This window comes from Xenopus tropicalis, chromosome 1, assembly GCF_000004195.4.
Source record: "Xenopus tropicalis strain Nigerian chromosome 1, UCB_Xtro_10.0, whole genome shotgun sequence".
In the NCBI taxonomy this organism is placed as follows: domain Eukaryota; kingdom Metazoa; phylum Chordata; class Amphibia; order Anura; family Pipidae; genus Xenopus; species Xenopus tropicalis.
Window position 1 is genome coordinate 35,956,474 of NC_030677.2, and position 116,744 is coordinate 36,073,217.

At 40.1% G+C, this 116,744-nt stretch overlaps 4 protein-coding genes and 1 long non-coding RNA gene across 6 annotated transcripts; 1 reads left to right on the plus strand and 4 right to left on the minus strand.

Annotated features, from left to right (window-relative positions):
- Positions 1 to 612: 612 nt before the first annotated feature.
- On the minus strand, positions 613 to 3,466 carry LOC116408446 (protein kinase C delta type-like). The gene is made up of 4 exons (XM_031895375.1): positions 3,148 to 3,466; positions 2,428 to 2,556; positions 2,042 to 2,175; positions 613 to 899 (listed from the first exon to the last, which is right to left on the minus strand). The coding sequence occupies exons 1-3, from the start codon at positions 3,244 to 3,246 to the stop codon at positions 2,065 to 2,067; spliced, it is 339 nt and encodes a 112-aa protein (XP_031751235.1). The 5' UTR covers positions 3,247 to 3,466; the 3' UTR covers positions 613 to 899; positions 2,042 to 2,064.
- Positions 3,467 to 3,516: 50 nt separating this feature from the next.
- On the minus strand, positions 3,517 to 4,746 carry LOC116408447 (calcium-dependent protein kinase C-like). Its single transcript, XM_031895376.1, has 3 exons — positions 4,675 to 4,746; positions 4,315 to 4,377; positions 3,517 to 3,731 (listed from the first exon to the last, which is right to left on the minus strand). The coding sequence occupies exons 1-3, from the start codon at positions 4,722 to 4,724 to the stop codon at positions 3,533 to 3,535; spliced, it is 312 nt and encodes a 103-aa protein (XP_031751236.1). The 5' UTR covers positions 4,725 to 4,746; the 3' UTR covers positions 3,517 to 3,532.
- A 13,801-nt stretch (positions 4,747 to 18,547) lies between these two features.
- On the plus strand, positions 18,548 to 70,241 carry wdr19 (WD repeat domain 19). Of its 2 annotated transcripts, XM_031893895.1 has the most exons (37): positions 18,548 to 18,694; positions 19,506 to 19,597; positions 20,760 to 20,825; positions 21,006 to 21,131; positions 24,118 to 24,233; positions 24,938 to 25,053; positions 25,677 to 25,757; positions 43,770 to 43,882; positions 44,064 to 44,237; positions 44,381 to 44,451; positions 44,851 to 45,023; positions 45,569 to 45,683; positions 48,041 to 48,147; positions 48,440 to 48,562; positions 49,248 to 49,397; positions 50,647 to 50,794; positions 51,261 to 51,465; positions 53,022 to 53,181; positions 53,689 to 53,799; positions 54,013 to 54,122; positions 54,229 to 54,286; positions 55,006 to 55,152; positions 55,701 to 55,783; positions 56,363 to 56,446; positions 59,119 to 59,265; positions 60,438 to 60,562; positions 61,048 to 61,160; positions 61,665 to 61,733; positions 62,013 to 62,090; positions 62,527 to 62,623; positions 64,706 to 64,830; positions 65,797 to 65,878; positions 67,573 to 67,723; positions 67,812 to 67,935; positions 68,566 to 68,642; positions 69,508 to 69,637; positions 69,956 to 70,241. In XM_031893895.1, the coding sequence occupies exons 1-36, from the start codon at positions 18,689 to 18,691 to the stop codon at positions 69,617 to 69,619; spliced, it is 4,035 nt and encodes a 1,344-aa protein (XP_031749755.1). In that variant the 5' UTR covers positions 18,548 to 18,688; the 3' UTR covers positions 69,620 to 69,637; positions 69,956 to 70,241.
- LOC116408451 lies at positions 30,933 to 33,095 on the minus strand. Its single transcript, XR_004220940.1, has 3 exons — positions 32,667 to 33,095; positions 32,281 to 32,414; positions 30,933 to 31,162 (listed from the first exon to the last, which is right to left on the minus strand). It is a non-coding gene; the product is annotated as an uncharacterized LOC116408451 (long non-coding RNA).
- A 355-nt stretch (positions 70,242 to 70,596) lies between the features above and the next one.
- On the minus strand, positions 70,597 to 103,110 carry rfc1 (replication factor C subunit 1). The gene is given in 25 exon segments (NM_001199567.1): positions 70,597 to 71,064; positions 71,749 to 71,943; positions 72,681 to 72,894; positions 73,297 to 73,442; positions 76,729 to 76,846; positions 77,127 to 77,281; positions 77,658 to 77,756; positions 79,754 to 79,849; positions 80,436 to 80,573; positions 80,715 to 80,803; positions 80,902 to 81,016; positions 82,448 to 82,557; positions 84,491 to 84,884; positions 85,392 to 85,496; positions 85,911 to 86,090; positions 86,786 to 86,890; positions 87,077 to 87,357; positions 88,150 to 88,246; positions 88,712 to 88,783; positions 90,695 to 90,772; positions 92,008 to 92,228; positions 95,370 to 95,489; positions 97,540 to 97,615; positions 98,354 to 98,464; positions 102,924 to 103,110. Coding segments are annotated over 25 exon segments (3,429 nt in total). The 5' UTR covers positions 102,927 to 103,110; the 3' UTR covers positions 70,597 to 70,953.
- Positions 103,111 to 116,744: the final 13,634 nt, after the last annotated feature.

Here is a 116,744-nt window from a genome sequence, read left to right on the forward strand (position 1 = left end):
CACATCAGAGATGAAGATTAAGGTCTGAAGGAAGCATGTGTCTGCAGTTGTTAGATGTAGGATGTAGTTTGATGTCACTAGAGGGGTACCGCTAGTGGCTTGGATTGGCCTAAAGATGGAAAATTAGCCAATCGCAGGCCACAAGCTATGCCCGCCCCTATCCCCCCCTCTGGTGACATCACAGACGATGATAAGGTCTGGAGAGTGTAAGTTGTGCTGTGTGGAAAATGGGTAAAGGCAAGGGAGATCAACAAGGGAAAATAAGAAAAGGAAAGAGAGTTTAACAAGGGGAAATGGGGGAACTTTTTTTTTTTTTTTTAAACAATAAAACAAAATAGCCACTTGGGGAAGTACCTGGATGTTAAAGAGGTGATGAATTAGAGGACAATACCCGCTTTCAGATTTTTGCTAAGGTGTAACCTATGGTATATTTTGCGGGTGAATTTAGCACAGACAATATGTACTGCAATATGTCCTGCCTCTGTGCCACTCTGTTGGAATTTTGATTGTGGCAAAAGATTTAAAATTTTGATGTTTTTTAGTGGCTTAACAAATAGAAACAGTAAAAAACATTAATAGGCAGATGGTATAAACATGGCCTTTCTGCAGTGATGTTGGCTGCAGTACTACAAACCTGTATCTCACACATCAGATGGTATATGTGCGAGATCTTCCTTCGGGCGGCAGCTTAACCTATAAGAATGAAACCAGCAGTGGGATCAGTTTCACAGAGTAAAATGGCAATAAATCGTACCTGCTCACCTCGGTAGAAGGAGTATGTTATACTTTACCCGATGATACAGGATGAAACAGGGAGGCAGGCGAATGAGGCAGATGTTAGCTCTTCTGCTGGTGGAATGTCTGCAGAACTGTTTGAGGGGCATTTGGATGGGATGAACCTGAAAAAAAGACATGTTCAAGTAAACTATAGCTATTTTTGGTGTGCAATAAATATTCTATATTAAGGCTATAAGTAAAGAGATTGCACGGCATGAAGCAGAAAGGTATGTCAGAAAAGCAATTGTTCTATTATAGTATCTGAATCCCTGTAAGTTACACCAACAGTTCTACACAAATGGAATACAATTATCTGTAGGCTATGTTGGTAGATGCAGAACCTATCACAGAACTGAAACTTCTATAAGCACAGTTGTCAAATTAGCTTTTAGCAGCCGGTGTCATTCTGATCTGCAAGTGGTTTTCATTGTTTTTTAAGGTTTGTTAATGTCTTTTTTTGTGCAGCTGTGAGTCTTGGAATTTTAACTGTTTCATACTTGCTAGTGCTTTATTATTCCAGTAACTGGGCAGATTTGAAAGTAAAAATGAAAAAAGAAACATGGAGGGGAGAAAGTTAACCTATAAAAAAAACAAAATTGTTAGATCAAATTCAATTTAAAAAAAAGCTATGGCATTGACACTCAATTGTAGCAGCAGCTTAGATTAGTGGTCCCACTCACAGTTGTCATTGCCAACAAACTAATAGTGTGACGATTATACATACTGAGAGCTTAAAAATATGTTTTCAAAAACGCATAACCTAGGTGTAGTTTTTCACGAATGGCACCAATAGAAGCAGCATTTAAAGGAATAGGTTTTTAATAATATTTGCAAAAGGGCATATACAGTATCCAGTTCAGCATGGTAGGACATATTGTCCTCTTGAAGTTTACATCTTTGTGATAGAAAAGTTAGGATCCAGTCTAAGACCTTTTTGACAGCTTTTGGAGTCATAGTAAATGTTGCGGAATTGGGTTGTGTGGTAGAAACTGCCTTATTTATCTGTAAGCAGCATTTCCATCCCTTTACCATCCCATACCATTACTATTTCCGAACTAGATTTACATATTGGCTAACTGTGCCAGAGCACATTTGTATCTTTTTTAACTTGAATTTACTGAGTTTCTCTTGTTTCCTCCCGACATTCTGAGACTGAAAATAAATAACAGGTGCTGCACCTTGTGGTTAAAAACAAACCAAAGTCATTGTCTAATCTGACCTATTGGTTCTATTAATATTATTTTATCCTGCCTCACTTTCTTACCTCTGTGCTGGTACAAAGATGTATTATTCCTGCCAGCTTGGATCCACATAGTCAAAGTTCTTCAGTATGCGGATCACACCAGCGTTGTCTTCGGTGAACGGGTTGTCATTCTTACTGAGCCCCTTAACTGATCTCTGTAATAAATAATAGAAATGCAATAGTTATTCCCTTTAGTCAAGGTGATATCAAATGTTCTCTAATGACCACTGGCATAAACCTAAAGAGAGAAGAATATAAACATGCCATGTAGCACTTCAGCACTATTAAACAACACTTTGTATGTTGTTATTATTGCAAGGGCAGGTGAAATGACAAATGTTAAAAAACGCAACTGAAAAATTAATATATTTAATTTACTCAAATAGTAACCAGAATTGTGCACTTACAATTAGTGGTTTTACAGGGGGCACCAGTGCTCTTTTTTCCACTTCCACCCAATTAGTTGATGAATAAAATGGGTGGTCCCGGACTTTGGCGTACACCCCAAGCCGTTCGTTGGCATTCTTCCTCAAGAGCTAAAGCAAATAATAAATAGTTATTTTTAACTACATTTTATTCAGTAAAATATTTACATGGAAAATCATATGACTGCTGGTAGGTAAAGGCTTGTTGGAACCCTTGTTGGCATCCAGAATATCAGTTCACAACTGCAGATAAAGATCTAATACACATGATAAAGGGTCTAATTCCTGCAAAATCTATGTACTGTTTGTATGTATAAATACAGTCTCAATATGCCAGTCTGCCACTGTGTGACATTGCGTATATACTAAATAGCCTGATTGTGGCATTGTAAGCATAATGCATTGTTGGGCAATATATAATACAGCAGTTTTAAGATTAGAGAGTTAGAAAAATACTGCTGTGAGCAGTATATTTAAATATAATTGGGTAAGTATACAGACTCACACAAATACTCACCATAACTAACTGTACCTTATATATGCTGTCTATATGTAGTTTCTAGGTTAACACTGGCACTCAGTGTAACGGCACAGTGTAATGTTGTGCTGGTTTTGAAAATATAGAGGATACTTCCCTCTAAAGAATATTGTAGCAGTAAATTCAATACCTTAGAAAGAAAGTGTTTACATAACATTACTAACCTGTTGTATGAGGTCACACAATTCAGCCCCAAGACATTTGGGATACTCCGGCTGCCCATTGATTGTATCCTGATTAAATGGTAAATAACCAGTAGCCATTTCATACAGGATGACACCAAAGGACCACCAGTCAGCCCCTGAGTTATGTTGTTGGTCTAACAAAACCTTAAAAAGAAAGAAAAGATTATTTATCAACCTGTAAGAAGAAACTTCTAAGACACATACTTTTATATATTATTCCTAACTCATTTTTATCTGCAACTCTTCAAGTATTAGACTTTGATTTGGCAATCATAGAGTGAGAACTCCGAGTGAATGGTTATGTTCTTGCTCAAGGTTTAAGGAAACCAGGCAGGCATGTTCTACAGCTACATGGCACTTGCTGTTAAATAAAACATATTCTAAGTATTATAATAAGCAAATGTATGGGAACTGATAATCTCACCTCTGGGGCAATATACCCTGGTGTGCCATAGTACCCACGGCATGTCTCAGGGCTGAATATGTTGGTACGTGCAAGGCCAAAATCTCCGATCTTCACATGGCCTTCTTCATCCATCAAAATATTTTCTGGCTTGAGGTCACTATAAGACATATAAAGGACAGTTTATAGCATGTTACCAGGAGGAGCAATAAAAGGAAAAATCAATGAGTAGGCTTTAATAGTGGACGAATAAAACACCCCAAGAGAGGCAGCAGGGATACAATATAATGAATTAACATTATAAAAGGAGACACATAGACAAAAGGTGTAAATAAGGACCAATGATGATACAGTAACAAATGGATACATTTTATACACCTGTCCATGCCATGGCATAATCACAATTTAATGATATAACACCAGCATGTTAAACAACAATAAAGTGTATAAAGTGCATGTGATTCTGTGTACCCAAATGGTGACCTCCTCCATCTACACCTGTAGTAAGGGTTGTGCTCCCCCATCCTTGTGGGCTTTTGCTATAGCAGATCTAACTCTTTTTTATACCTAAGCATCAGAGATGGGGAAATTAAGTATTATCTTGGGCCATACTCAGTAGTCAAGGTTTAAGCATCATTTCACATGTTTTTTTGACATGTAGGATTAGACATTGAAAGTTTTTATGCCCAGCAATAGATCTAAGTATAAAAGGGAATTTTACGGAGTGTCAAAATTTTTCTTACCGATGAACAATCCCGTTGGTGTGCAGGAACTCCAACCCCACAATCAGTTCTGCAGAATAAAACCTTTTTAAAAAAGTAGATGGAAATCATGTTAGAAGATCAATATCATATACAGAGTACCTGCAGATTATCTCAGGACATATGTATCAAAAATTAAAGTAAATTCTATACAAACCGCTAAATAAAAAACCTTCCTGTAAGGTCAGGTCACATGTTACTTACAATACAGGTATGCCGGATATTCTGGATAAGAGGTCCCATACTTGTACTGTGGAACTGCTCCGCAATTCAAATCTATTTATGTTCTTGAGCAGCATACCCCCACTGGCTTATTCCTGTTTCAATTAGGATAATACTTACAGTATTTGATTAGTGTCCAGTTGTCCTTGGCGCTTTATAAGCTTGTCCATTGTGCCGCCATTGATGTACTCCAGGACAAATAATATCAGGGACTGGATACAAAAAAAAGAAATGATAGGGTGAGACATAAAATTGAATACAGTGGATGATTTAGAAAATGAATAAGTTGAGGTGAGCGCAGCCGTTCCCCTTGGTAGAAGTGTTCTTGTACCCCTTACTGCTCTTACACTTTTGCCAGGGAATCTAAAATCTAATCTGTCTAATTTATGTGGTGATGCAGTTCCATGTAAAAATAAATATGTTGTATAAAATACTTTTATTAGTACAATTAGATCTGGAAGAAGACCATAGCTCATTTCTTTTACCTCCGTTTGAAATGTTGCAAATGCCCTGCACAGAAATGGGCATCCTCCAGCTATCTGCAGTATCTTGGCCTCTCTTCTGATATATCTGAAGTCCTTCTCCTGTTTCTTCTGGATGACCTTCACTGCCACAAGTTCGTCATTGATGTCATAGGAAGCTAAAATCACCTAGAAAATAGATTGAGAAGGAAGAAATATTAGTCTCTTCTACGTCAAGACAGATGATCCCTGAAATATATTGCATCTAATTTATCCCTGCCCTTCTCTCCAGACTTTGGTTTCAGACCAGATCAGTACAAAAGATTTTCCATTTAGAATTTCGTTACTCACTCTGCCGAAGCTGCCTTTTCCCAGCTCTGCCAACGCGCTGTAGTTGGTAATATCAAAGGACGGCGTTCTTTTGGCGTCCTGCCTCGTTTTTTTAGATTTTCTTCCTTCTGTGGGATTAAAAAAGATTTGATGTAAACTTAATTGCATAGACATACACTAAGGAACGTATTTATTAATATTGGAGACAAATATCACCAGCGATATTGACCATAGCAACCAAACAGGTCCTTACTTTTGTCTTCCATCTTGTAGGTTCAAATCTAATTGCAGATTGGTTGCTATGGGCAACATCACCGGTTATGTTTGTCTCCAGTGTTAATAAATATAGTACTAACCCTATGTTTTGATTGGTTGCTATGGGTTAGTGTTCATAGGCAAACTTAGTGCCTTTCATTACATAACCCCCTTAATGTCTAAAAAGTTTTAGTTATACAGTACTAACAACTGAAATGATGGACTGTGCTTTTGTGCAATTAGAGGGACAATACATCCAATATAAGCAATTTAATTCACTGTGTATATATAAGTAACTGGCATCCTCCAGTAAATTGTAGCAGATGATGCGCCCCCTATACTGATGGGCACCCATGTCTAATCTCCTTTAGTGCAGGCCACAAAATGTCCTAAAATACCTTGGCAATGGGGTTAGTTTGAATAGAAAAATCTCAATCAATGAGGCACTAGAAAATACAGGGGGAGGCAATTTATTGCGCTTACGTGATTTAAATATTTTACCACCAGTGATTCACACTGACACCAATGCTAAGGTATTGTCTCACGTTTTGTTGCCCATGTTGAAGTGCAGATGAGAAACTGTACCATATTTGCCTATTAAAGGTACTGTAGCAATCAAAAAAACAACTATAAGTAATTGAAATCAATGTATTATCTGTAATTAACTTGCATTAGCCTAGATCCATTATATGGAACTCCCATGTACCCCCCCCCCACTGCCAAAATAAAGGGGAAGTCTAAAATATCACATGAAATTTACCAGTGCGAATTATATGTCCATTGGGCCCTGAGCCGTTCCCCAAGCCCCCACCTGCCCAGTTCTGACTACTGTTAAATAAATGTTGATATTGTAATGTGCGTGCTATAGACTGTGCTGGGTAATTGTCTTTCATTTTTTTGTGGTTTTCTTTTTCATGAGATACGTTTAGTGACATTTTTATTACTATTGGAGACAAACCAAGGCGGTAATGTTGCAGCTAGCAACCAAATGATGTTTGTCTCCAATGTTAATAAATACACTAGCAGGGAAATCTATTCTCTTTTGCTTGCACATGGACCAAGAAAACTTTTTTCTGTAATGTGCATATGAGCACAATGGATAAAATAGATAGCAATAAAGAGATAAAATGGATGGCAATGGATATAAACCCCAGTGTATATTAAAGTAAGGCAGGGGTCATACCCACCTTCAATACATTCTATACCGAGTGAATAAGTTGATACTGCCACCCTATATACATTATATATGTGAGAGGCAGTGGATCCTGGTACTCTAAGGACATTTTAGAAGTACTGGCACCCCCCAATCTTTATACAAAGTGAAAATATGTGCTAGTACCCCACACAGTATAAGTGCATACTGGCCCCTACTGCCACAAAAGCAAACTACATATATTCCCAGGCAGTGGGAACAGACATCTCAAGTGCATTATAGGCACACAGTGATAGGTACAAGTTCGCTATTATATTATATATATATATATATATATATATATATATATATATATATGTCTTTATAGTGTCTGCACTCCAAGGCTCATAACTTGACGGGGTGCACAGCCAAATTTACACACCCTTTTAAAATAGTCATAAATTTATTTAAAACATTGTTCAAAAAGAATCCGATGTTTCGGTCCCCAATATGACCTTTTTTCAATAGGCAAAATCCCTTACTATATTATATACAGTAAAAGGTCAGAGATTAAATCATTAAGGCCTATAGCAATATTTTTCATGTTTTCTCTCCATACCAGCTGGGTTCTTCTCTGGACTTCTAGATCTTTTCTTCTGTGTCCTCGTATTTTGTTGATCTCCTTCACAAAATTTCTTCCTCCCTGCAGACAAAATTAGCTCTCTGTAATCTCCAGTTTGTCATTAAATCTCTAAGTGTGGGCTCCTGGAAATGTTGCTCCTAACTGGTGAAAAGTCAGCTAGAAATCTGAGACAATTTGATCCAAAGCGGCATGTGATAGCTTTATCTAGACTGGTTATTGCTACCCAAGCACATTATTCACTGAAAAGCAGCCTGGCTCATCTCCTAACAGAGGTGCTAAATTGCACAAATGCAGTTCCCCACTGCAAACAACTACTAATTCATTTTGATCTATTACAGGTTAGAAAAAAAGCAAATATCTTTGGTTGTTATTGGCAACTGCATTGGAGTAATTTAGAAAATAAGCCCCAGTGATTCCCATCACCCCATTGCATGCATTAGCTTTAGATGAAGTTGTCTAGACTAACCAATGAGTAATTTATTTTCATTTAATACCAAATAGAAGATGAAAGCAAAGATCTGCTACAGGAAACTGGTATCTATATCTATTGGCACCCCAAGCATGTACATATACATTGAGAGGCCAAGGACACAACAAGCACAACTAGTATCTTTTATATAATGATAGATAATGGGCATCAACAAGTAAATCAGATACAAAAAGAAGCTCATACAGTAGAACCCATATCATATTCAGGGGACCAGAAACAAACAGTGTAAAATTAGGGAAATATATTATGCATTTTAATATTGTTGGGACCTCAAGAAAAAAAGTGTAAAATGAGGGATAACCAGGGTATGTAAAATTGAGGTTTCCCTGTATTTATATGTTTAATGAATGAGTTATTATTATAAGATAATGTTAAATAATGTAGAAAGTAATATTTTTAGTTTTCTCCTTACCAGCTGGGTCCTCTTCTGGACTTCTTGTTCTTTTCTTCCTTCTCTTCATCTTCAGTTGTCTTCCTTTCGCTAGTTCTTCTTCTAGTACTTCTTCTCTTCTTCAATCCGACTTTCCTGCAAACAAAATGAATCTTCTCGCACTCTCTAATCTCCAATCTTTCCGCAAAATCTCCAAGTTTTTCGCTCGCTCAAGTCACGCTGCTCACTGGCACGAAGTCAGTTGGACAGTGACAGTTGCACCCTGATGGCTTCACTGTGGGCGGCATGGCAACCTGGGTGCTGAATCACAATGTGCCAGCTCCAGCCTCAGTGACATGTGACCATGTGTAGCCCACAGACTTATGTAGGACTTAGGGTATTCATTCATCTAAACTGGGCAGCACAAACACAATAAAGGATGTTATTACAGGTATGGGACCTTTTATCCAGAAATTTTGAGAGCTGGGGTTTTCTGGATAAGGAAGCTTTCCCTAATTTGGATCTCCATACCTTAAGTTTACAAAGAAATTACAGTTAAAAAAAACAACAGGATTGTTTTGCCTCCAATAAGGATTAGTTATATCTCAGTTGGGATCAAGTACAAAGTTCTGTTTCATTATTATAGAGGAAAAGGAAATGTTTTTTATTAAAATGGAGTCTATGGGAGATGGCCCATAATTCAGGGCTTTCTGGGTAACTGATTTCTGGATAATGGAACCTATACCTGTATACCAATATGAAGAGTTCTGTGAATTTAGTGTTAACACACGGGGCAGCTTGCTTTGGGTGGTCTTATAGGCATCGCAGCCCATGTTGTTTCTATTAGTCCCATCTTCTTTCTTTACCATTCTTCTTCTTTAGGGGAGTCTCTATAAATGGAGAATACGTGGATGATAGATCTCTCCCAATGACCCAAGTAAAAGTATTTACATTAAACAGGCTCATTCATATCTGCAACAAGCTCTTTACCTGCCAATTATACATGTGCCTAAAAGATTGCTACTACATGGTGCTTGTGGCAGACAAAGGCAATGTCAGTGGGACTTGGCTTTCATTGTGCATGGTCTAGCTCTGTGATGAGGGCTATGGAGACTAGATGACAAGATGTAACGCACTACCACCCTGCTGGGCAGCTCTGCATTTTATGTATTTATTTCCTCAAACATTTACGCTGCGCTTTACAGAGATTATAAATCATTTACATCAGCTTTAAGCGGGACAGTCCCGCTTTCTATAGCGCATCCCGCTGTCCTGGATAGTTCCCTGAATGTCCCGCATTTTCATAATAGATTACGGAAATGCGGGACATTCATAGAAGGATCCGCAACAGCGGGATGAGAAAGTTTAAGATGAGCGCTCCTACTCCTTGCGCGGCTCCTTCTCCGGCGGTCCCTGGCCCTTTTATAAGGTTGCGCCCGTGCGTAATGACGTCACTCGTACACACGTGGCGCAACCTTATAATAGGACCTGGGACCGCCGGAGAAGGAGCATAAGGAGAAAAGCAGCGCAAGGAGTCGGAGCGCGTATGGGGGACTCTGTGTATGGGGGACTCTGTGTATGGGGGACTCTGTGTTTGGGGGGCTCTGTGTATGGGGGCACTGTGTATGAGGGGTACTGTCTATGGGGGCCTGGGGCGCACTGTGTACTGTCTCCCCTGTGTGGGGGGGCAAAACTGGTAGATAGTTATAACTCACTTATATTTATTATAACATTTGTCCTCCCTGTGTGTAATTCTGTATATTGTAAGATTGTACAGCACTGCGTACCCTTGTGGCGCTTTATAAATAAAGTTATACATACATACATACATACATAACTGACTGCCTTCTCTCTATATTTGTATTTTATATGTAGGAGTTGCTAATTTGTTTTCCTTAGGTAGTACAGTATGAGGGTATAGCACATTTGCATCTGATCCCACCATTTCAACTATATAAAAGGAGTATTTTTAGAAAAAAATGGGGTGTGTTAATTGGGGCGTGGTCACAAAAGTGGGCGTGGTCAAAAAATGCCGCATTGCACGCCAAATCTTTATTTCCCTCTTTTTGTTTTTCAAATGTTGGGAGGTATGATACTGTTTGCCCCACACATACTTGTGTACAAAGATCAGACACACTAATATGAACGCCAGCGGCTACTGAATGATTTGATGCCCAATATGTATTGTTTTCCAAAACTATGTAGCATGTAGTGGAACCTGAACCTAAAGTATTTAGGTGAATGTGCCGTGGGGGCACAGAAAGGTTCAAGACAGATATATTCACATGATGTCTAGCCGATTCATTGCTGGATGTATAGATATACTGTTCATCTACATTGGCATGAAAAGCCAGTTACAGAGGTTTATGGCCTCGGCAGATGCACTCAGATTTAATTATGAAAGTAAAAAACACCCAAATGTTCTTCCATAAAAATGTTATCTCTCATTCACCCTCCAACAAGGTATATAAAGGATGTCCTACCTGCTATTTAGTTAGTGTTGCTGTTGAAATAAAATTCCTAGCAATTCCTGAGAGCATGTAAATAGTTAAAGTACAGCCCAGCAATAATGAAATCATTTTGTATTTTTACTAGTAGTAGTTTCTGGTCAGAAAATCTTTCTGTAAACCCGAAAAAAACTTCTGTGTGGACTCTAGAACAAGGCTGGGTATGGAAGAGATGTGGCAATTGAAAGGTTGCAGTCCCAGCCTAGAGCAGAATGTACCTTTCCTTCCAGCTCATCACTTTATCACTTTTACTGTATGTTAACACAACTTTTCTTCTATTTACAGGTTGCTCCATTGTGCCTTGGAAGAGCTGGTGCGTGGTCACAATAAAGATTTAAACTGCACATTTACTTTCACATTCCCAAAGAGCTTTGAATTCAGTCTTCATGCTAATCTTCCATAGCCACCTGGTTTGATAGATAAGCATGAAAAAGTATTTCACGCATTTAAACATTCACACTTTTCTTAAAAGTTTACTTCAGTTTATGCATAAGTTATATTGCAAAGTATCATTGATTCTTAGATTTTTGTCATTCACTGTGTAGACTGCTCACATCTAAGGATTCAGTGTACAACACCATTAATATATGATTTATATTGCACTGAAACATTTTCATGTTTAGAATAACAACCATAAGCATGCACAGGGAACCTTAATATACAATGAAAGTATCTTCATGTTACCAGTAATTATAATGTATTGTTAGAGCAAGTGACAGGTTTGTTGGTTTGTCTCAGACTGCCCGAATAATCAGAATATAGTGGAAAATATGCATGTTGAGTAACATGAAGATCCGCTCCGATATCCCCAACTACAGGTGGGCGATATCGGGGGAACATGTAGGCTAATTCGATCGTTTGGCCGTGGGGCCAAACAATTGAATTATAACGGCGGCAATGGGGCAGTCGGGTTCGGGAACCGCATCAACGAGCCGATTCGGTCCCCGATCCGACTAAATCTTTTAACCCGCCCGATCGATATCTGGCCAATTTCAAGGCAGATATCAGTCGGGCATGCCCCTCGTTCCTGGCCCTACACGGGCCGATAAGCTGCCGAATCGGTCCGAGGGACCGATATCAGCAGCTACAATCGCCTCGTTTATGGCCACCTTAATGGAAGAAATTAAGCCAGCAGCTATCTGTTCAGAAATTAAGCCAGCAGCTATCTGTTCAGAAAGTCAAAAGTGTTGAAATGTCAAGGAAAGATGAAAGTGAATAAACATTGGAAAAAGAAAGTTTGAGCCATGATCATAAGGACAAGCGGGTAACATCAGAGGTAAAACATTGTATGTGACAGAAGCTGGGCTCATATCGATAGGCAGCTTTGCATGTGGTGGATCTTATTACTGTATTTTTGCCCAGTCTGGCCTATCCCAAGTGCTGTAATTGGGATTTCAACATTCCTTAAGAGGGGAAAATAAAAATCACCATTTAGCAAATGGTTTTGTAGGAGCCCTCATATATATTTTACAACATTTTGATATATTTTTCTAAAATACATATTTAGTCTGCAGTCTTACAGAACAGCACCTAATTCCCATACCTTGTATACAGACAGTATTATTAATACTTATACAATTATCCTTACCTTTAGTAGTTTTTTTTATTCTTTTAGCAAAATTATACAGTAAATATTTATTTCCATTAGCCAGATGGAGTGGGCAAGAAGTTTATTTAGGCCAACAGAATTGCAAGCAAACCTCATAAGTGGGCTGGCAACACAGTTTGAGGAATACTGCTCTGTACTATATACTGTACTAACACAGTATTTCTGCTCTATAATAAACTTTAATTGCATTTTTTCACATACTGTATGTACCCTCATCAGGTATTTCAGTAAGTGAAACTAGCACACTAGTGATTAGTATTCTTATGTCAACCCTTTCTCCTTGTAGATTGTAAGCTCTTTTGGGCAGGGCTCTCTTCACCTCTTGTATTGGTTATTGATTGCTTTATATGTTACTCTGTATGTCCAATGTATGTTACCCACCTATTGTACAGCGCTGCGGAATATGTTGGCGCTTTATAAATAAATGTTAATAATAATAATAATTATGTGTTTTGTTTGCTGACATGACAAGGAAAAGCAAGAGGGGTTATTAAAACAGAACACAGTAGGGTTGTCACCTTTGCCGGGCTTAAAACCCAAGCAAAGGGGTGCACATGATGACGTCAGCGCCATACGCCGCTGATGTCATCATGCAAGCCGCCGACATCATCGTGCAGAATCATCGCGTGATGATGTCAGGGGCAGGGTATTACGTTGGTCGGACGCAATTCTGAAAGTTTCTGCACGGTTTTCAGAGTTTTGAAAACCGGCAGAAGGTTTTGACCCGGACTGCCCCTTAAAAAAAACAGGCTGTCCGGGTCAAAACCATGTCATTCAGATACACAAGTTAAGGTGCAGACGTAAGGCAAGTGATAAGGACAGGGCTGGCGTGCAACCCTAATGTTTCTCTGCACCATGCACAATATTTTGTATGTGGCGCTTGATGCAGTGTGCAACATTCCCCAGGGAGAAAGTGCTTGTTAAATGGGCACTAAGGGGCACGCTCTTGTACCCCAGCAATCAGTAAATGACCCCTAGAGTCTTTGCATCAAGTCGAGAAGCTACAATAGACCAGGGGTTCTTTAAGGCCTATGTAACAATTAGTACCTAATCCATAGGATATTTTAAAAGTACTGTATAAGTAATTCCATTTACCAAACAGTTATAAGAGGTATCTGTTTCATTTGTGCAATATTATATTGGTTTGTGTGAGTGCAAAAACACATTCCTGTAAATATTTTCACAAAGGTGTTTTTTTGTAACTGGCATATTTTGTGAAAATAGTTTGATGTTGTTTTCCAAAGCTATTTTTACAGTTGAAAAGGGTCAACTTTTACATTGAGGCCTACGTGTACAGGTATCGGACCCCTTATCCGGAAACCCGTTATCCTGAAAGCTCCGAATTACGGAAAGCCCGTCTCCCATAGACTCCATTATAAGCAACTAATTCAGAATTTTAAAACTGATTTCCTTTTTTTTATGTAGAAATAAAACAGAACCTTGTAATTGATCCCAACTAAGATATAAATAATCCTTATTGGATGCAAAACAATCCTATTCGGTTTAATTAATGTTTTATTAATTTTTTAGTAGACTTAAGGTATGGAAATCCAAATTATGGAAAGACCCCTTATCCGGAATACCCTTGGTCCCGAGCATTCCGGATAATGGGTCCTATACCTGTAGTATGTAGAGTAGGTTTTACTTTGTGCCTTGTCTATATCATTGCCCAACACTGAGGTATAATAGGGTTTTCTGTAACACCAATAGCCCAGGCATTTTCTGTTTGTACTGTACTGACCCAAAAATCAATTATCACTATGAATCTGAACAAACTGTCAGTACATTTCCAGCTTTAATTTATTCATGTGCTCATAAGTTCAGGACAATATCGCCTCTTATCTATTACACTGTTGCTGTGTTGCATTTTTTTATCTTTCTATATACACCATAAAGGTATGTTTTACAGAATATTATTTATAATAAAAATCATATCAACATATTTTTTTTTCTGTGTTTCGTGTACAAATTGTAGCCAAATATTAGTACTATGTATCCTTTAAAATATGGAACTACTTTCAGGTATATGTTAATAAACTGGGGCTTAAAAGCTCCCCTGCTTTTTCACTAGAGCTTCTGAGCTAAGAGAAAGTGCAACGTGGTCTTACTACTCAGTCACATTGCTGGGGGCCTGATTTTAATTGCACCACAGACTTATAATGTTAGTAAGCAGTGTAGGACTCACATACAATGAGGGGCCTTGACGTGGCACGTGAGCTGACATATTTTGGCCAAAGTGTGGTACTAACACCTCATTTTTGTAAAAATTATTTTTAAAGGCAAACTGAGCTCTGGCAATCTTTCTCTTTCTTTCTGTGTACAAATAATGGCTTTTTATCATTTATAGCTGCTGTTCAACTCCAGAATGTGGGTTAGACCGAGCACTGGCACAAGGGTGTTTCTAGCAGCTGGTTAACGTGACAGCGTGGGTTAGACCGAGCGCTGGTGATTTTGTTTCTGGGTTTAATGATATTATAACCCTACCTTTAGGGCAGTTACACACGGGGAGTTTAGTAGCCAGCGACAAATCTTCGTTCTCGCGGGCAACTAATATCCCCGCAATGCCATCCCACCAGCTAGAATGTAAATCGCAGGTGGGATGGCATAAGCGGTGGAAGAGGAGGGCATGTGAAGGTATCTGGGGTGGGTCAGCTGTGGATTACTTGTTGAGCAACTGCTTTTATTTCTAAGGTATGCCATCATGTTCTAATGCCACCCAGTGTTCATCCTGGTACAGCCTATATAAATGTATTAGCTTTTCCATATTTGTTTGAAAGTTTTTATTTAAATTTTCTTAATAAACAGGAAGACTGAGAGAGAAAACTCAAACAATCTCAAGAGCCTCAGTCTAATAGACTGACATAATGCATTTCCAATAAATTCAATTATACATTAATTACAGGGATTTTATTGTGTCGACATCCATGGACAAACTTGCACGTCAAACTATTTGGGACATCCTCTGGTTATATAGGTTATTTTTGTCTGGGTAGAGAATCATTTACCACCTTTTCACAAAAATCAATAGAGGATACAGCATTCGATTTCCAATGTAGCAGTTTGGCTTTCCTAGCATAATATAATGACAGTTCTCTGTGTGGGGCAAGTTTGAGATTCCATACAATCCTGAGCAGGCATAGGATAGTGGAACAACGGACACTAGGGGAGGGTTACACGTTGGGCCATATATTTCAACACTTCCCCCAGAATGTTTGAATTTCTGGACAGGTTCAGAATACATTGAAGTAGGATCCTATATCAGATTCACATTTGGGGCAAGCATCATATCAGTTTTGCCAATTAATATGGGGTAAGATATACTCTATTGAGACATTTGATCTGTATGAACTGGTCTCTCATCCTTCCACATGTCATCCTCAAGTCCGGCGAAATCCCTTTTCCACTTTTTAAGTGGGTTGGGGCCTGTTAGTGTCAGAAAGTGTAACACATGGATAGTGACATTCACAGAGCTGCTTGAAGTACAGCTTTGCCATCTTTGATGCTGTTAGCTATTTCAATAAATGGTAATTCAGGTGTAATATGCACATCTAAGAATCCACCCCTATTGTTTTGTGGCTAATGTATGCTTCCCATAAAAATCCAGATGCAAGTAGGGGCAAAATATAATACAGTGAGACTGCAGTGGAGGTGAGGAAAGAATAACCTGGCCTAAACAACTTTGGGGGCCTAAATGCTTACTGATACCTGCTGCCAAGAGATTAATTGACACAAAGGGCCCCACAAATTAAAACACACATGCCAATTTAACTGGTAGATGTTGTTTATTGTTTCTGAAAGTAAAAGCATTCTTTATAATTAAGAGTTATTTGTCCCACATACAATGGCACTAATATGTCTTGGCCACCTACATGTAGTATTATTTCTACATTATCATGCATTTAGACATAGAATGCAAAATTACTTTTCAGGAATCATCCAATCGGCTACATTTTGTTCATAAAGCATTGGTTCCTGCCTAAAATGGCCTCCTAATCTATATGACTGATTAGATTTTGTCATTGCATAGGGTACAACCAAATGTTGCTAAATCTATACCGAGGGGTTTCAAAGGTGCTGTGCGTCTGGCATCTATATACCACAAGATCACAGGCCTGATCATATGACTAATAATCCCGCCATTTCACATTAATGGATACTCAATGGCGCAGTGGTAAAAGACAAAATGTGTATCTAAAGGTTTTTAAAGGTGCTGAGCTTTTCACCTCTATTTACCTCAAAGTCACATGCCTGCCCATCTGACCAGTCATGAGATTGGCCATTCCATAACTACTCGTAGTATACCTAGTGGTTTTCAAGGCTGGGAAACTTTTTCTTGTAAACTCGATTAGTTCCCTGGGCAATCAATGCTACTCCTGCCGTAAGGCATGTTGATAACCTTGCCTTAAGATGACAAAAAGTCACCACCACTGGGAGTAATGAAACCCCTCTCTCCCTGGTCAAACAAAAGGCAAGGGTGGGGGAATGATAGGGGCCTCAGGAAGCATAGGATTCACCCCCCCCCCCTCCTATCTACCTGTAGCATTCCATAGTACTGCAGAACTGCGTGTGCAATGCAGAGTGCTTTCATAAAAAACTATTCCATTACTTTAAAGATGTAACATCAAATTTCTCAGGCAAACAATATCTTAGTTTTTAGCTTATAAAAACGTTAAATAGCAGTAACACCAAAAAGTAAATATCATTTGCATTTAATTATAACTGTTATTCCAGGATTCAGGGTCGCATGTAATTAATGGCCCCATTACACCTCTGTCATAGAAACCTCATACAAAATTGAGATCTTGTTGTCAATAAATGTTATTTCAAGATTTATGTCTAATATTTAACTGAATATAAAGCATAAGTAGTACATTGGCTCAATTTAAATGGACCTTATTTTTCTAATGGATCAGTATCCCTAGTTAGTTAGATACATACATACTGTACGTATGGAGAGATAGGTGCGGACAACACCAGTTGCTGAAGCTATTTGGTTATCTGGATATTCTGGTAAATAACAGAATGGCTGCTTTAAGATACCATAGACCACCTGTGCTTTGCCATCCCTGGTAGAGTGACCAGATCACTTGAAAATATAGGGACACCTCTAATAAATACATGTTGCAGGGCACCAATGATTGCATTTTGTAAGACATTCCTACATTTTCATGTGATCTGGTCACCGTAATCCCTGGCAAAGTTTTCACCTTCCCTCCTGCCAGAGACTGCACTGACAATCTAGTATGTACTCCCATTAAGGCTAGTTTTATCAATAAAACAGCATATAAATTGCAGTATGGTTTCCACCTGTCCGTTTTGACCTGGACAGCCCATTTTATCAAGGGGCTATCCGGGTCAAAACCTCCTGCTGGTTTTCAACATGCTGAAAACTGGGCAGAAATCCTCAGAATTGTGTCCGGCAAAAGCAATAACCCCTGATGTCATCATGTGGCCAAAAATGTCATCACTTGATGATGTCAGCAGTTTGCGTGATGATGTCAGCTACGCATAACCCTTGGTCCGGGTGGCAACCCTATTTTGGAGAATGAAAAGCAAACACAGTACCCAAATGATATTCACCCAGACGCAGGGAGGTGATTTAGATGGTATACAGATATACCAACCTGGCAAACCCTGACAAATAAGGGGGAGTTTGCCAATATGATGGTACCAGGGTTTGGATGCAATTAGCACTGCAAGGCAAAGCTCTGTGCCTAGGGTTGCTGCCTAGCTGGTATTACACTGGTCTAGCGATAAACAGCAGCCAAATGGAGCAACCTATTACACGTATGGGCAATGTTACATACACAAAACTCTGCCACCCACGCTGCCCAGTGCATTCCTCAGCCTAGCAGCAGTTCATTGTATGTTAGTGGAAGGTAAAAAAAAATAATATATATATATATCTGTGGGGATGACAGATTTCAGCAGAAACTAGTTTTCAGCAGCGCCCAGAAAGGATGAAGGATGATTATTAACCAGTCTCCTCACTGCATACCAAAGAAAAGTAATGATTTACACCACCTAAATAAAAAAAACCATATAACATATTGCCAGGCTTTCAGCTAAACTAGTTTTTTTTTAAGATAAGGCCAATGGAAATATCAGTGTCTTTTGAATTAGACATATAGCATTACATGGCGAATGACCAAAAGAAAGATGGATTTCCAGAACCCCATGCATGCCTACGTCAACAGGGAGCGCCGGGAATTACCAGATCCGCCCTTACTGATTGGCTGTCCCGTTGCCATGGAATTATGTGACGCTACGCACCATTAGCGCAAGGGGTTGCTTTGGAGACGCGCATGCGCACGAAGAGTTGACGAGAGGCGAGAGGATGAAGGTAAAAGAGGCCAGAGATTCGGGGCACACGGTGTTGGTTGTGGGGATTGTTAGAATCGTGTAACATCAGTGTAGCTGTAACTTAGCCTGTGCGTGTGGTTGCTTATGACATTTTTGAATCGCACGACTGCAGTAACCATGATAGATAGAGATGCAATATCAGGCTGGGTTGCTGAAAACTAAATGATCTTTTGTGCCGTGGGCACCAGTTTTATTTCTGTGTGTGCGTGTTTCTCTATGAGAATGGAGCTTAGCTCTTCAGGTGACTGACAATAACTTCTAGCAGTGCCAACATTCCGGATATGGGGTCCTGCTCCCTGCAATACGGCTGTGTCCCCTTATAACTGTAATTATCTTTCATCTTTAATATTGTAGGTTAGTGTAGGTTAATTATCTGATGCAGACTACACAGAATATAATGTGTGCTCTGTCACTGTCATTTCAACTGCCATGGCTCTTTCAGTAGTAACAGCTATGGTCAAAGTGTTTTTCCACATCTGCTGATGTCAGACAAGGAAAGGTTTGTTTAACGTTAATTAAAAATTACCGCATGACAACACTTGGGCCCACCTATAGTAGTGGGTTTCTCATTCATGTGACTGGGGAGCTGCAGGCAGGGAAAGAGATTAAACATTCATATTTCATCCAAAATACTTGATGTGCTGTCAGTTTTAGAGCTTGTAGCTGAACTAATGTGATTAGAAAGGTAAGCAAAGTTAGGTACAACCAAACTAGGGATATCTGTTAAAAAGTGCACCTAAATAATTTATTATACATTAACATTTTTTCCTTCATCTGTTTCTGTTCTGCAGCGTGTATTTTCTTTGACAGAAAAGAGCTTGCTGGGATATCCAATCCATTATGCCTGGCAGAGGAATTTAGGAAATTACATTGCAGTTACAGGGTAGGTTAATATGGAGACTATTGTCACTGAATGGGCAAACAAGCAGTACTAACTTTCACTGGGAACTGTCATCCTCAATTCTCGATGGTGGTTTATTTCGAACATTACAGAACAATACAGAAATTACTTAATCATAACAAATATAGTTAATTTTTTAGCACAATTAACTGTATCATTTTGTATCAAAAAGGTAAATAATGCTTTCTGCATATTTACTAGAAAAAAGGCTATAAGGACCATTGATATACAGTAGCTAAACTGCTTTTCCTTATCACTGACTATAATGCCAAAGGCACAATTATCCTGGTAAACTGGTAAATATACTGTAATAAATGTGCCTTTGGCATGAGTTTGCATCTTGGGGAACAGGCCCCTCTTTCATGTGAGTTACAGCTGAATGTGTGTGTAAAGATCACCTGAAGCTTGACAGCTACTAACCTAACAGCTACTGAATATTCACATTACAGTAATATTTACATTTCAGTATTCTAATTAGTTTTTAATTTCAATGAAAAAGGACTGTACTCACACATTTCCCCTTCCTTTTACATCTTTCATTTTTACAAATATAAACAAACCCATCATTGTCAGCTCATGTTTATATTTGTGATCATACATTCTTTTTATTATCAGATTAATAAGACACCATTTTGATCTCATGAGTTTATATCCTTTTTATGGTGAAAGGGACTCCAATTGTTTGCTTTAAGTTTAAAGTTTATGAAAATTGTGCTAGATCTTTAAAAAGATGGATCTGCAAGAATGTAAGACCAAAAACTATTACAATATCCCTTTGGCTCTCTATATTTGTTAAACTTACATATATGGGCTCAGCGATTGACTATATACTAAACAGAAGAATGGAAGTCATAGTACTGTAGAGTATTCTTATCTGATATTAACTCTGTTAACATTCCAATAGACAATGAAGTTTTCTTGTGAGCTTGATCTGAACATTTGCCATATTTTAAAAATATTAAATAAAAATTATTAATTTAAAATTTTTTAAAATAAACAGAATCTATCTGTTTTACTTTGTATTTTGTAAAACTGGAACAAACGTTTTGGTTGTGTGTCCTACTGTATATCCATGCAACACCGTGTATTTTTTTGGGGTTAAAGTAAACAACATCTTGGTCACTTTTTTCTTTTTTTTTTCCAGTGTTGACCATACCGTTAAAATCTATGATCGCCATGGACAGAAGAAAGATGAAATTAATTTACCTGGGTGAGTTTAATTAATATTGTCATTGTGTGTAGATATTTTTTACACTCTGTTTTTTGTATGTAATGAAATATATTTTGTAAAAAATGTCAGTTGTGCAGACTTGATTTTTCTTTTATGCATATGTATCTCAGTACTGCATAACTGTAATACATAATATTCAATATTTACTTCTTTATGCAGAGTGTGCTTTGCCTTGGACTGGGATAAAGATGGAAATGCACTGGCTATGGTTGCTGATAAATCTAGCTCCATCTACATGTGGGATCCCAATACCTGCAAAACCAGCCAATTAGACAGCGGTATGAGGTAAGGTGATATTTGGAGGTCTTCATTTTATTTAGAGATGGTGCTGAAAATGCAGGCTAAAAATTGGATCATTTGCTAGTTACAGTGTCTACAAAACATGTAGATAAAAAAGATAGTTAGCCATTACCATAAAAAGACTGAAGTAAATTGTCAAGTAAGTAAGTATCTAGATAACACAAAATAATCATGTGAATCTTGTTTACAAGGATTGTTGAAATTATTTAAGATCATGGAGTAAAAGTTCAGTTTCCTCTTGGAAATTCTGGCAAGGCACCTGCATCCATAAAAATGCACTTATATACAAACATCTTATTAGCAAACTTTAGTTAGGTCCCATTCTATCTATAAGACATCATTATGAATACCAATATAAGGTTTGAAAGAATTAAGTTATGGGAGAGAAGTTGGCAGTTTAAATTTAGCTTAGAAATGTATATGGCACTATGAATTTACATACATGGAGGGACAGTGCAAGGAACTATTTGTTCAGGAAGTGTCTGTAAGCAAAAGAACAACATCATGGCAACATCTTCATGGAAAACAGTACTTGAGATCAGGCATTGGTAGGATATTTACCACAAAGGATTATAGTGATGTGAAATACACTATCGCTATTTGAAAGAAGCATTAAGAGAGAGCATTTCAGCTCCAGCATTTTTATCTGAAGCCACTTACATTCTTTCCCTGACCAAACCCAACCCCTAACCCTAAACATATAGGAAAAATCCAACAATGAATTTTGAAATGATCCATAGATATGACCTGTGAAATATGTGGCTTTATTTTGATATCCGAGGTCAAGTAATTGTGTATGTACAGTGGAGGAAATAATTATTTGACCCCTCACTGATTTTGTAAGTTTTTCCAATGACAAAGAAATGAAAAGTCTCAGAACAGTATCATTTCAATGGTAGGTTTATTTTAACAGTGGCAGATAGCACATCAAAAGGAAAATCGAAAAAATAACTTTAAATAAAAGATAGCAACTGATTTGCATTTCATTGAGTGAAATAAGTTTTTGAACCCTCTAACAAAAAAAGACTTAATACTTAGTGGAAAAACCCTTGTTTGCAAGCACAGAGGTCAAACGTTTCTTGTAATTGATGACCAAGTTTGCGCACATTTTAGGAGGAATGTTGGTCCACTCCTCTTTGCAGATCATCTCTAAATCCTTATGGTTTCGAGGCTGTCTTTGTGCAACTCTGAGCTTGAGCTCCCTCCATATGTTTTCTATTGGATTAAGGTCCGGAGACTGACTAGGCCACTCCATGACCTTAATGTGCTTCTTCTTGAGCCACTCCTTTGTTGCCTTCGCTGTATGTTTTGGGTCATTGTCGTGCTGGAACACCCATCCACGACCCATTTTCAGTTTCCTGGCAGAGGGAAGGAGGTTGTCATTCAGGATTTCACGATACATGGCTCCGTCCATTTTCCCGTTAATGCGAATAAGTTGTCCTGTGCCCTTAGCAGAAAAACACCCCCAAAGCAAAATGTTTCCACCCCCATGCTTGACGGTGGGGACGGTGTTTTGGGGGTCATAGGCAGCATTTTTCTTCCTCCAAACACAGCGAGTTGAGTTAATGCCAAAGAGCTCTATTTTGGTCTCATCAGACCACAGCACCTTCTCCCAGTCACTCACAGAATCATTCAGGTGTTCATTGGCAAACTTCAGACGGGCCTGCACATGTGCCTTCTTGAGCAGGGGGACCTTGCGAGCCCTGCAGGATTTTAATCCATTGCGGTGTAATGTGTTTCCAATGGTTTTCTTGGTGACTGTGGTCCCTGCTAATTTGAGGTCATTAACTAACTCCTCCCGTGTAGTTCTAGGATGCTTTTTCACCTTTCTCAGAATCATTGACACCCCACGAGGTGAGATCTTGCGTGGAGCCCCAGAGCGAGGTCGATTGATGGTCATTTTGTGCTCCTTCCATTTTCTAACAATCGCACCAACAGTTGTCACCTTCTCTCCCAGCTTCTTGCTAATGGTTTTGTAGCCCATTCCAGCCTTGTGCAGGTCTACAATTTTGTCTCTGACATCCTTGGACAGCTCTTTGGTCTTTCCCATGTTGGAGTCTGCTTGATTGATTCTGTGGACAGGTGTCTTTTATACAGGTGACTAGTTAAGACAGGTGTCCTTAATGAGGTTGAAGTAGAAGTGTCTAACCACTCTGTGGGAGCCAGAACTCTTAATGGTTGGTAGGGGTTCAAAAACTTATTTCACTCAATGAAATGCAAATCAGTTGCTATCTTTTATTTAAAGTTATTTTTTCAATTTTCCTTTTGATGTGCTATCTGCCACTGTTAAAATAAACCTACCATTGAAATGATACTGTTCTGAGACTTTTCATTTCTTTGTCATTGGACAAACTTACAAAATCAGTGAGGGGTCAAATAATTATTTCCTCCACTGTATGTATAAATTTGTACATGCAGTGCCTTGCAAAAGTATTGAGATCCTTTTCAACCACTTCTCTAATTTTACTGGATCAGTTAAATAGTGCCACAGGTTGTGAATTAGATCAAGATAAGGGCTTCACTGGGACATCAGCTCAAGCAACCCAAAGAATATTAGTAGTTTTGTTAGGTGCTACATACAGCAGCAATCAAATTCCCCTGTGGGCCACTGATATAGAACAAGTAGGACATTTTGGTAGTAATTCTGGGGTAGCATGAGTCAAGAGAAAAGAAGCTGCACTGAAGACTAGTGAAACTGAACCCCTTTAGGTCAGGGCAAACAATAATTTAGGGAAGGAACAGTATGTTAGTTGGACTTAAGTTGGACTGGTGACAAAAGATACCAAATAATAAAAGTTGCTGTATGTACATTTTTCTTTTTCTTTACTTTGCAAAGGTAATATATTATATTTTTGTTCATGAAATATTTTGTTTTAAAAACTCCTTATTTTGATAACAGAATGACAATAATTGCTTTAATCTCTGTGCTGAAATAAATACCCAAACAATAATGGTAATTTTCACACTGCAGGGATCAGATGTCTTTCTTGCTGTGGTCAAAGGCTGGGTCATTGTTAGCTGTTGGGACATCCAAAGGAAGTTTGTTGATGTATAACCTTCAGACCTCTCGCAAGGTGCCTGTGCTTGGTAAGCAACTTTTTTTATTTGTGAAATTAAACATTTTAGGGCTATTGAAGATGCAATTGCAGCAGTCATATGTAAAAAAATCTTTATTTATTTATTTATAAAAGATGTTCCTTGCACTTCCCATATGGTTGCCTTTGGTGCATCCTGCCCCCTCTTGTGAATTTTGCGCTGCTCTCCTATTGACACAGGGGAACTCTGGAGCTACTGCCACCTCTGGAGGTAACAGTAGCTCCAGGATTCCTAAGAGGCCTGTGTCTAAATAATCGGGTCAGATGTAATTTTGATGGCAAGTGCCAGAAGTTATGAAATATGAACATCGAAGATTTTCAGTAGAACTGTGTTAGAGTCCCATCAAGTGCAAGCACAGCTGTGCAAATTTAGTTTTTTTTTTTTTTATAATAATATAGTGGGGGAGAGAGAAGGATTGAGCTTGGGGGGGTATATCGAAGTTGGGAACATTACATAGAAGCTATGTCACCATTAAGTATTCCATTCCAGAGTCTAGTACTCAGATTTACCAGGGCATCCACAGGCTAGGTGTGTAAGTTTCATTTTAACTTCTTTAATAACAAAAATCTTAAATAAAAATGTATTGTTAAAAAGAATGCTGATTGTGTCTGAAATGTGCACTTTTTATATTGTGCTTGTTCTGTGGAAGGAGCTGTACCCCTAAACCCTTATATTATTTGTTTGTTTTCCTACAGGTAAGCACACCAAACGGGTCACATGTGGGTGCTGGAGCTCTCAAAATCTGCTAGCACTTGGTAGCGAGGACAAAATGATAACTGTTAGCAATCAAGAAGGAGACACAATTCGACAGGTGCGTCTGATTATGATCCATTGTACAGGCTTGATCCTACTGAGTTAGTTCAGTATACCTGAATGCAACATGAATTACTTATTTTCATCAGTAATTCTTTTCTACCCTACATGCTACCACCCTGTGTGACATTCTGCAGAATTAAATATATATTTTTTATATTTATATATATCTATATATTTTTTTAACTGAGCTGTTTTATAGTAGGTATGCCCTGCTATGAAATATACTCTGAGCTGAAATAAGAAGTTTAAAGATCATTACTTAGACACAGTTTGAGGAGGAGGAATTTTTGCTCAGGAAATAATCCTCTTAATCCTTAAGCAGCACTTTACATAGATTTTACAGCTGTGGAGCTGTATAAGGTCCCTGTCACATTAACACAACTTACATGTCAATAGATGATCAGAATATATGGCTTCTACTGTGATATTTGATGTGAAATCTCAGAGTTGAGTGCTGCAGTGTTCAGATCCAAAAATATAAATGTTAAAAAAACAAATAACTACTAACCCACTCAGTGAATACATACAGTATATGTATGTTACTCCAGAAACACCATTTTCATATATAATGATGTCAAGTTCTAGGATATCTTGAATTTAATCCCTTTTACTTTGCAGACCTCTGTGAGGATGGATCCCAGTGATATCCAGTTCTCAGTTATGAAGACTGATGAGCGTGCATCAGCAGGCGAAAGCACAGTAAGTTGTTTATATGTAGAATGAGCTTTATTGTCTTAAACCATGGGATTGCCTGCATTTCACTGATGCCTTTGTGTTCTGTATTGTGTTTTTATTATACACTGGTTGATTGAGCTTTTTTTTGCCTGTCTTTTGGGAACAAATTTTAGTTCTAGAATGTTACAAGATGAGGGAATGCAAAAATTTCATTTTTTTTTTATTTTATCTACCCTCAGTGACCCTAATCACTTATGTCCTACCAGCACTCCTCCTTCTTTAATAAGTGCATTGGCCTCCTGCCATCTTGTCCCAGCCAGTGAAATGTAAGACCAGACAATAAAGCAGGGACTGCTAATTTTGAGCCCTGAAGTCTTAATGGAATAAAGCTTATATTGTGCTGTAACCAGGGCCATATTTACACACACACATCTATATCTATATAGACAGTCGTGTATCCATGCCTATGGTGGTAGCTTTTGGGGCTTTGGCCATGGGTGCCAATAATATATAAATAGAAAAAATTCACCCAAACCCCTGCTGGTGGAAACTAAATGGTAATATACTGTAGAGCTGTAGTCCAGCAACATATTCCACATGAATATACTGGAATTACATGTTGTCAGAGGGCTACTAGACCATGTAACAGAGAAGTAGTTTTAATTCCGGTTGTGGCATTGGGCTGACTAGCATGCCTGTGTCATATTAAACACAACTCCACCAATCTTTCCCCAGCTATATTAAGTGCTTCTACCACATGGTACTCCTGCAGCTGTTTTTCTGGGAATGCTGTACAGTCATAGTGCATCCATAGTTTTCCATTCATTCAGTTTGTGTCACACCACATGAATGTACGCATCAATTACCGTAAGTCTGGTGACAGTGTACAACCCTTACACGAATTCAGGATGAGGAAGGATGCACTGTAGGCTCCCTGAAAGGTAAATGGGAGCAAATCATATATAGCTGCTGTTTGTAATAACCAGAAAAGTACAAAGGCCCTATGTTATACCAGAAATTCTAGAAAGCTCACTGTTGCATGGTTATGTCTTAACTTCATTTTCCTAAGACTCAAGTAGAACACGAGCTCTAATGGTTATAATGATATTTTGATTGTGTATAAGAAAGTAATACACTATTTTAGATGTCACACATAATTACAGTATAAATGCACTAAAACTTACCCTTTGATTATGATATCGATTAGACTTTATGCTTAGTTTGTTCAATGGTATCCATTAGACTTTATGCTTAGTTTGTTCAATGCTCAACTTATGAGAGTGGTATCTTATTTCATTATTCATTTTCACAGTATACTTTTTATTTTCCAATATTTGTCAGTAATTCCATGAATATTCCATTCTGCTGTAGTTAATATAGACCATGATGGAATTGTGTCACCTGGCACTTCAGCTTGCATTCCATAGTGCAGGAAGGTCAAACTCAATCACATAAAAGGGCCGAAATCTACAATACAGACTTTGCATTCTCTCGCGTTTTTTTGTGTATATCGGCTACATGTGTTTTTCCGCTTGCCTAAAATATCAGCCCTACGCCACGTCTGCCATCAGCCTTAGAGTGAGAAGAAATAGGATAGAAATATTAGAATCAGCTTTTATGACAGGTGGACATCATTTTCTGTTTAATGAGTTCCAGAGACCCTCAAGCTTCTCAACAGCTGCTCAGGGCACACTGGGCCTGTGAGTGTCACTGACAGTCCAATAGAATCCACAATTAGGAACTCCTGCGACAACTTTCATGGCCTGAATCCTTATGTTATAGAGATCCTTTAGGCTGGTGCAGTAAGTCCAGTATTAAATAAAATATGACATTTCTAGCTATATGCATCTTTATGGCTAAGTTTGTGTGTAAGTACAGGGCTCCCTTGTACCCAAAAGCACTGCTTTCCGTGCCGTGAGCCTCATTCTTATTCAGAGCAGGATGCAGTAGCAGTGATGGCATTAATTGGCACAACCAGTGTCCAAGGGGCTCCACTTAGTGGCCTTTAGTGTTTCTGCAATAGCACCTAGCTATTCATAAATGCCTCCCCTGTCACCATTCATAATTATATGTTAGTAAGTGAAAGAACATGGCAAGTAGTTAAATAAAATAATCATACGTTTAAGGGTTGTAAACCCAACTATAACACTGTCCCACTACGGACTTGTTAAGGGCTGGGAAACTGTGCTTATTGTTTCCAACTCCAATTGCAGGAACAGAGAACATGGAGCCAGATTTACACTATAACTAGCTCATATAAATAGTGCAATTAACATGCTAATAATGGTGATCATTGGTGATCAGTGGTATTTACCTTAAATGTTTTAATTGGTGGGCAATTGAGATTGCCCTAAGTTTAAACCCTACAAACCTACCTGCCCTATCACGCTGCTCTGCAGGTGTCATTACTTGATGTGCGCTGAGTACTGAGTTTAAGATCATATCAGTGTTTTGATTCTACCTCACCCCATACAGAAAGCAGTTAATATCAAGGAGAAAATGTCCTAATGACAGCATTGTGTTTCAATTATAAAAGAGCTCTTGGCACCTATTTCCTATTTTCCTATGGGCGCAGTGATCTGAGTATGATACATTGGGAAAGCAGTGGATACACAGGCTGGTATAATTGAGCCGAATGGCACAACAGGTGCTGGGCAGGGGAGTTACTCTCTCCCTTCACGGTCCAGCTCAGCTAATCAAAAACACTGGGTGCAAAATGGACATCTCTAACAAACAAATACACTGAGAAGTCTTTAAATTAAAATATTTTATTTTCAGATTAGAATTCATTTTTATGGCTGAATTAGTTAAGAGTACCAAGTGCTACCAATATGAGGGTAAACCCCGGCGACATCTGAAAGGTCTTTTTCAGGAACGATACCTTCTCTGACACTCCTGTCTCTCTGTTCAGTCTACTTTTTTATCTTTATTATTCTTTTCTCTACCATTTTTTACTCTTTTCCATTTCTGACTGAACCCGCTGCTAATGATTACCACTTTTCTATAGGGGTCATTTACAAAAACCCTGAGCTTGAGAAAGGGTCCGGAGGGTCCCGAAACGTTGCTCTTTGCTTGTTTATATGTACTTGGGCAAATAAAACACAATTCTTTCACGGCTTGCATCTTCAGTGTGCTACTGGATTTTTTTGCTTTTTACAAAAACCCTGGACATGAATGCTAAAGCACTAAGGGGCCCAATTCCAGAAGCCTTCCCCAGCTCACCCCTTATGACTACACAGCTGCCAGACAAAAGTTTTTTTTGTAAAAGAACATGTGAAAAATTGGGGGGGGGGCAATGGTGGCTTGCATGAGTGTTTTATACTTTGCACTCTGCTTGGCTAATGACGCCTTATTTCCCCCTTTCCCACATATCTTTGTCTCTCTCTTACCCGGCCCCTATCATGTTATTGCTCCTTTTATCTTATCTGCACCTTCCACCCCCCTTATGGATATCTGCAATAGGATTAAAAATTGGCCAATTAGGGCTCTGGCACACGGGAAGATTAGTCGCCCGCGGCAAAACTCCCTGTTCGCGAGCGACTAATCTCCCTGAGTTGCCTACCACTGCCATCTCACCAACGAACATGTAAGTCGCCGGCGGGATGGCAGACGCGGCGGCGCGATGTCTCCCCGTGTGCCAGAGCCCTTACAGGCCACTAGCTATGACCACCCCTTCCCCCTGTGTGGAAAATGGTGAAAATAAAGGGAAAATGCTGAAAGAATCTGAGTCTACAGTCCTACAGATGTAGGATGCAGTTTGCAATGTCACTAGAGGGATACCGCTAGTGGCTTGGATTGGCCAAAGATGGAAAATTGGCTGATCACAGACCGCTAGCTATCCCCCCCTCTGGTGACATCACATATGATAAGGTCTGGAAGAAGAAGGATGTGTTGTGTGGAAAATGGTGAAAATAAAGGGAAAATGCGGAAAGAATCTGATTCTACAGTTGTTAGATGTAGGATGTAGTTTGATGTCACTAGAGGGGTACCGCTAGTGGCTTGGATTGGCCTAAAGATGGAAAATTAGCCAATCGCAGGCCACTAGCTATGCCCACCCCTATCCCCCCCTCTGGTGACGTCACAGATGATGATAAGGTCTGGAAGAAGAAGGATGTGTTGTGTGGAAAATGGTGAAAATAAAGGGAAAATGCTGAAAGAATCTGAGTCTACAGTTGTTAGATGTAGGATGTAGTTCGTGATGTCACTAGAGGGGTACCGCTAGTGGCTTGGATTGGCCAAAGATGGAAAATTGGCTGATCATAGGCCACTAGCTATGTCCACCCCTATCCCCCCCTCTGGTGACATCACAGATGATGATAAGGTCTGGAAGAAGAAGGTTGTGTTGTGTGGAAAATGGGGAAAATAAAGGCAAAATGTATTTCACTGGAAGGGTACTGCTAGTTACTTGGATTGGCCTAAAGATGGAAAATTAGCCAATCACTGGCCACATCAGAGACGAAGATAAGGTCTGAAGGAAGCATGTGTCTGCAGTTGTTAGATGTAGGATGTAGTTTGATGTCACTAGAGGGGTACCGCTAGTGGCTTGGATTGGCCAAAGATGGAAAATTAGCCAATCGCAGGCCACTAGCTATGCCCGCCCCTATCCCCCCCTCTGGTGACATCACAGACGATGATATGGTCTGGAGAGTGTAAGTTGTGCTGTGTGAAAAATGGGTAAAGGCAAGGGAGATCAACAAGGGAAAATAAGAAAAGGAAAGAGAGTTTAACAAGGGGAAATGGGGGAACTTTTTTTTTTTTTTTTTTTTTTTTTTAAACAATAAAACAAAATAGCCACTGGGGAAGTACCTGGATGTTAAAGAGGTGATGGAATTAGAGGACAATACCCACTTTCAGATTTTTGCTAAGGTGTTACCTATGGTATATTTTGCGGGTGAATTTAGCACAGACAATATGTACTGCAATATGTCCTGCCTCTGTGCCACTCTGTTGGAATTTTGATTGCGGCAAAAGGTTTAAAAATTGATGTTTTTCAGTGGCTTAACAAATAGGAGAAACAGTAAAAAACATTAATAGGCAGATGGTATAAACATGGCCTTTCTGCAGTGATGTTGGCTGCAGTACTACAAACCTGTATCACACACATCAGATGGTATATGTGCGAGATCTTCCTTCGGGCGGCAGCTTAACCTATAAGGCAGAGCAGAACAGCTATATATATATATACATATTAGTATAACAGATATCTAGTTATTGCCTGCGATGAGGTGACAGTGAAACCAGCAGTGGGATCAGTTTCACAGAGTAAAATGGCAATAAATCGTACCTGCTCACCTCGGTAGAAGGAGTATGTTATACTTTACCCGATGATACAGGATGAAACAGGGAGGCAGGCGAATGAGGCAGATGTTAGCTCTTCTGCTGGTGGAATGTCTGCAGAACTGTTTGAGGGGCATTTGGATGGGATGAACCTGAAAAAAAGACATGTTCAAGTAAACTATAGCTAGTTTTGGTGTGCAATATATAGTCTATATTAAGGCTATAAGTAAAAAGATTGCATGGCATGAAGCAGAAAGGTATGTCAGAAAAGCGTCTGCTCTATTATAGTATCTGAATCCCTGTAAGTTACACCAACAGTTCTACACAAATGGAATACAATTATCTGTAGGCTATGTTGGTAGATGCAGAACCTATCACAGAACTGAAACTTTTATAAGCACAGTTGTCAAATTAGCTTTTAGCAGCTGGTGTCATTCTGAGACAACTGATCTGCAAGTGGTTTTCATTGTTTTTTAAGGTTTGTTAATGTCTTTTTGTTGTGCAGCTGTGAGTCTTGGAATTTTAAATGCTGCATACTTGCTAGTGCTTTATTATTCCAGTAACTGGGCAGATTTGTACGTAAAAATGAAAAAAGAATCATGGAGGGGGGAAAGTTAACCAATAAAAAAAAACAAAATTGTTAGATCAAATTAAATTTAAAAAAAAGCTATGGCATTGACACTCAATTGTAGCAGCACCTTAGATTAGTGGTCCCACTCACAGTTGTCATTGCCAACAAACTAATAGTGTGACGATTATACATACTGAGAGCTTAAAAATATGTTTTCAAAAACGCATAACCTAGGTGTAGTTTTTCACGAATGGCACCAATAGAAGCAGCATTTAAAGGAATAGGTTTTTAATAATATTTGCAAAATATTGTCCTCTTGAAGTTTACATCTTTGTGATAGAAAAGTTAGGATCCAGTCTAAGACCTTTTTGACAGCTTTAGGAGTCATAGTAAATGTTGCGGAATTGGGTTGTGTGGTAGAAACTGCCCTATTTATCTGTAAGCAGCATTTCCATCCCTTTACCATCCCATACCATTACTATTTCCGAACTAGATTTACATATTGGCTAACAGTGTGCCAGAGCACATTTGTATCTTTTTTAACTTGAATTTACTGAGTTCTCTTGTTGCCTCCCAACATTCTGAGACTGAAAATAAATAACAGGTGCTGCACCTTGTGGTTAAAAACAAACCAAAGTCATTGTCTAATCTGACCTATTGGTTCTATTAATATTATTTTATCCTGCCTCACTTTCTTACCTCTGTGCTGGTACAAAGATGTATTATTCCTGCCAGCTTGGATCCACATAGTCAAAGTTCTTCAGTATGCGGATCACACCAGCGTTGTCTTCGGTGAACGGGTTGTCATTCTTACTGAGCCCCTTAACTGATCTCTGTAATAAATAATAGAAATGCAATAGTTATTCCCTTTAATCAAGGTGATATCAAATGTTCTCTAATGACCACTGGCATAAACCTAAAGAGAGAAGAATATAAACATGCCATGTAGCACTTCAGCACTATTAAACAACACTTTGTATATTGTTATTATTGCAAGGGCAGGTGAAATGACAAATGTTAAAAAACGCAAGTGAAAAATTAATATATTTAATTTGCTCAAACAGTAACCAGAATTGTGCACTTACAATTAGTGGTTTTACAGGGGGCACCAGTGCTCTTTTTTCCACTTCCACCCAATTAGTTGATGAATAAAATGGGTGGTCCCGGACTTTGGCGTACACCCCAAGCCGTTCGTTGGCATTCTTCCTCAAGAGCTAAAGCAAATAATAAATAGTTATTTTTAACTACATTTTGTTCAGTAAAATATTTACATGGAAAATCATATGACTGCTGGTAGGTAAAGGCTTGTTGTGACCCTTGTTGGCATCCAGAATATCAGTTCACAACTGCAGATAATGATCTTTTACACATGATAAAGGGTCTAATTCCTACAAAATCTATGTACTGTTTGTTTGTATAAATACAGTCTCAATATGCCAGTCTGCCACTGTGAGACATTGCGTATTTACTAAATAGCCTGATTGTGGCATTGCAAGCATAATGCATTGTTGGGCAATATATAATACAGCAGTTTTAAGTTTAGAGAGTTAGAAAAATACTGCTGTGAGCAGTATATTTAAATATAATTGGGTAAGTATACAGACTCACACAAAAACTCACCATAACTAACTGTACCTTCTATATGCTGTCTATATGTAGTTTCTAGGTTAACACTGGCACTCAGTGTGATGGCACAGTGTAATGTTGTGCTGGTTTTGAAAATATAGAGGATACTTCCCTCTAAAGAATATCTTGAACTAATTATTGGGTGCTCGCTGCCTCTGTAGAACCTTTATAGTCACAACTGTAGCAGTAAATTAAATACCTTAGAAACAAAGTGTTTGCATAACATTACTAACCTTATGTATGAGGTCACACAATTCAGCCCCAAGACATTTGGGATACTCCGGCTGCCCATTGATTGTATCCTGATTAAATGGTAAATAACCAGTAGCCATTTCATACAGGATGACACCAAAGGACCACCAGTCAGCCCCTGAGTTATGTTGTTGGTCTAACAAAACCTTAAAAAGAAAGAAAAGATTATTTATCAACCTGTAAGAAGAAACTTCTAAGACACATACTTTTATATATTATTCCTAACTCATTTTTATCTGCAACTCTTCAAGTATTAGACTTTGATTTGGCAATCATAGAGTGAGAACTCTGAGTGAATGGTTATGTTCTTGCTCAAGGTTTAAGGAAACCAGGCAGGCGTGTTCTACAGCTACATGGCACTTGCTGTTAAATAAAACATATTCTAAGTATTATAATAAGCAAATGTATGGGAACTGATAATCTCACCTCTGGGGCAATATACCCTGGTGTGCCATAGTACCCACGGCATGTCTCAGGGCTGAATATGTTGGTACGTGCAAGGCCAAAATCTCCGATCTTCACATGGCCTTCTTCATCCATCAAAATATTTTCTGGCTTGAGGTCACTATAAGACATATAAAGGACAGTTTATAGCATGTTACCAGGAGGAGCAATAAAAGGACTTCAGGAAAAATCGATGAGTAGGCTTTAATAGTGGACAAATAAAACACCCCGAGAGGCAGCAGGGATACAATATAATGAATTAACATTATAAGGGCCCGATTCACTAAAGTCTTAAATAAGGAGTGCTATTTATAGCATGCGTTAAAAATCTTATCACTTCTTATTTTTCGCTCGATTCACTAAAAGGACACTTGTCATAATTAAGAAGCGATGTTCTTGGCGTTATTTATCTTACGATGACATATTTTAATGAAAAAAACTATGCGATAAGCGTTTTTGACCTTTAGTGAATCGGCCCCTATAACGCTTATCGCATAGTTTTTTTCATTAAAATATGTCATCGTAAGATAAATAACGCCAAGAACATCGCTTCTTAATTATGACAAGTGTCCTTTTAGTGAATCGAGGGAAAAATAAGAAGTGATAAGATTTTTAACGCATGCTATAAATAGCACTCCTTATTTCGGACTTTAGTGAATCGGGCCCATAGACTAAAGGTTTAAATAAGGACCAATGAAGATACAGTAGAAAACGGATATATTTTATACACCTGTCCATGCCATGGCATAATCACCATTTAATGATATAACACCAGCATGTTAAACAACAATAAAGTGTATAAAGTGCATGGGATTCTGCGTACCCAAATGGTGACCATCTACACCTGTAGTAAGGGTTGTGCTCCCCCATCCTTGTGGGCTTTTGCTATAGCAGATCTAACTCTTTTTATACCGAAGCATCAGAGATGGGGAAATTAAGTATTATCTTGGGCCATACTCCGTAGTCAAGGTTTAAGCATCATTTTGCATGTGTTTTTGACATGTAGGATTAGACATTGAATTTTTTTTGCCCAGAAATAGATCTAAGTATAAAAGGGAATTTTACAGAGGGTCGAAATTTTTCTTACCGATGAACAATCCCGTTGGTGTGCAGGAACTCCAACCCCACAATCAGTTCTGCAGAATAAAACCTTTTTAAAAAAAAGTAGATGGAAATCATGTTAGAAAATCAATATCATATACAGAGTACCTGCAGATTATCTCAGGACATATGTATCAAAAATTAAAGTAAATTCTATACAAACCGCTAAATTAAAAACCTTCCTATAAGGTCAGGTCACATGTTACTTACAATACAGGTATGGGATTGGTTATGCAGAAAACTGGATATTCTGGATAAGAGGTCCCATACCTGTACTGTGGAACTGCTCCGCAATTCAAATCTATTTATGTTCTTGAGCAGCGTACCACCACTGGCTTATTCCTGTTTCAATTAGGATAATACTTACAGTATCTGATTAGTGTCCAGTTGTCCTTGGCGCTTTATAAGCTTGTCCATTGTGCCGCCATTGATGTACTCCAGGACAAATAATATGAGGGACTGGATACAAAAAAAAAGAAATGATAGGGTGAGACATAAAATTGAATACAGTGGATGATATAGAAAATGAATAAGGTGAGGTGCAGAGCGCAGCCGTTCCCCTTTGTAGAAGTGTTCTTGTACCCCTTACACTTTTGCCAGGGGATCTAAAATCTAATCTGTCTAATTTATGTGGTGATGCAGTTCCATGTAAAAATAAATATGTTGTATAAAATACTTTTATTAGTACCATTAGATCTGGAAGATCTAAGAGCTCATTTCTTTTACCTCAGTTTGAAATGTTGCAAATGCCCTGCACAGAAATGGACATCCTCCAGCTATCTGCAGTATCTTGGCCTCTCTTCTGATATATCTGAAGTCCTTCTCCTGTTTCTTCTGGATGACCTTCACTGCCACAAGTTGGTCATTGATGTCATAGGAAGCTAAAATCACCTAGAAAATAGATTGAGAAGGAAGAAATATTAGTCGTCAAGACAGAGATGATCCCTGAAATATATTGTATCTAAAGGCATTGAAATTTTGTTTCCAGACTAATCGGAAACTATGTATAAGTGGGAAATACACCAAAAAACAGGGCAATCATTAAAGGGTATTAACCTTGGTAAAGAAAGTTGCCTATACAAATACGTATAATCCTAAATCAGTGAGTGTAGGGCTTACCATACCAGGGATAATTGATGTAGTCTGCCAGTTGAATATAATGTAATATCTAGACAACAATCCATATTTTGTTTAAAGGTGAAGTCAATTTCTTACAACATTTTTACACAAAATATCTATGTACGGTTAAGTGTTGAGCACCTTTCCTTTTGCCATAAGGGGAAATCATACAGACACTATTAGCATAGGAAAGATACCGGGAATGTGTATGCTGGAGCCACTACCATTGTGCCGCCTCTGTGTATAGCCATATCTTGGTACCTAACAAGTTCCAATAATGGGTCACAGTTCCTCTAACTTGGTAGGTGAAGTACAGTATGAACTTGATGCCCACCTTACTTAGGTGTAGATGCTTGCTGAAGGTCACCTGATCACACAGGCAAATCCTAATGTTTCCTACATAAAGGCAAGATGCTATCTGTGGTTACTGGGTATATGCCACCGTCTGTGTCCCAGCATATGCAAACCAATGGCCAACTCATGCAGAGAATGTCCCAGCTGATGTACCACCTTAGAAGTACTAGAGTTCTTATTAGGTGAGTGTAAGTGCTGCTATGAATAGACATGGCTGTATGAAGTGGGGCTGGATTTTGCATCTCAACTCTAAGTAGGCAGAAGTGAAAAGTCACAAGGGTGCCCTGCCTATAACACACCATGTTTCTTACAATAGGACTGTAGGCCCCATTGGAAATACTTTCACTTGCTCAACAGTGTTTCTTAAGAGAAGGAAGATTTTTATTTTACAATCCTAGAATCTTCCAGAACAATTTGAAGCAGACTAAAAGAACATTTACATCTACATTTCAGAGGAGAATCCCTGCCCTTCTCTCCAGACTTTGGTTTCAGACCAGATCAGTACAAAAGATTTTCCATTTAGAATTTCATTACTCACTCTGCCGAAGCTGCCTTTTCCCAGCTCTGCCATCGCGCTGTAGTTGGTAATATCAAAGGACGGCGTTCTTTTGGCGTCCTCTCTTGTTTTCTTAGATTTTCTTCCTTCTATGGGATAAAAAAAGATTTGATGTAAACTTAGACATATCCATAGACATACACTAAGGGTGTATTTATTAACATTGGAGGCAAATATCACCAGCAATATTGCCCATAGCAACCAAACAGGTCCTTGCTAATTGGTTGCTGTGGGCAACATCACCGGTAATGTTTGTCTCTAGTGTTAATAAATACACTACTAACCCCCATATGTAATAAAAAGTAATTGGTGATGCATGCTGCTACATGCTAACCTTGTGCACTGGTACCTACCCCTATTCAAATGAATATGAAATTTGTGGGTCAGCATTGACTGCACTTTTAGGTCAGGTATTTACCTGAAATTGCCTGGGTCCCTTGAAATGACCTGACCTGACCTAACGTGATCTAAAAGTGACCGTCCTTTGATATTCATATGGCTCATGAAGTCTTTGCGTGCTATTCACATAAATAAATATATCCTGGGTCCCTTTAAATTCCTGACAAGGACATACCATTTAAGAGACCATGAAGCAATGCAGGGGAGAAGTGCTCAAAATGCTACAGCTCTAATCTGACCTTGCCTATTGGTGCTTCTTGCTTTAGTGAAATAAGGGGGCACCCCAGCTCAACCAGTTCCTAGTCTGTGCCATGTGGTGCCTGTGTACTTGCAATGATGGACTGTGCTGTTGTGCAATTAGAGGGACAATACATCCAAGATAAGCAATTTAATTCACTGTGTGTACATAAGTAACTGGCATCCTCCAGTAAATTGCCCATGCCTAATCTCCTTTACAGGCCACAAAATGTCCTAAAATACCTTGGCAATGGTACCAAGGGGAAGTCAAAAATATCACATGAAATCTACCAGTGCGAATTATATGTACATTGGGCCCTGAGATGTAAGTCACTGCATACTGGCACATACTGGCCCCTACTGCCACAAAAGCAAACTACATATATTCCCAGGCAGTGGGAACAGACATCTCAAGAGCATTATAGGCACACAGTGATAGGTACAAGTTCCCTATTATATTTTATATATATATATATATATATATATATATAATGTATAGCAAGGCAATTTGCAAAATCCCATATATAAAATATATATACAGTAAGAGGTCAGAGATTAAATCATTAAGGCCTATAGCAATATTTTTCATGTTTTCTCTGCATACCAGCTGGGTTCTTCTCAGGACTTCTAGATCTTTTATTCTGTGTCCTCATATTTTGTTGATCTCCTTCACAAAATTTCTTCCTCCCTGCAGACAAAATTAGCATTCTGTAATCTCCAGTTTGTCATTAAAATGACAAAAAAGAATGACAAGATGACTAGAAATGTTGCTCCTAACTGGTCAGCTAGAAATCTGAGACAATTTGATCTAAAGCGGCATGTGATAGCTTTATCTAGACTGGTTATTGCTACCCCAATCACATTATTCACTGAAAAGCAGCCTGGCTCATCTCCTAACAGAGGTGCTAAATTGCATAAGTGCAGTTCCCCACCGCAAACAACTACTAATTCATTTTAATCTATTACAGGTTAGAAAAAAAGCAAATATCTTTGGTTGTTATTAGCAACTGCATTGGAGTAATTTAGCAAATAAGCCCCAGTGATTCCCGTCACCCCATTGCATGCATTAGCTTTAGATGAAGTTGTCTAGACTAACCAATGAGTAATTTATTTTAATTTAATACCAAATAGAAGATGATAGCAAAGATCTGCTACAGGAAACTGCATTGGTGCAATGTAGCATTTATGCTACTAGACTGGTATCCATATCTATTGGCACCCCAAGATTGTACATATACATTGAGAGGCCATAGTTACTTCAGCTCCAAGCTGTTTATACTAGTAGAGGCAGTTGGCATCGACACCTCAATTACATTATATACAATAAAAAGCAGTGGGGTAGTGGTGCCCCAAATATAGATTAAGAAGTGGTAGGTACATGAACCTCAAGAATATTATATTCAGTCACAAGTTGTGGCAGCTGGCAATCACAGTTAGCAGTAGCAACCAACAGTTAGTGGCACCCAAAGTATATTATACACAAAGAGAGGCAAAGGACACAACAAGTATATTTTATAAAATGATAGATAATGGACATCAACAAGTAAATCAGATACAAAAAGAAGCTCATACAGTAGAACCCATATCATATTCAGGGGACCAGAAACAAACAGTGTAAAATTAGGGAAATATATATTGTTGGGACCTCAAAAAAAAAGTGTAAAATGAGGGATAACCAGGGTATGTAAAATTGAGGTTTCCCTGTATTTATATGTTTAATGAATGAGTAATTATTATAAGATAATGTTAAATAATGTATAAAGTAATATTTTTAGTTTTCTCCTTACCAGCTGGGTCCTCTTCTGGACTTCTTGTTCTTTTCTTCCTTCTCTTCATCTTCAGTTGTCTTCCTTTCGCTAGTTCTTCTTCTAGTACTTCTTCTCTTCTTCAATCCGACTTTCCTGCAAACAAAATGAATCTTCTCGCACTCTCTAATCTCCAATCTTTCCGCAAAATCTCCAAGTTTTTCGCTCGCTCAAGTCACGCTGCTCACTGGCACGAAGTCAGTTGGACAGTGACAGTTGCACCCTGATGGCTTCACTGTGGGCGGCATGGCAACCTGGGTGCTGAATCACAATGTGCCAGCTCCAGCCTCAGTGACATGTGACCATGTGTAGCCCACAGACTTATGTAGGACTTAGGGTATTTATTCATCTAAACTGGGCAGCACAAACACAATAAAGGATGTTATTACAGGTATGGGACCTGTTATCCAGAAATTTTGAGAGCTGGGGTTTTCTGGATAAGGAAGCCTTTCCTAATTTGGATCTCCATACCTTAAATTTACAAAGTCATTACAGTAAAAAAAAACAACAGGGATTGTTTTGCCTCCAATAAGGATTAATTATATTTCAGTTTGAATTGAGTACAAAGTTCTGTTTTATTATTATAAAAAAAGGAAATAATTTTCATTAAAATGGAGTCTATGGGAGATGGCCCATAGTTCAGGGCTTTCTGGGTAACTGATTTCTGGATAATGGAACCTATACCTGTATACCAATATGAAGAGTTCTGTGGATTTAGGGATAACACACGGGGCAGCTTGCTTTGGGTGGTCTTATAGGCATCTCAGCCCATGTTGTTTCTCTTAGTCCCATCTTCTTTCTTTACCATTCTTCTTCTTTAGGGGAGTCTCTATAAATGGAGAATACGTGGATGATAGATCTCTCCCAATGACCCAATTACACCCAATTTCAAGTGATCATAAGGGTAGCGTCCAGTGAAAATAAAATGAAGTCCATAATCCGCATTCTGTATAAAAAATCCATTTCAGTGTATTTGAATTCCCACCTGAATAAATGAATAAAATATTAGAAACATTTTTACTTATGTATTTACACTATTTGTTCATATCTTGGGTCATGAAAACCCCACGATGGGGCCCACATCTGCTTCGCAAATTCCCATTCTGTTGGTAAGCCATTACTCGTAATTCTGTAGATGCTTTTACATGTGAGGCATGTGTCTGTAGTATATCCCAGCGTTTCTTAATTATTCTTTTAACCAAATCACTGGCCACCGAAAATTTGCTGACAAATGGTAATCTCAGGTTCTCCTGTTTTTGTTTTAATTTCCTAAGTTCTAATTTAGCGATAGTGGTCACCTCCTGTCTTTGGGTCTCTAAATTATTGGCAGGGTAACCCCTCTGGGCAAACCGCAGTTGCATTTCTCTGTTCTTCCACCAGGGGGTCTGTCACAATTTGTCTCACCCTCATGTATTGTGTTTTAGGTAACCTATTTTTAAAAATAGGTGGATAAAAACTTGTGTAGTGTAACAGACTGTTAAGATCTGTATCTTTTTTGTACAGATCCGTTTTAAGGGATGTACCCTCCTTTAATATCACCATATTCAAAAAGCTGACCTTCGCTTTATCATACACTAGTGAAAAGGACAGTGTGTGGGTACCACCTCATTCAGCATTGAGTAAAACAATAAGAGCTCCTCTTCAGATCCCGCCCAAAACACTATAATATCATCTATATACAGTGGCTTGCAAAAGTATTCGGCCCCCTTGAACTTTTCCACATTTTGTCACATTACAGCCACAAACATGAATCAATTTTATTGGAATTCCACGTAAAAGACCAATACAAAGTGGTGTACACGTGAGAAGTGGAACGAAAATTATACATGATTCCAAACATTTTTTACAAATAAATAACTGCAAAGTGGGGTGTGTGTAATTATTCAGCCCCCTGAGTCAATACTTTGTAGAACCACCTTTTGCTGCAATTACAGCTGCCAGGCTTTTAGGGTATGTCTCTACCAGCTTTGCACATCTACAGACTGAAATCCTTGCCCATTCTTCTTTGCAAAACAGCTCCAGCTCAGTCAGATTAGATGGACAGCGTTTGTGAACAGCAGTTTTCAGATCTTGCCACAGATTCTCCATTGGATTTAGATCTGGACTGTGACTGGGCCATTCTAACACATGGATATGTTTTGTTTTAAACCATTCCATTGTTGCCCTGGCTTTATGTTTAGGGTCGTTGTCCTGCTGGAAGGTGAACCTCCGCCCCAGTCTCAAGTCTTTTGCAGACTCCAAGAGGTTTCTCTTCCAAGATTGCCCTGTATTTGGCTCCATCCATCTTCCCATCAACTCTGAGCAGCTTCCCTGTCCCTGCTGAAGAGAAGCACCCCCAGAACATGATGCTGCCACCACCATATTTGACAGTGGGGATGGTGTGTTCACAGTGATGTGCAGTGTTAGTTTTCCGCCACACATAGCGCTTTGCATTTTGGCCAAAAAGTTCCATTTTGGTCTCATCTGAGCAGAACACCTTCTTCCACATGTTTGCTGTGTCCCCCACATGGCTTGTGGCAAACTGCAAACGGGACTTCTTATGGTTTTCTGTTAACAATTGCTTTCTTCTTGCCACTCTTCCATAAAGGCCAACTTTGTGCAGTGCACGACTAATAGTTGTCCTATGGACAGATTCCCCCACCTGAGCTGTAGATCTCTGCAGCTCCCCCAGAGTCACCACGGGCCTTTTGGCTGCATTTCTGATCAGCGCTCTCCTTGTTCGGCCTGTGAGTTTAGGTGGACGGCCTTGTCTTGGTAGGTTTACAGTTGTGCCATACTCCTTCCATTTCTGAATGATCGCTTGAACAGTGGTCCGTGGGATGTTCAAGGCTTTGGAAATCTTTTTGTAGCCTAAGCCTGCTTTAAATTTCTCAGTAACTTTATCCCTGACCTGTCTGGCGTGTTCTTTGGACTTCATGGTGTTGTTGCTCCCAATATTCTCTTAGACAACCTCTGAGGCCGTCACAGAGCAGCTGTATTTGTACTGACATTAGATTACACACAGGTGCACTCTATTTAGTCATTAGCACTCATCAGGCAATGTCTATGGGCAACTGACTGCACTCAGACCAAAGGGGGCTGAATAATTACGCACACCCCACTTTGCAGTTATTTATTTGTAAAAAATGTTTGGAATCATGTATGATTTTCCTTCCACTTCTCACGTGTACACCACTTTGTATTGGTCTTTCACATGGAATTCCAATAAAATTGATTCATGTTTGTGGCTGTAATGTGACAAAATGGGGAAAAGTTCAATGGGGCCGAATACTTTTGCAAGCCACTGTAGACTGTAGTCTGACTTGTACTTCCAGTACAGCCCTCAGCCCTGCGTTATAGATGTATACAGGCTTTTTATGTCCATAGTAGCCAAAATAGTATTATTGGATATCACTCAGTTCTCTAGAATATTAAGTAGATGTGTGGTGTCTTTTAAAAAAGGCTGCATCTTGGGAATAACAGGTTGTAACGCCTTGTCTAAGTAAACAGACAGTGGGCTTTAGATTGAATAATTACTGGCTACTATTGGACGGCCTGGAGGATGGTGTAAATCATTATGGATGTTTGCAAGTGTTTAAAAATCCAGAATCACCGGATTTTGTTAACGAAGGAATTGCGACAAATCCCCATCAATAACACCATCCTCCAAGGCCGTTATAAGTAGTGAATCGATTTTGTTTTGTATACCCAAAGTAGGGTTACCATCCACTCTATGATATACATACTCATCATTTAATTGAGAGTAGATTTCATTTATATAGTAGTCATTATCAAGAACTAATAAAGCCCCTCCTTTGCAGTCGTTTGTGTGACACTGTACCTTCAAGATGTAATTTATGTTGTTTGCTTAAATTATTTCTACAGTTCAATAGAGGTTTATTTCTAATTTTCCGTTTTAATTTATCTATGTCGCATTAATACAACTAAATATATGACTCCACTACCGGATCAGTATTAGGAGGTACAAACTGGCTTTTATTTCTCAGATCAACCATTTTAGTGTTAGATGTGGGGTATATGTTTCTTTAAGAGTGCTCAGTATAATACAATAAACCAGGACCTGAAAAATGAAATTTCAGAAGCAATGGGCAAATTTTCCAGCAACATACTGTTTCTAGTCACATTCAGTAAATATTTACATATACCTGTAAGTGTAAGAGGCAGTACCTCTCCCTTAGCCAGAATTAATATAAGTTTGTATCTGAATTAATAATGGATTTTTTCTGACAAAGAGAATATGTGTGTGTGTATTATGTAGTTTATTGTACATACTTACAGTAATGATTTCATTTTAGGTAAGTGTTGTTGTAGGGAAGAAAACCTTGTTTCTCTTCAACCTGAATGATCCAGATAACCCAATAGAACTGGCTTTCCAGCCACGCTACGGCAATATTGTGTCCCACAAATGGTAAGAGGGCTGGCAATAACAGACATGTACCCGTTTTTTTTTTATACCTATCTGTGTTATATTGAGTTTTCAAGGTGTAAGAATTTTCAAGAATATAGAATAATACAGAAAATACCTTTTTCTTCTTCAGATTTATGTATTTTTTATGAAAGCAGAATTTTCTATTTGCTATTGTACACAGGTACGGGGATGGGTATATTATGATTGGCTTCTCTCATGGATTCTTTGTTGTGATCTCTACACACATGCGGGAAATTGGACAAGAGTTATTCCAGGCCCATAACCACAAAGACAGTCTAACAAGCATTGCCATTTCACAGTCATTGGGCAAAGCTGCTTCCTGTGGAGACAATGTGTAAGTAAAATGTGCATATGCATTTGTAGGAATACTCTTCAGGGACTTGCCAACTATCACTGGTCATTATTACTAATATTGTTGTTCATTTAATATTATGTTATAACAGATACATATATAATTATAGTTATATTATGTTGTAGCATCAAAATCCATGACTTGACTGAGCTTAAAGAAATGTATGCCATCATAAATCTGGATGATGAAACAAAAGGTAAATGTATGTTTTTTTTCTACTTGGTATTAAAGCTATGATTGCATTATTTGTTAGATATAAGGGCTCATTTACTAACACTGCCACTAAAGTGCAGATGCCAATAGCAACCAAAGATCATTGAATTTTGATAACAAGATAGAGCAAAAAAAACAACAATATGATTGGTTGCTAAATTAGCACTGACTTTCCTAAAGCGACACTAGGTTATTTTAGTTAATCCACAGTGCACTGAGCTTGGTACTAATCCTTTTTTAACAATTATTTAGCAATATATATATATATATATATGCATACATAGAGTATTGGACTGCAGACTATGTAAATAGATCTGCAGATTATTTTTTGTGTGGGGTTTAATCAACTCAGTTCATGACCTAACTGAATTGTTTCTTCTAGGGTTAGACACCCTTTCTTGGACAGATGATGGCCAGTTGTTAGCTGTATCTACACAGAGAGGGTCCCTCAATGTTTTCTTAACAAAGCTTCCAGTTCTTGGGGATACCTGTGGTACTAAAATTGCATATCTCACCTCTCTGCTTGAAGTCACCGTGGCCAACAGTGTGGATGGAGTATGTAAAGATTTATCCTTATCATGTTGATATTAAGACCTGGATGCAGCCTTTTAAATCTAAGGGATATTAATGCAGTATAGCATTATTAATTTTTATATAGAGACAGCATTGACATACAGTAAACACATGTTCTAAATATTTACATAAGCGCAGGTAACCAAAATTTTCCTTGCTCTATGGAGCCAAAGCAACAGTCTCCTTGATCAGTATGTGTTTGGGCACATATCGACTGTACTGGCTGGAACTTTCTGTCCAGAGAGAACTTAGTAAAGTCATTGATGCTGGCTTGCTGCTGATAGGTTTTCCCAGGCCGGCCAAGCCTGGTTTGCTAAATAAGGCCATCACCAGACAAGCATATTGTTTAGTATATGGCCAAAATGTGGTATTGGCTTCTCATGAATCCAGGAACCAAAGATAACCACTATAATAAATATTGTGTTATTCAACAGCACTTTTACTAGTGCATAATTCAGACATAGCTTAGTTTTATTAACACTGTGAATATAATTGTGTGTTATCAAATTATGTTTTATGTTTCATAGGAGTTACCCATAACAGTTTCTGTGGAAGTGGAACCTAATTTTGTTGCGGTTGGGCAATATCATGTAGCTGTTGGCATGAATAACAGAGCTTGGTTTTATGCACTTACACAAAATGGTAAGTCCTGTAAAGACAGTTAACTCAATTAATATCGTTAGCTATAACCCAGAAGTGACCTTTCCAGGGAGTAGGACAAAGGCTGGATATGTTGGCTCATATGTTGTAATTTTCACCCAAACTCCCAAAGCCCACTGTCATTTCTTAAATAGCTCTGGCAAGCAAGGTAATTATGCTGTATTGGGGAATGTTTTAGGGAGGCATAAAATTAATTTTAGAAAATGATATTGTCCACACTAGCCTTGCATATACATATGTTCCAGGGTGTGGGTGATTAAAAATGAATTGCCAAGAACCTTTCTTTCCTTGCCAGTTGAAATAGAATATTTACTCCTTTTTTATTAACTAGAGTTTTGTTGATTTTCCTTAGTCAACTATGAGATCGCATATTGTTTGTCTCTAAAAGAGTATTCTCTATAAAGGGAATGTTCACCTGAAAATGAACTTTAAGTGTGATCTTTTGCTTAGGATTCAGGGTTTGGCCAGATCCTAAAATAGTATATTCAGTGCATCCATACTTTACATTACATTACATTAACATTTATTTATAAAGCGCCAACATATTCCGCAGCGCTGTACAATAAGTGGGTTACATTCATTGGACATACAGAATTACATACAAAGCAACCAATAAGCAATACAAGAGGTGAAGAGGGCCCTGCCCAAAAGAGCTTACAATCTACAAGGAGAAAGGGTTGAGACACAAGGTGTGGGAATGGGCATGACCAGAGTTGTGAGAGGTGTGGCACAGGGTATTGCTAAACTAGATTAGGGTAAGCTTCTCTGAATAAATGTGTTTTTAGAGATCTCTTGAAGGCAGAGAGATTAGGAGAAAGTCTGACAGTTTGTGGGAGAGAATTCCAGAGAAGGGGGGCAGCCCTTGCAAAGTCTTGAATGCGAGCATGTGAGGAGGGAATGAGAGAGGAGTTTAGGAGCAGGTCAGTAGAGGAGCGTAACAAGCGGGTTGGATGGTACCTAGAGATAAGTTCAGAGATGTAGGGTGGGGCAGAGTTATGGACTGCTTTAAATGTGAGAGTCATTAGTTTGAATTTTATCCTGGATGGTAGGGGAAGTCAGTGCAGGGATTGGCAGAGTGGCACGGCAGAGGAGGAGCGGTTGGAGAGGTGTATGAGCCTGGCAGCAGTATTCATTATGGACTGGAGAGGGGACAATCTTTGGAGGGGAAGGCCAATTAATAGGGAGTTACAGTAGTCCAGGCGAGATATTATAAGAGAGTGAATAAGAATTTTGGCAGCATCTTGGGTGTTAAATGATTGGATTTTGGAGATATTTCTTAGGTGAAAGTGACATGATTTAATAAGTGATTGGATATGAGGAGTGAAGGACAGGGCAGAATCAAGGATAACCCCAAGGCACCGGGCCTGGGAAGATGGGGTGATGGTAGAATTGTTAACCGTTATAGATACCTCGGGAACAATGTGGGCGTTGGATGGGGGAAAGAGAACCAGTTCAGTTTTAGAGAGGTTTAATTTAAGGTAACGTTGGGACATCCAAGTGGAGATAGCGGACAGGCAGGAAGAGACGCGAGTTAGAAGCTCTGGGTTGAGATCAGGAGAGGAAAGATAGATTTGAGTATCTTCAGCATAGAGGAGGCACTGAAAGCCAAAAGAACTGATTAATTTGCCAAGTGAGGAGGTATAGAGAGAAAATAGTAAGGGGCCCAGGACAGAGCCTTGAGGAACCCCGACAGAAAGAGGCAGGGGAGAAGATGATTCCCCATTGTAAGAGACACCGAAGGATCGATCTGAGAGATAAGATGAAAACCAGGATAAGGCAGTGTCACGAAGGCCCAGAGAGCGGAGAGTCTGGAGGAGAAGAGGGTGATCCACAGTGTCAAAAGCAGCAGAGAGATCGAGAAGTATTAGTAGCGAGTAGTGTTTTTTGGCTTTAGCCGAAAGGAGGTCATTTGTTAGTCGGGTTAGAGCAGTTTCGGTGGAGTGTTGTTGTCTAAAACCAGATTGTAGGGGATCCAGGAGGTTATTGTCAGAGAGGAATACTTATTGTACTAATTCTAAAATGACATTTCCCTGTAACCTGAATAGCGCCCCTGATGGGGAAAAAATATATATGCTATCCCAGGTAAGTGAAATGTATATTTTTCTAAGCAAATATGCTGCTCCAATCTGTTAAACAGTGTGCAGAGAATGAACTTATTTACTAAGAATCAGCTGTGCCTACATATGTGTATTTAAGGAAAGAAAATAAAACTGTGACACAATTTTGCTTTATTAAAATAATATGTTTTTTTATTGCATTAGGGATCATGATATTATTGATTTATATATTCTTTAATAATAGATTTATCTATTGACTGAATCAAAAACATTCTGTGCTAGGTGTAGAAAAGCTGACGGACATGGAATACCTGGGATCAGTGACCAAAATGTGCTTGAATTCTGACTATGCTGCTGCACTTTTTGAGGGAAAAGTACAGCTTCATGTGGTAAGTTTTATACTTGGTTTCTATAAATTACCCCTGTAGATATATTATACTCATAGAGCCACGCTTTCATTCTGGCTCACACTGCATTTAACCTCTGCAATGCTTTCTTGGGAAACCATTATGGTTAAAAACCTGTTTATAGTCAGGGGGTGTTTGCTTGGGATACAGCAGTTGATTCCAAGTGATCACTACTGAAAGCACAAGATTCTGTCATTAGCTAATTCAAATTCATGGGAATTTTACAATATTTATTGTTGGCTTCTTTTACATTGTACTAACATTATTTTCGTAGATAGAAAGTAAAGATGAGGATGCCCAGGAAGAGAGGGAAACCAGGCTTTTTCCAGCTTCCGATGATAAATGTAAAATCCTGTGCCATGCTTTGACTGGAGAATTCTTGATTTATGCCACAAATGTAAGCTTCCCTTTTTTAAATCAAATCAAATATATCTTTATTGCAGAAATGTTGTATACCTGTACTCTTGTTAACTGGACATACAAGATTCAGAGTTTTATCAAGACAGAAAAAAGTGTCCACTGGAATAGTGTGAGCAATTTTGTGTAGAATCGTGCTAATACCTGTTGGCAATTTAGCTGTACTTGGACCTCCAAGGTTTTCTTGTGGCACCCATTACCTCATGGCCAAGCAGGAGATGTGCCCCACAGGCCAAAAATTAGATCACATGGGTTGAGCATGCAGATCTGTCCATCCAAAGCCTTATGTAGCCCTTGCCCTGATGAAATTTTCAGCTGTCTGTGAGTTACTCTGACATACATAAAAGTATTATTTGCAGGAGATTATATGGGGAATCATTTACTTCCTACTGTAAGATCTTATAAGTCACTGAGGACCTCCCCTACATTTGCAGTCAAGGAACTTTAAATATCTTCCTCATTAATGTTTTATTGAGTCATGTGATAGAAATTATATCACTGAAAACCAATTAGAAAACATGACAATACTAATATTTAATAAATTAATAAGCACCACTTATAGGCATATATTTTAAGATGTGATAGGTAGGGAAAGTTATGAACAATAGCATCACTTTTATGTTAAATAACGACAGCACATAAACATTGTTTTCACTTCTACTTAGAATGGGCTCATTAAGTTTTTCTACTTGGAAGACTGGCAGTATGTAAACGAATACCGCCATTCTGTAAGCATACGAAAAATCTTTCCTGATGTCACTGGCACCACATTGGTTTTGATTGATGAGAAAACTGAAGGCTTTGTGTACTGTCCGGTAAGTGCTTTGAATCTTTGGCAGTATAAATGAGTTAGTCATTGCATTTTATCCTATGATGTTTGATAAGATATTGTCTAGGGCAGTGCTGTCCAACTGGTGGCCCGCGGGCCGCATGCAGCCCGCGACCCCCCTCTGTGTGGCCCCCCACCTGTCTGGCTGCTTTGATGGCTTACCTTTGAGTAAGCATTAAATGGTATCAGTACTCAGATTAACTGGCCCCCTGCATGGTTCTCACCTCAGATTCAGGCTGTAATCCCTCTGTATTGTTTAAAAAAGTAATCCCCTGTGTTTTTCACACCTTTTAATACCTGCATTGTTCACCCCCTGCAGTGTTCACACCTCAGGCTCAGACTGTAATCACTCCCATTGTTCACTTCTTCACACCTCAGGTACTGTAGGCAGAGTATGGCACATACAGCCAGCATAGGGCAGGTAGAGTATGGCACACACAGGCAGCATAGGTCAGGGAGGGTATGGCACACACAGGAAGGGTAGGGCAGGCAGAGTATGGCACACACAGTCAGGGTAGGGCAGGCAGAGTATGGCACACACAGGAAGGGTAGGACAGGCAGAGTATGGCACACAGAGGCATCATAGGGAAGGCAGAGTATGGCACACACAGGCAGGTTAGGACAGGCAGAGTATGGCACACACAGACAGCATAGGACAAGCAGAGTGCTGCCTGTGTGTGCCATACTCTGCTTGCCCTATGCTACTTGTGGGAGGTGAACCTGGCAGGGGTTTGTTGTGGGAGTTTGTTAGCAGTTGGAAATAGCCATTAAATGGTCCCAAAGGTGTGTAATTATGTACTGGGGGTTGCTCTGCTATCCACAGGGGAGGAGGAGGCATATGGAATTTAAGGGTATATCTTAATATGACATAATTCTTTCACATATGAATGATGGTTGATATCCCCACAGTAAGGACCAAGCATTTGGGATTTTGCTGTGCTACCACCATTGTGATAAAATAGGTGTGGTTTGAAGTGGGTGTGGTCTCAAAAAGGGGAGTGGTCAAAACTGGCTTCCATTAGCGTCCCTCCACCATGTATGCTAGAGAAATTCCGGCCCTCGGCACCGTAGAAGTTGGACAGCACTGGTCTAGGGTATATGCACTGTTCAACCCTATATGTATTTACAGTAATGCTGTACAGAACAGTTGCACTACCATTCTTCTGTGACCCCCTTTTTTATTTATTTCACTCTGTGCTGTTGATAATATTTTCATGTGTGTTTTTGATTTACAGCTGAATGATAATCTGTATGAGATTCCTAATTTTTCCCCAACCATTAAAGGAATTTTATGGGAAAACTGGCGAATGGACAGAGGTGTCTTTGTTGCCTACGACGATGATAAATTGTACACTTACGTCTTTCATAAGGACACAATACAAGGTAAAGCTACTGCTTTACATCCCTAAATTGTTATATAGAGAGTGTTCTACATTATACTAAATAAAAACTAGGGGCTGTGTAAAACTACCCTGAAATGTGTCTGTTTGCTTTATATTTTAGATTTGTATTTATATTGTCTGAATATGAATTTCCCTTTATAATATGATAATTACTCATTTCTTAAGTCAAATGATGTGAAGCATGTTCCATAAAGCATTCCGTATCACCACAGGTTGTTAAACTAAAAGATGACCTCATTACATAAATCTGAAGAAACTATTATTCTATTGAATGTAATAGAGTGAAAATATTTGCCACTACAGGAAAGAGGTTTCTGATTATTAGTTAAATAATTGCTGTGCAAGTGAATTTTAAGGAGACACTTACACCTTTTGTATGATATTGTATGCATGCATGCTTTTTATTGGTACAAAATGCCTCAGTGTAATAACATTGTTTTCACCAGGGTCAAAGGTTATTCTTGCTGGGGGAACCAAGCTGCCATTCTCGCATAAGCCAGTTCTTCTACATAATGGGGACTTAATATGTCAGACTCAGAGTGGTAAACTAAACAACATATGTTTAGGCACCCACAGCTTTCTTGGCAATATAGGAGATGCTGGGGCCAATGAGCTAAAGAAAATGTTGACCCAGGCTTTAATGCTGCGGAGGTAGGTGTTTTCTTTTTTTTTATAAGTCAGTGCTTTCAAACTTCTATGGTACTGAGGGCTGGAATTTTTCTGGCTTATGGGATGGAGGATAATAAAAGCTAGTTTTGACCACTCCCTGTTTTGAACCACACCCACTTTAAACCACACCTACGTTATCACAAGAGCTTTTTAGGCCATACCCACATTAATGGTGGTAGCACACCAAAAAAAAAAAATAATTGGTGCTCACTGCAGGGATATCTCCCTTCACTCATTTCCCCTATGGATATCACAGCAACCCCCAGCACATAATTACACACCTTAGGAACTTTTTAACAATTATTTCCAAATGTTAACAAACTCACAGAACAAACCCCTGCCAGGTTTTTCTTCCACAGGCAGCATAGGGCGGACAGAATATGGCACACACAGGCAGCATAGGGCAGGCAGAGTATGGCACACACAGGCAGCATAGGGCAGGCAGAGTATGGCACATACAGGCAACAGCATGAACAGTTTGTACTGCAGTGCATACAGTTACATGATTTTGGCACTGTTACTACAGCCGGTCTGAGGTGTGTTGCCTAAGGTCTTACAGGTGTGAACAATGCAGAGCTGTACAGGTGAAATAATACAGGGGCTTACGTCCTGAATCTGAGGTGTAAATAATTCCGGGGGTCAGTTAATCTCAGTACTGTTATCTTTTTAAGATTACATAAAGGCAAGCAGTCATGGCAGCCAAACAGATAGGGGGCCACAGACGGAGGGCTGCAGGCTGCCACTAGGACAGCACTGTTATATATAATCAATTGGCAGTGCAGTCCATTAATTTCCAAAATCCAATTGCAGGTAGCTATCCTATGATACCAGTTGTGGGTGCTTATACATTATCACCACAGGGTTGTAAAAAAAGGTAAAGGAGTTTGGTGAAGTATTGTGGTCAAGCAGCAAATCAAGTCCCAACGAACAGATTCCTATAAAAGCACCTACATGGTTTGTTCTTCTCATGACCTTCACAGGTTTGCTTTGGATATTTGGCAGCAATATCAGAGAGATAAGATCTCTCTCCCATAACTCCGCCTCTTTCTTATCATTTGCATATTAGTTTCATAGGAAAAATTGGCATTGAAAGGCAATAAGCTGCCATGCATACATTTGTATTGGTACATCCTGCTTATATGCCTTACAGATCCTTACATATTTTGGTGCAGTACCTTTGTGCACAGTGTACTAACTGAACCTCATAGCTGTTGGATCACATGACCCAACTATAAGGGGTGTCATGATTTCATTACCAACAAAGATTGGAACCCATGAGAATTAGAACATTGTTGCTCAACCATTTTTCTAACTGGCTTGCTGGACATTTTGTCACACAGGTCTGTTTAGTGTACAGTGTGTACATGATGTCTGTACTTTATACTAGTGATAAAACAGCAACATATAAATAGCAGCATTACTGTACTAAATATTGCCCCACTTTGGCACTGATGTAAAATGTGACTGTTTGGTTTGTTTTATATTTTGAGATAAAATATGTTAATAAAATATACCATATATGTTTTCATCTCGGTTAGATTTTCTGATTCTTGGGAGCTGTGCAAAAGGTTAAATGAGCAGATAAATTGGAATGAGCTGGCCAGAGCTTGTCTCCATCATATGGAGGTTGAGTTTGCAATCCGAGTTTATAGAACTATTGGAAATGTGGGCATGGTAATGTCCCTTGAACAGATTAAGGTAAGTACTGTATTTAGAAATGTATTAAAGCAAGTATTGGGTTGGTTTTGTGGAGTTAAATACAGGTCAGATTAATATTACTGAGAATCTACTTGTTGCTGGGTTTATAAACTGGCGCTCATCTGACTTTTGCCATTACGAGGAAAGCAGCCAGTGCATTCAGCTGGAGGGTGACCGTGCGTAACCTTTTCCACAAATGGGTGTTTCTTTTTGTCCTGAAAAAATAAAATAACTGTAGTAACTTTAGAATGTCCGTTTTTTGTGCACTCGATCTGTCTTGTGAAGAATTGTTCTCCAGTTGTTGCTGAGCTATTGCCACCATTATCCTCTTTAGAGAGGTTGGAGAATACCAGGATTAGATGCCATATTATAATGAGGAGATGTTTGCTAATGTGGTGGTGATGGTTCAGAGTAGTGCAACCTGCTGCCCTCCTGCTGTTGTTAAACTATAGATCCCTGAATTCCCAGCCAGACATAAATCATTATATGCTGTTTGTTTTTTGCTAGGGCATAGAAGATCATAACCTTTTAGCTGGACATCTTGCTATGTTTGCCGGTGACTTCAACCTTGCTCAGGATCTCTATCTGGCATCAAGTTCTCCTGCCGCTGCATTAGAGGTAAGAACCTTTGTGCATAGAGATCCTTAAACACCAGTAATACAAAAAGACTTCCTAAAGGAAATCCCTTCACATTTTATGATACATATTGTTTTATATATATATATATGTAACTTATCTCCTTGCTTGACATTATCCTATGTACAATATATTAGATAAGCTGTCTTTCATATCTAGTCAGTCTTTATTCAAACTTAAACTGTTCTTTCATAGATGAGACGAGATTTGCAGCACTGGGACAGCGCCCTGCAGTTAGCTAAACGCTTGGCTCCCAATCAGATTTCATTCATTTCAAAGGAGTATGCCATGCAGCTGGAATTCACGTATGTCCCACAAACACACACACATATATCATATTTAAATTGTACAAAAAAGGATATGCATTTGAACTATTTCTTTTGATTCTTTTTTTTTTTATTATTATTGCAGGGGTGATTATGTAAATGCACTTGCTCATTATGAAAAAGGAATTACTGGGGATAACAAGGTGAGATCTAATGAGAGCATAACAACAATAGCTGTCTATGGCATAATACAATTAGCAGGTGCTAAAAACACGCAGCAGTATAATTTAGGCTGGCCAGTTTTTATTATTGATATTTATTATTAATTGCTCTTAAAATGGATGAGTTAGACTTTTAAAGCAAAGTTTACCTACAGTATTTAGAAATATTTGAAATATGTGTGATATTGATTAGGCTGAAATAAATGTAGCATTTTGAATCATACTGGGGTGGGTTTCTACCACTTGTCATTGGTATTCTTCCTTTTTGTTGGGTTTTCCCCTTGGGGTCCAGTGGGAAATTGTGATAATACCCCATTGTTTTATCATTATTGGAGATACAGTTTTTCATAGCATAGCATAGTTTTTCTGTAGCATCCTTTCAGCAATGAAGAAGTAACCTGAATTGATAGCATTCAGGATAGTCATAATTACTGGATATATCTGTCAGTAACCACACATTGTAACTGGCAAACCTCTTAGAAGCACACAGTCTGAAATATGTAGTATAAGCACTCGACAATAGCATACTGCATATACTGACTCTCTCCTTGGATTTTGTTGGTTCTTCTAAAAGCACTTAGACAGGAGCATAAGAGAGTTGCCCTGAATGAACCCTGACAGATAAACATGTGGTAGAATTGTAAGATTCATTATGGCAGCAAGGCATTATGCTTATCTGGGCTGTGCCCCTTAATTCTAAGTTTCAGGAACACGATGAAACATGTCTGGCTGGAGTAGCTCGCATGTCTATTCGTATGGGAGATATTCGCCGTGGGGTTAATCAAGCTCTCAAGCATCCCAGCAGATCACTGAAGAAAGACTGTGGAGCCATTTTGGAAAGTATGAAGGTACTGACAGTCCATTTTGTACAAATGTAACTTTCTAACTCAGTCAGAGTTTTTGGGAGGCAGAAACACAATGTTAATGTGCTGATGGATCAGTCTGGCACTGTGTGCTTTCTCTTTAACTGTCCCTCACAAAAGCTCCTCCAAGGGAAATGGCAACTAAACTGAAAATGTCATAACTGCAAAATGAAAACCTAATATCAACACTCTTCCATTGACTATCTTACATTAAATATTCTAAGCTAATTCTTAATTAATTGCTATGGGTAAATGCACTAGTACTGTATATGTTAGTATATAAGCTTTATTTTATTTTTGGTAAACGTGTTGTAGGCACTGATGGACCAAATAGAGGTGTGGGCTCAGTTTTGTTCATGGCCCCTAGCCTACCAAGGATCTCTTCTATACTTAGCATCAAATAAGCATTTGGTAAAATCCAAGTGATAGAGCATAGTTGGACAGTTTGTGTAATATTGACTTTCAGTACTTCTCAAGCAATCCAGGCGGTATTACTATAATAGCAATACACATATTTAACTGTCTCTCTTTAGCAACTGACAGAAGCAGCCCAGCTGTATGAGAAGGGGCAGTACTTTGACAAAGCAGCCTCTGTGTATATTCGCTGTAAGAATTGGTAAGAAATTCACCTTAGTTAACAATTTATATTTAAGTTAATATGTACAGTTAATACTATTTTCAGGTGCAGTTTTTTTGAATTCCAAGGTTTCCTGTGAAATCATTGTGATCAATCTTTTCCTGTTATTAAGAATTTTTCATCATTTTCAAAATACATTCTAGCTACGCCGGTACCTCTAGGTGGGCAGGGGAAACATTATGCATTGCACTGCAGAAGGGCCACATATGATTATGTTGTATGCAGGCGTGCATTTCTGTAGGCCGGAATTAAACTCATGCCTTGTTTCCATAATGTGGATAGTGGACCTATTACTTAGACTGTATTGTATTGATATAAAAAGCACATTACATTCCAACAGAATAAAGCATAATATTGCCCCCATGTTATATTGCCTGATGTAATAGATTAGAAGATATTTTTTTCCACTGGTCTGTTTAGCAGTATTCTTATTATTCATATTTACATCTATTCACCTTGGTCTGAAAACTCCCACAATCTGTCATATAATACAAGGTTCACTTGTTTTCCTAACATGCATTGTTTTATATAAAGCTTGTGTTGCCATTTGGTTTTTAGGGCAAAGGTTGGGGAGTTGCTTCCACATGTATCATCTCCAAAGATCCACTTGCAGTATGCAAAGGCAAAGGAGGCTGATGGAAAGTAAGTAGAAATGATAGAATACTGAAAGCCTATTGGTGAGAGTTGTTTTAGAATAAAGTGTGTTGTCTCTTTCAAGGGCTACTTCACTCAGTGTTAGTGTCATTCAGGAATAACAAACCTGGCCCTCAGCTGTTCATTGATATAGACAAGAGCTGTTTGGTGATAATAGAAGTCATTTACTACCAATGGGAAGTGTGCAAGGAGCAATATCAGATGCAAGTCTCCCTGTATTTGTTACCCACAGTGTGCTTGTTTTACCCACAACAAGCATTTTTCACATAATTGCAGCATAATTGTGGCTGTGAGGTGTCATCATTTCTGACACTCATTTACTAACATTCATATGTTTTTCACTGTTCGTGTTTTTTTTACGAGTAAATTTTTTTTTTCGTGTAAATACACCATCTGAAAGCTGTCACGGTCATATACAGGTTAATGGGAGTTATCCCATGCAAATTGTAACGGTCTTTATTTAATTTATGGTTTTAGAGGTTTTAAATCATTCATGCTTTTTGAATTCGGATCTTTTATAAATGACTAGACATTCATGGAAATGAGTTTATTCATGGTTTCAAAAAACTACTAAAATTCAAATCCTAATTTCATTAGTGAAGGAAATTCACTTGTTCCTAAACTGCGGCCTCTGACATGATAAGGTGAGTTTGGGAAGAATGAATGTTTGATTAAATGTGTGAATTGCTGATACAACAATGTTTTCATCTTTACACTTATTACTAGAAGGGATTGAATCCAAAAAGAGAAAAAACTCTGCTTTAGGTGGTAAAGTAGGTACTTACAGTGGAGGAAATAATTATTTGACCCCTCACTGATTTTGTAAGTTTGTCCAATGACAAAGAAATGAAAAGTCTCAGAACAGTATCATTTCAATGGTAGGTTTATTTTAACAGTGGCAGATAGCACATCAAAAGGAAAATCGAAAAATAACTTTAAATAAAAGATAGCAACTGATTTGCATTTCATTGAGTGAAATAAGTTTTTGAACCCTCTAACAAAAAAGGACTTAATACTTAGTGGAAAAACCCTTGTTTGCAAGCACAGAGGTCAAACGTTTCTTGTAATTGATGACCAAGTTTGCGCACATTTTAGGAGGAATGTTGGTCCCACTCCTCTTTGCAGATCATCTCTAAATCCCTAAGGTTTCGAGGCTGTCTCTGTGCAACTCTGAGCTTGAGCTCCCTCCATAGGTTTTCTATTGGATTAAGGTCCGGAGACTGACTAGGCCACTCCATGACCTTAATGTGCTTCTTCTTGAGCCACTCCTTTGTTGCCTTTGCTGTATGTTTTGGGTCATTGTCGTGCTGGAACACCAATCCACGAGCCATTTTCAGTTTCCTGGCAGAGGGAAGGAGGTTGTCATTCAGGATTTCACGATACATGGCTCCGTCCATTTTCCCGTTAATGCGAATAAGTTGTCCTGTGCCCTTAGCAGAAAAACACCCCCAAAGCAAAATGTTTCCACCCCCATGCTTGACGGTGGGGACGGTGTTTTGGGGGTCATAGGCAGCATTTTTCTTCCTCCAAACACAGCGAGTTGAGTTAATGCCAAAGAGCTCTATTTTGGTCTCATCAGACCACAGCACCTTCTCCCAGTCACTCACAGAATCATTCAGGTGTTCATTGGCAAACTTCAGACGGGCCTGCACATGTGCCTTCTTGAGCAGGGGGACCTTGCGAGCCCTGAAGGATTTTAATCCATTGCGGTGTAATGTGTTTCCAATGGTTTTCTTGGTGACTGTGGTCCCTGCTAATTTGAGGTCATTAACTAACTCCTCCCGTGTAGTTCTAGGATGCTTTTTCACCTTTCTCAGAATCATTGACACCCCACGAGGTGAGATCTTGCGTGGAGCCCCAGAGCGAGGTCGATTGATGGTCATTTTGTGCTCCTTCCATTTTCGAACAATCGCACCAACAGTTGTCACCTTCTCTCCCAGCTTCTTGCTAATGGTTTTGTAGCCCATTCCAGCCTTGTGCAGGTCTACAATTTTGTCTCTGACATCCTTGGACAGCTCTTTGGTGTTTCCCATGTTGGAGAGTTTGGAGTCTGCTTGATTGATTGATTCTGTGGACAGGTGTCTTTTATACAGGTGACTAGTTAAGACAGGTGTCCTTAATGAGGTTGACTAATTGAGTAGAAGTGTCTAACCACTCTGTGGGAGCCAGAACTCTTAATGGTTGGTAGGGGTTCAAAAACTTATTTCACTCAATGAAATGCAAATCAGTTGCTATCTTTTATTTAAAGTTATTTTTTCGATTTTCCTTTTGATGTGCTATCTGCCACTGTTAAAATAAACCTACCATTGAAATGATACTGTTCTGAGACTTTTCATTTCTTTGTCATTGGACAAACTTACAAAATCAGTGAGGGGTCAAATAATTATTTCCTCCACTGTATCTACTTATATAAGTCATGCATTTAAATGAATATTATTCAGGAGTGAAAACTGGCGCGTGTGTATTTTAACCCCTAGACGTCACTGTATTCATCTTTTCTTGATTCATTAGTCTCGCTAAATGCTGATACATGAGTTTATTAGAAAGCAAGATGGTCAAGGACAAATCCTACTTTTCTTACAGAAGAAAATCAGAAGTCCATCACGTGTTAAATAACTCCACTGTTTGTGGCCATAAGCTGTGATTTGTACTTTCCTCAGGTATAAAGAGGCTGTTCTCGCTTACGAAAATGCCAAAGACTGGGATAATGTGATCCGTATTTCCTTAGACCATTTAAACAACCCTGAGAAAGCAGTGGGTATAGTGAAGGAAACACAGTCACTCGAAGGAGCCAAGATGGTCGCCAGGTAATTAAAGCTATTCCAGACTGTGTCAAGAGTGTAAACTCTATGATGTGTAATGGCAAATTCCGTTATGTTGTGTACACCATAAAATAAGTGTGAACTGAAAAACTGAACAGTGATAACTGAATCATTGTGTTTGGTTATGTGCCTGTATGGAACTAATTAGACCAGACTGGGGTATAACGGGTGGTTCTAGTTCTTAAGTATTGTACCTCTGGGTTGATAATTTATGAGACTTGTTTGGGAAAAATTATATGACCACCCTCTCCCCAAACTTTGCAACTGAAAATAACAAATTCTTCCCCTGTTGCTTCTGCTGCTGCCCCACCTCATTAGGCTTACATGCCCTGTGCTTGTCGGCAGTTCTACAGTGAACAACATTATATAATTGTTGTTCTTTATTTATACAGCACCAATATATTTAGCCATGGTGAAGCAGAGATTATACATCATTCACATCAGTCCCTGCCCCAGTTCCCTATCATATTCACACTAAGGCAGTTTTGTCAGGAGCCAGTTAACCTGTATGTTATTAGAGTGCAGGATGAAACTGGGGTCCTCTGAGAAAACTGGGGACCATACAGACTCCTTTGAGATAGTGCCCTTGCTAGAATCAACCCTAGGCCCCAAGGCTGCAAGGCAGTCATACTAACTATTGTACCACTATGTACAGATATGGGACCTCTAATCCAGAGTGCTCTGGACCTGGGGTTTTCCAGATATAGGATCTTTCAATAATTTGGATCTCCATACATTAACTCTATTAAAAATCATTTAGAAAATGATTCAAAAATCTCTGTCTCCGTCTCAGGAGACAGAGATGGATATATTTATGGGCAGTTATACTTCATTGTTGCGATTCCTTTGCCTAGGTTATGCCTAGATGTAGAAACACACGTGGGGGCAGATGTTGAACTAGCATTGTTTCCATGAGCAGGTTTTTGTGTGAAGCTTTTTATTCTTGTCCAGAACCCACTAGTGGGAGGAAATAGACCCATTTGGTAGCAAGCAACTGACTCCAGAAAGTAAATTCAGGAACAATCTTGCAGTTTCTTACATTGATTTCTGCCAACACAAACCTCAAGGGTTCATAAATCTGCCCCTTGGAGTCTCTATAGTAATAAAAAGTCATTCTACCATGAAAACTTACTATATAACCTTGTTATATTAATCAGGTTCTTTCTGAAGCTTGGGGACTATGGTTCTGCTATCCAGTTTCTAGTTCTGTCCAAATGCAACGATGAGGCTTTCCAACTGGCGCAGCAGCACAACCAGATGGAGATTTATGCTGATATTATTGGTAAGTGCTTAATTATACACAGTAGGGGCTAATTTACTAATATAGGCACTAAATGACAATTGCAGTTACCCATAACAACCAATGTATGCAGTTAGTTAGGGTACTGTAAGTAGGAATATTTGCATTACCTGTAAAATTAATTGGATATAGCAATAAGAGGTACTTTACATTTACTTCCAAGTATATCTATCATACAAATACTTGAAAAAAAATTGTCATTAAATGTTAGGAAAATACAGTGTATTTTGTTTTAATGCTGTGCAAGTCAATAGCAGCGCTTGCAGATGATTTTCTGCTGTTTTGGGTTTTTTTTTTTAAAAACTCCGCACTCAGAGAACCAATAGCTCGCTGTCTGTCATTACCCTTAAAAGGGGAAGAAAAAATCAGAGTTAGTCCAGTTTTTCTCTTACATACCTGTAATACAAATAAATATATGTAATGTTGCTGATGTAAATAAATGTGCCACTGTACTGAACCCCATTTAGGATCTGAAAACACCAGTACTGAAGATTATCAGAGTATTGCTTTATACTTTGAGGGAGAGAAGAAACATTTCCAAGCTGGGAAATTTTTCTTGCTGTGTGGGCAGTATGAGAGGGTGAGTAGCCGGCTTAAACATAGTAACATTTTGTATTTCCATAGCCTGCGTTACTCCTTTATTCCCTTATATATAATATATGTGTAGCAAACAGACTGAAGTGAGGAGAATATTTCCCCCTTCTCCCAGCAATTCTGTGAATTCTGTGCCTTCATTGGAGCAAAGGAGAAAAAAAGGCTTTTATTTCCCTTTCTGGACCTGTTACTGTAATCTGGCTTCCACTGACTGCATTAACCACTCTCAGTTAAGCGTATTTCCCTTCTCTTCCCCTCTCCTTTCTTTTTTATTCTTTTTAGTATGTAATATCTTAAAGGAGACATAAAGAATGTATAATTAAGCACACAAATTGGGTTCTGTTTATCAGAATCTCCATCAAAACCAGTTTGCAAATGTGGAGGCGGCACATCCAAAGAACTGCATGTTTATAACACGGTGGCCCCTTTATATTTTTGTTTTTTAGTCTGATGACTTTAGGTGATTTATATCCTTTTGTTTATGTTACAGGCACTAAAGCACTTTATTAAATGCCCAATAACAGAAGATAATCTGGCCATAGAAATGGCAATAGAAACGGTAAGTCTGGTTGCTCCTGTGCTGGGGAGAATATTCACTATCAGACTATGGAATTACAACAGAGCCACCTGCTTCTGGGGATCCAGAAATAGAGGTTAATGGGAGAGTCCTAACTTCACTATATGTCTGCAAAATAGATCACCTTACCCAATATTACAGGATGTGGCCCCTTCTTGTTACACCACTGCTTGATAGACATGTTCAAAGGGAGATAAAAGTCAGAGGAAAGAGAAGTTTGCACGTGTTGCTTATTTTTTTTATTGTTATTGTTGTAAACAGGTTGGACGGGCAAAAGATGAGCTCCTGACCAATCAGCTCATAGACTATCTCATGGGGGAGAAGGATGGTATGCCTAAGGTAAGCTTGGTTAGGAGCATTACTTGTTCATCAGCTGCAGCAAGCACCATGGCAACTCCCACTTGTATGAAATATTGCTATGTGCAATTACTACACTGCAGGTATAAGTATGTATTTACACTTTCCTCACTGGGGGAATGAATATGTTTCCTCAGAGCTTTGTTAAATATTAGGTATACTTAGATACAAATACACCCAAACATACAGGAATCAAGTAACCACTGGAGAATGTTAATTTTACTTCAGTGTATGAATGAATGAATCCACACTTTTCATCTTGTTGTTGGTGAACTATCCTCTATTTGGTAGATACCGCGAGCTGCAATAGCAGAAGACGCTATAACCAACCACACCATATCACCATTTGCTTTCATATGACGTTGTTCCACTTCCAATATTTTAAGAACAAGTTATCCAAAATGCATTTTCTTTTTAGGATGCAAAATATCTGTTCCGTTTGTACATGGCACTTAAGCAATACAGGGAGGCTGCCAGAACTGCAATCATTATTGCCAGAGAGGAGCAGTCAGCAGGTGGGTGTATCGAGCATCGCGCTAATAATGAAGGGTCTTTGTCTGGCCTGGAGGATTAATGGTCATGTGACATAGCCCACTCCTGTAATCACCAGCAGATTCAAACATTACAAACTCCTTTCCTCCACTGCTCTATGCCAATGAGCTGCTGACCATGGTACTAAATGTAGGTAATGTGTGTAGTATATATATATATAATGAATAATGTACCCCCCTGTTGTAAAATATAAGGCTATTATAAGTCACAGAGGAGTTCCATGACCATAAAAAAAAGCTCAAGGCTGAGCTTTTTTTCAAGGTAAATTATAATATTCTCATACACATATATATAGACATCACTGAGTAGCTCAGACTGTGCTGTTTCTCAGTCTCCGTTGCCCGCCGCAAGCAGATAATCAGTGTCAGATCCCATTCATAATTCAGAACAAGAGTTCAGGGAAGGAAGGCGCAGAGTATGAGCAGCTGTTCATGTTTTATTTCTTTTGCTTTTCCATTACACAAACAGATATTACTAATGAGTAGTGGCTGCTATTTGAAGTTAAGGTACCCTGGGGCTGAAGTTTGTTTGTTTGTTATAGAAATTGAAATGATCCTTCATGGTTTCTTTCTGTTGTTGACTTGCTGTGCAAATTGTACCCATGTGTTACCATTCTAAAGCACTGGAAACCTTTTCAGTTTTTATCAGATTGGCCAACTGTCACTCCATGTGCAAGCGGCCCTTAAAGCAATACTGTCGTGGGAAAATAGAGCTTCTCCAGCAGAATCCTGCATTGGAATCTGTTTTTCAAAACACAAATTTCACATGGGGCTAGCCATATTCTTCATTTCCCAGGGTGCCACAGCCATGTGACCTGTGCTCTGATAAACTTCAGTCACACTTTACTGCTGTGCTGCAAGTTGGAGTGATATCCCCACCCCCCAGCAGCCGATCAGCAGAACAATGGGAAGGGAGCAAGATAGCAGCTCCCAGTAGGTATCAGAATAGCACTCAATAGTAAGAAATCCAAGTCCGGCTTGGGACTCCTCCAGTTACATGAGAGTAGGAGAAACAATAGGTTAGCTGAAAGCAGTTCTAATGTGTAGCGCTGGCTCCTTCTGAAAGCTCAGACTCAGGCACAATGCACTGACATGGCGCCTACACACCAATATTACAACTAAACAAATACATTTGTTGGTTCAAGAATAAAAGTTTAAATGGTAGAGTGAATTATTTGCTATGTAAACAGTTTAATTTAGAAATACAAAGTACCCCATAAGAATCATGACAGAATCCCTTTAATGCTACTTTCCTGCAGGGCACTGAACAACTAACAACCTATCATTTTTTCATAATGAATACAATACACAGAATACAATTTCAACCCCCAAATATTCTAATGGAGGTTATCTGCCAATTATATATTTCTGCTATCAACTCTATTCTAGTCTTTAAAGGGATACTGTTGTGATTTTAATGGGATACTTTTTATTTCTAAATTACACTGTTTACATAGCAAATAATTCACTCTACCGTTTAATTTGAACCAACAAGTATTTTTTTTTAGTTTTAATATTGGTGTGAATGAATATTGGTGGAGAAATCAATATTATTAGCGCTGATTATAACTGATGACATCACTACCACAGATTATAAGGATATAATATATATAGGATATTTACAGCTACTTGTGTATTATGTACATTTAGAAATTTTCATCCTTGTACTCAGTTTATAATAAATTTATCAACTCAACTTAATTCTGCTGTAGGAGGGGAGGATAAATGGATAAAAACAAAACAATTTCTATTTTGAACTTTTTAAAGAAAACTAACATAATTTTTTAAATGAATAAACAGTTCAGCTTTTTAACACAAACCGACAGGTTTTTATTGCCTGTAGGAGTGAACATGATTGGGCCATTTGGGGGTACAGGTAGATGTGAGAATATTTGACTGAATTCTGCACCAGTAACTCGTCCCTATATATCATTTACAGTATCACAGCATGTAATGTGTCCTACAGACTGTACAATATTACTTTGTTTGATGCCGTGCTTCCCTGACACAATATAATAATATTATCGATCATTTTCTTCCCTAAAGGGAATTACCGCAATGCACACGATGTCCTATTCAGCATGTACACTGAACTAAAAGCACAGAAAATTAAAATCCCAGCAGAAATGGCCACCAACCTAATGATACTGCACAGCTACATTTTGGTCAAGGTAATGTGTGTATGCTTTCTATGCATGCTGGGTAATGTGCGTATGCTTTCTATGCATGCTGGGTAATGTGCGTATGCTTTCTATGCATGCTGGGTAATGTGCGTATGCTTTCTATGCATGCTGGGTAATGTGCGTATGCTTTCTATGCATGCTGGGTAATGTGCGTATGCTTTCTATGCATGCTGGGTAATGTGCGTATGCTTTCTATGCATGCTGGGTAATGTGCGTTTGCTTTCTATGCATGCTGGGTAATGTGCGTTTGCTTTCTATGCATGCTGGGTAATGTGCGTTTGCTTTCTATGCATGCTGGGTAACGTGCGTTTGCTTTCTATGCATGCTGGGTAACGTGCGTTTGCTTTCTATGCATGCTGGGTAACGTGCGTATGCTTTCTATGCATGCTGGGTAACGTGCGTATGCTTTCTATGCATGCTGGGTAATGTGTGCAGGTTATACAATAGGCAGTCACGCTAACTCTAAACCCATAGGATTTGTTTTCCTTTCTTAATGTTCTACATACAGTTCTTAATGTTCCAGATACAGCAAAGTGCTTCTGTACTTACAAAGGAGTATGTAATTAGGCCCATTTCTTCTTTTATCTCTAAAATTATTGTTTGTATGTTTCCTACCTTTACTTTTCACAAAGCAGCAGTTTGTCCCAATGGTGGGACACTATTCACCCCATATGTGTAGTGACATTAATGTTGCTGACTACAGGTGTCAGAGCTTTCCCATTGGCAGAGAATATACCAATGTGACATTGGCCTGAGCACCACACAGGGATTGACTCAACAGCAGTTTCAGAAACTTTATTACTGCTTAAATGCAAAAAACAGGAGTGGAATTGCGGTATTAACCCTATAAAGTAAGGTTAGCACTTATTAGAATGGTTTTTACCTTCGTGATCATCATACTCTCAACACACCGTTACCAACATGGAGCATTTTCCCATTATTATCTTTTTATAGATCCACGTGAAACGTGGCGACCACATGAAAGGTGCTAGAATGCTCATTCGCGTTGCCAATAATATTAGCAAATTTCCCTCTCGTAAGTATTTGCATAGAGTTCTCTTATTTGTAAGATTTGTGTTCTTTCTTGGTAGGTTCGATAAAACCTCAGGAACATTTGTTCTTTTTGGGATTCACACTGGGTAATATTAGAATTAAAGAGACATTTGGGGTAGGGAGAAAACTAGATAATCAGCAAAGCAGGACCGAGAGACATGGATGAGCAGGTAGGGCTGAGGGCCTCTCAGATGCAGCAAGTGGAGCTCTAGTTGAATCTTTAAAGGCAACATGTAAAGCAACATTGGTTGAATTGTTGGGCTCTTTCCATCTATATGAATAAGTCTGCGACACCAACTAAACTGTATTTGCTTGGATCAGACTTGGTTTGCCTTTAGTGAAGTTGGGCAGTGATGCTGGGGACCAGCCCTGACTCAGTCGCTATTCTAATTCCTCACTCAGGGCACAGCTGCAGGCCCACTCGGCCTCTTCTACCCCCATCTCACCCAACCCATTTGGTTTAGTCCTCACTATGTGCATGGGGGATTATTGTGCTGAAACAGGAATGGGCCTTCCCCAAATCATGGCCACAAAGTAGAGCGCATGAAATAGCCAAGAATGGCATTTAACACTGTAGCTTTAAGCTTCTGTTTGCTTCCAACTGACTAAAAAAAAAATCTATCCTATCAGTGCTTTTTGATTGCAGGGCATTGCTGACCATAGCAACTAGATAGCAGTTTAGTATTGACCGAATCCGCTATTTTTAGATTCGGGCGAACCTGGAATCCTTCATAAAGGATTCGGACGATCACTGAACCCTGAACATGTGTAAATTAGGATATGGAAGGGTTAAAGAGCGCGTCCGTGTTTATGTGACAAAAAGTCACGTGATTTAAAGGATTTGGTTAGGCCAGGAGCATGAATTTGGCTGAATCAGAATCCTGCACGAAAAGGCTGAAACTTGGCTGAATCCCAAACCGACTCCTGCATTCAGTGCATCCCTAAAAAAAAGACCAGTTGGAAAAAGACCAAATGTAGGAGTATATTTATACTAATATTTAATTTAAAGGAGAACTAAAGCCTAACTAAAGAAGTGGGGCAGAAATGTTGTACATTATGTTTTGTGCTTCTGTACCAGCCCAAGGCAACCACAGCCCTTTAGCAGGGAAGATCTGTGCCCCTAAAGATGCCCCAGTAGCCCCCCATCTTCTTTTCTGCTGATTCCCTGCCCATGCTCTGTGCTGCTGGCACATATTAGGGCTTAGGGGCCCACTCATAATATACTGTATATATAGAATATAAATGTCACAATATAAGGCTGATTAGTAAATCATTCAGATTCACATTAAATGACAGATCTGAAACCATGGCAACTGCATCGGAACTGAATAATTAACCCTGTAGCATCAGCTTCTATGACAGACATGTCTTATTTTCTGTTTGATGATTTGCAGCAGCCCCTAAGCTTAGCTTCCCAACAGCTGCCCAGAGCCCACTGAGCATGTGCAGTGTCCGAGACAAGATGGGGAGCTCCTATGACAACTGTAAAGACCTATACCATTACTTTAAGCCAGTCCAGTCAGTTTATTATATAAAATATGGCATTTCTAGCCATATTCATTTTTAGGGTTTAGTTCTCCTTTAAGATAAAATTCTCCTTAAAGCAAAAGTCCACTGAGCTGCTAAATGGAAGGTTCTCATTCTCTTCTGTTCTTTTCTCCATGATGGCATTTAAAGATATTGTACCGATTCTTACATCCACGGTGATCGAGTGCCACAGGGCAGGGCTGAAGAACTCTGCGTTTAGTTTTGCCGCCATGCTCATGAGGCCCGAGTACCGCAACAAAATAGATGTTAAGTACAAGAAAAAGATTGAAGCAATGGTCCGGTAAGGGATGTTTTCCTCTCTCTCTCTAATCTTTATTATATCATGATAATAAAATAACACAATAAGATTATTTTGGGTTTGTTGCCAGGCGACACGATTCCACAGAGGTCGATGAAGAAAACACCCCGTGTCCATTTTGTGGCTTCCAGCTGCCGGAGTGTGAGCTTCTGTGCCCAGGCTGCAAGAATAACCTCCCTTACTGTATCGCAACTGTGAGTCCATTCAGTAGATGGGAACATCTTTATTAAGGGGGATATTCAGTGTAAGGCACTTCAGTATGAGACAATGGTATTCTAATGTCGTTTGCAACTGACTGATATTTTACATTTGGATTGCAGCTTTCTAGTTCCAGTTTGAAATGTAGACTTTTACCTTGTTGATAATTTGCAACAAATACTATTGATAAGGCAGTAGTACAGTTCAAATTAAAGTTCATAATTAAAGATTTTACTGTCTACCTGAGCAAGCAGAGGTCAGGAGTGTAGGCATAGGCTGATAGGCACAGGGCAAACAGGAAAATAACAGGGGCAGGGCAGGCAGCAAGCAGGAAAGTCCAAGTAACAGGGGCAGGTCAAAACCTTGGATCATGAAGCCATTTCAAAGCCAAAGCCCTGTCTGTTCCAATGACATTACAATGCATGCGCAGCAATACAGCAATGGCCACTATCCCTTTACAGACTAGGGCAGCAAGGGAATGGTGACATGAAGGGAGCAGCCTGTACAGGAGACTTTCAACTAGAGAAAACATGTACATAGATAATTATATCAGCAATCCAATGATTTAAGTTTAGCAAATATGTTCTATATGTATCATCATTTTATTCTGTTTTCTCATTTTTCAGGGTCGGCACATGGTTAAAGAGAACTGGTGCGCTTGTTCACACTGTGGGTTTTCAGCCCTGTACTCAGAGTTCACAGCGTAAGTTGATAAATGATGAGGGATTCAGATGGATTATATTGATACATAATATATATCTTATATTGCTAGGGCTGGATAAAGCGGGGGCTACACAGGGGTTTGTGTAAAGGTGAGCTGCCAATGAGATACCTCATGCTAAGGGCAGTGGCAGACGGGGAGATTAGTGGATTGCACAGCATGGCACCTATTGATATTCTGTATGGGTTAAGTTTCCCTTTAATTCCATACTGGATTTTGCTGCTACTTGTGCATTGAGTGATGACCTAAAACAGGGGTAGGGAACCTATGGCTCGGGAGCCAGATGTGGCTCTTTTGATGGCTGCATCCGGCTCCCTGCCAAATCTTTAATAAAAAAAATAACGGGTGCGTGGCCTGTGCTCGGTGGTTAGAAGACGTGTTCTAAGCCTTAAAACATGTCTTCTATCTGCCGAGCGCAGGCCACACCTTCCTCTGCATCGCATCCGGCATCCTTGGGACCCACCCTACCTTGCCCCTGCGCTCGGCGGAGAGAAGACGTGTTCTAAGCCTTAGAACACGTCTTCTATCCGCTGAGCGCAGGCCATGCCCTCATCTTCATCATATCCGGCATCCTTGGGACCCACCCTACCTTGCCCCGCAGCATCCGCGGTCAAACATATTGTATGGCTCTCACGGAATTACATTTAAAAATATGTGGTGTTTATGGCTCTCTCAGCCAAAAAGGTTCCCGACCCCTGACCTAAAAGCACAAGGAGATATTTGATACAAAAGTGTCATTGTCCTTCCGCTCCTTCCCCATCTCCCTGCCTGAAAGAACAGCAGTTATTCTTGGCATTTAACCCCTTTCTTGGTTGAACTTGCTAACTTCTTTTCCTTGTGACTACAGGCTGCTAGAAACTGAAAGCACTTGTCCCATGTGCTCGGAACCCGTGTCTGCCAAGCAGCTGAACAGAGTGGCGGATTGCACAGAGTATCTCCGGCAGGAACAGGAGGAATAATGCTGCACTGCTGCTGCCGTGAGTCACCTACTTATCCAGATAAATATCAGCAACATCTGAGGCCACAAGTCCCACGTGCCGCACCATCCCCTTCTCTCTGCCTGTGTTTTGTAGGGAGGCGGATCCACTGTCATCCGCAGCTCCGTGTAGCAGAACTGACAGGCACAGGTCGGCCTTAGTGCAGTTACACAGAGCGGAGATTAAATGTTTCATCCACTCATTTAGCTCAAAGCTGCACCCAGTTTCACTTCATCCTTATTTGTACTAATTGTAAGGAGAGGAATTGTCAGCTCTGCCAGATTCACATGTGCAAAATACATTTCTTGTTTTTTTCAGGATGATGAATCGTTTGGGTTTTGCGGACAGACGGGACTTGGTCAGAAAACATTCAGATTATTTTTATAAAGAGAGTTAAGAAATAAATGTAAATATATTTTCAGATAAAGGGATTTTTGTAAACATGTTTATTATACATTTCTGGACATTAAGATTGAATGTTACTGTTCCATTTATATTAAGTCTATTTACATTTGTGATTGTAAAAATGATTCCACGAAAAGACACTAAAATCTTCTGGTATAAATATTATTTTGTGCTTAATATTAAAGACAAAGAAACCTAACTCGCTTGTTTCAATCCGCAACAGAACCAGTCCACAGTGCAGCCATTTTTAACACTGAACCCACTGGTGATGCTATAGGGGAGGAGCCAAAAAGGAGGGAGGACTTGCTTTGCACCATAGACTGTTACCTTTTCAGTATTTGGAGTAGTGATTAGCACCTTGGGGCAAAATAAGAAAAAAAAATTGTTAAGTTTTTAAAATGCACCTAGCCATATGTTCTTTTCCAGAGACGTAACATGGCAGTGGTGACTAACAGGTTAATATCCAGCTGTTTGAGGACAGGAAATAGCAAGCAGACTATAACACTCCCCCCTCTCTAGGGGTGCGAAGTACAAGGAATAAAGATGCAGGCGGATTTCACTTTTGTGCTAAACTAAATTTTAATGGCAGATTTATACAGTTACATCTGAATTATTATACAAAAGAAAAGTCTGAAGGTTATGTACAGATATAGGAAGGGTACGCGCTATAAAATCTGCTCTTCAGTGACCAAAGGCAGGAATGGACTGAAGGCCTGACAAGTGCATTTCCAGATTTTCTACATCTGAATGAAAACGATCAAAAATAACCTCTCCCTTCCTGTCGCCGGCTGTGTTGCTTGTCGGCACTGTTGTGCAGCAGCTCAGACTATAGTCAATAACAGCAGTGTTTCCCGCACACAGTGGGGGCGTGGCTTATAGTTCTTTTCTTACTCCTCCGCCAGCGACACACATCACTTTGCCTTCTTACTCTTTGCTTTTCCTGGCGGTTTTTTCTCTCCACCCTTTTCGGTTTTGGCTGTTTTGGCTGGTTTAGCTGGTTTAGCTTGTTTCGCTTTTTTTGCCTGTAAAGACCAAAGAAATGCTAAATAGTAAAATGACTAAAATTGCAATTTGTGTCCCTTAAAGGAAAAGTAACACAAAATTTTTTTAACTAAAAAAATCAATTCTACCCTCCCCCAATGATTGCCCTATCCTGAAAACTGTGACTCCTTCTGTGGAAGGAGTCAGGCTAGCCTCGATCAATCGATCACCGCATAGTTGATGCATCTCCTGATACTTTCCCCGGCATCGCCATATCGCCTTTGTTCAAATGACAGGAAGCCGAGTTTAACAGGTATTTTCTTCTAAAGCATTCAAAATAAGAAATAGTTTTCAGGATAGGGCAATCATTGGGGGAGGGTAGAATTGATTTTTTAGTTAAAAATTTTTAGTGTTACTTTTCCTTTAATGCTCAAAGTCTGGGGCAACAGGGAATGACCCCTATGGTGTCTCAAAAAAGTATTCACATACTGAAAATATTGAACTGAATTTGAACCCTAACTTGCATATTAAAACGAGAAACGTATTGCTTAAGTATTGTTAGCAATTAAAGGGATGGTTAATTCAAAGGACTATAATGAATGCAAAGATGAACTGCCCTTTTAATTTGTGCAGAGCTTTAAAGTCACGTGATTTGAATGGGTGGGATTGGGTGCATTGCTAAATACTACTCTACAGACATTGGGCAAAGCAAGCAGAACATTCACCTTGATCATTGCATCCAACTCCACATCTTCCCCTTGCTCTTCTGTTTCCTCATTCTGTTCCTCGTTGTTGGGTTCCTCACTTAACTCCGACTCTGCCGCTGATGCTGCTGCTCGCTTAGAAGCTTTAACCATTTGCAGGGAGTATGGAGTCAGATGGGCCTCCTTATTATAACCGCGGGTGAAGGCAGCTTTAACCTATGGGAAGAAGATACATGTTAAACCCCAAATGAATGCAAAACGCAAATCTAACTGTGCTGTCCCCTGGCCAAAAATCAGTCCCTGCACACTGAATTGCCTTTCCGCGTGCCTATGTGCCGGAGCCTGGGCAAACACAATGGTGCAGACAGAGCAGATTTCAGTACAGAGACGCATAACCATGCATGTTGGCACCAAAACCCACTGTGTTGGCCAAGGCTCCTTGGCTCTTGAGAATATTTTGGCTATGGCAGTCATCACAAAGATGATATTCTCCAGGTTATGAGCTGTAAAACATGCTCCTTCCATGTCCCATGCCATACAATGCAATTGCACCATCACGGGTATCCACTGCACTAAGCACAGTCATGCTGCTCCCTTTATTGTTTCTTTGTGCCCCATTGTGTTGCACTTGTACTGTATATACAATCTGCCAGTGCAAGCTTGACAAATAGACCCTTACAGATAGAGACCTGAAGCCCACGGGTTGGCCAGTGGGTTGGGTGGGCTTGGGCCGAGAAGATGAGCCACAGATGTGTATTCAGGCAGGTGGTGGCTGATCCCAACAACATGAGTAACCAGAGGGGAGTGGGGTCAGATATGGGGCATAAAGTACTAGAGGACTTTGGATTGGGCACAGATTGGGATGAAGTGCATTAGAGTGAGACACAGCCATTCCAAGCACACTACTCACTGACGTAGCAATATGAAGGAACACATAATGAGCAGCAATATACCTTGGGATCCAGTTTGGAGAAGGCACTGGGCTTCCCACCCCAGCAGCTGATTTCCATAATGTTATCATAGTCCTCTTTCATCAGGTAATAATTGTCCATAAAATCCACCACCTCCCCCACACCATCTGCTCCGGACTGATGCAATGGCCGCACCAGAACGTCCCTCACGTACGACAGGTAATCCAGATTCAGCGCCCCCTTGTTTGTTCGCGTTCTTGGAATGAAAAAGATCAAGAAACAACTGAATAATTCCTTGCTGAGTGCACAAACCCAATGAGTGTATCTGCCTTGTACTGGAACCTGGTTCCATTCTGCCCAAGACTCCATTCATTTCTCATACATCAGCCCCTCATTACAACAACTCCCAGCAGCCTTCAACAGCTGACACTGACACCATTGTGACTCCATACTGAATCCCCTTAGCAATCAGCTGTATGTCCATGTATACCTACAGCTCAGTACCACCATCATGGCACCTGTATGAGACCCTACAGCAGCCAGACACCACTACACAAGCTTTGCATTTATTTAGCTCAGTCACAGGGAAGGCTACAAATCCCGCAGCAACAAAGGAAAGGCCTGTACAGCTAAAACCCAGGGTGGCACAAACTCTCACCTGAGACACGTGTGCATAGTGAGCTCCTGAGTGATGCGGTCGTACTTTCCTGTAGAGGAATATTTCCCTAACCAGCTGGGGAAATTGGGGAATTGGCCCATGTAGCCTCTCATCAGCTCTCCGGGTAGGACACTGGCATAGACAGCCTAGGGGAACAACAGGAGTTACAGTCTGTAAACACTACTATACCGAGGTGCTTTTGCTTTTATTTATCAGAGACTTAAAAGGAATCTAAACTCAAAACTAAATCCATGTATACTTACGGTACTTCTCTGAGAATGTTTGCAGTTTACATGGCATTTCTATTTTAAGTGTTTATTATAATTTTTTTTTTTTTTTTTTTTTAGATATTAGCAGTTTTAGACAGCTTTATACTGCTATATGCAGGCTTCAGCATACAGGAACAGTAACACCAAAAACTAAAAGTGTATCCGTGTATAATGAATATATTATGTACCGTTGCCCTGCATTTTTAAATTAAAATTGAAAAAAGGAGAAATGGCACAGGTTACATAGCAGATAACAGACAAGTTGCATAGATTCCCTTTGTATTCTAGAGCGCTTATCTGTTATCTGCTATGTAACCTTTTTCCAGCTTGAATGGCTGCCCATCAGCAGCTTATTATATAAATTATAGTAGTTACTGTATAGAGTTACTGTAGCAAACACAACTCTTACCAGTGCAGGGCAACGGTACATTATATATATGAATTACTTTGATACACTTTCATTTTCTTGGTGTTACTGTTCCTTTAACAGCTCTCTTCGAAGGCCAAGAGCATGAGGGACCCTAACTGGATTCAGTTAACCCTGGGGCTACTGATTCTTTGTTGAGTCAAAAAGGCTGGTGTTAGCCGTTTAAACTGCAAATATCTTTGGAAAAGATAAAATCAATGTAATAAATTGCAAAAGTGCTCCCAGACCACTCCAAGCCAGTTTACATTAATTCATTTTTTGGCTTTAGCTCCCCTTTAACATCTAAAATGAAAGAGGAATCATGGGTGGAAACATGAAAATGACTAATTTATATCCGTGTCCAACTCTGCGCCCAGAACCTTTGCTGCAATACAGAGTGTGTGTGACCTCTCTTGGCCCTCTATTTAAAAGGCAAACAAAATTAATTATTGTTAAAGGGGAACTATTGCGACATGTAATATACCTTTCTTTATACTGAAATAAGAACCTTTTTAAACATAATTAAGAATTTCATGCAATTTCTGAAATAATCAAGTTACTCCCTGCTCTTCCCCTCTCCGCATCTGTCTTTCTTCATTCTCTCCTCACGCAGGAGTCTGATTTTCATCGACACTTACGCCTAATACAGCTTTCTTTGCCTACAAAATGTATTATTGTATAATGTATAATTCCTTACAATCACCAGAATCCTGTCTCTCTACATGCAGGACTTGTGCCAGTCAGTTATTTTGTTGGATTGTGCTTGTGCTGGAATTAGAGTGATCTCTAAAGCAGGTCGGGTACCGTGGTTACCCTCAAGAAATCAGGTGCCCTGTTGCCTGCGGTTGGCTTCTGGATGCTGGTACAGATGAAAGTCTTATCTATTTTTCTTGTATATTTTCTTTTATATTATATTTTACTACTTCAAACATTTTTTTTTAAAAAAAAATTTCTATCCTCGCCCACTTCTGATGGTTGCGGTCAGGGAGTTGCAGGTCAGGTTAGGTAGTGGGTTCAAGTGTGTAGAAGTGGGTTCTACACAGGACTCTACCCTAATACATCTGCTAGAAAAGGGACCCCCCCTGGATCTAACACTAATGAAAATCCGGCTCCTGAATGAGAAGAGAATAAGGAGAGACAGCTGCTGAGAGCGGGAGAGTGAAGAGTAACTTGATTATTTATGTTTAAGTACCATATGTAGAACCTCTCTCATTTCAGTATGATGAAGCTTTTATTACATTTTCGGTTTCTGATAGTTGCCCTTTAAGAAAAATGCTTTCAAGCTAATTCTGTTAGGAAGAACTAATTCTAAACAATATGGTTATTCCAGAAAGTCCTGTTCTCTGTTTGGGTCTTTAAGCTTTTCTTATTGGACGTTTGGCCTCTTCCTCTTTATTTTATTTATTTTTTAACTTTTCACATAATTGTCTTTTCCAATGCACTTTCTCATATGCCAAAAATGCGACAAAGTGAGGGTGGATTTAGTTGAGGGGGTAGTTATGGTTAACTTTTTGTATGTTAGAAAAATGTTAATTAAAAAGAACAAAATACATTAAAAAATGAAGATTGCAACTGTCACTTTACACTAAAATGGAAAGTTCAAGGTGAAAATCCTGACAATTGTTTTCCTCGCCATTCAGTTTTCTCAAAAGTCTGTGCCAACACCCAAGTGCTGCATCCTTACATGTCTGCTCCTGATTGGTCACTGTCCAGCTTTCCCAGCTATAAAGTGTCAAAAATACCACTGCCTGACCAACTCTACGTTCCATAGACACCGCAGTATATCTGAAGATCTGTTCTAGGGCTTACTATTCTGTTCTGTCTTTCTATATCTGTTCTACCAACTCGTTGCTCTTTCCTGTTTTCATCACCTTGATTTCCTTCATATTTATGCTTATTTCAACCATCAGCACCAAATGGGTCTTCCATCAGCCTTAGATCCTTGATTGCCCAGTATTCCTCCTCTCCTCATTTATTCGGCATGCAGGTTAAATAAGAACGGTGATAGTATGTTACCTTTGATAAATCCTAACCAATGTGGAAGCAGCCTTCCCCAACCCCTATGTTCCTTATGATACTGTACAGGTATAGGAGCCGTTATCCAGAATGCTCGGGACCAAGGTTATTCCGGATAAGGGGTCTTTCCGTAATTTGGATCTCCATACCTTAAGTCTACGAAAAAATCAATAAAACATTAATTAAACCCAATAGGACTGTTTTGCATCCAATAAGGATTATTTATATTTTAGTTGGGATCAAGTACAGGTGCTGTTTTATTATTGCAGAGAAAAAGGAAATCAGTTTAAAAATTCTGAATTATTTGATTAAAATGGAGTCTATGGGAGATGGGCATTCCGTAATTCGGAGCTTTCTGGATAACGGGTTTCCGGATAAGGGATTCCATACCTGTACTGATATTTCATCAACAATATGTGTTTATTTTAGTCAGTGAAGCAGCTTCCCATTGTGCTTGTATCTCTAGGCTTTAGGAATAACCAGCATTCGCCAGCAATAATACGTGTTGTTGCTCTGGCCCATCTGCTGACTCTCAATGTAGGGCTCTAGGCAGCACTGAATAATCTTTAACATAGGGAGGCTGTACCATAACTGTGCATTCTGTCAGGCCCCACTGCTTGATATAAATACAGCTTAGCAGTAGTAGGCAGGTGCCTCAGCAGCATAAAATAAATATAAACAGATGAAAATAATATTCATGTATCATTTGATTCATGTTACCAATTATTATACATACAGTACCTGTGTGGGCAGAAGGCTCCAAGTCTGTTTGCTGCGGATCATTCTGTCAACAAGGTCCCCATCACATATACTGTCAGCAGCTTTGCTCAGGAGAAGCAAGTGTTTTTTCATGTTTCCACTAAATCCATAGACAAAAAAGTAGAGATAAGCTTGTATACAAGATTCAGTATGGCTCATATACAAGATTCAGTATGGCCAGAACGGCTCATATACAAGATTCAGTATGGCCAGAACGGCTCATATACAAGATTCAGTATGGCCAGAATGGCTCACATACAAGATTCAGTATGGCCAGAATGGCTTACATACAAGATTTAGTATGGCCAGAATGGCTCATATACAAGATTCAGTATGGCCAGAAAGGATCAGGGGAAGCGACCCAAGGCCTGGGTTCTTACCCTGCAGCAGCTGGCTTCACATGAACATAGTTTTCCTGCACAAACAGAGGCGCCAGCGAATAATCATGGAAAAAGAGGTCAGACTTGTCTATGAGAGTCATATGAGCCGTTTCTTCCCCGCTGCTAAATACTTTTCGGACGACATCAAAAGGACCCTGGCAAGAAATGTATAAAATAAATAAAAAATCTAAACTCACAATCTACTGTCATATGTATCACCGTTATGAAAGAAATGTGAGTGGAACACAAGCGCACAGCTCACATACGGCAGATGGAATAGTTACAGGGTCAGGCTTATCCTCTAAACATTACACACTATAGACCCAATCACTGCAGAACAATAACGTAAAACCCCATTAGACTGCCTGATAATGTGGTGCCAACACGGCTTCTTAGGTCACTAGCGTGTAACTGCTACTATAAACCAGCCAAACAAGCACTGCGGCATATTGGCAGCATGGATATTATATGGATATTATGTGATTAAGGCAAAGGCAGGAAGCTGAGAGAGAAAATGTCCCATTTACTCACCATTTTGATGTCCTTTTTAGCATTGGTAGCACTACTCTTGGCTTCATCATAAGTCAAGGCTTTACTTCTCGCACACCACATACTGAGATTATGCAATACCTGGGGAAACAGTGAGACACCAGTGAAATGGTTTATAGGAACATGGGATGTGTGTGATTCTAACTGGCTGTACCCTGGGCGAGTAGCCAATGAGTAGGGCGTGTAAGCCAACGCTCACTTTCCATGTGCCAGCCGGGATTCTGCCAACGCTGCTCTAACCTACCAAAAAATTCTCAACTTCACAATAAAGCAAGAAACATTCATTATAAAGTCGGCAATTTTGTATAAAGTTAAAATGCCCTATAAAAACACAAAAGGATCACTTTATGAAATCAAGGTATCAGTATAAAAGTATTTATATTTCATTCTGTGAAGCAGAATAAATACTTAAAAGAAAAAGCTATAAAAAACAGATTGTAGAATGAGTAAAACGAAGCATAGACAGAAAGAGCTGCACCGATCACCAAACTAGTAGATCTCTGCCTGCTCAATAGGGCTGAGCCAACCCTTGCCCTTTACTCCAGACAAATGACAGATCAGGGCATATACAGAGCTGGAGAGGAACACAAATGACCCAATGCTGTAACTACTTGACCTTTTCCAAAACCTAATCAAGATGCCTCTTGCCTTTTACTTCCCCCTTCCACCTCTCCCTTTACCTATCACCCTTCTTTCCCTTTCAACCACCCAACTGCACCCAGTGTCTCTTTCTTTCCTTCTTCTACTTCTCTCCAACACAATGCCTCTCTCCCCATCTATACTACCCCATGGGGGTCATTTATAAACACTGAGCAAATTTGACCTAGGCATTTACCCATGGCAACCAATTAGATGTTTGCTTTTACTGTTCTAACTGTGGCTTAAAGAAGCCAATCATTGATTGCTACGGGTTACTTCCCAGGTGCAAATTTGCTCAATGTTTATAAATAAGCCCCACAACCATCTAAAAACTACCCACTGCCTATCTGCCTCTTCTCAACCACCACTACCCAATGCCTGTCATTTCCATCTATAACCTTTCCCACTCCGCCTCCAACCAAGACTACAGCATTTCCATTTCTATTTCCTACCACACCCTCTTCCTGCAACACCCACTTCCTCCGCCTTTCCTTTCACTACTGGTTTCTCACATCCAGAGGTAAAAGTATGTTATAAGGCTTACCGACTGTCAAAACAATAACGCCAATGACAAAGGGGGAAAAAAGGGGGAACCACTAAATTGTAAACCATTAGGCGGGGGTGCAATGAGGCTGTGATATATATATATATATATAAACATCCGCAAAAGATCCTCTGCTCTAACCCATTATCAATATGTAGAAAAAAAGGACATTAAGACATTCTGTGCATTCAGCTACTAAGAAATGCCCTCCCTCCCCAGACCCAAAAGAGGGATTGTTTGTCCGTACATTGCAATATACTTCAAGCTGGCCAACTACCTTTTCCCCCTTTATCATTGGCGTTATTGTTTATACAGGAGCAGGGGCCAGCTCCATGTTGTAGCTCCCACTTTTCCCAGCTACAGTCAGGTGATCCCAATGGAGCCAATAAAAGGGCAACCATATGGGAGTTTTATCTTTGAAAGCAAGAATGTTGCAGGTAAAACTTAGTCCCTTTGCTCAGTACTAATCTTAAATTACTTATATAAGTCAGTGTAGGACTGGCCAGAAGGGATGACTATGACATAGTTGGCCAGCTTGAAGTATATTGCAATGTATGGACAAACAATCCCTGTTTTGGGTCTGGGGAGGGAGGGCATTTCTAAGTAGCTGAATGCTCAGAATGTCTTAATGTCCTTTTTTCTACATACATATTGATAATGGGTGAGTGCAGAGGATCTTTTGTGGATGTTTACCAACTGTCAAACCTTTCCCTGCTGTGTCCAGCCTGTATATTTCCTTAAGACTGTTCAGATGTTACTGAACTATAACTACCAAATTTACCAAAGGCCTGAGGATGCTAGAGCTGTATTTCCTGCCTGTTTCCCTTCTCATTCTTTTACAGAAGTTTCCTTTGCATGGTGTTTAAAGAGGAAAAGAAAATGCTGCGTCACTAACCTGACGGATGTCCTGGTTTGCCCCTAAAATGATCTCATTCATAGCTGGAGGTGGAATCTTCAATCCTTCCTTAAATGCTACAGACATCATTGCTCCCTGCATCACAGCAACAAGAAAAGTGGGGGCAAAATCACATCAGCATCAATTGGCTATAAAAACTGCGAAAATTAAATTATGTTGAAATGTAATTCTGCCTATTCTGGTTACCAGACAACATAAACATATTTATCAAGGAAACTTGTTCAGCAAAGAATACAAGGATTAGGGAAATATTAGGCTAAAACAGTCCTTGGATCCCTACTGTTTTTAGAAGATAATACAGCTATCATTTTATATATACTATATCTTCAGATTCCTCTGGTGACCAAAATTAGATGGAAGTTTCTTACCCATATTGTGCAATTTACTCCCCCCTCCCCCCTTTTCTTGTGCAATATACTGGGATGGGGTGGCTGTTAAATGAGGAGAACCTTGCCCAGTGTGGTGTATACACCCTTAACACTAGGACATTCGGTCTATTCAATGTGGTGCAGGAGCAGTCAGCCCTGGCATAGGGTCCCCGTTTCTACACTTGCAGTTTGTAGGCACAGCTTTGGACTTGGTGCAACTACATGGAGTGGGGATCTGCCCAGAAAATGACATGGATGGATGGATATACCACAAGTACAAAATGAAACCTTACCTTAATCTGTTCCACCCTCGGTCTCTGGAAACGAAGATCAAAGCAGTAGTTTGCCAAAGAGCGAATTTTGGAATGATTGCGGTCATTACACATGCAGATAATAGGGATCTTTGATTGTTTGATTAAGGTTATTAATTCCTGAAATAAAAGGATAAGAGAGTAATACGCTTGTTTAATATATATATTACTTTTCTCGTTCTCCCACCTGGTGAAACAGATGAAGCATGGCTAAATTAGCAACAGCACATACACAGCAGAAGAGATGAAAATCATCTTTACCTGCATTCCGCCTCTGTCCTCATTACCAGCCATGCCATCTACCTCATCCATGATAAGAGCATGTTTGGAGCTTACAGACTTGCATGTTCCTAACAGAACACAAATAAAACAAATACTGCCTGGCACCGTGGGACTACTTTCCTGCACACAGTATGTAATTATTTCTAGCATTCCGTAGAAGCCTTACCTGAATAGAATCCTTTGATGCTAGTATTGTTCAAAGACTCTGCAACCACCTCCTTCATGCTGTTCTTGCTGCGAGTATCACTTGCATTGAGTTCTACATAGCTGTAGCCAAGCTCCTGTCACACAAAGAACATGGTATAGTCATACCCTTTGGGATCCAAAAAAAATCCAAAAAAAATCCAAAAAACATCAGTTCTTCTAGTGGCCTTTCAAAATACAAGTATAGAATCCATTATCTGGAAACCTGTTATCCAGAAAGCTTCCAGCCAGTTGCATGCATAACAACACATAGTACAATAAATGCATAAATTGTAGGGCCTATTCCACGTATAATACCCCAGAACAACACAATTGCATAGGTGGCCATACACAGGCCGATTGTAGCTGCCGATATCGGTCTCTTGGACCAATTTGGCAGCTTATTGGCCCGTGTAGGGGAAACAACGACTGGCCTGCCCGACCAACATCTGGCCTGAAATCGGGCAGATATTGATCGGCCCCAATTTGCCTAAACTCCACTGATATCTCCCACCAGTAGGTGGGGATATCAGGAGAAGATGCACTCACTTGGTGACCTTGCCAGGCGAGCAGATCTTTATGTGTATGGCCACCTTAAGACAGTTTCATGTACAATGCCTAGAACACACAGCAAAACACATACAACACCTATTGTATCTATAAAACAACCTAGAACACATAGTAGGATATATGCAGTGCCTATTCCAAATATAATGCCCCAGAACACACAGCAGGCACTATAGTTACAGTGACAATTTCAATTTATAATACCGCAAATATGATAAGTTAAAGGAACAGTAACATCAAAAAATTAAAGTGTTTTAAAGTAATTAAAATATAATGTGCTGTTGCTCTGCAAAAAAATTGTGTTTTTTCTACAGAAAAGCTACTATATAAATAAGCTGCTGTGTAGCCATGGGGGCAGCCATTCAAGCTGGAAAAAAGGAGAAAAGGCACAGGTTACATAGCAGATAACTAGTAGATAAGCCCCATATAATGGGGGGTTTATCTGTTATCTGCTAAGTAACCTGTGCCTTTTCTCCTTTGAATGGCTGCCCCCATGGCTACACAGCAGCTTACTTATATAAACAATAGTAGTCTTTCGGAGGCAAACACACCAGTTGTAGCAATGCAGGGCAACAGTACATTATATTGTTATTACTTTTATACACTTTCATTTTTTGGTGTTACTGTTCCTTTAAATGGAGCAGCACATTTGTGCCCATAGCACACATGGCAGGATAAATATATTCTAAACCAATAACAGATTGTAGGATCAATGTATTGCCAATTTAATGGGTAATACATCCCAAGACAAATAATGTACCAATTCTGTGTAGAATATATCTGTTTGGAGGTTTTTTTAGGAAAGCCTTGGGGAAGCTTGGTCTCATTAAAACTGCCTATGCCCCTATACATGGCCCTAGCTGGCAGCACTCCGAGCCATCAGCACCCTGTGTATCCCTGTGTTGCTCACTACTGGGCATGTACACAATACACGGAAAAGGATGGTGCCAAACAGAACTCACCTCGCAGACCAACACGGCTGTCGTAGTTTTGCCAACACCCGGAGGACCTGACAACAGGGCAGCTTTGAATGAAGAACCATCGTCTTTGCCTCCAAACTTGTTTAACTTTGCTGCAATACAGGCAAGATAGAGTGGAAAACATAAGAAATTCTAGCTCTTAGCTTTCTGTATTACTGATTGTATATGATGGAAGTTATAACAAATTTACTAGCTGGATGGAATCATTATTATCACAGAGTGCCATACTCTCCACCTACCATTACCACAATAATATACATATGATAGGAACATAAGGTAGAGAAACACAGATTTCCCAGTCAGAGGGAAGTAATTTCTTTGCCTAGCAAGAGAATGTCCATAATTACTTTTAAAAGTAACGCAACAAGCCAATGTAATTCTGTATTTTGGTGTATTGCTTTCAACCATCTACAGGGAAATAAAAGCACTATTGGTCTATAAACAAGGAAAATCCAGTCAGCACGGTGCTAACAGCTAAACAGGCACATCCCAGGACAGTTTGGTTCCACCCCAGAATACATGACCAATAAAGGTCCAGATCCTGTGACAGCAGCCCAATTTATTAGGCAAAGGGTCCATGTTCTTCGGCCAGTAACTGCATGCAAGCTCTTCATGATTTACCAATATTCAAACATAACCAGCAGGATTCTCAGCAGAACACAAATGGATCTTGGCCCTGTTAGGGGTAAACTGCTGTCCGCTTTGGTCATTTGACAGTTAAAGGGAAACTATATTCCTGAACAATGTAGGTCTCTATAAAAAAAAAGTTTATATGTTAAACTCTAGTTCGTCTAAATAAACCATTTTCATAAAAATATACTTTTTTTTTTTTTTTAATATGTGCTATTGGGTACTAAATAGAAATCTGCCATTTTAAGAATTAAGGGCCGCCTCCTGGGATCATAGGGTTCACAGTGCACACAAACAAGCCAAAACACACATACATGCTAGGCCCCATCAGCCAATGAATGGACATAATTCTGCCTTTTGCTCCCACACTACTTCCTGTTACAGTTAGAGCTGCATTATTTCCTGTCAGGGGATCTCTGAGGAAGCACACAGCCCATCACTAAATGGCGGCTCAAGGGAAAGGATGTAAAAGGGCAATATTTACTGATATTTATATTCCAGTTTGGCAAGATTCTTTAATTGGCAACTTAATATGATATAAACTGTTGGTTAAGTATTCTTTTGGGGGTATAGTTTGCCTTTAACAAATTGTAAGACTTGTAACAGCCTGTGCATGCCATTCAAGGTTTTTTGCTTACCATTTCACTTTAATTTGGACATTATACCCAGTATGTAATAAAAGGCACTAAGTTTGCCCAGGAGCAGTAACCCATAGCAACCAATAGGATGCTTGCTTTTAAACATGTGATTAGTAAATGCTACCTGCTAATTGGTTGCTATAGGTTACTGCTCCTGAGCAATCTTAGTGCCTTTTATTGCATTACCGCCCCTTTTTCTATAGTTATATCTAGCTTAAAAGCCCAAACTTCAATAGCATCACCAACTGTATGTAACAGTTCACATACAATTGTGCTCCTGGCCTGCTTTACTATTACTTAATTAAAACATTTTTTTTTAATTATAATTTAGCAGAGGGCTGTTTGGCAGATGCTAGATGCCCCAAACAGCTGCAAAGAGTGAGTGAAGTCCAAAAGCTGTTCGGATGGTAAGGCTTATGAGCCAACTGATGGTCTGGCTCCAACACACAGTATCCGTGTATATAAATGGTACAATGGTACAGTGGACACAAACACAATAAATCAGCCATCATTAGTCTAGTTTGGGCAATTTTAACATTTTAAGTAGAAATATATTTAAGCAATAGAGTCTCTAATAAGCGACACTAGTATTCTGTAGTGGATGTGTCCTACCGATATGTTTTAATCCTCGTAACTAGCAATGGCAATCATCCACAAACATACACAAAACTATAATCCGAGATGATCCCTATAAGGCCCTGCGCCACACAGAATACCAACACGAAGTTTATACAGAGAGTTATACAAGTCTGATTACCAGCAGGTTTCTTTTCATCAGACGAGTGGTTCTGGTGCCAGCGATTCAGCCACTTCATTAGTTTATTGGCACAGCTCTGCTCTCCTTGTTGTCCAATGATTTGCTTTATAGACGTGGGTTTGTACTTATCCACCCACAACAAACTTTCACACTGCAGGTCCCCATCTGTAGTCGTTGGCTCCAATTCCTCCGGCTCCTTCTTAACCACCTTAGTCTTTACCTTCTCATTAAGGTCTGTCTTGTGTGAGGATTCTTTCTTTTCTGGAGTGAATCTCCTCTTAGCTGGGCTGGGCTTTTTACTTGTTTGTTCTTTTTTTTCTGGAGTTACAGTCTTTTTAGTTAGTGGTTCCTTTTTGTCTGGACTCTTTTCTGTCTTTATCTTTGCTTTTTTTGCCTGAATCAAAGCACAAAATATATTTAAAAATCAGAATCAGAGAGTTCTACTTTACATCACAGGTCTCAACCAGTAGTTGGGATTCTTAAAAGGAACAACCTATAGAGCTGATAAAGTATATTAAGCAAGAAAGCCTTGCCATTTAAACTCCCAGCATAAAATAAACACAGGTATGTTTGTAATTTTGTATTTTGTCCTCAAAACCGATTATCAGTTAACCAAGCCCATTAACAGCTTATACCAGCGCAGGGCAAGAGCATATTACTTTGATATACTTTCATTTTTGGTGTTACTGTTCCTTTAAAAGCCCTATACGTCTGAGAACAGACACTACTGTGTTTCAGTGCCATGCCTCCTAGAGGGAAGCAAAGGACAGGATATGTTGATTCTTCTGCAAACAGAACAAATTGCATTTCAGCTAAAGGCGGTATCGCCCACCTTTACACAGACAAATAGTGTTCTTTGCAACTTATATGACTTTAAAAGGAGCCATCAGTTACTACCAACCTCAGCCGCTGCCGCAATGTCGTACTTTGACCGCTTGCCAGGCAAGGTTCGAATTAAATTAAGGAGGCCGTCTTCATCTAGGATCTTTGTTCCGAAGGCCTCTGCCTAGTTTGAAGGGACAAAAATTTACATCAACTAAAATTCTCTTATTTACTTATAATTCACCAAGGAACTATTGTTAAACACAATGTGAATAAATACAGTGGCACATCATTCTTTTGTTAGAGATTTAGAAAAAAACTGACCCTTATTTCAACTATCACCAGCTTTAAAAGGGTAGTATAATCTCAGAGCTAATAAAACATGTCTGCCACTGGCGCTTACTGAAGTGGAGCAATAAATCCCCTTTACACACCCCACTGAGAACAGGCCCATATGAATAAGGGAACAATAATTATCACTGATGAGCTGCACTACATGCATATTTTAAAAACACTTGAACAATAGGTGCTTAGTTCCATGATTCCATAGGGTCCCTATTAATAAAGGTTAAGGATGCTATTACACACAATATATTACCTTCTCCTGTTTAGAGACCCCAGCATCACGGCCCATGATGATATAGTTGGTCTTCTTGCTCACATTGCCAGTTACTTTTCCTCCATATCTTTCTACCAAGCTCTTTGCTTCATCTCTTTCAATAGACTCTAAAACACCAGTGATCACAAAGGTCAGGCCCTCCATGCAGTTATCGGCACCCTGACAAAAGCACAAGAATAATATTATTCTTTGTTTTCACAATATCTTTATGATGCAACACATAAGGGATAATCGATTCACTTCATTTGACACAATTCGTTTCCAATCAGCATCCTTCCGCACATATTTGTATATACTAATTAAGCCTTTAAATGCCTTTATCATCTTATCTTCTAAAACAGAAATGTAGTCTTTGACTAAAGGAAAACTATACTCCCAGAATGAATATATATAAATAGGAAATAATGCAGCTCCAACTGTAACAGGAAGCAGTGTGGGAGTAAAAGACCGGCCACATCAGTAAATGAATGGCAAAATATTTAACATGCACGTGTGCCCTTGGTTGTCTTAGGATTCCTTCTCCTCCTCTTACTCACTCAGCCCCCTCCCTCACAAATTTACTTTGGCTGTTGGCTTCTGGGCATGCTTAGTTCTTCTCAGCTCTGAATACTAAACACGCCCTCCAGTCAAACATGCCCTCCAGTCTAGCAGCCAATAAAGAAATGGCATTGCTGGGTCCCACAGAAACTCTGCTCTAGCTGTCTGTTCCTATTTTTCTTCTTCTAACCTCCTGAGAGTAGTTTAACCATTACAGTGCTTAATCAAAGAAGAACTTTTTTTTATCAAAACTGAAAAATATATATAAAGAAAAAATTCAAAGTGAACCAATCGTAGAAATGAAAACAATCACTTACTATGGGAATTTCCTTAGAGCCCAGAGCTTTGGGACCTTCCCGATTAAGAAAATTCCGGTAAGCCTTATAATTGGTGCGTTTCTTCTCAGAGTCCTCAGGACTTGACTGAATAAAAATTAAAAATGGTATTTAGATTTATTACAGTTCTGTAGATTACATCCGTATCACTCAGGGAAAACAAGGGATGTGTGCCATCTGTTTCAGATGAGCACTGGGCGGGTATAGGAACACATTAGTATGCCAATGCAAAAAGCTAATGTTCTATTCCCTACCCAAAATCATCATCTTTACCCCAGTTTTCTGTGGTGATTTCTCTGGCGTGGACTGCTCCTTCTTTGGTGATATTTTCTCGACTTTCATTTCTGGAGAAGACTTTTGTTGTTTGGCGGCTTCATCCTTTTGCTTCATAAGAGCCAACTTTGAGCTGGCCTTCAGAGGTGACTCCTTACTGGATGATGACTTTGTTAGATGGCCGCTTGATGATTCTGACAAACAGGGCTTTTTGTGATCAGCTTTCATATGATCTCTTGCCTTGCTGCCCTTCCACTCATCTGACAAGCTCTTAGCTCTCTCTGTTAAAAAACAAAATATCTGTAAACTGTTGGTTTTTGGATTATTCTGAACTTATTAAAAGACAAATAACTGTGTAAGGAAATCTATTTTGGCTGTGATTCATAAGGAAGGGCCAAGAGGTGGCATGAAAATATAAAACTGCCCATAAATACAAAGGTATGCTCAACTGAGTGGATCTTGGCAGCTCTGGACAATGACATGCTGGGACGCTCCCTAAACTTGGTACTAAAATGGATTTCTTACTAATTCTTGCATTGTGTAATCTACATTAAGCCTTACTCGTTCACACTTAATCCATGTTATGTTTGTTACACATTCCACCATACAAGGGTGGGAGTCAAAAAACAAATCGCATCATGCACTGATGATCTTGTGGTGTATAAGGCTACACTGTACATAAAAAGTAAGGGCAATGACACGTGGGCAGATTTGTTGCCCACATTTTAAAAAACTGTTAATGCTCCCAAATATGCCTTGCCCTACACGAACACTGGAATGCTGCAAGTTAATTTCATTACTCATCAGGATAAGGCATTTTTGGGGAGATTTGTTGCCCACTGTTGAATTTTTGTAAATTTGGCCAACAAATCTCCCTGTGTGTCATTTCCCTAAGAATGCACTTCCCAGCATGGCTACCAAAAGTCCTGCAAGTGACCCAGGAGGTACTAGCTACCACTAGTAGGACCCACCAAGACAACATAACCAGAGAGCACAACCAACAGAAACAAACTCTAAAGAGATAATTTTTTTCTTCTTACAACTGCAATTTTCAGTTCAATATAATCCTTTACCTGGGGGAGAATGGGAATGTTTCTCATTCTTTTCCACCTTCATTGGACTTTTTTTGGAAGTCAGAGATGCCAGCTTCTCTCCTGTCTTCTTCTGAGTCTAAACAAATTAGACAAAACCAAACAACCTCTTTAATGATGCAAATGGAAGCTGCATACTGTTTGTACTGCTTTGGAACAGACATTGCCATACAATTTGCAAAATATGGTCAACATTGCGGGGGTCATTTTCAACAGCAGACAGAAACCTACAGCAGACCTTATGTTATCCTTTTTCTGTCTTCATAATCATTCATAATGTGGGCATGCAAAAACAGTCAACTTTGTTACTAAACATAATAATAGTATCTATGTATATAATTTCTATAACTCCAATACCACAATACTTATGTTGGCCTCCAAGAGCCTATATGGCTAATTGAATCCCAGTCCAGGCCTGCAGAAACTTCACATCTTACTATATATTATGACTTGCATGTTTTTTTCTGCTTTAAAGACATTTTCTATGGTTATACAGTATGGTAAATATTCTCAACAAGGTCCAGTGTTTTTTCCAAAACCTTACATTTTTTGGAGCTTCATCCAACATTGCCAGAGTTCGAGCAAATTCTTCATCCTCGTGAAGCTGCCGTTCCAGCTAACAAAAGGAAGAGAAAAAGTATACCGAGGCTCTGCTTTCTAGTCAGACAACCATTGGGTTAGAGGAAAGTTGGAATATTAAAGAAACAGTAACACCAAAAATAATGGTTACTTAACAGATAAAACACAATTGTATGCTACAGAGTTTAGCAGTTATCTGCTATGTAACCTGGCTGCCCCCATGGCTACACAGCAGCTTATTTATATACAGTATAACTATAGTAGTCTTTCTGAAGCAAAAGCACAACTCTTACCAGTGCAGGGCAACAGTACATTATAGTTTACATTACTTTGAAGCATTTTCATTTTTTGTTGTTAATAAAGGAATACTGTCGTTGGAAAACTTGTTTTTGTTTAAAAAATACTATCAATTAATACAGCTTCTCCATCAGAATCCTGCATTGAATTTTGTTTTTCGAAAACACCGATTTTTTTTATATTTAAATTTGAAGTTTAAAATGGGGCTAGCCATATTCTTCATTTCCCAGGGTGCCACAGCCATGTGACCTGTGCTCTGATAAACTTCAGTCACACTTTACTGCTGCGGTGCAAGTTGGAGTGATATTCCCACCCCCCAGCAGCCGATCAGCAGAACAATGGGAAGAGAGCAAGATAGCAGCTCCCAGTAGGTATCAGAATAGCACTCAATAGTAAGAAATCCAAGTCCTGCTTGGGACTCCTCCACCTAAAAGCAGTTCTAATGTGTAGCGCTAGCTCCTTCTGAAAGCTCAGACTCAGGCACAATGCACTGAGATGGCGCCTACACACCAATATTACAGGTAAAAAAATACATTTGTTGGTTCAAGAATAAAATTTTAAATGGTAGGATCCCTTTAAAGGGATTCTGCTGTGATTTACATAGGTGAGTAGGCAAGCATTGTACCTGAGTCTGAGCTTTCAGAAGGAGCCAGCACTACACATTAGAACTGCTTTCAGGTAACCTATCGTTCTCCTACTCCCAAGTAACAGGAGGAGTTTTTGAAAAACATATTTTAATGCAGGATTCTGCTGGAGAAGCGCTATTAACTGATGTGTTTTGAAAAAAAACATGTTTTCCCAGTATTTTACAGTATTCCTTTAAGTAACAATTACGTATTTTGTAGCAGATGGTCATTTAAACGGATAAGGATTGGGGTGAAGGTATTATTCTCCTATGCAATGAAGTAAAGCCAGCAATTAGCATGGGACAGTATTTGCAGCCTCCCACTGAGCCCCAGCCAGCTGCTTATCAGGGATACAAACCTCTTTACTCTCTGCATAAATGTAAATACCAGAAATGTTACACCTACAAACTTAGATTGTAACACCAAACAGCCATGATGTTGTTGATTCTAAAGTAAAAGGGCACTAATCAGTCACCCAGAGCATACACTGTGTTTGAAAGGGTTAAAGGTCATATAAACACACTAAAGAAAACAGCTAAATTGCTACTAGGGACATTTATATGGCATTACGTTCTGAGAATGTAAGTAACATGCCAGGGGCTAAATGGATTGGCTAATCCACTGCAAAGGTTGCTAAATGTGTTAGCTTGGCTCTGTGCTCACTAGTGTGATTCACCAGCTCTATGCGACACATCAGCATCACTGCGGCCCATTCCTTATCTGCAAAGTGGAAGAACACACAACCTTGTAACACAGCTAACCTGTTTACTGTTATTAAACTTCGCTCTGTGTTACAAATCACACCTTATCAGAAAGCATTAGCAGGTTCTTTGCTGGCTATTTGTTTTCAGGGAAACTATAATGGCAGATTAATAACTGCCATCAGTGTTGTTGTGAGAAATCAAACCTGGACAAAGCAGTTAAGGAAATGAAGGTGCCAAGTCAATGTCTGTGGCACAGAACAAGCAGCCAATGGCACATTTGTATGATATGACTGTATACCGGGCAATAGCTGCAACACTCACCTCTGCATCTTCCTCAAGCTGCAGCTGTTTAGCAATGGACTCATCATCCTGAGTTGAATCCCCTGAGCTCTCACATGGCTGTAAATGGAAAGTCAGTGTGTACTGAGAACTTTTGTGCAGAAAGGAAAATCTTACCAAATGACATATTTTAAAAAAAAATACACCCAGTGTGTCACTCCTGTTAGAGCAAATAAAATATTAGATTTTAGTCGAAGTTTATGCTAGGTAAAAAGATATTGGTGCTATCAACTGCACACCTTATTAAAGCTCCTGCTTTAGGTTTCTGTATGGCTTTATTTAGCCAACAGTTAGTAACAATAGGATTCTAATTAGTAAGTAATTGTCTTGTTAGCAAGAGAGAGGTCTGTTAGAGGGCGAGCCTTATAATAGTAACTGCCCTGCCTTCAGCAGGTTGTATGGATATATATGAATGTAGCTAACAAGTGTTGCCAAACCTCCTAACTGGTTAGAATTTGTTTGAGAGCCCCTCAGGACAAAATAGTAAGCTAGGCATTGGAAAGAAATATAAGATTTAAGGAAGAAAAAAAAAAGCTGCTCCCTTTATGCCACCAGTGGGGATGTTGGAGAATAGTGATACCCTTATTCAGTCTGGTAAGGAATGGAGGGAGACACGGAGGAGTCAGGGGTCACAGGACACTGTACAACTAAAAAGACTGAAAGTCCCTAAAAAAGACTGCTTCAAAATGACAGCCATAATCATATTAGTAACATACTGCCCCAGCTCAGCTCTGTGTTGCTTTGTTTGCCTATATATCAGAAACAGTCTGTCCTACAACAGAGTACCTGTTCATTTCCAGTGCAGCTTCCTTTGCTTCTTTAACAGTGAAATTTTATTTTTTTCATTTGCATCTTCTTGACCCTGTTAGCCCCGCCCACCTAGTCACAGTCTCCAATCGGATTGCAGCTCTATTTTTTCTAGGACAACAATATACAGTCCTGCACAACGTGACAGAAGGGAGCAGCAGGAGGAAATTACGTAGTGATGGTGACTACAATGAAGCAAACTGCGCTAAAGTTTAAAGATGGATATTTGGAGTTAGAAGGCACACTGAAGGACCATAATACAGCGGTTAAGGAAGCACAAGTACAACTAAACTATAGGTGCTTTTGTGCTTAAACAGCTTTTTATCTCCTTTAAAGGCAGTATTCCTGTGACTGCTAATGCGATACACAGTGTACACATGATAAATAGGATATTATATTATTTGTATGAATACTCATGTTTAAGTGCAAGTTCTTCCAGCTTTGTTACAGGCAGAAGACAGAGCTGCAGAGGCAGATGTAAAACTCACCGCTTTGCGTTTGCTTGCTACCAGCTTCTTGTCTGAGCGTTTGACACTGTTTATCCCAAAGAAATCCTCCAAGCACGCAGGATTTTTTTTCTCTGGGGTGACTGGCTTGCGCTGTGCCGCCGGTACTTTGGCAGGAACCTGCGGCCTCTCTGAATGTACTGCTGACGTTCCATTTTCTTTGGGTTTCCGAGACTTTTTCTTCTGATCAAAGTCTTCCTCATCTTAAAAAGAGGAATAATAGTAGGTTTTACTAATCCTGCAATTCTTATATCAATTCAAATGCCTACCTAAAGGTATTCTCTACTAATGTCTACATTTGCCACCAATGAATCAGGCCACACACCAAGCAAGCTCCTAACACTATAGCAAGTTACGGAATTAGTGCTTGCTCGCAGTGATCACCACACGGAAAGAAGAGTCCTTCATTCACAACAGAAATAATGTACCATGATTATTATTTTTATTAGTATTTATAAAGCACCAACATATGCCCTGGCGCTGTACAATAAATGATTAATTAAGTAATTATAAATAAAGCATTCTCGTACATTGTACTATCTGAACAAGAGGAGGTGCAAAATAATCAGATTCCTTTGTTTTGAATAAACACGCAGAAAAGCATACAAAAAGTCCTTCCTAATTACAGTATTCTTGTACTTTGGGCCTGGACCATGTGTGATTTAGTAAGCGACTGCTGAAGCACCTTTTCAGCAAAACACAAAGCCAAAACCACTGGTTTATAGTCTATTGGGGCAAGGGGTATTAGGGTTATGTACCGAAAGGCATTTATAATTGCATTCACAGTGACAGTTTATACATTTTCCCGCACAACACCAAGTCCAATGACACTGCCCCCATGACACCAAAGCTGAAAATAAGTATAATCTCTGGTATAAGTGCTGTGTTTAGCTGGTCTGTGGGTATAGCTGCAGCATTATGCATAGCAGGAAGGGATACTAATGGCACCCAAATTCTTATGCCAGATAGTAGCGCTTGTGCGTATGCATTACCTTGCACTGGGAGCTGATTTCTGCCCAACTAGAATCATGAGAACAAATCTACTGTTGTACTTTTGGGAAGAGGAACTATGCATCACCCCCTGACCATCTTAGTTTTTCAGATATACAGGATCATTGATCTTAAAATTATTTTTTGGAAACCAGATCACATGATCAGCAAAATTAAGCTTGCTCGGTATCAGGACCTGTAAATAATGTTGAGCTGTGGAGGGGGGGATTAAAGTGAAATCAGCAAGGTTAAATACTACTAAAAACCAAAAACAGTAGCAAGGCAAAGTTACTTTATATTTTGCAGCCTAGTGTTTTACAGTCTGATACAAGCCTGGAAGGCTCACACATGATCACTCTGAAGCACAGGGGCAGACTGGGGGAACATAACGTAGTAAGGCTATGTTACGCCAATGAGTAGGTGTTATTATCACTTGAATGTTTGTATGCCAAACTACAGCGCACACAAATAACCTTGGGCTAAAAATGATCAAGATTGCAAGCACACACAACGGCTGCCAGACGGCCTTGGCCGATGCACCTGTGTCGTCAGCTAGAGACAAGCGCCACTGGCTACATTAACTCCTTCTACTGCATGGGAACAGCACTGCTACATGGTGTGGAAGGTAAAATGCAAAGAAACGAGGGGGAAAAAAACAGGATAAAAAGTATCATTTTGTGCTGGAGGAATAATAGCAGAATGAAGAGGTGGAAGAAAAGAGCAAATGCAGGGAGCAAGGCACAGTATAAAGAATAGGGTGCGTGGGGAATGGGAAATTCAAGAGGAGGAGAGAGAAGTGGGACCTGAACAATTTTGGGTAGCCCTTGCTGCTGATGGCTTGAGGGGCTGAGGTCACATCTAAGTGAAACAAACCATATAAAAATATCAATAACAGTAAAAAATACAAATAGCTTTTATTTAATACGAGCAAACTTTTTCTGCATTTTTTTAACAGAAAGATAGATCCAATTTAAACAGCAGCCGAGGTCATATTACTGCTGTAGGGTCACTTGCACAACAGCGATAAATGGCCAAGGTTGGAATTATCTAAGTTACTCTTGTACCTGAGAAAAGATGATAGATATCTGTTACAGATATTTATGGCTTAAAATAAAAAAAATAATTAATCCCGATAAAAGTGAATCCTGTTGCCCATGTTGTTGCGTTATTTAGCAGTGTACGGTGTTGTGGGTAAATAAGACTATTCAGTCTGATATCAGCGCTTGTATTCACCTGAATGGTATAACAAAACTGAATTGCTTACTATATAAGGGCTCTGGCACACGGGGGAGATTAGTCGCCCGCGATTAACTCCCTGTTCACGGGCGACTAATCTCCCCCGTGTGCCAGAGCCCTAAAAGGTCCCACAAGAAAATGACATTTTAAAATATTTACAAAAATATTACAGAAATGGTACCAAATGGTACATATGTTCCAGAGAATGAAACATGCTATTTTCCCAGCTGTACGGTGCTCTCTATAATGCTATCTTCTCATCAAAGGTAAACCAAATGATTTAAAGAGAGCAAACAGAAACCCTGGGCAATTAAGATAATGTGGCTTTCTGTGCTTATTGGCGTCAGAATTTCCAAAGAATAAACGTGAATGCTGTCATCGCTAACTGGTTGCTCGGTATGGAAGGCATTACAGTAATAAAAGGCATTAATTGGACAGAAGGATTCTGGTTCTCATTTGCTATAATCTCATTTTAATCAAATCTAAAGCAGAAAAGATATTGGGCAGCTGTTTTATTTGGGACATTAAACAAAAACATTATTATTGAACATCGCTCTTGCAGCACCACAGGGATGTACAATCTAAACAGACTGATCATATGTAGTGTTGGTTAATCCTCTCTTCTATCAGATATATATTATAATTATGAATGTTGAGTGTGTCATATGAGTCACAGCAACTTGCCTATAATAAGAAATAGGGCGAGGTAAGAAATACAGTGCACCCAACTTTCCAGTTTCCAGAGGAAATGTGTCAATAGACAGAGGATTAATGGATGTTCTAGCCCACAGTTGGCATAATTACTTGCCACTAGTCATTTATTACATATGTACTGATATTGTGGCACTGGAAGTACCACCTTTGGAAACACAAAATTGCACTAGCGTGTATCGCACTCCATTTCTTTTCCTGCTTATAGATCCTGGTTTCTCTAGCATATCCTAAAGACTGAGCTTTTTCATTAGCCTTTATTAGTTTACATGCACTATTTCACTAATGTCTTTAATGCTGGAGCCTAAAATAATACTGATAAAACAATGTTAGTTTTGGTTCTAGAACAGAGGAAGAGAGGTAGAGCAGACAATCGTTTTCTAAAGTGTATCGCAATTTGTACTTACCAGTGTCAGAAACAAATACAACCGGGTCTGGTTTGGAAATCTTGTTTGGCCTTGGCCGAGGAGGGGATTTTTCAGATGGCCTTTTTGCTTTTTTTACTGGTGGAGTTTCCTCTTCTGCATCTGCAGAATAAAGTATAATAAATTCAGACAGAAATATAACATCAAACAGCATGCTTTCTCCTTCCAACAAGTGGGCCATCTTGCTGCAGAGTTCATCCAAAATAAAGTGCTATAATGGCTACACGTTGAAGCAGTTTAAAAGGCGATTTACACAGGAAAAAGTGTAATCGCAATAGGTTGTCACCATGTCCAGACTGCAACTCAAAATACAGGTCCACTAAATAGTGACCATCTATGGCAGTGCTGTCCAACTGGCGCCCCGTGACCACCCTCTTAAAAGCTCTTGTGATAACATGGGTGTGGTTTAAAGTGGGCGTGGTTTAATACAGGGAGTGGTCAAACTGGCTTCCATTAGCGGCCCTCCACTATGTATGCTAGAGAAATTCTGGCCCTCGGCACCACAGAAGTTGGACAGCACTGATCTATGGCATCTTACAGAAGCCCCTCTGGCATTTGCCAGAACCCAGATTGCCAGTCCTTGCGGTGTGCTCACATTTTAAAAGCATAAACAATAACATACTTACAGGCAGGGCCGCCATCAGGGGAGAGAAGGGATACTGTTGTTCCGGGTAGTGCTGGGCGGTATGACCAAAAATTTATATCACGGTATTTTTCAAAATTATATCGGTATCACGGTATTTGACGGTATTTTTTTTTCCCAATGCATGATTAGGTGACCACCCCAAACACCCGCCACCCGCACCCCCCCCCCGCCACCCCAAACACCCCCCCATCCGCACGCAGCCCCCCACCCGCACGCACCCCCCCACCCCACACACCCCCCCATCCGCACGCAGCCCCCCCACCCGCACGCACCCCCCCACCCCCCCATCCGCACGCAGCCCCCCCACCCGCACGCACCCCCCACCCCCCCATCCGCACGCAGCCCCCCCACCCGCACGCACCCCCCCACCCGCACGCACCCCCCCACCCGCACGCACCCCCCCCACCCGCACGCACCCCCCCACCCCACACACCCCCCATCCGCACGCACCCCCCCCACCCGCACGCACCCCCCCACCCCACCCCAAACACCCCCCCATCCGCACACACCCCCCACCCGCACCCCCCCACCCCCCCATCCGCACAAACACCCCCCCATCCCCTTCACATAAATATAACCCCCCACCCCATCCCATCCCACCCCCCCAAACACAACCCCATCCCCTTCACATAAGTATAACCCACCCACCCCCCCATCCCCTTCACATAAATATAACCCCCCACCCCATCCCACCCCCCCAAACACAACCCCATCCCCTTCACATAAGTATAACCCCCCACCCCATCCCACCCCCCCCCAAACACAACCCCATCCCCTTCACATAAGTATAACCCCCCACCCCATCCCACCCCCCCCAAACACAACCCCATCCCCTTCACATAAGTATAACCCCCCACCCCATCCCACCCCCCCCAAACACAACCCCATCCCCTTCACATAAGTATAACCCCCCACCCCATCCCATCCCACCCCCCCCAAACACAACCCCATCCCCTTCACATAAGTATAACCCACCCACCCCCACCCATCCCCTTCACATAAATATAATTACTGGCCAGGCACCCCCGACAGCTCACATTGGTATCCGACTCTGAATGCGTCCTAGCGATGGCGCTTTTGTAGAGTGTGCGCGCTGACGTCACGTGCGCGCTGACGTCACGTGCGCGCTGACGTCACGTGCGCGCTGACGTCACGTGCGCGCTGACGTCACGTGCGCGCTGACGTCACGTGCGCGCTGACGTCACGTGCGCACCCGGAAGTATTCAGCACACCGGTATGTCGAAAATTCATATCGGTTTAAAAAAAAACACCGGTGATCGGTTTTTACCGGTATACCGCCCAGCACTAGTTCCGGGCCCAGTGAAAATCTGCTTTGAAGGGGGGCCAGGCTACGGCACGAAAGTTACGCAAATTGCATAAGTTACATATAATGTAACGTTAAAAATTATGCAATTTATGTAATTTCCGCAAAAGTTGTGTAGAAAATAGGCATAACTGCACCACACTTTGGGAACCAATAATCTATTCAAGTCACAAGACACTTACCAGAGTCATAAATTATCCTTTTCTTCTTCTTCACGTGCATCCCCTTTGAACTGTCATCGCTACTTGGACTTTTTACCTGGTGAGAAAATGTGACCTCAAAATTAAAAGAGGCATTGTCATCGTAGCCCTTCATTATGTGTTCATGTTAAAACTTTAAGTTTATTTTTTTTACATACATTTAAACAGAATTGTAGTGTCATATATAATATAGTCCATCACAAGTGAAAAAGGAAAATAAAGAGCTCAAACCCCACGCACAGCAATTATAATGACCAAAGTCTGACTAAAAGATCACAGAATGCAGTGTGGTGCAGTATAGTGAATAAGTAGTCTGGCTTTACACCCACAGGTAAATGCATGGCTTGCAGGTCATTGCCAGTCACTTTAACAAGGAAACTGGCTAGTATCCCTAAGCCATTCTCCTACTGACTGATAACTCATTGGTCTAGTTATACAGGTATGGGTCCTGTTATCCAGAATGCTTGGGATCTGGCGTTTTCTGGATAAGGGGTCCTTTCCATAATTTGAATTGCCATGCTTTAAGTCTACTAAAAATCATTTAAATATTTAATAAACCCAATAGGATTGTTATGCCTCCAATAAAGATTCATTATATCTTAGATGGGATCGAGTACAAGGCACTGTATTGTTACAGAGGAAAAAGGAATTATTTGAGTAAAACGGAGTCTATGGGAGATGGCCTTCAAGTAATTTGGAGCTTTCTAGATAACAAGTTACCAGATAACAGATCCTATACCTCGGGCAACAGACTAAAAATGAGTTAATCAAGAACAACACAGAAAGGAACACTTACTTTAATGTCTTTTGATTTCTTGATTTCTTCAGAACTTTTCTTTTTTATATCAGTTTTTTCAGTCCCATGCTTCTTAGCAACTGGGTTAACCCCAAAAAATTTTCTGATATCCTTGACATGACAAAAAAGAAAGAGGGAGAGGGAAGATATAATATATAAGCAGGTGTTTCTATGCGTTAGCCACATGACCCAGTTTTATTGTACATTAGCAACACATGACAAGTGGATACAAGCGGTCTCTGAGCAAGACATAGTGGTTCTGCATAGGCTTTGCCCATGAGCTATAGTACAGCAATGCAGCAATGAATATGGAATGCAGGGATTATAATGGTGGTTTTAACAATTAAGGATGCAAGAAGCTGCAGGGCATGAGAAAACTGGAAAGTTGGGGGGACTATATTTCTTAGCTCGCCCTATCTTCTACTATAGGCAAGTTGCAGTGACTCATACGACACAATCAACATTCAGAATTATAATATATATCTGGTAGCAGAGATGATTAACCAATATTTACAAACTGGAATTTACTCATTACTTTGTACAGTGAGAATACAATGCTTCTGAAGCAAGTTTCCATTTGCAGCATATTATTATATATATGGGGGCCTCCCTTATAGCAGATGTTATGCTACCAGTAGAACATAACATTTCAGGGTACATGTGTTACCTGCTATATAGGTCAGGCACCTGCTTTGGCACAGCATGGCAACACTACAGGCACATGATCATGGGGTTGCTGCATTCTATTTACACAAACCTTTCTTCTCAACTATCAGAAACTTATACAAAAGTTATAGGTGATTTCAGTTATATTTTTCTTACTTTAGAAACAAATATGTTCAAATAAAAAATTAACAATTACCACTCAGTTACCACTGTTGACAATTTTTTTTAAATACACTTGTATCATCTGCTAGTTGGATTCTGGCAACATTGTAAGCTCTTGTGAGTAGGTCCCTCAAATCCAATTCTTACTCTAAAGGTGGCCATACACGCACCGATATTATCGTACGAAACCTCGTTTCGTACGATAATCGGTGCGTGTATGGCATGTCAGCGAGCCGACCGATATCGCAGGAAGCTGCTGATATCGGTCGACTCGCCGATCGGCCAGGTTAGAAAATTTTGATCGGGCGCCATAGAAGGCGCCTGACCAAAATTCTCCCTTCAGAGCTGAATCGGCAGAAGGAGGTAGAAATCCTATTGTTTCTACCTCCTTACCTGCCGATTCAGCCCTGAATGGTGTGTGGCGGATCTGACGATGTTTCGTGCGACCGACGGTCGTACGAAACATCGTGAGATCGCCACGTGTATGGCCAGCTTTACCCTTGTTTGTTAAATGATTGTAAGTAAATGAATGTAAAGTGCCACTGTGGCAAATGAGGCCATCACAACGGGCAAAGAGAGTTTGGCTCATGTGCATCACCAATGCTGGCATAAATAAGCATGCAGTACTTATCAGCTGAAAATCCTCAGGGAAGGATGTGGGTTAAAAGGGTGGTTCACCTTGAAATTAACTCTAAAGAATGTCCTATTCCTAGCAACTTTGCAATTGGTCTTCATTTTTGCATTTTTTGCCTTGCTCTTCTTCACCCTTCTGGATTTCAAATAGGGGTCACTGACCCTGGCAGCCAAAAAACTATTGCTTTGTAAGATTACCAGTTTTCAGTCTCTCATTCAAACCACTGCCTGGCTCCTAAGGTAAACAAAACCCTAGCAACCACATTCCAAACTGAAGAACTGCTGAACAAAAAGCTAAATAACTGAAAAACCACAAAAAATGAAAAAAAAAAAAAAAAATGAAAACCAGCTGCAAATTGTCTCAGAATATCAACGTCTACATCATACACATGCACATCTCTCCTCAATATTCTACACACTGCACGCTTGATCTGTAGCCCCTGTTCTATATTGTAATGTACCATAAAAACAACAAGAAGTGGCACAAAAGGCTACCAAATACTAAATGTGAAAAAAGTGAAAGTAATTAGCATATGCACTTCCCTTTCACATTAACCACAATTATATCCTCACCATGAAAAATAAGTACTGCTGTGCACCTGTTATACATACATACATGTATATATGTGTCGGTGTGCGTGTGTGTGAGTGCCTGGGTCCACACCACAAAAGAGTAAATATAGGCATTTTATGTAAAGCAGGGCACTCGAGGTGTGAAGGAAGACCAAAACGTTGGAATAACAAATAAACTATTTCTTTTTCACCCTAATTTTAAGTCCTGCGAGTGATGTGCTTTATTTGACAGACACTAATATATATATATATATATATATTTATATATACTAACACACAGTGGTGCTTGAAAATTTGTGAACCTTTTAAAATGTTCTATATATTTATGAATGTGAACGAAACCAAATATATGTTCTTGGATCATTTTTTTTCCCTGGAGAGAAGCAGTACCCATGGGCATGCATCATTAGAATGGTGATGAGAATAAACAGTAATGGTTCCATACATGTGCCTGCATTCAGGGGAAGTACTGCTGCTTCTGAAGATGTGCATATTGATATCCTGAGATTAGTACTTATTCTCCCCATGGTATCAGCAGTTAGGAATAAAAGACACGGAAACCACAGAAGTGCTAATGGTCAATAATTATTTACCAAGGCAGCAGACACACAAACTCCTCCTGCCCAAAGGCATGTGTTTGGCCCCCGTCTGGTATAAAGCACTTATACTGAGAGAGCAGAGCAAGTTGTTATTACACAGACAGACAGTACCAATTGAAAATGGCAGCATAAGCACCAGCATACACTGCTGAGATTGCAGAGAGAGAGAGAGACACAGAGGGAGCAAGAGAGAAACAAACTTGTCTGTATATGTAGGGTGCCAAACTGGAACTTGGCCTGATTTTAATTTTTATTAAAAAGATCCTTTTCCATGCTTCTTACAGACTGCCAGCTTGCACAACATAGCCCACTACAATATCTCCACCAGAAAGAACCACTATTTCAAACCGGAGCAGCTCTTCTGCATTTGTTCATTATTACATGTGGTAATTCCCTGCAGAAATATTCTTACAGGTCTCATACCTATTGCGCAAGTATACATCGACTTGTACAAAGCAAACACTTGTGCTCTCTCTGAATAGAGCTAATCTCTATATGTGGCCTCCTGCACAAGCGCCTTATATACTTTTGTCACGGTATTCTGCAATGACGGTGCCAGTGACAACCCACACAAACAAACGGAGGTCAATGGAGCGGCAGTTCTCAGTGCCACTGTAAGCACTGGTACCCTATTTTATGTGCACCCAAAATAATAAAAACCTCAATCATGTAAAAATGTGTAGGATGCCTCAACATTGCTGGCAGAGAAAAGGAGTTATTTCTCCTGGTTGCTAGGGGCAGTGACCACTGTAACCAGAAAATATACTTATTTTGTTTTATTCCCTCGCCGACTCATCCTTTCTTTTGCTATTCAAAAAGATATGTGATTAAGCCCAATGTCATTTTCTACACTATAAGTTGTTTGCCAAGTCACAATGCCAAAACAGCACACAATGTAAAAAAAAAACCCAGGTATTGTGAAATATCACAATATCAAAATATAGAATACAGGAAAATGAAGAATGATTAACACAAAGTCACGCTAAAAAAAGCAGTTAAAAACAAAAAGTAGTTCCTTTGTTTACTCCTAGCAACTGACATGTGAGAGCTGCCTAGCCAATCAGAGCTGAGCTGCACACTCCCAGTCACAGTCATGCAATGTTCCTGACCGGGCTGAGCAAGGAACATTACCCACAATCCCCCTGGGTTCGTGATGCCATTACATATGTATTGTGCTGCCTTATACAACTATCCCCTAGTTATAAGTAAATCTGTGTTCCCTGAGCTCCATGCACTGCTGTGGGAGTTGTAGTTTAGCAAAAGTAAGTGGCGAAGGGACCCAGTAAGTGATCATTTCACAAAGTAATAGTTTTGCCCAATTCTGCACATGTAAACTTCATACATGGCCCATAGCAGCCAGCCTCTAGCTCTGACTGGCCAAAGCCAAGATAGAGAATGGAAGGGCATCCTGGAGTCCCCCAGATCCCATGTTCCAGCAGACAGTCTGCTCCCAGAATCATCTCCCTACAGCCTTCCTGTGTTGGACTGATGGTTAGAATTGCATTTGAACAACACACTAAGAGTAGCTGGGTGCCAGGCTACGGATACTAAATGCCTGATTGCTATGGCGAGTAGTTGCACTGTTACAGTAGCTGCATTGCCCCAGGTGGGACCCGCCAGCTTGCTGCAAACTGTACGCACAATATGGGGGGGGGGCAAGTAAGGACTGGGGTGCATGAGATACAGAGGGGCTGTGGGAAGGGGCAGTTGGCAGCCATTACAGGCCAGCATGGTGGGGGTGCCTGGCAGGGACTCACTGCCCAAGTCTGAATGCAGCCAGCGGGACTCTGGGAGATGTCAGTGAGTGACAGTGGGACGGTGGGACATGACTCGCCGCACATCTGCACTCCCTCAGCATGGCACAGGCCGCGTCACCAGGCACCGCTCCCCCTAGCAACCTACATCTGGCTTAGAGCGGGCCCCTTTGCGCTCCTTACCATCACTCCGAGCCGAGCCTTCCCGACTCCCGCCAGCGACACCCCACTTGCACCCAAAGCTTGGCGCCAACTCTCACAGTTCAGGCGCAGCGCTGCCGCCTAGCCCCGCCCCTTCCTTGCAACGTCACTTGTGTGAGCCGGAGTGGCGCCCATGGGATATGCGCAGGGAGAGCGCCTGATGTACTGACTGCGCCTGAGTTCCTATGGTGCCTCTCAGCTACAGCGCCCGTAGCCAAACAAAACATAGTAGTTGTAATGCACAGAAAGCGGCAGTAAAGTGACCGGTCTAGTAAATGACCGTTTCATACCTGTGTGAAGTTATTGCGATTTTTACTTTCTCAAGTCGAGCCCAGCTGCGCTTTAGTACAAATGATTATCATGCAGCGTTTCGTTGTGACCTGTTTGCTTATCCGCTGAGATTCAGTACTTCTCTGTAGCCTAATGATCCCCAAGCAGTGTCTCAGGGGCGACATGTTGCTCCCCAACCCCTTGGATGTTGCTCCCAGTGGCCTCAAAGCAGGTACTTGTTTCTTAATTCCTTGTGTGTACTACCAAATAGCCTCCCCTAGGCTGCCAGTCCATATAGGGGCTATCAAATAGACTATTACAGCCCTTATTGAACACTCCCCCAGAAACATTCTGTGCTTATGTTGCTCCCCAACTCCATACATACGCTCAGGGTTTAAAAAGTTTGGGGACCCATGCTTTAGCCCAATGATCTCCTAGGATGTCTGCTCTGAAATGTAAAGTGTTTGCCTGCCAACTTGCCCCCACTGTGCCAGAAATCAGCTGATACCAAACTCTGCATTTTGTTGATAGCATAGACCTTGGGTAGTGACATAACCTAAACCAAGCAGCAGAATCCTACTTGAGGGAGAAGGGCCCCTGATGGTTTAAGAGTCTAGGGGATTTGGGCTACCAGAACTGCACCTTGCCCTGTGTACAGTTCAGGACTGGGATTCAAAATAGACCCTAGCATGTCGTACAGAGAGGCCAGACCCAGAATGCCGGCACAGTGACTGTACAATGGGTATGGGAATGATACAGGTGCACCAACATGATCCGGACACTCCAGAGGTGGTGTGATCTTTTCCAGAGGCATATGTGAACTGGAAGTTGTCTATAATGAGTTCTATGTACCATTATTTACAAGTGCATATAGTGTGTATATGTCTACATATCCTTTACTGTACAAGCTAATTAAAAGTATTGGCACACCAGGCAATCTTTTCAGTGTATTTAAGCTGGCAGAGAAACGTTTGAAACCACCCTAAATACCCTAGCAGGAGGCAGTATGGACAGTTTTGCCTCATTTCCCATTCGCTAAAATTCAGGACAGTACCAGCAATGTATAGCACGCAGCTTCTAACAGGCAGCTGAATCCATCAGCAAAGGTGTCTGGGAGCTGATATATTGTTACCTTCCCATTGATTGTTCTGCTGATCGGCTGTTGAGGGGAAGTGATATCACTCCAAATTGCAGCTCAGCAGTAACGAGAGGCTGAAGTTTATCGGAGCACAAGTCACATGGCTGATGGCACCTGGGAAAGTAACAAAATGGCTCCATGCTAAATTTTAATATATATATATTTATATATACAGCCATGGCACAAATTGTTGGCACCCCAGAAATTTTTCCAGAAAATCAAGTATTTCTCACAGAAAAGTATTGCAGTAACACATGTTTTGCTATACACATGTTTATTCCCTTTGTGTGTATTGGAACAGAACAAAAAAGGGAGAAAAAAAAGCAAATTGGACATAATGTCATACAAAACTCCAAAAATGGGCTGGACAAAATTATTGGCACCCTTTGGAAACAATAACTGAAATCAGTCACTTCCTATAACCATCAATAAGCTTCTTACACCTCTCACTGGAAATTCTGGACCACTCTTCCTTTGCAAACTGCTCCAGGTCTCTCTTATTGGAAGGGCGCCTTTTCCCAACAGCAATTTTAAGATCTCTCCACAGATGTTCAATGGGATTTAGATCTGGACTCATTGCTGGCCACTTCAGAACTCTCCAGCGCTTTGTTGCCATCCATTTCTGGGTGCTTTTTGACGTATGTTTGGGGTCAGTGTCCTGCTGGAAGACCCAAGATCTCGGAAGCAAACCCAGCTTTCTGACACTGGGCTCTACAGTGCGACCCAAAATCCTTTGGTAATCCTCAGATTTCATGATGCCTTGCACACATTCAAGGCACCCAGTGCCAGAGGCAGCAAAACAACCACAAAATATCATTGAACCTCCACCATATTTCACTGTAGGTACTGTGTTCTTTTCTTGGTAGGCCTCATTCTGTTTTTAGTAAATAGTAGAATGCTTTACCAAAAAGCTCTATCTTGGTCTCATCTGTCCATAAGATGTTTTCCCAGAAGGATTGTGGCTTACTCAAGTACATTTTGGCAAACTGTAGTCCTGCTGGGTCTCCTGCCATAGCGTTTCATTTCATTTAAATGTCGACGGATATTTCACGCTGACACTGATGCTCCCTGGGTCTGCAAGACAGCTTGAATTTCTTTGGTACTTGTTTGGGGCTGCTCATCCTCCATCCGGACTATCCTGCATTGCAACATTTCATCAATTTTTCTCTTCCATCCGCGCCCAGGAAGATTAGCTACAGTGCCATGGGTTGCAAACTTCTTTATAATGTTGCGCACTGTGGACAAAGGCAAATCTAGATCTCTGGAGATGAACTTGTAACCTTGAAATTGTTGATATTTTTTCACAATTTTGGTTCTCAAGTCCTCAGACAGTTCTCTTCTCCTTTTTCTGTTGTCCTTGCTTAGTGTGGCACACACAGACACACAATGCAAAGACTAAGTGAACTTCTCTCCTTTTTATCTGCTTTCAGGTGTGATTTTTATATTGCCCACACCTGTTACTTACCCCAGGTGAGTTTAAAGGAGCATCACATGTTTGAAACAATCTTATTTATCCACAAATTTGAAAGGGTGCCAATCATTTTGTCCAGCCCATTTTTGGAGTTTTGTGTAACAATATGTCCAATTTGCTTTTTTTCCTCCCTTTTTTTTTTGTTTTGTTCCAATACACACAAAGGGAATAAACACGTGTATAGCAAAACATGTGTTACTGCAATACTTTTCTGTGAGAAATACTTGATTTTCTGAAAAAATTTCTGGGGTGCCTACAATTTGGGCCATGACTGTATATATATATATATATATATATATATATATATATATATATATACAAACCACGAGGGTTCAGTACTCCTTAGCAAATGGCTAATTGACCCAGGTGCTACCGATTCAAGCAATTTCAATAAAGTCCACAGGTATAGCGGTGGACACTGGGAATCCTTTAAAAATTAGCTTTTATTGAAATATATAAAACTTAATACATGGAGAAATAGGTCAACGTTTCGGCCCCCATCTTGGGCCTTTGTCAAGACCTTAAACATGTAAAAACCATCAAAGCTATAAATAGATTTTTCGACGCTATATAGACGATATGCTTATGCTCTGGTGTGGAACGGAGGATGAATTTCATATGATGGTGACAAATCTCAATGCATTGGACAGTCCTGTTAAATTTACAGCAGAGATCCAGAGGGAGCGGCTACATTTTTTGGACATTGAGCTGTGGATCACGGGTGGCCAGTTGGGCTACTCGCTGTTCCGCAAGCCCACTGACAAGAACGTGCTTCTCCACTTTGGTAGTAGTCACCCTCCAGCCCTTAAAAAGTCCCTACCCATCTCACAATTTTGTAGGGTTTTGAGGAATAACTCCGATGAGCGCATAGCGGAAACCCAAATCCTTGAGATGTGGGGGCGCTTTGAAGCAAGGGGTTACCCAGTTTCAGTTTTAACGCAAGCTCTATCAACAGCTCGCTCTCGCTGTAATCTCACTAGCAGGGGTCCCAAGGCACATCCTGGTGTGGTGTTTTGTACTACTTTTAATTCTAGATCTGGCCACATCAGAAATACGATTGGTAAAAATTGGAATATTCTTCAGGCCGACCATGACTTTAAGAAGGTGTTACCTAATGCCCCACTTGTTAGCTACAGAAGGGGTATAAATTTACGTGATCTCTTAGTACAGAGTGACCCGATAGCATGTTACCAAAAGAAATCTGGTTCATGGTTGCGTAGCAACAAACCTGGATGCTTTAAATGCCCCAATTGCACCTCTTGTCGGTATGACTTTTTTACATCCCCATACGGGTAAGCGTCTCAATATAAGACATCATATCACTTGTACTACATCTTTTGTCATTTATTTGATTACTTGTCCCTGTGGTTTGTCCTATATAGGGAAGACTGATCAAACGTTGAGGCTGCGTATGGATGGTCATCGCTCTGCTATTAGTACAGCATTTCGTGATGGGGTGACCAATAAACCTGTGGCAAAACATTTTTTAGAACAGGGCCACAGGTTACCCACCTTTCGCTATATTGCAATCGACCATGTTCCCCTACCCAGGAGGGGGGGTGACCGCTCCCGTTTGCTCCTACAAAGGGAAACATTCTGGATTAAAACTTTAAATACATTATCCCCTTTTGGCCTTAATGAATATTGCTCTTTTTCCTGCTTTTTAAATCAACGCTAGATGTTTGTGGGGTTTAGATTCTAGGGCCCTTAATTTAAGGTGATGGGCCAGAATATAAATGGGAGTTTATGGCCAGTGGTATGCTCATTATAATTCTCCTTATGGTGTTTGATATTGTTTTCTCCTTGGTACAGGGTTTCTTTTAATTTTGACACATGACTGGAATGACTTGTGCCATTGGGTGTGGGTTTGTGCTTTTATCTATTTATAGCTTTGATGGTTTTTACATGTTTAAGGTCTTGACAAAGGCCCAAGATGGGGGCCGAAACGTTGACCTATTTCTCCATGTATTAAGTTTTATATATTTCAATAAAAGCAAATTTTTAAAGGATTCCCAGTGTGCACCGCTATACCTGTGGACTTTATATATATATATATATATTCCAACTCAGTCGCACTCCATGTGTAAAACATAGCATTTATTTACGGTTATATTAAAAAACACACTTCCGATGCATGGGAACAAGTAACACAGCAAAAGCTTAACAAGCTAGATTGCCACACTCACGCAACGTTTCGGGTATATTGCAGTCCCTTTTTCAAGCGCTTTTTCGTGGCTCCCACGTGTCATATGGCGTTCATTCGTGAGGAAATAACGTATATAGTTTAGAACCGGATATGACGTACCGAGTCACCATGGAGACAGGACGCCACGGCGTCCTACCTACATAGGAGTCAGCACATTACCTCGGCTACAAATAAAATAAGAATTAACCAAAATATCACATAAGTAACTTTTTCAAGGACCACTCAAATACAGTAAATGCAAAAATGATCTGATGAAATATACAGACAAGAGTATCTGCAAGACTCATTGAGAAATTTGCGTTCATAACAGTATGTATACATATAAAAATACAAATCTATTATACACAATAAAGTCATATGAGACACCAAAGAAGGAAAAGCAAGGCAACCTAAACTCCAAAGGTTCACTATAGAAAAAGATGTAAATCAAAGTCCTTATTTAACCCCATAGGGGCCAGCGAGCTAAGGCGATGTATCCACTCTACTTCAGTTCTCTTAAGGCATTGAATCCTATTACCTCCTCTTTTTAAAGGTGGAATATGTTGTATCACACGAAACCTTAAGTCCTCAGAACTGTGACCCATCTCCAAGCAGTGTCACGATACAGGCAAGGTTTTATTCCCAGTGTTAACAGTGGACCTATGTTGTGAAAACCTATCACAAACTTTCTGGGTAGTTTCCCCAATGTAAATAAGATTACATGGACACATTAACATGTATATCACAAAGCTAGTGTCACATGTATGGTGTCCACGAATATTGAAAGTTCTACCCGTGACGGGATTACTAAACTCGCGTCCCACCATGACAAACCGACATTGTGAACACCCCTTACATTTATACATACCCTCCCTTGGTGGTCCTAGGAAGGTAAGTTTCTTAGATGCCATGGGGGTCTCGGCTCTGACCAGTCTATTACCAATCGTACCACCCCTCCTATATGACATCATGGGGGGCTGTTGAAAAACAGTAATTGAAGGGTATGATTCCCTAAGTAGATGCCAATGTTTATTTAGAACAGATTGCAAACGGCTACTATGTGCATGATATTGTGAGACAAACGTAACTCGTTGTCTCTTCTCTCGTGCATTATGTCTATTGCTGGTCTCATGTGGGGCAAACATTACTCGTTGTCCCTTCTCACGTGCTATATGTCTCTTTCCAGTCTCGTGTCCACTGACTTTAATACGGCTATCTTCCAAAATCTGTCTTGGATAACCCCTATCTAAGAACCTTATCTCCATTTTACCCAAATCCTCAGTAATTATATCTCGGTCATTAGCAATCCTGCATACCCGAGAAAATTGACTGATAGGAATCGATTTTTTAACTGCCATGGGATGGAAACTATCAAATCTGAGTAGTTGGTTACGATCAGTGGGTTTCGTATAGATCCGTGTAAGAAAATCCTGTTGGTTTGAAGTTACTTCTACATCAAGGAAAACTATTCTGTGGAGATCTGCTGTCATCGTAAATTTAATGTCTTGATGGGCATTATTGATCTGATCACGGAAGACGGACAGGGACTCCAGGTCACCCCGCCAGAGGAGGAACACGTCATCGATGTACCTCCACCATGCACAACTGTGCCTGGCAAAAAGCACATTGGTATAGACGTGCTCCTCCTCAAACCAACTCATAAATGAGTTGGCATAGGCAGGGGCGACCTTGGAGCCCATGGCCGTCCCCCGTATCTGCAGAAAAAATCTATCCCGAAATTTAAAGTAATTTTTATGTAAAATGAAGCTAAGGATCTCCACAAAAAAAAAAGTTATTTCTGTCAATTTGTACTGTCCACATTCCAGTAGAAGTTTCTTGACTGCCTGTATACCCTCAAAATGAGGAATCGATGTATAGAGGCTGGCGACACCAAATGTCACCAGCCACATACCTTCTTGTACCCCACCCACCTCAGATAACTTATGCAAAAAATCATTAGTGTCACGAATATAGGATTTGGTTTTCTGAACTAAAGGACTAAGGACCTTGTCCAGCACTTCAGCCGCTTTACTTGTAAGTGATCCCACCCCCGCCACTATAGGTCTACCTGGTGGGTTAACAGGATCCTTATGTAAATTTACGATGACAGCGGATCTCCACAGAATAGTTTTCCTTGATGTAGAAGTAACTTCAAACCAACAGGATTTTCTTACACGGATCTATACGGAACCCACTGATCGTAACCAACTACTCAGATTTGATAGTTTCCATCCCATGGCAGTTAAAAAATCGATTCCTATCAGTCAATTTTCTCGGGTATGCAGGATTGCTAATGACCGAGATATAATTACTGAGGATTTGGGTAAAATGGAGATAAGGTTCTTAGATAGGGGTTATCCAAGACAGATTTTGGAAGATAGCCGTATTAAAGTCAGTGGACACGAGACTGGAAAGAGACATATAGCACGTGAGAAGGGACAACGAGTAATGTTTGCCCCACATGAGACCAGCAATAGACATAATGCACGAGAGAAGAGACAACGAGTTACGTTTGTCTCACAATATCATGCACATAGTAGCCGTTTGCAATCTGTTCTAAATAAACATTGGCATCTACTTAGGGAATCATACCCTTCAATTACTGTTTTTCAACAGCCCCCCATGATGTCATATAGGAGGGGTGGTACGATTGGTAATAGACTGGTCAGAGCCGAGACCCCCATGGCATCTAAGAAACTTACCTTCCTAGGACCACCAAGGGAGGGTATGTATAAATGTAAGGGGTGTTCACAATGTCGGTTTGTCATGGTGGGACGCGAGTTTAGTAATCCCGTCACGGGTAGAACTTTCAATATTCGTGGACACCATACATGTGACACTAGCTTTGTGATATACATGTTAATGTGTCCATGTAATCTTATTTACATTGGGGAAACTACCCAGAAAGTTCGTGATAGGTTTTCACAACATAGGTCCACTGTTAACACTGGGAATAAAACCTTGCCTGTATCGCGACACTGCTTGGAGATGGGTCACAGTACTGAGGACTTAAGGTTTCGTGTGATACAACATATTCCACCTTTAAAAAGAGGAGGTAATAGGATTCAATGCCTTAAGAGAACTGAAGTAGAGTGGATACATCGCCTTAGCTCGCTGGCCCCTATGGGGTTAAATAAGGACTTTGATTTACATCTTTTTCTATAGTGAACCTTTGGAGTTTAGGTTGCCTTGCTTTTCCTTCTTTGGTGTCTCATATGACTTTATTGTGTATAATAGATTTGTATTTTTATATGTATACATACTGTTATGAACGCAAATTTCTCAATGAGTCTTGCAGATACTCTTGTCTGTATATTTCATCAGATCATTTTTGCATTTACTGTATTTGAGTGGTCCTTGAAAAAGTTACTAATGTGATATTTTGGTTAATTCTTATTTTATTTGTAGCCGAGGTAATGTGCTGACTCCTATGTAGGTAGGACGCCGTGGCGTCCTGTCTCCATGGTGACTCGGTACGTCATATCCGGTTCTAAACTATATACGTTATTTCCTCACGAATGAACGCCATATGACATGTGGGAGCCACGAAAAAGCGCTTGAAAAAGGGACTGCAATATACCCGAAACGTTGCATGAGTGTGGCAATCTAGCTTGTTAAGCTTTTGCTGTGTTACTTGTTCCCATGCATCGGAAGTGTGTTTTTTAATATAACCGTAAATAAATGCTATGTTTTACACATGGAGTGCGACTGAGTTGGAATATATATTATGACACGGATGGACTCTCTGTGATATAATCAGTCACGCACCCTCTATTCAATGCTTTTATAAAAAAAAATTCTGAGTGCGCCACCTGTTGGACAAGATGCACTACCTGGGTGCCAGAGCAGCAGAATTTAAATAGGAAATACAGAATGTCGGCACTCACAGGATTTCCATGAAGATAATCACTGGCAGTCAGTCATGTTTCAAGGTGCAATCAAAAAAGGAGTTTATTAATCCAACGTTTCAGTTCCCTACTGGAACTTTCGTGGTTTAACTGCCATACAGTAGATCCCGCCAGTCACGGGGGTACAGGGGGGCCTAGTCCACAGGGTCTACTGTATGGTAGTCCCCAGCTACATCTTAAAACAAATTGTCACAGATAAAGAAAAAAATTGCATTTTTTTACTGTACCAGGTGAAAAAGCTTGTTCATCCCTTAACCTATTTTTGGTCCAATATTAGCTCATATGTAAAATATAGTAGGAAGAGCTATCCTTGGCCCCACGTATCAGCGCAGGGCCCATTTATTGCTGCACAAAGAAACTTTGCTATCTAGCACATAATTGCCTCCAGGCTAGTTATAAGTGGCTATGTAATAAAAAGTCATTTGCCCAGGAGCAGTAACCCATAGCAACCATTCAGCAGGTAGAATTTACTTATCACCTGTTTAAAAGCAAACATCTTATTGGTTGCTATGGGTTACAGCTACTGCTACACTCCAAAAATACACCCCAAGGAATAACATCAGAGATGGGTGTAATATGGGTGGTGTACTGAAGGGCCTCTACCGGAGGTTTGGCACGTGATCCCATGACTTCATGCCTGTTGTTGAGCTGGCCATACACTAAAAGGTCACCAAACTAGCAGATTTTTCCTTGATATGCTCACATTGAGGTAGACAATATCAGGCTGTTGCAATTGTTTGGCGCTCAGGGAAAACAGTTAACAGTGACAGGAATACAGGCTGTTCGGGCCACATTAACTTGTTGAAGGGCCACATACATGGGCAGATAAGCTGAAGACTCAGTCTGAATGCTCTTAGTAGCTTAAATATGCCCATGCATGGCCACCTATGGTTAGTCAGTCTGAACCTGGTCAAATCATGTAACATTACTGAATGTGTAAAGAAATGTGTACCATGTCACCCCTGTATCAATTAAATATGTTTAATAATAAACAACAAAACAATTAGGGTTACAGATAGACAGAAGTATTAGTTATAGTCGCTCAGCTATATAAGAAGTTAGTTCTATCACCCTGACAAGCCTTCAGGTTCAGCCTTCTGCTGTTCAGCTCCTATGGGGGCACCACTGGCTTACAAAGTCTGTCTTATCCAAGGAAGGCCTTCCTCATACCTCAAATAGCAAAACACAAAAAAAGAAGGGATCTATAAAACCAGATCCAAAATAAAATATATAAATACTTTTTCCAAACCAATACTAACTCATAAAAAAGTTGTAGCTACAAGAATAATGTCTTTGACAGTTAGGGAATTATTTGTCATAGTTTTGATTATACTGGAGGTGGTTTTATAGCTCCCCCTTGTAAATGCAATTTGCAAAGTATTAAACTTATTTCATCTGTCAGCAATATTATTATTCTTGCTTTTTGCAGATCTAATTTGTACAATTTCTTTCCAGGGTACCTGCCTCTGTCTGAAAAGCTTTCAATCACTGTCAGTGTTCTAGGTCATTAAGAAGGATCCATCTCCAAAGTTCCTTTTATTCTCTATTCAGTCAAATTCTTTCTTCTCTTTCTAGCTCCTCTGTTACCCATAAGCTCCAAGCCTTACATTCTCTCATTTAAAAAAACTGCTCACAGTGTGTAAAAAGTGGATTCCACATAAATAGACAACTTTCATAATTTAGTTACATCATTTTAACATTACTTGTGTTATTGCAATTAAAGTATATGTCTGGCCATCTATACTCTGCATGGGTTGTCCTGACTGTGAAGCGAAAATTATTTATCCTTCAGCCAAGACACCAGTTCCCTCAGCCTTGCATTTGTCTTCACAGATCTGTTAGCCACAAAATACTTGAGGCATTGGGGGAACTGACATTTTAGTTACATTTTACTATATTGCTTTAAGAATGAGACGGTGCACTGAAGAAACTCTCTTAAACTATCTATATAAATGTGCTATTTGTAGCTTGGAGGTAAAATTCTTACCTTTGTGAGTTTAGCATGTTCCAGCATGCCAAGGTGAAAATCTATAGTTGGTTATGTTGTGTGAGCAAACCAATTGATTTTCCCAAAACAAGAATTAATACACAATACTTATCAGGCCACCTTCATATCGATGTAGAGCTTAATCGCTCAACCCAGAAAGCTCTAAAATACAGGTATGACATTTTCCAAAGAGTGTTATGTAAGCAAAAGATTCATATTTTTACGATTATTTGCTTTTTCTGTCACTGCACGCAAGAGGCATTGTTTGGTGGGTGGATTATTATGGTTTTATTTACATACTTGATAGCAGGCCAGAACTGGCAATCTGTGGATTCCAGCAAATGCCAGAGGGGCTGCTATATTATGCCATGGATTTAGTGGGCCAGTGGGGGGTCTGTTTGGGCCTCTGTGTACTTAAAATCCAAGGCCTATTTTGAATGCCAGTCCTGACCTGCTTGAGAGCATACCCCCCAACTGTCCCGCTTTTGGCGGGACAGTCCCGCTTTCTACAGCACAACCCGCTGTCCCGGATTGTTGTTTGAGTGTCCCGCAATTCGCAGTGACGCCTTCAGTTTCTGCCCCCGTGGGGGCTTTTGTTACTGTCTCCCGAGATGAGACTCTGACGTCACAACTGCTCCGGGAAAAGAGAAAGAATGCAGCGAACGGAACTTAGTCCTGAATTTAGAGTGAAAGTAGCCGCTGAGATACTAAACTGACCCTGCTGGATTTATTGCTGCTGCCCTCTGCCCTTCCCCGGCTCCCTCTCCCCTACAACCAAGGTGCATGTTATTCATTAGAAAGTTTCACTGATGCTGCTTCCAATTTCTTTCTCTCTGACTGCCGATCTATCTCTGTCAGTTTCCATCTCATTTCCCTTACCTCTCTACCCAGTTTATTTATAACATTTAGGCCAAGCTCAGCCTTCCTGCCTATAAAAGCTGCACAGTTTGATGCTGAACTACAACTCTCAGTATCTGTTGATGTTGGTATTTGCAGTTTAGCTACAGCAGGAGGCTGCAAGTTACACAGCACTAATATAAAGTATTGCAGAAATGGTATTGCTGCACTATTACTGCACTGTTGCTGAGTCTGTTATGAAATGCTAGCGGACTCTCAATGTGGCTGTCATGGAATGCTTAGGGCATGTCATTATATGTGGGAGCCACTGTGTTAGTCTTAAAACCTAGTGCGTCTGACACTGCCATGCAAACCATTAAAAAAAGGTGTTTTTGTAAAATGGGGAGTGGTATTTTGTGGGTGTGGCAAAAAAGTGGGCGTGGCCACACAAAGTGTTTGGTGCGCTGTGCGCGCAAGATCTTTTTGTCCCTCTTTACCATTTTAAAATGTTGGGAGGTATGCTAGTGTCACTCTCTGTACGCCCAGTACAGCTCTGCGTATACTATCTCTCTGTACCCCCAGTACAGCTCTGTGTATACTGTCTCTCTCTGTACCACCAGTACAGCTCTGCGTATACTGTCTCTCTGTACCACCAGTACAGCTCTGCTTATACTGTCTCTCTGTACCACCAGTACAGCTCTGTGTATACTGTCTCTCTGTACCGCCAGTACAGCTCTGTGTATACTGTCTCTCTGTACCGCCAGTACAGCTCTGTGTATACTGTCTCTCTGTACCGCCAGTACAGCTCTGTGTATACTGTCTCTCTGTACCGCCAGTACAGCTCTGCGTATACTGTCTCTCTGTACCACCAGTACAGCTCTGCTTATACTGTCTCTCTGTACCGCCAGTACAGCTCTGCGTATACTGTCTCTCTGTACCACCAGTACAGCTCTGCTTATACTGTCTCTCTGTACCACCAGTACAGCTCTGTGTATACTGTCTCTCTGTACCGCCAGTACAGCTCTGTGTATACTGTCTCTCTGTACCGCCAGTACAGCTCTGTGTATACTGTTTCTCTGTACCACCAGTACAGCTCTGCGTATACTGACAAAACGATTCAAATCAAGAATTGATGAAAAGGAATCACACCTGGGGGCCCATTTACTTACTCACGAACCGGCCGAATGCGTCCGATTGCGTTTTTTTCGTAATGATCGGTATTTGGCGATTTTTTCGGAAAATTATCGCGACTTTTTCGTTGCCATCCGAATGTTGCGTAAAATCTGGCGATTTTTTCGTAGCGTTAAAACTTGCGCGAAAAGTCGGGCCTTTTTCATAGCCATTCCGAAAGTTGCGCAAAATGTTGCGATTTTTTCGTAGCGTTCGGATTCATTCAAGCTTCAGTATGGTGACTTTTCTTGGGCCAGGTTGGAGCTGCAGGGTGCCATTGAGTCCTATGGGAGGCTTCCAAAATCATGCTAAGTCTGAAAGTTTCGCCCGCCGCTTACAAGCGCTCAATACGAAAAAGTCGAGACAAGATACGAGCGAATCGTAATGGCTACGAAAAACTCGCGTTTTTTCGTGAAAATCGTATTGGTAACGAAAAAGTCGCGACAATTTCCGAAAAGTCGTAAAGGCGCCGAAAAAATTGCAAAAAAGACGCAAAATGTTCGTTTTCCAATCGGAATTTTTCCAATTCGGATTCGAATTCGTGTCTTAGTAAATCAGCCCCCTGGTCTCTGTTATGAAATGAAGGCCCAATGACAGTACTTGTATCTTATCCTGATTTAACGTGTACATGGATTACATTAGAAACACCAGTACCATCCATACTCATATTCCCATTGCCAGCTAGGTCAGAGAAAATGTCAAGATCAGAAATTCCTATCCCATTCATACTCAGGTAGTTACCGGAGCTTTGCCAGGTGCGCTCTGGCAGTTCCACTCCTCGGCACGCAGTTAGGTGCACGCGCGGGCGCGTTCTGTCATGCAATGTTGCACAGAATG

Excerpts from the sequence above, each read along its gene's own strand:
- LOC116408446 (XM_031895375.1), bottom strand. The coding sequence starts at position 3,246 with ATGGCTACTGGTTATTTACCATTTAATCAGGATACAATCAATGGGCAG. Across the intron at positions 2,557-3,147 it reads TGTGTGACCTCATACAACAG|CTCTTGAGGAAGAATGCCAA; the intron begins GTTAGTAATGTT and ends TATTTGCTTTAG. Across the intron at positions 2,176-2,427 it reads CCCCTGTAAAACCACTAATT|AGATCAGTTAAGGGGCTCAG; the intron begins GTAAGTGCACAA and ends TATTTATTACAG.
- LOC116408447 (XM_031895376.1), bottom strand. The coding sequence starts at position 4,724 with ATGGACAAGCTTATAAAGCGCCAAGGACAACTGGACACTAATCAAATA. Across the intron at positions 4,378-4,674 it reads CTGGACACTAATCAAATACT|GTTTTATTCTGCAGAACTGA; the intron begins GTAAGTATTATC and ends TTTTTTAAAAAG. Across the intron at positions 3,732-4,314 it reads ACCAACGGGATTGTTCATCG|TGACCTCAAGCCAGAAAATA; the intron begins GTAAGAAAAATT and ends TATGTCTTATAG.
- wdr19 (XM_031893895.1), top strand. Across the intron at positions 25,758-43,769 it reads CATCAGCAGGCGAAAGCACA|GTAAGTGTTGTTGTAGGGAA; the intron begins GTAAGTTGTTTA and ends ATTTCATTTTAG. Across the intron at positions 43,883-44,063 it reads AATATTGTGTCCCACAAATG|GTACGGGGATGGGTATATTA; the intron begins GTAAGAGGGCTG and ends TATTGTACACAG.